This window comes from Spea bombifrons, chromosome 3 (assembly GCF_027358695.1).
Source record: "Spea bombifrons isolate aSpeBom1 chromosome 3, aSpeBom1.2.pri, whole genome shotgun sequence".
Classification (NCBI taxonomy): Eukaryota; Metazoa; Chordata; class Amphibia; order Anura; family Pelobatidae; genus Spea; species Spea bombifrons.
This window is the reverse complement of record NC_071089.1, coordinates 19369315-19512854: the sequence shown is the minus strand read 5'-3', so window position 1 is coordinate 19512854 and position 143540 is coordinate 19369315. Positions and strand designations below refer to the sequence as shown.

The window sequence follows — 143540 nt, the reverse complement described above, 5'->3', positions numbered from 1 at the left end:
AATGTACAAAATAACAAGAGACCGGTGATTTATCTAAACGCCATTGGAAAGGTGGCATTTTGGTTTCATGCTATTTGACAGCCGGGAGGGGCCCATCCTGCCAGGAGTGGGAGGGGCTTTGCTGCAATTTCGAAGAGGCTGCGGCATGGGGCTGTCGGGATTGTGTCGGTGGCCATACTTGAGCCATAATTGTCTCCGTTGTAAGGGAAGTCGTTGAAACAGCGAATGGCTGTACGGTTTAATACGCTTTTTATGGCGACCGTTATCTCGGGACTCCCGCCAAAATGTAGAGTCCATCGCTGATCCGTTACCGTGTTATAACTATAATAGGAGAGCACAGCCATTTCTCCGGGGGACATAACGTTTAGCACGTTGTTGATCAGCTCATGCGAAGTGCTGCCCTGCGGTGCGTGGAATGTATAAGTTCCTGGAATAGAGTTCCGCATACTGCAGGCCTGCGCTGTACATGTGCTGGTCAACAACATGTGAAGTGTACACTATATGTGCATACAATTACACACAGGCAGCCATCTCCATAGGCAAACATTGGCAGTAGAATGGGTCCTGCTGAAGAGCTCGGTGACTGTAAACATGGCAGTGTCATAGGATGCCACCTTTGTCACAAGTCAGTTCATGAAACATCTGCCCCGGTCACAAATATTGTGATGTTGATGTGACCGAAGCAACCGCCAAGAGAGAGTAGAGCGTGCGCACTTACAGAGCGGGCCGCTGAAGCCTGTAACCTGTCCTCTGTAGCATCTCTCACTACAGAGTTCCTAACTGCATCTGGCTGTAACATCAGCACAAGCGCTGTGTGTCAGGAGCTTCGTGAAATGGGTTTCCATGGCTGAGCAGCCGCACATAACCCAAAGCTCAATGCCAGGTGTCAGCTGGAGTGGCGTAAAGCACACGGCCACTGGATTCTGGAGCAGTGGTTCTATGGAGAGATGAATCTGGCTTTAGCTATGCATAGTGCCTACTGTAAAGTTTGGTGGTCCAGGGCTTTTCATATGGGTTTGGGCTCCTTAGTCCCAGTGAATGGTAGTTCCAGCATGACTATGCCCCTGTGCACAAAACAATGTCCTCAAAGTCATGGTTTGACGAGTTTGGAGTGGAGGAACACGAATGTCCTTAGCCCCATAGGCAGACATTTCATGGAGTGGCAAAGATTGCATCCTATGAGCTCTTCGGTATGACTCGCTGTACTGCCAATGTATGTGTTTGGCAATAGCTGCCTATGTGCTTGATTTTATATACCTGATACAGATGAATTCTGTGTATGTTAGCAACACAATATCATAATTCACGAACGTACTACTGCTAGTTACTGCACTGAGCAAAATAAGAGCTGTATGAAGGACTATGAGATACAACGTTACTTTAAAAGACTTCCATCATCTTTTTTGGATGTCGTGCAACTCAAATGAATCCAGAGTCATGTTTAGAAGCTAGCGAGGGTTGGCAAGCAGGTCATAAAAGCCTTCCTGGGCCACTCTGACCTGAAGAATTACCGTATTGGCTCGAATATAGGCCGCACTTTTTTCCCCCACTTTAAGTTTTTAAAGTGGGGGTGCGGCCTATATTCGGGCTCTAGCGGCCGACGCCCGGGACATGCAGTCCCGGGCGCCGGGCAGGCAGCGGGGTTAAGATACAGATCCCCCGCAGCGGTGCAGGGGACCTGCATCCTTCTCTGCTCAGACAGCCTCCCCTGCCAGCACTTCCCACGGGGGGGGGGTGCCGGCACGGGAGGTTATCTAAGCGTTTTACCTCTGCCCACCCCCGACTTACCGGAGCAGACTCCCGGGTGTCTTGCGGGGCCGGCGGGAGACATTTACGCAATACGCAAATGCAACTTCCGGTAACGGTACCGGAAGTTGCATACGCGTATTGCGTAGATGTCCCTCGCCGGCCCTGAAGACACCCGGGAGTCTGCTCCGGTAAGTCGAGGAGGGGGGGCAGAGGAGGACAGCGGCAGCGTATCGCGGGGAGGGAGGACAGCGGCAGCGTATCGCGGGGAGGGAGGACAGCGGCAGCGGATCTCGGGGAGGGAGGACAGCGGCAGCGGATCTCGGGGAGGGAGGGAGGGCAGCGGATCTCGGGGAGGGAGGGCAGCGGATCTCGGGGAGGGAGCGCAGCGGATCGCGGGGAGGGAGGACAGCGGCAGCGTATCGCGGGGAGGGAGGACAGTGGCAGCGTATCGCGGGGAGGGAGGACAGTGGCAGTGTATCGCGGGGAGGGAGGACAGTGGCAGTATATCTCGGGGAGGGAGGACAGCGGCAGCGTATCTCGGGGAGGGAGGACAGTGGCAGCGTATCTCGGGGAGGGAGGACAGCGGCAGCGTATCTCGGGGAGGGAGGACAGCGGCAGCGTATCTCGGGGAGGGAGGACAGTGGCAGCATGTTTTTTTTGGTGCTTTTTTAAAGAAAAAAAACTTTTTCTTTAAAAAAGCACCAAACTTTTAGGGTGCGGCCTATATACGGGGGCGGCCTATATCCGAGCCAATACGGTAGTTCCACTACCAATGCAATTATTTGTATTTTATATGTAATTCTTCAAGAATGCCTTTTATGGGCTTTCTTTGGAGCGCCTTTTGTCTCCCAGACTGAACGTTGCCAGCCTTGCCCTGTTTAAAGACCCAGTCCCTGCTTTTTCCCTGTGCTTTCTTAAAGCACAGCATCCTTCAATGGTAGCGGCAGGTACCAAATAGACAGAATCATCACCTTTTGTTCTTTCATCATTCTGTGCACAAATTAAAGTGGACATGTTTGTTTTCTAATGCAAATTACAGTATTTATGGTGCAAAATAAGACATAAAAAATCTATTTTATTTCATTTTTTCACCTACCTGATGTTTGTTAGCGGAACTTAGTCCTGTCTTTAGCATCGTCTATTTGTACAGAAGCAGTAGAGGACCATGTACTGTGGTATAGAGACCACTTTGTCAGAAGGGCTCTCACACGGTATTTGGTGTAGATGCCTCCTGCTGGAAATAACATATATTTGAGGTAGACTTCATTATCAATAAAGCATACCTACCAAGTGTCCCATTTGAAGTGGGACAGATCCAATTGGAGTATTGTCACACCAAATTGTCTTCCTTTTTCTGCTTTTGCAGACAGTGGAGATCATCTTCGATGGGAAAGGCTACGGCACATGTGCAGGAAGCATACTTAAGTATGCTTCCTGATTTCAGTACAGGGAACCAGGGGGAGGAGGAAAATGGGACAATTCACTTTTCATGTTTAACTTAAGAATACTAATTGAGTTCCGTTACACCCTGGGTCCAAGCAAAATTGGCTTTAATATACACTAAAGTGTGCTTACGTTGATTTAGTTTGTTACATTCAGGCTTAGTCATCGTACAATGCTGTGAAATACGATGATACTTTATGACTCAATAAAAAATAAGAATTAGTGTTTGGTGGGGATATTTGTGTGATATCTTTGCTACCTATGATGGACTGTCAGGGATCCCTGTCATGTCTAACTAACCTAAGAACTTAAAGGTCTGATGATAACACATACAACTTGGCATTTTATCGGATACATTGTTGTGTTATAGTTGGTAATTGCCCCAAGAAGGTTTTTTTTTGCATTCTTTTGGATCAACTTTAGAACTAGGTATGTGTGAAAGGTTGAACTTTGATTTGCAAAGTGGTTTTTCACTGTCCCCGTACTCAGTCCAATTTGCTGACTTGCAGCTTGCTGTAATTACACACAGCATTATAACCAGCATTCTGAGTATTGATAAATGCCCAGACCATTCCCAGAAAAGGGTTTTTTAACATACATAATTTTGTCTCATTCCTGATTTTTGCTGGGAACTCTTAATTGTTATGAAACAAAAAAGCAGACACCATTAAATTCTTCACCATAGAAACTGAAAAAGGCTTCTTAAACGTGTCTATGTTGTTTTATGTGAGTAGACCTTCATGGGAATTAATACAATGACAGATCTGCTGACGTTGATATACTTAACATACTACTAATACAGTGTAATTCAAGTTCTGTTTAAGTGGAACAGCACCTTTAACTGCCAATGCAAATGTCAGCCACTAACACACCGAGATTTAACAAGGTACAAGACGGAAGTTTATTTCAATGGAGTAGAAATGTTAGAACAAAAATTCATGATCTAAAACTAGAAGGTTAGAGGCTTAGCTGTAAGGAAGTTTTACTTTGCATATAAAGTGGTAGGTTAATGGAACTGCCTCCCAGCAAAAGTGGTAGAGGCTAATAGAGTTTGGGAATTTGAACATGCAAGGGATCGGCGTATGGCTCCTGAATCTAAGACAAGAGTAAGGACTGATTAAGGTCTGTTTGCAAAGTGATGTTATCACCATAGCAACCAATGCAATGGAAGAGCATCTTCAATTAGCTTATATATATATATATATATATATATATATATATATATATATATATATATATATATATATATATATATACATATATATATATATATATACATAACCAGCATTGTGGTTTATTGTAATACAAGACCTAAGTGAAATATTTATGGAAAAGCATATAAAAAAATATATATGAAGTATAATTTCGCACTTACCAGTATGCACTATGATCGATTAGGCTTCTAACCTGTGTGGACAAAGAATGCAGTCTACCCACATAACCATTCACCCAGTGAGGTCTGAGCTTGTTTACTTCTCATTTATATCTTTCTTTGGATTTTTATGTGTAAACCCAACCCACCAAACTGGTAGCCAGCATGTTCCATTTGCCATAAACCAGCTCTTACCACACATGAGCAGTTTTGATTCAATCTTAATTCTACAACAGGAAGGGAACAGTGAACCATAACAATTAAAATGAAGGAATAAATAAATGGTGTGACTGCTGGACAAACAGCATTGAAAATATATGACGGTGTAATAAAAATAAAAAATAATATGGAAATACCGTTATTGCTAAGGTTCTAAATGCTTCTATAAGCTATAATTGACCCAGTAATTGAAATGGATCCACTGTTGAGTTTGATGGGCTCTGAAGCAATAGTACTTGCTAGAATATAAGGTGCTGTGAGAAAGTATTTGCCCCTTCCCATGTCCTATGTTTTTCTTTTTGGCACTCAACGGGAGTATCGGCAGCCAATCACAGTGTTCAGTTAGAATACATGCACTTGGCTGACGTTACTCCCTTTGATTTTAATGGGAGTGTTACAGTGTGTGTGAAGATGGTGTGCTTAAGTATGCTTTGTGCGTTCAGTAGAGACAATAAGGGGATGGAAGTAACAGAAGTCACATTTTTTCCAGTATGCATTTTACATTAGGGCTACTTCAAAACAGTTAAAATGTTTAGCACAATTTTAGATCAAAGTGTTTTTTTTCTTAACAAAATATATTTTCACTTATATTAAAAAAGCTTTGTTTTATAAAAATTGCTTTTTTTTTTAAAAGCCAGGAGATATGTCTTCATTTGACATATGTGGACAGTCAAGTAGACAACAGGAAAGGTTGCTGAGGAGTTGTGGTTTCAAGTCCACTTTATTAAGAATTATGAAAGAGCAACCCTGACAAGTTTCTCATGCAAGGAGGCAGTGAACTAGACCCGTATACATTAGTTTACTGATTTAACTATGCACTATATAGGGCAACGTAGGCTTCATGCACAAGGAATTAAATGGGGCTATCCCTTCATCATACATATTCAATATATAGAGCTAGAAGACTGGCCTTCACACTCCTGGTTTAGAGAATAAATTGTCTCTATAATGTATCATTCAACTAAACCTTAGACTATGAACATTTAATAAAATATATTTCTGGCAATATACTTACTGTATTATTATATACCGTACTCTTTCTTAGTATGTTCATATTGTTCCTTGTACCAAACTTCAAATAAAATATAATCTGGAGAGAAATGGTTCCGCTGATGAAAAATATATTTAAACTTAGGGTTAGTACTAAGGGAACATCAGATTTCTCAAATAAGAAAGGTTAGTTCCCATGGAAATAATTGAGATTACTGTGCCAACACAAGACGGACATCTAATTATACTGAACACAGTTTTACAGGAGGTTTTGGCAAATAAATCTGAATCAAATCCACACAAGCCCATATAAGTTAAATATTAACAGGACATTTACAAGGCAGCAAAAAGATTATTCCTTAGGGCAATGTCTTACAGAATTAATTTCATCTTTAGGTTCAGTCTGGGAACAATGCAATCACATAACTTTAGATAACCCTGAAGTAATAGCAGGAACGATCAGGAAATAACTGTAGGTAGAACAATTTGACACAGAAGGGCTGGAAGCAACAAGTAAAGGAGTGGCATTGAAGGCAGGTAAATGTGGACAGTTCCACAACATCTGGTAATACAGAATACATTATGAATCAATGAGATTCGGACTTGGCAATTAGAAACGTCAAAACTTAGGACCTGTCCCTGTACCTCTGCCAAACTACTTGCGCCTGATATTCTGCATGCTGTACAAGAAATGGTACATCAGTATATAAACACATGTACAGTTCTGAAGAACGTAACATTTTGTGTAGTATCCGCACAAGAACTGTGCCATGAGGACATTTGGAATTGTGATATTGCCTCTGGAGTTCTCAGAGGCATATTATGGCCAAAGCCAACTAGGCTTAGACCTAGGGTGCCAGATCCAGGGAGGGGAGCAGCCATTGTGCAATCAGGCTCCCTGATGTGCTGCTGCTCATTCAGATCTTCAAAACAGGCCCATTTACACCATGGATGACTGTACCTAACCAGTACAGCCTCCATAACATGCTGTACCCAGCACATCCTAAATAGGTGGAGATCTGGGACATAACATCATATCCAGGAGCTCAGCAGTTGGGATGGTGTCCACAGAGGGGGTGGTTGAGGGTGCTGCCCTGGGTCAAGATAAATACGATACTGAATGGAGTTACTGGAACATTCCTGGAGAGGTTTTACTGTATTTCATTTTGTTGTTCAGGAAATCTTCTTTTCCCCAGCTTCTCATACATATCTCTTTCACACAAGATGCTAGCATAATTTATGTACTTCCATCAAATCATTAAAGTTTAATATCTCCATTAGTCTATAAGCATAAGGTACTGATAAAAGCGTTTTCTTGGCACATACTTATTGTTTTAAGGCGTAAGGGTATCATTAGGTCACGTAAATTATGATAAATAATGTATACTTAGCAGTGTTTGTGGAAGTTCAACTGGAACACCTACCATCTCTCCTTATACTACATTTGCATAAAAAAGCTAGAACTATATTTCTGAGCCACAACAGAATAGAGTTAGTCTCCAGATATGTTGATTGTTTAATAGGGTGTAAGTGGACCTGATAATAAGCTGTCTCCTGTGTAACTTATAAATCACATACAGCACAAATAGTAAATGGAAGCAGGAGTGCATATCATGTAATTAGTTAACATCAATTATAATCAACTGATAGCTATGCATGCGGACTTGATAGTCTTTTGTTGGATAAGGAAAAACTATGCACATGTATATATTGTTCTCTTTAAAATCATTCATAAATATCTGATTGTTATCAGTAGCTGTGATTCCCGCTGAAGATATATCATACACACAAGCAATCATGTTTGAAGTACAGCAGATTCAGCTACATACTGGAATGGATAAGATCCGGGGTTAGGCACCAAAACTGCTCATGGAGGACATCAACTGGGGTCTGTGGTGGACAATTAAATGATGTTCTATGGACCATCACAAATCTTGTCACGGCCACTGGTGTCCTTGTATGGACACTTCACCTATCCCTAGTGAGATCTCTCCATTTATATAACCTTCTATGTGTTTTGAATACCTGATGGCTGGAGATTATGTATACAATGGATGGACCCTTTCCACCGGCTTTTTTCATAACTACTTAAGCAGGAGGCATTACACACTATTTATCTTTGCAACTTAGTGATTTTCTGAACTACAGAAATACTTTTGATTATGGATTATTTTGACTCACTGGACTATTACAACTAATGAATTTATATTATTACAAAGAAATTATTACTCTGGACTATTATCAATAAATTGGGTTGCTGAATGACTTAATTATTTCAGTGGATACATAATTGCTATTTGTTAAAGGAGTGGATTCAATTCCACTTTCTTAAAAGAGAAATTATATTTAAACTCTGATATCATTATCATCAGTAATACATTAGAATTAAGGAATAACTCAATATATATTTTTTATAATTTTTATTTTGCATTTTTGGGGGGGTCCCACTTGTTTACATTTTTTTATATAGCTATAGATATCCCAATTAATTATTATTTGTTGATTTATATACAGTATAATATGAATTAATTTGTGATGTTTCTGACTTATTTATTAAAATAATATTTTATTACTTATCTGAATATATTAAAATGAATTATATGAAGTGGGAGTTCATGGGTCTTCCTCATCGATCCAAAATACAGCGTGTGTTTTCACCGCTCCCTCGCGATGTTTCTGTCAATTGGTGCTGGGTCCCAGGAGTAGAGATGAGTAGAAGAGTAGAGATGAGTAGACGAGGTAGAAAGAGAACAAAGATTGGGAAATGGGGAGAAATAAGGAATAAGGGGAGAGATAATGAATTAGAGGAATGATCGGGACAAAGTGAGGAGAGATAATGCAAAATAAGAGAGGTAGAGATAAAGAGGAGAAGAGGCAAAGAAAAAAAAGATAAAGGGAAAAGGTAGATATGAGATAAGGAGAAAGGAGTGACATAATGAGAGATAAGAGGAATGAGATAATGAGAAATGGAGGAGAAAAGGGAGAGATGTGATAAAGAAAATGACAGAGATAATGAGAAAGGGTAGAGATAATAGGGGGTAATGAGAGATGGCCAGAAACGAGAGATTATGAGAAAGGAGAGAGAGTGTGTTTGTGTTTAAAAGTGTTTGTATGTTAGGCCAAGTATGTCTAAGGGCAAGCAAGTGTGTAGATGCAAGGGCAAGTGTAAGCCAGGTTGTTTATGTATAAGGGCAAGTGTGAATGTGCATGTATGGGCAGGCTTGTGTACCGGCATTTGTAAGGGTAGAGTATATGTGTGTATTTTGACAATTACTATCAATTACTATTTTGGGCCTGAAGGGTATATAATGAATAATGGGTGCACCTGAGCCAGACTGAGAGGGGTCCTGTGAATGCAATCTGGGCATATCCTATGTGTGCAATATGAGTGCTGGGCAGGTCCTCTGGATGCAATCTAAAAATCGTTACATGAGAAAATATTTTTCCTTTTTATCCTTCACCTTTGGGCCCCAAAAGCCTGTATCTGCCTATGCACACATCCCTCATATCCCTAGACTTTGGTTGCCATGCTTAGCTCCTCAACAGCAGTTTATCAGCTATAAAATACAATGTGTTGAAAATCCTGCCAGAGGTATTGGATAAAGTAGATGACAGATGCATGAACAAGTATGAGATGTGATATATAATGTTATTTAATAAATACAGATTCATATGTACACACAGGTTACTTAGATCATTACAGATATAGAAATAAATGCAGCATTAACGAGGTGCATCAAACGCGCTGGCGTGTTTTTTTCAAATGTGTTGCTAATGTAATGAATTGCCTGAAAATCTTTGGCATCTCTCCAGGATGCCTCTTGCTGTCCTCTCCAGGTTGCCAACTAGTCCTAGCAATTTTATCTGCTTTGGCACTGAGAAAATCCAGCTGCACATTAAATTATATAATTAATTATAAATGAAGCCAGCCTTCCTAATTTTTTTTTATTATTTTTGAAGCTGTTTACGGTAAAAACCAAACATGTACAAGTGAGTCCGACATTCAAAGTTTGTCTTCAACCAACTTCTAAGGTTCTACCTCTTACTGCCAAAAAAACTGACTCACAGTTTCCATTCAAGCTCTTATCAAAACTATAAACAATTGAAAGAGCGGTAAAAAAAAAATCAGACTATGTAAAGGAGGAAGGTGTGTATGCTGTGAGATATTCATAATGTTAGTGACAGGTGGTACAGTTTTTGGAAGCCATAGAGAATGTTGCTTGCCATGCTGAAGATTTTTGATGTTTTGATCACTTAGAACAACTGAAACCAGAACCAGAGCCATAACAATAAGTGGATGAGAAGGACAGATGACCGTTGTGTAGCAGAAAGCCTGGTGTGAAACAGGAATGAGCATATCTGGGATCTCTCCAGGTTTGACCTGGAGGCTTCTGGGTGAAGCAATTCTTCCTTGTGTCTCTGGGGTACTACTTTCTTTCTTTGGGCACGAGGAAGAGACAATTGCCCCCTCTTCCACCACCTCTTGAGCTGTGGGGTAGTTGGGTAATGACATAAACCTGGAGGATACCTATATTCTGGGAAACGCTATACAGTTGACAATAAAGGCACACGGGAGGTGCCATCTGGCCAGTTGCCCAATGGCCAGTATGGGGCTGGTTTTATACATTGTTACCTAACAATAACTATTAATGTCAGCAAAATTTCTGTACATTGTGAAACAATAATTAAGTTAGGGGTAAAGTATATTGCCTATTTCAAACAGATATTCGCTGGTGATTCAAGAGAAAGTATAACATATTATAATAATATTATTATAACATATTATAATATCACTTTGTGAAATGCTGCATATGTAATTTTTTTAATCAAATGATTATTATAAGAAGGTAGGATGAGCGTTCACTAGAATTGACAGTGAATAAGTGAAGTAACTTTTCTACATGTTACTTAATCTCTCAACATGAAACAAAATTACGTGCATCTGCAGCCATCAAAAATCAGCATTAAAAAAGAAGCACACGCTATATGGCTGCTCCTTAAAATATTCTTCCCAGGAACCTTTGCACGCAGAGCAAGTCAACATGAGATAACATGAGTTCTATGATTTCTGTGATAGATTTGCTGCAGGGCATACAAAAGGGCCCTGAGAATTTGAAATATGCCCCAAAATACCCTAAGGTGGGCCCTGTCCTCGGTATATATTCACGAAAGCTACAGTGTACCCTTTAAATCTCTTTAGCATCGAATGCAATTTACGACCTGAGTTAGAAAACTCTTGCTCTACTGCACCTTCCAGACCTCACGTTCCCCTGTGCATCCCGTTAGATATGAGACAAACAATGCAGTCTCTTGTGTCTTATCTATGGCTATAGTTTGTGTGCTCTCGGGTGCACAGGGAATGCCTTTAAGTTTGATTATCTGGCATAGAATCTGAAAAACAACCAGTTCAAGTGATATTAATTGTCTCTATACAATATTAATATGCATTGTAATTATTCAGCCCTATTCAATTTGTTCAGTGGGAATGCTACGTAACATAGGTACTATAGTATTAACTATATGTCACATAGATAAGAAAAAAAAATACTAGTGGAGCATACTATGAACTTTTCTAACACACCCAGGATGTAACACATGGAGCTTCTCAGCTCGCACACGCTACCAAGCAGAAATATCTGTAATTCAGGAGCTAATTCAAGCAGTAAGGAGTGTGAAAACATTCTTTCGAGTACTCAGCTGTCAGGTGACACCTAGGGTCAGACATATACCTTGATTCATACAATGCTTTCCTACAATACAATAAAGAGCCATATGGAAGTCAAAAAGAGACACCCACTAAACAAATAACCTGTCCATATTCATTTACATGGAGAAACGTGATACAAATTCTGATCCAGCGAGATTTCATAATGCCGAGTCCCACTTACTATCAATAAGGACTCAAACTGGGGTATTTAGAATTCTTGGTGAGTAATCTTCCCTAACACTCTAGAACTTAATTAAGTTTGGTGGAAATACATTACCACTCCTGACACCAGTTTTATTCACATTGTCTAACAAAGATTAACACTATTTGAGTTAAGGGCTTAATTCTCATTTAAAGTAAGCTATACACATTATGTTGTGTATGACGTAGGTCCATTAGACGTATTTAATATCTGAAATTACATTTACATGATAAACATACTAGCAGTCTCTAACTTTTGGTTGCATGCTCCAAATGCTGGGCTGGATTGCTCCAGGGCCCTGGCGTTCTGAGGGCCCTGGCCCATACTGACAATCATCCCATGAAGCGGTGATCTGATCAGGCCCCTTATTGAGAAGAAATAACAGTGATGCTCCCTCACTGACACTGTGTTCCAGAAACTGATGTTGAATATATCTGTTCTATAAAGGGCCAAGAAAGTTGTACTTGCACTGATTACTGAAGGGAACAATAAGGGTGTTTTGAAACTGCATGTCATACAGAACTGCTGGTAGTCATACACAAGCCAAGCTCAAGGGAGCTCTGGAACATTATAATTTTTGAAGCAATTACATGAAGCAACTTTGTTTATTGCGCTGCTGCCCAGGCTGTTTTTCTTCTCTAGACGGGGCAAGCTGCCACCACCTGGATATGAAACACAGAGGTTGTAATGCTGACATGTAGACCTCGTTGTTCTTAAGACACCTAAGGGTCTCACAGTCTACAGCATTATACATAGTCCTTTACCAATTTACCAATGTGAGCATCCCAGATGTTTTTCTCACTTGTATATCACAACTGAAAACCCATCTTGAATACAGATGGACCATTTTTAGAACCATGTGGTTGCCTGCATTAGTGAGTAATTTGTCATTATATAGGCGATTCGATCTTGTGCTATGAAAAAAAAAGTCTTCCTGTAATGTAAGGATTTGACCTATACATTCAATACGCACATTTCTCTTTTTGGACATCTAGATAATAACACTCTGGACTAACAATGTTCTTACTACGGAATTTGTATGCCTCTTGCATACAAGAAAATCTGGAAATATACAGGTAATAGAATGGCTAGGACATATTCTATATCTATAAATGATCCATAAATTGTATGTAGTGTTTTAACAGATATTTTGGGAATGGCCAATTTACATGATTATTTCTAGATCTGTTCCGTAGATGGAAATACATATTGTACACATAAGATCAGGGAATGGCACTGGTGTTCACGCTCTAACAGACAAACCTATCTCCCTTGCCAGATACTATAACAGCAGCCAAGAAAGATGAGGCCCGGTGAGAGAAGGAGGCAAGTAACTCTATTCTCAATGCCAGCCTAGAAAACATGTCTGTACCTGAGGGATGCTTTGTTTTGTTTCTTACTACAGAAGAAGCACATAACGGGCCAACTCATATCTTTCTATTACCAGATATGAGCTAAACTCATGATACATCACATATAACTTCAGATTTTGTGGATTGGTGAGTAATATATAATATATTTGACACTTTATATAAAACAAACTGTAATAAGAAATCATCAACAGGCAATAGGAAACCATGGCTGGACGTTGGAGCTTGTGATTTCGGCTCTTCATAGATTTTATGATACACAAACATGTTATTCAGTGCAGTGAAAGAGTGACTTCCTCAGAGCAAAGAAAATGTTTGTCTTACATCCAATACAAATTTTTACAAAAATGCAAAACATATGAACATACCAATGTATATTGCCACTGTTTAATTTTAAGCAAGATAAAGTAAAACCTCACCTGCCCATACACACACATACATATACACTGCCCACACACACACACATATATACACTGCCCATACACATATCTATACTATATATATATATATACTGCCCATACAGACATATACTGTATACTCTGCCCCTACACACATACATATACACTGCCCACACACACATATACGCTGCCCATACATATATATATATATATATATATATATATATATATATATATATATATATATATATACTGCCCATACACACATATACAGTGGATATAAAACATTTACACACCCCTGTTAAAATGCCAGGTTCTTGTCCCTTAACGAAAAAATTACTGCAGTTTTTCTGAAGAAATACTGCAGTTTTTTGGACATGAAAAAACTGCAATACTGCACTTTTACTGCAGTATTACTGCACATTTACTGCAGTTTTACTGCATTTGTACTTCACTGTACTGCAGTTAGTTTTGTACGGAAGCACAAATGCAATAAAGCTGAAGTACATTGAAGAGCAACTGTAGGTTTGCAATATATATAAAAAAAAGTGCAGTAAATGTGCAGTAATACCGCAGTAAAAGTGCAGTATTACTTCAGAAAAACTGCAGTAATTTTTTGTAAGGGGTGATTTTAAAGAATGAGATGTAGGTGTGCACACCCTTAAACTAATACTTTGTTAAGCACCTTTTGATTTTATTACAGCAATCAGTCTTTTTGGGTAGGAGTCTATTAGCATGGCACATCTTGACACGGCAATATTTGCCCACTCTCCTTTGCAAAAGTGCTCCCAATCTGTCAGATTACGAGGACATCTCCTGTGCACAGCCCTCTTCAGATCACCTCACAGATGGGGTGGATGTGTGCTTTGGGTCGTAGTCATGCTGAAAGGTGAACTTTCTCTTCATCTTTTGCTTCCTAATGCGTGAAGGTTTTGCGCCAAAATTCCCTGGTATTTGGAACTGTTCATAATTCCCTCCACCCTGACTAAGGCCCCGGTTCCAGCTGAAGAAAAACAGCCCCAAAGCATGATGCTGCCACTGCCATGCTTCACTGTGGGTATGGTGTTCTTTGGGTGATGTGCAGTGTTGTGTTTTGCGCCAAACATACCTTTTGGAATTATGGCCAAAAAGTTCAACCTTGGTTTCATCAGACCATAACACATTTTCCCACGTGCTTTTTGGGGGACTTGATGTTTGTCAGCCGGGCTTGGATGTTTTTCTTTGTAAGAAAAGGCTTCCGTCTTTCCCCCTCAAAGATTTCAGTTTGTTTTGCAATTGAATTGTTAATGTTATCGGTCACATTAAAAGTGGACATGATTTATCTTTGTCTAACATCACAAGAACCTAGCATTTTAACAAGGGTGTGTAGACTTTTTATATCCACTGTATACTTTGTATACTTTGCTCATACACACACATATACACTACCCATATATATATATATATATATATATATATATATATATATATATATATATTGATAACCAGTAGGTGAAAAAAACTAGTCTTTAATAGCTGTGTATATGTATTTGGCTACCTGTCTGGAGGCTGGGTAAAGAAATAGTCAAAAAATGAAAAGGCTCTTGAGCAAATGACTGTAACTGTAATGTAAAGAGAACAGAATTTACACTTCCTGCTGGGAGAAAGAAAAAGAGATGTGATGTATTCTATTTACACACTAAATGGGTACTATATTTACTGGAGAGAAAGTCTATAGCTATCTTTTAGTGGTCAGTATATATATAGATACGGTATGAGTTGGAATCACATGAGTTCTTAAGACTGCAGTCTTTCATTACATCTGAACTGGGACATTTTCTATGTGTTGACCCACAAAAAAGTATCTGTATCTAGGGACTGGTATGTGTTCTGTTCGGCTTTAGTACCACCTTGTGGTTTTAGTTTATTAATGCAACTACATTATTGAGCTAAGGAGCAGACAAAACTTCAATAAGAAAGTGCACTCCTTCATTTGTGAGTTTCTGGCTGTGTGCCAGCAGTTATTGTCGGGGCGATACGAGCAGTGCTAGCGTAGTTCTGTTAGTTAGTTTGCCAGTAGAGCAATGTGTGCTTGGTAGGTAGTTAGTTGAAGCAAAGGAGTATAAAACCTTTCAACATTTTGCATGTTAGGACCAAATGGCATAAGAAAAATGTCCCTTGCACTACACGGCCAACAGCCACCAATTGACGTGTGACCACTGGCTGGATACTCTATGCTCGTACACTCTAGTAACATGTGGCCTCTGCCTGCACACTACAGCACCAAATCTGTCAACGGAGTGGCAACAGTGTTTAGTCATTGACCATTTGCATGGTTTGCCATATGGCCAGTCTGGGCCTGTTGTCCTTAGTTCAGACTTTTACCTGCATGAATAAGCTGCAGACGATCCAGTCTTTGCTCCACTTGTAAGCTACTTTTCTCACTCAAACATTGAGGGGCAGTAGAAGACAGCGGCGACGTCAGATGTCCCATACATGAGGTGTTGGGCACCATTTATCGAAAATGTTTACTTGATTACAACATACACAACTTTGTGTGATGAAATCAGTGCAGTGTTCCGATCTCTTGGTGGCTTCCAGGTTGTGAGGAGCAGCTTAATTAGTACCAGACCACGCATAGGTAAGTTCTTGTGTGACACATATAACAGATAATGTCTAGACTATGTTTTTGTCAAGGACATATATCTGTATATTTCAAATCTTTCTGTATGGCAAATATAATACAGACCTTTGCCTTACCTCCCGGGTCTGAGTGGTGATGACGAAGTGGTCCTGGCACTTTAAGGGCAACAGCCGTCTGAAGAAGTAAGTGTGGCCGATGGCTGGATATACCTGGAGCAGATCAGATGAGTGTGTGTGGTGCCTGCCACCCACTGGACATTTGCACGTTGTGCTAGATGGCTAGTCTAGGATTGCTTACCTCTGTTGTCTTGCCAACTTCGTACCTGTAATGCACTGCACCTTTGGCATTTATTTAAGGGAGGGTGAGAACAAATGGATAAATTTTCATGCTCTGACATATGTCGTGCAAGTCATACTTTTCAATAAAATAAAAATCATAAATGAAGACCGGAAATGTTTTGGTAACATGTTTTAAAATAGTGAATGTTTTCAATGGGTCAGAATTAGGTAACATAGTAACATAGTAACATAGTTCATAAGGTTGAAAAAAGACCATCAAGTTCAACCTATATACATATTGTGTCCCTACCGTGTTGATCCAGAGGAAGGCAAAAAACCCTTATGAAGCAGATGCCAATTGCCCCATACCAGGGGGAAAATTCCTTCCTCAATCCAACTCACAGACTTAACTATTCAATCATTCAACAGAATGACACCAGGTGGCGATGTTCTGAAAATATCCTGAAACTTAAAGAAAAAAAAGGCAATGCTGTCATGACGCATTTCATTAATGCTTTTCCTGTTCTCCTTTTTACATTACATTAGTAACTGAACTGTCAATACCACATAGGTATTTGTGGTTCTATAAAAAAGGAGGATTGGAACAATTCAATATTGGTACTTAAGTGAAAAGAATAAATACACATGTGTAAGATGTTGTGTATAAATAAATAAGTGTATGTTTCCCTTTAAATCTGGATTTTTTTTGCTGGATTCTATAAATGCTCTGGTTGGGATTGGGTACTATGAACAAAAAAAATCTTGGCCTTATACAATGGAAGTGGAAGTGGAAAACCCTATGCAGTGGTGCTGCCCTAGGCCTAACCTTTTTGTGTGATGGATCATATTATAAAATAGCAAGGGCAAATAATGAACCCAGTGGCCAAAAGGAAATCCTTAGTAAGATGACAACATTGAAATCATTGTTCAGACACAAATGGTTCCAATAGATTTTCTCCAGGTTGTACCTTGCAAAATCTGCCTTCTAGCTATCCACCTGAACACGGGGAAGAGCCTCTTTAATGAAAAATAAAATAATATTCATTATGTGGGAATGTTAGCGCCACCTATGGGTAAACACCAAAACTGAACACCAATCTCTCACATGTACTGCTTTCTTTCACTACAAATTGGAGAATGGAGATACTGACCAGCCATACAAAACCAGGAGCTTTCTATATTACTATACTTCTTCTTCCAGAAAAATTGGGAAACCGCTTTTCAGCCTATGATTAAGTGCCTGAGAGTGTGAAACATGTAAGGCACTGTTTTTGCCACCAAGATAAGGGCACCTGTAAGTGCCAAAAATAAATGCAATTTTTTTTGCATTGGCTTCTAGTTGCCCAGTGTTGCGTTTATTTTTGGCGTGGAGTCATATTTATCTGCTATTGGCTGGCGGAAGCACCATTGACTACAGCATGCAACCTAAAGTCCAAGAGGGGCTTTCATCTTGGAATCCAATGCAAAGTGGGAGCAGTTTTGTTTTTTAAACTGTTTTTTTAGAAAGCTGCATCAGTAATTAGATTTGAGTACTGGAACTTAGAGTTGATCTACACATCTTGCATAGGGTGACTGCTGACTGCCATTAGGGCTGGGAATGAAAAGCAGGCCAGGAATTAATTTCCAGGCACCAGCCTGGTATATTTTATGGTGTGGTCAAGCTCTTTTCCATGCTATTTGCCATCCTAATAGATAGAAATAATTATTTTTAAAATCATATTAAATTGTTCCTTACCAATAACTGCAACCATAAATGTTAAAAGGCCCAATAAAGTACCTGGGGAACAAACCGCCAGCCTCTGACTTCACAAGCAACATGTCCCTCAGTGCCATCTTTGCTCCCAGACAGCATGTCTGTGCCATCTGCCCCCAAGCAGCTTGTGCCATTTTTGCACAAACATCCTTTCAGTGCCCCCTGATTGTCTGTTCCATCTTTTTCCCAAGCAGCCTGCCTATGCCATTGTTGCCCTGTCGGGCTACAGCAGGATTGGTTGGATAGCGTAGAGCAGGGTGGCCCAGCAGAAGGGTAGGAACAAAAGACAAAGTCCAAGAGGCAAATCCAAATTAGGGCAGGCAGCGAATGTGCAACAACAGGAGACAAGCCGGGTTAAGACAGGAGAGAAACACGAAGTCCAGAAAACAAAGCTGAGGCCAGGTGTCAGGAGGTCAATCAAATAGCAAGGGCAGGATATGCAAAGGGACGGGGCAGGGCGGGGCAGGGCAGGGCGGGGCAGGGCAGGGCTAGGGAAACCAGAGAGCTCAATAACTAAGCACAGACTGGAGGGTGTGCAGGGTTTTTATAATCCACAGGTAAAGTCCCTCCCACTGACTCCCAGGTGCAATCCCCCTAAGGGATTACCAGCTTCTCTCTCCACTTCCCCCATCTCTACCAATGGGATGGGGTTCACGGAGGCCAGGGCACTCCCTCCTGCTATGCCCACAATGAGGGTGCTTGTGGACTGATGACGCAGCCTGTCCTGCACTGCAGATGCGGCAGACATCGCAGGTGGCAGCGACGGAGCAACGGCATGCTGTGCAGCGTTTGCGGCAGGCGACAGTGACATGCCCCAAACAGCCTACCTGTGCTCTTATACCCTCCTAACAGCCCACCTGTAACATTTTTGCCCCCAAACAGCCTGCATGTGCCATCTTTGCCTCTCCATACATCTATGCTAACACTTATACATCCACATTTATGCTAACAAACTTATACATTCATTAATTGAATTATATAGTCACTCATTTACTCACTCATTCCTACTCCCTCCCGCTCCCCCTAACTAACCTATGGCGTTCGCAACCTCTCTTTTACCGCCCAGTAGAAGCCGGAACGCAATGAGGCCATACAATGTAGCTTAATGTGACGGTGTTGTGTTGATACTTCCCCTGGTCGGTAAAAGAGAGGTTGCCCATATGGCCCTGTGACTGTTGTTGTTATGTTACTGGGGCCTGCATTAATAACATTAGGCAGCCTCCAGGCCACATAGACATCAGCGTGGCCCCAATGCTGGCAAGTCCAGCCCAGGCTGCCATACTTTGACCCTCTATCTCCATTATACACAAGCCATAGATTAAGAAAAAACTCTCTACCGTAGGAAGGATGCAGCCCTCTAGAACATAAAAACGTATGTATAAAGTGGGTTATTGTTCAGCAGTGGCAGCTACTGTGTGTTTTTTACACACTAGCACTCATAATTATTATGCTTTGTGCAGGGCTGGATTGCTGATGAGGGTGGCCCTGGTACCTTAAGGCCAGCAGCCACCTGATGATATAAGTGCGGATGACATCTGGATACGCTTGGCCGCACACTACCTTTTGCAGCTTACACAGTGTGTGACAGGGCATATCCAGCTGCTGGTTGTAAATTTGCGGTCCCCTCAAAATAACACATAGCCATTAATGTCTAAACCTTGGCAACAAAAATGAGTACACCTCTAAGTGGAAATGTCCAAATTGGGCCCAACGTGTCAAAATCTTGTGTGGCCACCATTATTATTTTCCAGCACTGCTTTAACCTTCTTGGGCATGGAGTTCACCAGAGCTTCACAGGTTGCCACTGGAGTCCTCTTCCACTCCTCCATGATGACATCGTGGAGCTGGTGGATGTTAGACCTTGCACTCCCCCTGTTACACAGTTACACAGACTGTACACTACTTTACATTGTAGCAGAGTGTCATTTCTTCAGTGTTGTCACATGAAAAGATATAATAAAATATTTACAAAAATGTGGGGGTGTACTCACTTTTGTGAGATACAGTATATAAACATTACTGTTTACAAAGCAACCAGACAGCTGGGAAAGAAAAAGAAATAGATGAATTAATGAACCTTAGCATTCATGATTATTTATAGTGGAGTGTAGGGATCACCCCAGCATTCCAGATCATTGTTCATGGGGTGCAGGTATCACCCCAGTATTTCATATTATTAATTGTGTGCAAATATCACCCCATTATTACAGATTATTCCTGAAGGGGTGCACGGATAACCCCAGTATTTAAGATTATTGCTGAAGGGGTGCAGGTATCACCCCAGTATTTCAAATTATTAATTGTGTGCAAATATCACCCCATTATTACAGATTATTCCTGAAGGGGTGCACGGATAACCCCAGTATTTAAGATTATTGCTGAAGGGGTGCAGGTATCACCCCAGTATTTCATATTAATTGTGTGCAAATATCACCCCATTATTACAGATTATTCCTGAAGGGGTGCAAGGATAACCCCAGTATTTAAGATAATTGCTGAAGGGGTGCAGGTATCACCCCAGTATTTAAGATAATTGCTGAAGGGGTGCAGGTATCACCCCAGTATTTCATATTATTGTGTGCAAATATCATCCCATAGATTCAGATCATTGCTCATGGGGTGCAGGGATCACCCCAGTATTCCAGATTAATGCTGATTGGGTGCAGGGATCACCCAATCAATTTAGATTATTGCTCATGGGGTTCAGGGATCACCCCTTTAATTAAGATCATTACTGATTGTGTGGACAGTTCACCCCATTATTCCATATTAATGCTGAAGGGGTGCTGGTGATCACTCACTTCAGATCATTGCTGATGGGGTCAGGTATCACCCAGTTGATTCAGATCACTGCTCACTGGGTATTCCAGATTATTGCTGAAGGGGCTCAGGGATCACCCCAGTATTTCAGATTATTGCTGGTAGGGTGCAGGGATCACCCCATTGATTAAGATCATTGCTGATGGAGTGCAGGGATCACCCCACTGATTTAGATCATTGCTGATGGAGTGCAGGGATCACCCCACTGATTTAGATCATTGCTGATGAAGTGCAGGGATCACCCCACTGATTTAGATCATTGCTGATGGAGTGCAGGGATCACCCCACTGATTTAGATCATTGCTGATGGAGTGCAGGGATCACCCCACTGATTTAGATCATTGCTGATGAAGTGCAGGGATTCCTTGGGATTGCTGAATCCTTCCTCCTCCTGTTGAAGGCAGCCGTCTTCCTCCTTATCTCTCCGTTGTGAGGCTGTGCATGCAGGGAGGAGACCCAGCCTCCCTCCCCCTTCCTGCAGATTGTGGAGTAATTCTGCAGTCGGTGGAGGATTAAAGTACACAGAGAGCCAGTGGATTGTGTCTGCCAATCTGGAACCGCATTGAATGGATCGCTCCTCCTGAGCCAGGCTCGCTGGTCCCATAGGGAAGCCTCTGATCCTCCCCAACCACCCAGCCCAGCTGTCACTGTCTTCTTCGGACTGCGAAACATGGGGGAGATCCCTAACCTGGTGAAGATCGCTGTCTCGCTTAAAATCCAGCCCAATGACGGTCCTGTGTATTTTAAGGTGGATGGGCAGAGGTTCGGCCAGAACCGAACAATCAAATTACTAACGGGAGCTAAATATAAAATCGAGGTCGTTCTCAAACCAGGAGCAATCAGGGCAAGGTAGGTCAAGCGAGGATACTATTAAAAACCCCATGTTTATTAAGGTGCAGGTTTATCTATCCTGGAGATTTCCTCCTATTGCTCCCTGATATTTAGCATTATTAGAGGATCTGCAGGAGCCATTAACCCTTTGTGCTGGATGAATGTTATAGAGGTTAACCTATTTCTCACACTGGAGATCTATAGAGAGAATAAATTAAGAAAAGTGGTTTATTATTATTGTTATTATTATTATTGTTATTTCAAAGCCCTCCTTTAAATGATTTGCTGGAGCCATTTGGCTTTCTTTTGGATTGTGCTGCCTTCTGCGTAATAACCAAAGATCAAAGACCTCTGGGCAAAGGCAGTAGGAATCTTACATGTTTTTAATGTATAGATGTCTATAACATACATTATGTTAGGGGTATATGCATAAAATACCTGTATAGATTACATTGGATTGGATACAAGGCCCATTGCAGAGGACAGCAGAAGTGATTTTTGGCTGACTGCATTAGACAGAAGGCACTGCAAGGATGATGAAACACTATAATCCAGGTTAAAGAATACAATCCAATGTCTAATGAAGGTTACGTAGTATCTGCCGGCACAATATACAGATACATTACTTTACAGTGATGCATTATTATGTATTCAGACAATAGAGAATTCATTTTGTATACTATAAATATGGTTTAAAGATGAATGTTAACTCAAGGGACCAGCAGCTATGGGTAGGGGCAGATCTTCATTCCCTAAGAGCTCAAATGATCTTGTATACTGAGTTAGATCCATTAAAATACAGGGACTGGGGTTATAGTACATACTAATGGACGCATGAGATGGAAATCCAGATTTCAGCAAAGGCAGGCACAGGGAAAGACACAAAGGGAAGGTACAGTATGTATGTATGTATGTATACTGTCAATATACCCCCCCCACACACACACACACTCTTATGTCTGAAACCATTCATGTTATATCAGGGATATGCTAAACTGAATCATTTTAAGGCAAATTTCCCTAGTGGTTATTTCAACTCTTCGATTACTTCTTTTTCAGGACATTGAATTTAGGTGGAGTGATTATACCATTGGAAGAAAAGTCCAGGGACCCCCAAGTAGCCTGCTACACAGCATTCTATGATACAGAGGGGGTGACCCACACAAAAAGTGGGGAGAGGCAACCTCTTCAAGTCATTATCCAGGTAATGAGCCATTGAGGCATATATATATATATAATGTTGTATTTATATAATGCCAAGGCAAATCTGCTGATGTTATAGTTTAATACATAAAAGAAATAGATGGTGAAAGATATTCTAGAGAATTACGATTATCAAATTGTACGTATGTAACAAAGCAGCAGAAAATACAAGAAGCGTAGTGGGTCATATAGCTAGAAGCATTCATAGCAGAAAAGAGAAAGGTGGCTATGCCACTGTACAGGTCTCTGGTCAGACCTCACCAAGGGTACCATGCACACTTCTCCAGGAGGGTACAGACAGTTTAGGGTAAGACTGTGTACAGTTCTGGAGACTCATCTCCAGAAGGATCTATACAGTCTAGAGTTTGACTGTACATTTAGGGAGACTCCATCTCCAGAAGGATCTAGACTGCCTAGAGTTTTACTGTATACATTTAGGGAGACTCCATCTCTCGAAGGATCTAGACAGCCTAGAGTTTTACTGTGTACATTTTTGGAGACCCCATCTCCAGAAGGACCTAGACAGTCTAGCGTTGTACTGGGCACATTTTTGGAGACACAGTGGTTTTAAGGTAATGAATTGAGATATAAAACCTACCCTCTTTCTTATCACAGATACTTTCATTTAATAACACTGTATTTCAGTTAGGACTCACCTCTCATGGGGTGTCTTGATGTGGCAGGTGAGCCTTATGTGTTTTGGTCAAAATATATCACCAAAGCTTCATATATACTTATTCTGTATACTTCCAGGTTTGGATTTGAATGCTGGTAATTCGTTTTTAAAATGTAATTACCGCTGTTTGATAGACACTTTAAACCCGGCCATCACATATTAATGTGATATGTGTAAGTGAAAGGTGTAGAGTGTTCAGCACCTGCCTATTCCTGCAACGTATTTAGTTTGTTTGGCCAGCAAAACAAAAAGGCACCTGGATATTATATTGTAATCAATCAATTAGGTTCTATTCATTCTTAAGGAGCAAATGACACTCAAAATAAAGCAAAAAATAAATAAAAGCATAGAAACCACACGTGTGTTTATTTAAATGACAGGCCATAAAATACAGTCTGTAGCTAAGCTGGTTAGTGAGATTACTGACTGCTTATTATTTGCTATGAGGCTTTCTTTGAGATTTTTTAACTGGAATTTTTGGCATAAGTATGATTTACCCAGAATCCATTTCTCCTCCTTTCCTTCTTGTGTGTTTTCCTCTTCTTGTTCGTTTCCCCCCTCTTTAGAAAGAAATATATAAATCAGTTTGTTCACAACAAAGTTCACCAGAATCCAAAGTTCACCAGAATGCCATTGCTGGAAAAAAATGCTCACAGAAAGAAGCTGTATAAAGAACTTCCTTGCTATAAATGCATTTTCGCTCAAAAAATAAATCATACCTTGTTACCTCCAGGACTATATTCTTTTGGCACAGATCAAACTAAGCGAGGTATCTAACCAAGTTGTGTCTCTGCAGGACAGAGCGACAGCGGTGGCCGAGCTGCTTTTCCCGTAAGCTCACCAAGGGGTTGGGAGGGCAGTTGGGTCCCCTCCTCATTGAAGAAACAGTAACAAAAAAATCCTTACTCCCCAATTTTAGTAAGTGAAAGTTGAAAGCATGGTTTCTTTCCTTGCACATGTGCTGCCATTAAAGTGAATGGGAGTAATGGCAGCCATTAGTAGCATTCAGCTAGTATGTGTGACCTTGCTCACATTAATTTGCTACCATATCAACACTAATCAAGCATTTATATTTGACATGTAGAATGTATATGTGTGAGGTGCCTGTTCACGGCTATCATTTTGCCTTTGTGCCAACTGAAATATATTAGACAACTGGTCATGACACCCTTGGAGGGAGGTTGCCTAGCTGGAAACCAACCACCTTGCAGACTCACCACTGGAGTACTTTGGTTCATAGTTTGCTAGCAGCAGTTTTCTTATTCTTATCTGTTTGGTTTGCTGTACTGAAATTCCAGATTTCTCAAATCCTGATCTCGGCTCCTGTTTTTGCCCGATTGCTGTCTGCACCAACTTTTAGCCTGATACCTGACATTCTGTATCTCTCCGTTCTTGAACCTGACTTGTCTAACTGTGTTATCCTGTCTGGGCTGTAGTGTACCTGGAGGGCTCAGGTGGATCATCAGCAAGTCCCACAGCCATTCAAACCCAAGTGCTCAACCTTAGGCTGGAGGGTAAACACTGCATTTTGGTCTTAAAGGGTACATTCATTTGCCATCTCACTTCAAGGAGTCTGTCTCCCTGGAAAGCGTCACAATATATTACACATATTTCCAAGGTCCTTGTATTTAAACACTACATTGCAGTCATGAGTTGGGTGCACACATCACAGGTTGGCAATGCCTTGTATGGATGTTAGATCAGATTTCCTTGAAGTTCCCTAAATCCAAATAATTATTCTCGGGAATGAGCATTTTATGAAAATTCCAAACCTTTTACAAGCTAAATACTAAAATTGTATAGAGCTTCTGGCCAAGTGTCATCCAAATGCTTTTATTGCCAATATCCACTGGAACCCTGAGCAATTTAAGTTACTGAAATCAAACATTAAACAGCTTTTGGTACTTGTTAGGTGATCTATACAAAACCCAATGAGAATTTGTAAAATGAAAACTTAGTTCATAGTAAATCATCAACGTGCCACTAAACCTATGAGGACTGGCTAACTTGTTGAAGTATAACCAGATTTTGGTTGTACAGAAGTCATTGTATAATCATAATCACTTCTCCCATTTAACCTCTGACAAGTAGGGTAATACTTACGGTCACATAGGTGAGCTTAATAGGCCTCTTGTGCACTGTTTTTAAGACGGCCTTACACTTGAATTGGATCTCCATCCAACTAGCACATAGCGGCTTTGATATTTATTCATGGCTCATTTAATGCTTCTTTTTAGAGTATTTTATTTTTAAAGATTTAGAATTCCTGAAGAATCAGTGAGGTTTCCAGTAGTTTAGCACATCTTCCTCTTCATTATATATTATATTTATATTTTATGATAAATGCAGGTATGTAGGTCACATTCAGATAATTATAATTAATTGCAAGATTTTCAGCACCATGGTTGTTTCATGGCTGTGTCTTTTGCGGTAGAATTAGGTAAGATGGCTGTTGAGCGGCATGAGCTGAGCCAGACACGGTGCTTGGTATATTGAACCACGTGCAAACCAAGCCAGACTGGCCTCCAAGGTCCTTGCATGCTTCAACATAGACATCTATGAGGAACTATCGTAGCGCTGGCTTAACTCGCAACTGGCTCACCCAACTATATTCTATAGTAAAGTGAGATGATCCTAAATAATGATGCCACGATGACTTAATATGGAGAAAAATGGCATAACCAAATAGCAAATAATTTCATGTAAACTTGCACCTGATTGAGACATACTACTGTGCCTCACTATATTAAACAACGGTTTGAGGTCAACTCACCGAAGGTGGCAGCCACTTAATAACCTACAGTGAATCCCCACGTGGGATTATCGCTCATTTAACATATTTGTGCCATTACAAAGATCTATGAAATCTCTATGCAAAAACAGTGGAGATCGACTATTGAGGACAGGTTGACGCTTAATAGCCTGCCCTACGGTTCATCCCTACTCAGGAGCATCTTACGTTTTATCTCACTTTTGCCATTACAGAGAAAAAAAACACAAAGCACATATCGATCTGGGCAGTTCACAACCTATACTTAGTGAGATGATCTCAAACCTTTGTTTTGTAATGTTCAAACAATTAATAATTACTTTTTTGTTGTGATTTCCTTATGAAAGTCGGTTTCCGTTATCTTTGTCTAGCCTATTAACCAACAAAAAATATATAACATATCATATGTTTTCCTCATTTACCTGAAGCATATAAAAACAAGATTTTGTTGCCATGTCAACAAAACCTCTTAGCTTATCAGCATACCTGGGAACTTCTGGCCTCCGGCTACCCGGCGCCTTCCCTTGCGGGATGCGGTCTGGACTGCCCACTGACGTCAGTGGGCGGTCCCGCTGAGGTCGGTGGGTGGTCCCGCTGAGGTCAGTGGGTGTTCCCGCTGAGGTCTGCTGGAAACACCCCTATTTCAAGGGAAAATGGGCGGGGAGCAGGGCAGCGGTGCTTGATCCGGCAATCTCTGGGTCAAACCCGGAAAGTTCCCAGGTATGCTTATCAGTGTTCTCTCCTTTGTGTCATGCAAATGGATACAAATGTCTTGGGGGGAAAATTATTAGGGAAATTAAACATGTTTGGCTTTCAACCATAGTAGGAATGATGTACCTAATATTTCTTCTTATTATTGTGTTATATTTAGTAGATTTGGGGAAACCAGAAATTATTGAGGAGCTGAAATAACCAGAAGAAAAGATCACCATGAAATATTTTGTCTAGTAGCTGTCTGATTAAAATCAGTTTCCCTCGTGCACCATCCCTTTTCTAAAATGTTCATCTGTTGGAATCAAATATCTTGGCACACTCCCAAACAGATGACTATGGCATCATGCTATGTGATCAAATAATAATAATACTAATTAGACAATGTTCATCGAAAGATACTTAATTAAAATAATTTAAAACTTTTTAGAATTCATAAATGTCTGTAAAATCATAATAATAAAGGCACCTTTCATTTAGAATGAACAATAGATGTGATTGTACTATGCACGTTGTCAACACCTCCAAGTAAAAATGCTTCTGTTGTTTAATTTGTTTGCCAAACACAGCCTCTAAAGTGACTTCAAATTCCCTTTGCTCTAATTCCCAAATAATACATACATAAATACATTTCTTGCCAAGAGGAATAATAGTACCTGATATATATATATTCTTTACTAGTCTCAAACATTGTTTCCAGGGATCTATGTTTTTATTTATTTATTCATCCATATTTCTCTGCAAAACTCTGCAAAACCCAATATCTTAGTCTGTCAATTCTAGTTTTGTCATACCCTTTACTGTAAAAAGTACTGCTTAAATTGTTGGTGCTATAAAAATATTAAGTAATAATACCGTATTGGCCCGAATATAGGCCGCACTTTTTCCCCCCACTTTAAGACTTTAAAGTGGGGGTGCGGCCTATATTCGGGGTCTAGCGCCCGACGCCCGGGACATGCAGTCCCGGGCGCCGGGCAGGCAGCGGGGTTAGGATACAGATCCCCCGCAGCGGTGCAGGGGACCTGCATCCTACTGTCTGATACGCTCAGACAGCCTCCCCTGCCGGCACTTCCCACGGGGGGAGTACCGGCACGGGAGGTTGTCTAAGCGCATCGCACGGACGTTCACCGGCAGCGGCGATGCGCCGTTGCCGGTGAACGTCCACACGATGCATTTTAACCCCCCCGACTTACCAGGGCAGACTCCCGGGTGTCTTGCAGGGCCGGCGGAAGACACCTACGCAATACGCGTATACAACTTCCGGTGCCGGTGCTTCCGCTGAGTGCCGGCGCCGGGAGTTGTATACACGATGTGCATAGATGTCCCCCTCCGGCCCCGTAAGACACCCGGGAGTCTACTCTGGTAAGTTGGGGGGGGGACAGAGTGGCAGCATATCTCGGGGGGGGAGAGGACAGAGTGGCAGCGTATCTCGAGGGGGGGGGGACAGAGTGGCAGCATATCTCGAGGGGGGGGGACAAAGTGGCAGCGTATCTCGAGGGGGGGAGGACAGAGTGGCAGCATATCTCGAGGGGGGGGGACAAAGTGGCAGCGTATCTCGGGGGGGGGGGGACAGAGTGGCAGCATGTCTTTTGGTGCTTTTTTAAAGAAAAAAACTTTTTCTTTAAAAAAGCACCAAACTTTTAGGGTGCGGCCTATATACGGGGGCGGCCTATATCCGAGCCAATACGGTAATAATAATGCTAGATCAGACACGAGTCAAGGAATGTTTGTAATTTATTTTAATGGTATCTAGCTTTCATGAAATTGAAGTCTCTTCTTCAGGTATAGTTAAAGTGACAGTTTAATATCTCTGCCTCAGTTATACAATATGTATTTGTGTATATATATATATATATATATATATATATATATATATATATATATATATATATATATTACAGTACTTTATGAATATTTTATTAAGCATTCTTTAAAATGAAAGAAAAAAGTTCTTGCCACTAATTGGCTACTCTAAGCAACCAATCAGTGGCAGAAAGGGCTCCTATTAAAATCAATGAGAGAACTTTTCACAGATGCAGACTGGAGACTAAACAGAACCCTACGTGCAGTGTTGCCAGTGCTATTACTACAGGTGAGTATATCCCCCCATGCATTTGCAAAAGGGACCCCGTTTTTAAAGCAAAATAAATGAAGCTGTAACAACATGGTACATTAATAAACAGTATGAAGAAAAAAATATAAATACAGGATACTTTTAGTGATTGGGTCTGGGTACTTAAGTAGGATTTGTCTAAATGACTAAATAGTACCTTTTTTGGAACAATAGTAACTCTGTGTTAAAGTGGAATTATATACAAAAGTAAGTAAGGTATAACTAGATATATTAAAGAATGGGCTACTGGCTATAAATTATAAGAGGCAAATCCATTTTCTTAGGCTTCTACACAGATGCTGCTGAACTGAACAATAATAATGCCATAGAACGCCTATAATTAAAGGGGAAGACTCACGGAAAAATATTTTTTTTTCTTTGTGGCTTTAATATAGCACTGTATACAGTAATGTATAGTTTATTTCATTTTGTTCTAATAAACTTTATTTCTTTTTGTTTTTTTAGCTATAGAATTGCCTTTAGTATCAGTCATGTAATATTTTGGGTGGTTTTGTCTGCTTAAATCCCGGTACCATATAGATTCAGCATGGCAATGCTAATCAAACAACATAAACTTTAAAAATGAGTCTGTGTCCGACTGGGTAATTTAAAAAAAAATTAATTCAATGGGCAAGAGAGAACAGACTTTTTGAATGTGACCAAACCTCTTTGAGTTCTGCATAACTAATAAAATAAGTGGTACTATCCCTTTAATTAGAATTCCACAGATTATTCACAACATATTAGTACAAGGATGTATTTTAAGATCTATAATGTTAACACATTCGAAACACATTTTCACAACACAACACCTTCTCCATCTGTGCTGCTTCTTCCTTTACTAATGAACCATGTGTTATACTCTATTTGCAGCCTGTGAAACTGGAATAATTGCCATTTCATTTTCTTCTACCAAGAACACTTTTCATTTATTTCACATTTTGAATAATTTTGTTGTGCAGTGGGATGTGATGAAGACAACATACTTTTGGTTCAAATTTGTGTGTCAATGAACTAAATAGCCTTACCTTTGGTTATGTGATGGCTCATCTTATTGTACAGGCAAGCTCAGTGGTAGCAAAAACTTGTCCAAGTTTCATTCCAAGTACTTTATAGAAAATGTGTTCCCCGATATAGAAAACTAATATTGAATTACTTTTTATATAGCTCTTGTTGTGCAACTTGTATCTTGTATTAGGAGTGAGAATGTGCTTTCTGCAGGATAACAAGAACATAACATTTAGATGTGTACCATAAATGACCCCAACGTATTGCAACCCACATCAGAGAGCCAAAATAGAGGTGTTTTTTTGCTACAAAGTGTTTATATTGTTATTTTCCTAGTGTATATCACGTGCTTTCTTCTAGACCAGTGGTTCCCAACTAGACAAGTGGTCCCTTGTGTAAAGCATAGCTACACGTTCCCAGTAGAGATAGCAGCCGGGCATTAAGTGTCCTGCTAAAGTAATTATGGAATTATGCTGTAGAGACTTTCATTTACATTGCAGTGGAAATCACATGATATGTTTCCACAGCTCCCACACAATAAACAAAGAATCATCTCTTGTGATCTAATGCTTTAAAGTATCATGAGGTTTAGTCACTTTATAACGACGAGTCCTGGAAAACAACTAAACATATGTTTGGAAAACATAAGCTGAATGTTCGAGTTCTATTTGCAAATTTACCAAATCAAATTACTTACTGCTCTGGTACAAATGCTAGGTTTTTGTGGAAATTAAAATACCGTATATACCGGCGTATAAGACGACTTTTTAACCCCAGAAAATCTTCTTAAAAGTGGGGGGTCGTCTTATACACCGGGTACTAACTTAGAAACCCCTAAGAAATGCATCCACCGGTTACTTACCAAGCCCGAGGTTCCCACGAAGCCACCAATCTCTAGGGGAGGGGCGAGTGAAGAAGCCGCCTCCCCTGGGCCGGTCTTCAGGGCCGTGCCGAGGTAGGTGCAAGATCGTGATCTCCCCAACTAGCCCTGATCAGCAGGGCTGGTTGGGGAGATCACAACCTCCCTCTAACTAGCCCGACATTAGGGAACTCGAGGTCTGGCAGACCCCGGCTTCCCTGCTCTCTAATCACTACGCGCCGGCTATTGATGCCGAGCGCAGGGATGACGTCATGTCCCGGCGCTCGGCATCAATTGCCGGCACGTATTGATGAGGGAGCAGGGAAGCTGAGGTCTGAAGTGCCAGACCTCGCGCTCCCACAACTGGATGGAAGAAAGAAGACAGAAGATAAGGTAAGAGATGGGGAGAAAGGGGTGTGAGTGCAGTGTATGTATGTTGGTGTGATATGGTCAGTGTATTTGTAAGCTGGTGTGTGTATATATATATATATATATATATATATATATATACATACATACGTGTGTGTGTATATATATATATATATATATATATACCGTATTGGCTCGAACACTTTTTTCCCCCACTGTAAGTCTTTAAAGTGGGGGTGCGGCCTATATTCGGGGTCTAGCGCCCGACGCCCGGGACATGCAGTCCCGGGCGCCGGGCAGGCAGCGGGGTTAGGATACAGATCCCCCGCAGCGGTGCAGGGGACCTGCATCCTACTCCCCGATACGCTCAGACAGCCTCCCCTGCCAGCACTTCCCACGGGGGGGGGGGCGTGTGCCGGCACGGGAGGTTGTCTAAGTGGACAGTGGTAGCATATCTCGGGGAGGGAGGACAGTGGTAGCGTATCTCGGGGAGGGAGGACAGTGGTAGCGTATCTCGGGGAGGGAGGACAGTGGTAGCGTATCTCGGGGAGGGAGGACAGTGGTAGCATATCTCGGGGAGGGAGGACAGTGGCAGCATATCTCGGGGGGGGACAGAGTGGCAGCATGTTTTTTTGGTGCTTTTTTAAAGAAAAAAACTTTTTCTTTAAAAAAGCACCAAACTTTTAGGGTGCGGCCTATATACGGGGGCGGCCTATATCCGAGCCAATACGGTATATACATATACATGTGTGTGTAAAGGCAGGGGTGTGTGGTGAGGGCAGTGTATAAATGTGTATGTATGGACAGGCATGTGTGTATATATATATATATATATATATGTGTGTGTGTGTGTGTGTGTAAGGGCAGTGCATGTATGTATATGTCAGCAAATCAACCAGCAAATCACCGGTAAGGTACATTGCTTGCCGTGATTGGCTGGTTGTTGTAGACTGGGTAGAGGGGTAGTCTTATACGGCGAGTATAGTCCAAACTCTATATTTGAACTGTAAAAGTTGTGGGTCGTCTTATACGCCCAGTCGTCTTATACGCCGGAATATACGGTAATTTAACATTTCAACATCGACATACATTATAACAGTCCATTCTCATCGAAACCCATCACTAGAAGTGTTTGCAGAAAAATCACTATGACTGTGTATGGAGGTCCATAGTTTTATTACTATCAAAATTCTTTATGATAATATTTTCTGAAGAATATATAAAACAAACATACCGGAAAGGTTCCTTGGATCTGGTTTTACATCAATGGCCTGTTAAAAAAAAAAAAAAAGCCAGTAGTACAGTGGTATTATATAAAAAAAAAAAAAACACTTTTTAAATAGGTTAGAAGAGAATTTGTAGATAAAACAAGAGTGACAGTATAAAACTACACATTGTTTATATAATACTTCATATATATCTATGTTTCCCTTGCAAAGAGATCTAGAACTTAACTGTTATTTCTGTATATTAAAACATGAAATTCTAGTGACTCTTGTCAAAATAAAAAGGGTTAAATAAACTGTGAGTTGTATAACTGTGTTAAACGTACAATGTACTATCGATTTAGCCTGCAGGAATCTGAGATATCATGGAAGCCTAATAAGTTTTTCTTCTTGCAATTTCTTCACTGTGTTATTCATATGGATCAATTAAAACATCAGTTTTGAATTAATTAAAATATCAGATTTGCTGAATTAGGTAATATTTTGTCTAGATGGAGCTGTTCCTTTAAAAAAAAAAAACCTTGTAGTTGTTGCGTGCATTAATTATCACTCTCTTGTTCACACAGTTTGATGACATTGGGAACTTTGAGACCGTATGGCAAGTTAAGTTCTACAACTACCACAAAAGAGATCACTGTCAATGGGGCAACAGCTTCAGCAGCATTGAATATGAATGCAAACCAAATGAGACACGTAGTCTGATGTGGATCAACAAAGAGATGTTCCACTAATGGTCCACTGAATCACCAAAGCTGGACAATCTTGTGGGGATGCCACTTTAACCAGCATGAAAAAGCAGATGAAAAAAGTCAATCCAAACGGAATTAATGGAATATTATGAGCTAAAACAGCTTTTTTGACTTCAGTGCAGATACATGTTTATATTATGTATTTTCCATATGTGTTGCTAATTGTATTATTTTATAAATAATGTTGTTTAATTTATGTAATTGCTCCCTGGTTCTGTAAATCTATTTTGAAAAAAATTGTTCTTTCTCAAAAAAAAACTAGCAAGGTGTAAAAGTAGCAAATGTTTCCTAAATGGTTTATTCGGAAATTGGGGTCTATTCACTTCAACATTAAATGAGCTAAGATCATGTCAATAGTGAACGGCGTTGTAACAATTATCAACTTGCCATTTCAGTAAATTGAACTCTACTGTATATATACTGGACTATGTAACTAAATGTCAGAATTATTAGATCTAAAGTAGTGACCCTTCCAAGTTCAACATTTCTATGTACCGTATATTGGATCTGCAATAGATATTCAAGCCAAACTTACCTTATTTGTAATTTTGGTTTCCACCTGCAACCAACAGCGACATGTCCCATGGGTACTCCCAATGGATGGTGTATTATTTATTCTGTAATATATGCTTAGCTGTTATTTTCAATACTTGATTTTGCTTGTTTTTATTTATATTTTTACTTTTATTTGTCCCAAAATGTGAGCTTTACAAGGCCCTCCTTAAAGCTGGTCTGGTACTTAGATTGTTGGCCACCATGTTTACATGATAAGTAAGGTTTCCACAGCAGTCAGTTGAGAGTCAAGACCCACGGGAACTCTGTTTCTGAGTAGTTTAGTGAATAGTGAACCCCCTGAACTCGATTCTGTTGAGTTCTATCTACTGAGCTGAGCCTTGGCACTAACATTAATGGCTGAGTGAATAGAGCCCATTGTTTAAAGGGAAACTATATTGTTTTTGTGCCTTTGACCTTCTGTAGTGTACAGTACTAAAGTATCATGTAATGTTTTATTTTTTTTTATACTTTTTTGTACCATTTAATGTATTTATGTGGCTTGTGAGTGTCTGTAGTAGTGTTACCTTTCCTCCTCCTCCTCAGGTTTTGGTGCTGTCCCACTTGCTTATCTGGCTCTCTGTGTGCAATTCATAGAGTAACACGCTCAATACTTTAGGACTTTATTAACTAATTACATATACTTTAAGACCCAATCACTCAAGTTTCGTACAGTGTCCAGATGTGGGACATGCAAAATGTATTATCATTCATGGAGGAGGGACTGCTGGTGGCCATCTGTACCGTGGTCCCTTAAATTATCATCCTGCACCGAGCAGTCGGCTATCTGATGCACTAACATAATAAAACAAACTAGCTGCTAATTTAGGACGTATAATCTTCCTTGGTCATTATCAGCTGTCAGGCTCTGAAAAATTACATATCTAAATTAATTAGATTAAACTAATAAAATGGTTCCTGGAGCTGTTGTGCTTCCCATTCTACAAGAGACACAATCAGACCTCCTAGTCCCATGCAGCAAGAGCAGTATTAGGACTAATCTGTGATTTACTGCGGACACAACGTCCATTATTTTTATTCTAAGGATGCTGCGTTTGATGAGAAATATACAGACTCAAGTGCTTCAGGTTGTGTTTAAAGGTAAATAGGTTTGTTACAAATAATAAGCATAGTTTCCCTTTAAATATATCTTGTGGGTAGTGGTGTTTGTTTTGGTAAAATATAACATTGTTATCTTTTTACACCATGTGTGATGTGTATTTATTTATGAACATTTCAGAAGCATTAACAATACAGATGTATGAAGGATAAAGGGTGAATTTTATCTTGAGGATGTGTGTTAATTCATTTTTAGTGTATTAAGTACTGTTAGCCCGTAGCTGAACCTTAAAACCACTCTTTGGCTGCAGCTCCCCACCTCCTTAGTGGTCTTAATCAATTCTTGCCACTGATTGGGTGCTTGACCCAGCCAATCAGTAGCAGGAAAGCATTCACATTAAAATTAATGGGAGGGCTTCCTCAGATGCGGATGGGGTTCTGAAAAGCCCCCTGCAATGTTTGCTGAGCCATCGTTGAAGCTGACTAGCAGTAAGTAAAACCTGTGCAAGGACACGTGTTCAGCCAAACACGTCTCCTGCGTGTAAAATAGTTGGGGTGGGCAAAGGGGCGAGTGCAGGTGGGCGTGTTCTGTCCCTTTTATATTAAAAATACTGGTACTATTCATGTACATCTTGAATTAATTTCAACATTGTACCTTAAGACGACAGTATTTGGGCATTAAAGTGTTACCTGTGAAGTTCAGTTGTTTGCTGTGAAGCTGCATCAGCTGTTTTGATACCAAACAATACTCATATTTGGGCGATATGTCGAATTAGAAGCATGGTTTTCATTACACCCGTGTTTTAACTCTATTAATGTTTATTCTGTTTTCATGTCATAGCTGGGCATTTACATTACAAATGTGTCTCTTTGTGCTCCATTCCTTTACATTTCTTAAGTAGTAACTTTATTACTCATCCTAGGTTACCACCAGAGATATATTCACCTTTGGCCTAGCCCTCATCCGCCTCAGGGTAATGCCTTCTTCAAAGCTTCTAAGTACCAGGGTTTCATGTAATATTCAGGTGCACCATGTCTCACGAACCCCAAGGTACTGCATACTATGAATGCTGTGCTGACTTGGCCCATTGAGCATTGGCACACTTGGGGGCTTGATTGTCTAATAGGGGCCACCCCTTTGGACCTGTTTCCTTAGGCCTAGTCAGCCTAAACCTAAAATCAATTCTGCTTTCTCTTTCCTCTTCAAACATTACTCACTGTCTTATTTCTCTGACACCCTAATTCTCCCACATGCTCTAATTCACGTTTTTTTTGTGGTATTTTTTTTTTCAGTTAATATTGAGCTGGTCAACCACTGCAGGAAGGGTTGTGTTGACACTTCATAATAGGCAGTAAATGTGGGCAGATGAAATTATTGCTGTTTTGCATCGTTCTGCCTGTCTATGCAAAGTCCGTATTTTATCTGTTTCTAGAACCTGTCTACATGAAAGATGTCATGAGGCTTTGTGGAGATACTAATGAATTCTACAAGCCTTGTCATGGACACCGGTAGACCATCCCTGCCTCTCTGGATGTTATAGAGGCATTGATTACATTTATTTATATAGCACCAGCAGATTCCTTTTTGTATTACATACACCATCCGTTATTTCAGTATTCATGTTAAATGTTACATAGTGGGATGTGTGAATACAGTATGTATGTTTCAGTAAAAACAAGCAAGGCATCAAATACTGGTATCCAAAGTAAACAATATCCAGAAGATACACTTTAATTTGTGTGAGATGTTGTGACATGTTTTATGTATCACTGTAGTACGTCTAAGCATTCTGAAATTATATTATATATATTAAAGACATAAAAGGTTCTCACACAATAACACATGTCAGAAGCCTGTCTAAGGGTGTAGCGAATTTATACACATATGAATCTTTTTCTATGTACTAAAGCTCCATATTGTGAATGCCAGCTATGGATCTAAGCAATATAAGCATTAACAATATATTGACAGACCATCTGTTATATTGACAATGAGATCCAGCGGGAGGCTCACTGACAAATGAGGCCGGCAATGCCAGATGAGGCCCATAGTGCCAGACAAGGCATATAAGGGGAAACGCGGTCCACGAGGCAGTTATTGGTGTTAGTCCTGTTTAACAGAACCATAGACAATCTAAACTCTTGTGTTAATTAAATTACCCACTCTCCCATTGCACGTAGGGTGAGGAAAAGAGAAGGGGCGATTGTCACCCCACCTTGGTTAATAGTGTCCCCTGAGGATAACCCGGTCAAAGGCAGGCTGAGCAAGAGAATGGGCTAAAGCCAATGTGGGCTGGCAATGATAATAATATAATAAAGACATGATAACAAGCACAGAGGCCATGATGGATTAGTAAATACATTTAGACCTACAAACACACAGCATTATAATTTTCTTTTTTCATCTTGCTAATAAATATTGCCAATATATAACAGTTTTAAACAGTCCTGATGGTAACATACCAATGGAATGTAGCTTATTGAGAAAATATTATTTACCAACACATGCTTGAGCTCTTTTTCCTTTTTGCATGCTCATTTTTTGTTGGATAAATGGGTGAAACCCCCATATATACCTCAGATGGACATCAAAGGTCAGTGAATCTGTTGGAAGTCTGCTTTAAAAAATATTTAAGCTTATAGCAGGCAAAAAAAAGCAATGAAAGTCCTCTGTCATTCAAGGTTTATAGACCGTATCATAACAATAATAATATTTATGTGTTTGTGTACTATGTGTGTCGGATTCTAGCCATGCATAGTGGATGATATAACTTCCAGTACGTTAAGACATTGTCTTTTACAGAGAATGTGTTGAAATAGCATCCTCTAGTGGATAGAAAGTTGGCTGTTATAGTACAGATATGCCTCAAAATAAGAGATGTCTTACACTAGTAAGTCATACAGCACATACTGTACATAGCTCGACACTATGAGCCACCCACCAAACAGACTAACTGTAAAAATGAATGACCACTAAAACCATACTCACTAGCAAGTGATCACTAATTAAATAACTATGCATGTCATCTGTGTTAAAACCGATATATGGGTAATTGAATCAAGCACATTGTATGTATCAGTCTTAAATTCTCCCTTTAGAGACTTTGTCTTGTAAAATTCTCCGAGTTACACTAAACTATTATTCTTTGTCAAACTTTAATAGTTCTAGCCAAAACCATAGTGGCTGCACAACAGGTATTTGAATGGTCACAACATGGACAGGTCTATTCACTAAAACTGGGTGTGCTTGTGAGCCGACACAAAGATGCTGCAGCAAACTCACATGAGCTGGATAAAAGTCCAACTCACCTTTCACCTAAGCCAACTCGCATTAGCATTAGCACAAAGAACAAAGAAATCAAAACTCGCATACACTCATCTGCAAAAGAGCTCAGAAATTCATTAACCTACAAGTTGCTTGCAAATCCACCCCCCTCCGCTTTTACATTATTTCAAAACAATTAAATAAACAAAATGGAGGTCTCCAGGAACTCCTATTAACCAAAGGGGTTGAGGAGGCAAAAAGATCTGTAATGAATTTGGTATACAGTATATGTTTGAAGTCCTTTTGCAAGAAGTGCTTCAACTGTGAGATTAATTGACTAATGGGACACTTAGTAGGGCAGTTTCAACAACTTGACTACACTATGCATTATAAAGGCGCATTTCCAATAAGCTTCTCCTACAGGAGGAGAATTGCTGACCCCGAATAATGTATAGCTGAATCAGTTACATTTCCTCCAAAGTCTTCCCACCCATCAAATTAAGCAATATGTACGGCCAGCTCAGCCCTTTTTCCTGGAGTTCAAAACACGACTCTCCTGTAAACGCCATCTGCCCGCTCTACCTTTAGTGAATAGACCCATTAGTTGGAGAAATAAGGAGACTTTCAGATCACTTTAAGCTGAAAAATACACATTTTCTTTATTGTCCACATGTGTAGTATACAAATTAAAATCATAGATATAAATCATGAAACTTAAATAATTGCCAATAAATATAAAATATGAAAAAGAATATATATAAATACAGGGTATGCACAAAAAGTAATAAGTTACTTAAATAAATTCATGATTACAGTGAATATCACAATTATGCAAATTAATACTTGACATGAATATTATACAAAAGAGAGGAGACATGATTATACCACTCTTTAATGACCTTAATAATGGATATCTGCATTTGTAATGCAAATTATTTCAAATATTGCATAAAAATAAAATGTATTATAAATTGATAAATTATAATTCCCTAATAAATATTAAAGTGATTTCAATTAATGAATAAATAATCAATATATGAAAATCAATTAATTGTATATATTATAAATAAATCAATAACGTATATATATAAATCAATTATATATATTAGTAAACAAATTCCATAAAAAGGGTAATCTTAATTGAAATAAAAAAACAATCAATAAAGCAAATGATCTCTCCTTCTTGGTTTATGCTAAAGGGGGGCTTAAGTATTAGAAGGGCATCAATATTACCACTTCTAATTCCCAATTTACATTTCTCTATGCCTAAAAATGAGAAGTATTTCATGTCTCCACTATTGCATTTATTAAAATGTCTGACTGGAGAGCTGGAATCAATACGTCTAATTGCATAATTGTATAATAATATTTATGCCAAGCATTAATTTGTATAATTGTGATATTCACTGTAATCATGAATTCATTTAAGTAACTTTTTACTTTTTGCGCCTACCCTGTATTCATATATATATACTTTTTCATATTTTATATTTATTGTTGTTTATTTAAGTTTCATGTGAAGATTAATACGGTATTTTGGTTTTAATGGACATACTGCCGTTACTACATACTTTTTTAAAAAAAATTCTCATATTGGATTGCGCTGCATATTTACTCAAATGCGTGTTTTTTTTTAAAAATAATCATCCTCCTCTAGGCTGTCCATAAGATAATAGTGCGTCAGCAGGCTGTGTATGAGCCTACGGCAGTCATGGACAGTGACCGGCTTCGTCCTCAGCACCAAGTGATTCCTGGAAAACCATAAAGCTTTCTTTAAGCAGCACATTAGACTTCAATCATCGTCAATGGCACCATCCGTGTGTGTTCCTGGAAAATGTCTGCAAAGTATAGAGTGCTAGGACAGGTACTCTCTCAGTAGAGCCACTTTTCATAGAAAAAATATATAAAAGTCACATAAAGCTTTTATGACATCAGAGGTCCTGGCTTCAGATGGAATGGATTGTGTGGAAAGGTGATTCATGTACCTCTGTAGCCAATACAATATTACTGTTTACTGGATTACTTCCTTGGTTCCTATGATGATAAGTTCACATTTTTTACATTCCATCAGAATTCATCTTTTATACATAAAACCTAACTGCGGCACATTGATTATTAATCCCTACTGATTTCAGAGGTTGTAACATACAATATGTATACGTTTAGATTGTCAGCTCTTATTTAATAACTGTGCATTGTCTTTTTTCATTCCAAGTAATTTCCTTTCTGTAAACCAGCTGATGTTTCTATATACCGTATATATATATATTACAGCTTTCAGTACTGACACCCTGTGCTTCTGCTTGGGATTTCCTCAATGTCTAAAAAAGGAAAAACCTACATCTCATTTGATTGGTTGTTAGAGATCTTGCGAAAGCAGCTGTAACATTAAATGTCCAACATTTCATCTGTCTCAACACAACATTAACTGTCTTTCTAAAGGTTTCCCAAGAGGGTAATCAGCATGGAACGTGAGCCACAGAAAATCCGAGAAGGCTACTTGGTTAAGAAGGTAAGTAGGTGAAATGAATGGTTTGTGCACTGTGTATTTTAAAGTGGATTTAAATCCCAGTTAACCCTAGAAAGTTTACAACTGTAAGCAGGAGCTTATGCTTATTTAACCCCTTAATGACAAAGCACGTTCGTGTACGGGCTCAAAATGCATTGTTTTCAATGGGTTTAGGGACCGCCCATTGTCCTTAAGGGGTTAAAATCATAAACATACAATATATTTCTTAATATTTTTGATATAAATGATATATTAAATCAGTAGTCAATAAACAATTTCTTAATATGGAAATATAAGCATTTAAGCATGACAGGCACTGTTATTAATTCGTATTGTCCCTGGAATTTTCCTTTAGTAATTTTACAGTGTATTTTACCCATATATATTTTAAGGGGATCCTACTTAAACAGTAAACTATAAATAAGAATAATATACATTTTGTGATGACATTTTTAAAGAGACACTAAACACTGTAAAATAGCGCCGTATATTAATTTGAAGAATTTTGTTTTATTTAGTGTCTGAATTTTATGAAAAGTACTTACATTTTTTAGAGATGCATGGAATGAATAAAACATGACTTGTGATTTGGCATTTTGAATTATGCTGGACTTTGTTGTATCTTTCTGATTTTCCTGTGGAGTCTGGCGGTACTGGTCCATGCACCTCTTGCCTTTTTTTTTTGTCTTCAGTTATACAATATTTTCTGTTATTAGATTTTCTGTTATTTATATTCAGAGTCCATACCCTAGATCTACTCTGACAGCTTCAACCACCTGATTGATAGCTAGAAGGAGATGCAGCCTGTATTTATAGATATAAATACTGTATGATTCCTTGTAAGGAGTAAAAATATATTTAAATGTGCCTTTCACGCACAAGAGACTGATTGCGATTCGAACTGTTTAACTTAACTAAAAATTAAACCATTCATTTGTAAGCTCCCAGAAGCGGAAATAAGAAGGGTGGTTTACCAAGTTGGGTACGAGCTGCTCTAACGCAGCTCACAAAATAGCGAGTAGATAACAGAACTACAGGTGCCAAAATGGGAACTTAAAGATACGGTTTCTGAAGTCGGACCCAAACTCAGGTCTCACTTTAAGTGCCAAACATTCAATTCTAACCTAACCTAGATAATTTTGTAATTTCGTTTCCCTCTCTGTAAATCCTAGGGAGGCTTAGCTAGGCTCTATAAGTATCCTTTCAGCTACCTGCGATATAATATTATGCTATAGACTTTTTTCATCATAGTGTCCCTGCATCAGGTTTCCAGAAGGCTTTACATAGAAATGCTCGGAATAGAAGACATTGGGGGGGTGGGGGGCGACACAGGTTTCAGCAAGTGTAAAAATTTTCACTGCTGTTCCTTTCAATTGTGACTCAGTCTAAGAATTTATGTCGGGGGAAACCCCACCCTACAGAAATTGCTGTCAAAATTTCCCTGACGTGAAATTTTGGATGATTTTTCATCTTGAGCAATACTCATGGGCATTTCAGGACTATGAATGAACCCCATAAGCCGCATATGTATTTTTATGCAAACGCAATGCTATAACTACTGACAGATGTAGGAAAAAAGGCAAACATAAAAAATATAATGTTTATGATATTTGGACGAAGCGGAGTCCAGGGATTACCTAAACGAGTGTTAACATATAGGCCTAGTTTCGTGCGCTGCCGGCGCACTAAACCATTTTATGATTGCTTCTATACCAAACATCTAGGAATACAAGGGAAACATAAACCTCTAAATTACCTTTAGGAAGTAGAACTCTCTCACCTTGCATGATGTACATTAATACTTTCATTATTATTTATACTATAGATCTTTGCATTTTTTGTAAACATAGCCATACGTACTAAAAAGGTGGGAAAAGGGAAATCCAGTGAATGTTTACGTGTTGAGGTAAAACCTATCGATGTGGTGAAGAGTCAAAAACAGGACTTGAGAATGTCAAAGAAAACTGAAAATAAAAAGGAGGGAATTTCAGTCTTTTGTAAGTAGTCAGTAAATTTAATAAAATGGATTGAGCTAAAGTAGTTCCTCAGATTAGGACTAGTAAATTAACATTTTAAACAAATGACAAAAAGACAAACGAGACAAAGGAGTAATCTTTTTTGATAAAGTGCTAACATATGCCATTGCAATGCACAGCATAATAACGACTGTGTCACATTATGACACTATCCCTTTAATGGAAAAGTGACAAAACCATTCACTAATTATAGTCTCGGTGAATAAGGAGTAAAGGGAAGTGTGTGTGTGGTTAGTTTCCGCTTTCAGCTTCCTTTTCTGTGTTCTTGATTATTTTGAGAAATTATCATCTTACAACAAGACCCACATTCTCTCAGCTGTGCCTACCCTGATATACTAAAATATTGTTTGCCCTGACGAAGCCCTTGTATGGCCGAAACGTTGGCAGGTTCAATAAATATGATTATTTTACTTGGATTTGATTGTGAAGGCTATATCTTCCTTACCTTGTATACATGACCGATTGGGATTCTGGGTACGTCTCTTCATGCCATATGTACCTCAATATATTAAATTGTTTTTGTTCTGTTGGGGTGTACTCGCTGACGGCTATACTTGTATTACACTGATACAAAGTCTGGTTTTATTATCTTTAGTCTATCCTTTAGTAATAAATAACAATACATATACTAATTAAGCTGGTACTGAATGGAATCAGCCATTGTTTTTGAAGCTTTTGAGTTTTGAATAATACATTTCTATAATTACCATATTTGTTTCCAATATAAATTTGAAACAAAAGTTGAGTTAAAAACACTAACTTACCAGGTATTTATAGATGTCTAAAATAAAGAAAAAGCGTATTGCTTTATATTTAACAAGCTTGATGCCAAATGTTAGTTCACTATCTGCAACACTCAAACTGCGGGACTAACATGATCTTAATTAAATGAACAGCTATTCTAGATTTACTGGTAAAGATGTTATACTACTGTTGACCAAAAACCTCAACTAGGTAATTATAATAATAATCATCTCTCAATGATGATCCTTAAGTACCCCAGCAGGATTGGCTTAGATGAGCAGTAGAGGATCATTCAGTTGAAAAAGAACTTCATGTCATCATAATTCTATGTGGTTTTGTAATTAGGTACAAATCATTTCATCATAATTCTAGGCTTTTGCTTTGTGCAGTAGGAATTATAACATCTTTAATTCTTATTTTCTAAATAAAATGTTTGCTTTTTTGGGGGGGAGGGGGGATTTATGTGCCAATGTGTTTCTTTTGTAGATATAGCTTTTCTTTTAAATTTCATAAGTGGTGATATTAAAAAAGGTTACAAGGTGTGATCTACAAACATGCATATTTCGCACATAGGTTTAAGTGTGAAGACCTAAACGGTAATACATCAATAGGCTAGGCCATTGCCTAACAACTAATTGGGGAAACCATAGAAAAACATATTCAGTTTTAGTGCATCTTATATACTCACATATTGTCCGAGTATACATGCCATAAATGTATTTATTTAGTATTTAGTTTGAGGTAATAACTTTGAATTTTCATATCATGCTTTCAAGAGCATTAACCTCCCTTTATCAAGTCTGAAGAGCTATACTGAACATTTTCTAGTCACACGTTACCATTTGAAAAAAATCTGCATATATGCCACCTTGTTGAAACTCTAGTTCTCGACCTATCCCAAGAATATTTCTCTTTGGTTAAAATTTTTTGAACATGGATAGTGATGTGACTAAATGAAAAACATTGTAGGGAGTTGGTAATATATTTCCAACGCATAATCAGATTATGGTGAAAGTTCATCCTCATGCCAACGTCTGCAGGCAGGCATGCTAAGTGACAAGATACGTGTTAATTGCAAGATATGTAACCCCCCTCCAAAAAAGTCATTTGTACTCTTATTTTGATGCCAATATCATTGCTTAGCTGCTTTATTCTGCCTTCTAACATGTAGGCCCTGTTTAATAAATGGAAGCCAATGTGGGTTATATTACTGGAAGATGGCATAGAAGTCTACAAGAAGAAAACTGACAATAGCCCCAAAGGGATGATTCCACTAAAGGGGAGCATCATAACTAATCACTGTCAGGATTTTGGCAAAAGAATGGTAAGCATTTTAGTTTTTAATACATATATGCAAAATATGTAGTTATCCCAAATGTATAAAAGCCAAAATATCAGTTCTAACAAATAATTCTTGTGAGATTAAAAGTTTCGAAAAACTAGGTTATGTGCCCATCGCTAAAATGACATGCAACATATTCTTTTCTCTCCCTCTATCTTTTTATTCTTCTCATTTTCTTTCTATTCTCTCTCGACCTCTTCTACCTCCCTCTTTCTTTCTTCTTTCTCCCTCCCTCCTCCCTTCCTTTTCTCACTCCATCCTCTTTCTTTTCTTTATCTCTTTCTCAGTTCTTCACACCACCACACACAACAGTATCTGGCACCACCACAAGTGCAGCCCTTCACCCATAAACATTTCACACCTTGCACATCTTGAAATATCCAGTAGCCCTTTACCCCACAAATCGTTCTCCCATCCTCTTCCTCCTTGTTTCTGTCCTCTATCTTTCAACCTCTGTCCTTTTTTTGGATTTTTTCCTTTAACCACACAATAGTATCTGACAGCCGCTCCTCCAAAATGCCCTCACGCAGCAACAGTATTCGGCAGCCGCGCTCTCCCAAACTTGCATCCTCACATACACTCACTTTCCAAGTGAATTCCTCTGGGGTCGGCCTTCCAGTTACCACCACCAATCAGAGATGGCACTGGTTTCTTGCTGACAGTTTAATGCTTTCTCACAATATGGGTGGTGCTGAGGAGATAGCTGAAGCAGGGTTGGTCCAACAGACCTTTAGCAGGCTCCACCAATCTCCTCTAGATAAACTAAATAAACTGTAAACCTCACAAAAGGCAGTGTAGTGCAAAATGGAAAAATAAATTCAAGGAAAGGGATCACACGTATTAAGTGACGTTACAGTGATTTAATCTTTTGTGTTATATTTAGGTCAATATTCCGGGTACTATTATTTTTTCCCAGACTAGAGGATTTGTGGTAAAGCCAGTGGTTCTTAAAAAAAGAAGTATGATTTTTAGTTCCTGCAGTTTAGTTCTGTGTCATGAAGTGCATATTTCACATAATTGCGTAGTGGCTTTTTATTAGATATTGTGAAACCACCCAACCAATGGAAACCCACAAACTAATGAGGAAGGTCTTACGATACTACCATTGCTGCTCAGTGTATAAATGCCTTAACATCTTGGTTAGGTTGGTTACTTTGCATGTGCCTATGACACCATAATAATTATTTCCAATTTCGCTTGACTTAATTTATTCCATCTACATTAACAGAAATACTTCATGTTGTCAGTTCAAACAAATATAATTTGTCTTATCATGGCTATGGGCCATTCTATCAAAACTTCCTTCAAAAGACCCCCAGCCATGTGAGCTTACAATAAGTCACAAATCTTAATAATCTGGGATATAATGCAGTATTACAAATGCCTGCGTATAAATAAAAAAACTCTGTTAATACGCTTGTATATGTGATGGCCATTGCTCCAGTGCAGCTCAGAATTATTTACCTGTGTATTCCTTCATACAGATTTTTAAGAACTTCATTTTTGTATTTTTTCTCTGTCTAGTTTGTGTTTAAAATCACCACATCTAAGGAGCAGGATCATTATTTCCAAGCTTCTCACCAAGAAGAACGAGATGCATGGGTAAAAGATCTGAAAAAGGCAGCAAAATGTATTGAGGATGGTCAAAGGTTTGCCAGAAAATCCACCAGAAGATCAATCAGATTGCCTGACACAATTAACCTAAGGTTATCATTATTATGTTAACCATATTGCTCAATGCATTAACAACATTCTTCACCGGCTTTCTATGGGTCCTGCTCAATTCCACCCCAATGACCCTAATACAAAGAGACAGTTATATGTATTTAATATCAGTTCTTTCTTTCTCGAGACAGCGAGATTTAGATTTGCCCCTCTTTTGTTACACCTAATATTTCTAAAACATTATTTCATTTTCTAAATGATTTACTTGGATGTGAAACATTAGATTTGCATTAGAACGTCAATGGGATGATCAGACTGTTGGAAACAATATGGTGGGTAACCATGAAGTAATAGGAAAAGCATTGTGCTCCAATGCTCAGTGCTCCAGTAAGCAAGTGCTTTCCAGTGAGTGTCATGGTCTGCATAGTCGTCGTCTTGTCTCAGGTTTATAGAAGTTTTAACCCCTTAATGACAAAGCCTGTACATGTACGGGCTCAAAATGCATTGTTTTCAATGGGTTTAGGGGCCGCCCATTGTCCTTTAGGGGTTAAATGAGGAAAATGTGAGAAAAGACAGCAATAGTTATCACATCTGTGTGTATTATTTAACTAAGCTCCAGAGCGGACTGCCCTTTAATAGAGCATTTAGTGAGGGCTCTGATAGAATAGCTGATGGAGACAAACACAGGTCTCATTTTATATTTTCACGAAAAAGGAAAAGCAGAAAAATGCAATTAAGTGGAAATTTTAACTTTTTGTTTCTTTCCAGTGAGCTGTACACCTCTATGAAAGATCCAGACCGGGGAATTAAAGTGCTAAAATTAGAAAAGGACAAAAAAGTTTTCAACCATTGTTTTACAGGTAAACATTCTGGTTCTATTTTTTTTTTAAGACAGGACCCAAATATACGTAAGAGGGGATGCAGGGTTCAGTTAGTTATAAAAGTAAATAAATACACGTTTAACATTAATCTTCCTTATTCGTTTTAAAACATTTCTTTATTTTGTTTGTTTTTCTTGTTTTGATGGATATATTATATACCCCATGCTTTTATGGAGGAAATTCTTAGGTATTTGCAGAATGCAAGAGATCATTAAAATAGACATTGTAAGAATTCTGAGGCCTGGAATACATTCTAATGGTAAAAGAACCCTTTATTGTTTTACCAACAGAAAAGTATACTGTAGGTAGTAGGTAGTAAATATATGTTACAGGAGCTCTATTCTTCTAGTACGAACAGCCCAAAAATATAAAACCAATAGTGTTGTAGGGTGAAAATGGGTGAAGCAGGGGAAAGGTGTGGTACATCTTCAGAATAAGATGAACAGATATAATAAGTGGAACATATTAAGGAGTGTGTGTTATTTCTTAATCTTATCATATTTCTGTGACAGCCATCTTGGATTCTGAGTCTGATAACTTTCATGACCCAGAAAAATGACAAGCTGTAGCTGGATTAAATAAATACATTTCTTGATGCTGAAAATTGCGTAGGTGACTTTTTAATACCGTCTTGTTCCAGGTATCTGTGTGGTTGACTGGTTAATATCTAGCAAATCTGTCAGGAATCGCCAAGAGGCCCTTATGCTAGCCTCTGCTTTGCTGAATGAAGGTCACCTTCAACCTGCTAATGACATGTCCAAAAATGCCGCTCAAGGCTTGTCAGAAACGACTTTACTGGATGTTTCGGATGCATTGTATTACTTTGTAAGTGGCTCTAATCATTTTGTTTTCCTCTCAGTGGATAGAGGTGTTCACCACAAACACACACACGCATACATAAAGCCTATGAAGGGATAAGATAAACATGAGTGGAATGTTGTCACATTTGGAATTATCATTTTAACTCCCATTGTCAACCTAAGTTGACCTGCGTTATCACAATGAGTAACAAAATGGTTTAATGATTCTCATTCGTTCAGCCAATTTGGCCTTGTTATTCCTGCCTCTCTTGACTACCAAAAGCAGAGTACTTAGCAAGGGGTATTGGTTGTAAACTCGCAAGAGCAGGTGCCCTATTTCTATGCCTGTATGCCTTAACATGTGTTAATGTTATTGTCAGTTTTAATATAATTATTTATATATATCTTTAAGTTATTTAGACACAAAAAGAGTACAAATTTACATACATAGAATTTTAAAAATATATTTTTAATATAATTATTATCCAGAGAAACTCTGTGCTCTTTATATGTGGAGGTCCCATACTACCAGACAAAACGTATGCCTAGCAGCGTTGTGTTATGTCAGTTATGTTTTATGTTGGTCTTTTAATTACTCTGTATCTGTATTTACTGCAGCAAGATAGCGGATTCTTCTGTGAAGATAATTCTAGTGATGATGATGCAATCCCCAAAGAGGAATTCAGAGGCATTGTGGTTAAACAGGGATGTTTACTGAAACAGGTTGGTATCTATAGGAGCTGCTACATGAACAAAACATATATTTTAAATGTGTTGTCCGTCATTTAAACATATTGTAACGTAATAATATGGAAAACTGTTAAACTGAAATGATACATCTATATGTAACATATATACCGGTAAGTATAAAGTAAAACAGTTGCCATATTAAAAGACACAAAAAAGGCATCCATGTGCAAGGGCTCAGTAAGGGTGGTAAAGATTGCCCGGTGGGATGCTGGCTGTTTATCTGACTGCTAAAAAGGCTTGCAGAAATTGTTAACCCTTAATGTGCTATGAATGATCCACTGAAAGGGTCTTTTATTGGGCTTCAGAAATTCAAATTTAATTATTAATTATAATAATGCTTATACTTTTGCTGTTGTGTTTGAATAGCATTGACTTTATACCCATCCAGATTAGTTGTAGGAATATTAATGTTGTGACATATTATTTGATATTGTATGCTGTAGAAAATTCCTGCTTTGAGAACTCAGTGGAGTAATCTAACAAAACCCATGACTAATAGTTAATGGCACAGGTTGACAAGTTTAAATAATAGGTGGTATAAATTACACGGAACATTAGATGTTTTCATATAAACGCTACTTTTAGCTGACTTTTACATTTATTTTTAGCTTCCTGTAAAAATGGTCTAATTTATGCATACGCAGCCACCCTTCAATAGAATCAACAGGGGGTGTTTCACTGTCACAGGTGAAAATCCCATTGATTATATATATATATATATATATATATATAACATCCAAAAATAGTTACCGGCACTCCAGGGACTTCTTTAAATAATCACTCGAGAAACTCCAGTTTTCTAATCAACGTTTCAGTCTGTTTATTAGACTTTCATCAGGATATATATATATATATATATATATATATACCGTATTGGCTCGAATATAGGCCACACTTTTTTCCCCCACTTTAAGTCTTTAAAGTGGGGGTGCGGCCTATATTCGGGGTCTAGCGCCTGACGCCCGGGACTGCAGGCAGCGGGGTTAGGATACAGATCCCCCGCAGCGGTGCAGGAGACCTGCATCCTACTCGCCGATACACTCAGACAGCCTCCCCTGCCAGCACTTCCCACAGGGGGGGTGGCGGCACGGGAGGTTGTCTAAGGGCATCGTGCGGACCGTCCGCACGATGCGTTTTACCTCTGCCCACCCCCGACTTACCGGAGCAGACTCCCGGGTGTCTTGCGGGGCCGGCGGGGGACATCTACGCAATACGCGTATGCAACTTCCGGTACCGGCACCGGAAGTTGCATACGTGTATTGCGTAGATGTCCCCCGTCGGCCCCGCAAGACACCCGGGAGTCTGCTCCGGTAAGTTGAGGAGGGGGGGGCAGAGGAGGACAGTGGTAGCATATCGCGGGGGGGAGGAGGAGGAGGAGGACAGTGGTAGCATATCGAGGGGGGGGAGGACAGTGGTAGCATATCGGGGGGGGCTGGAGGACAGTGGTAGCATATCGGGGGGGGACAGTGGTAGCATATCTCGGGGAGGGAGGACAGAGTGGCAGCCTGTTTTTTTTTGGTGCTTTTTTAAAGAAAAAAACTTTTTCTTTAAAAAAGCACCAAACTTTTAGGGTGCGGCCTATATACGGGGGCGGCCTATATCCGAGCCAATACGGTATATCTTTTTTTCTGGCTGTGTGTCTCTTGTATTTATATAGGGCTGTGTCTATGCCTCTTTCAGACTTTAACATTTTCTGTAAAAAAACTTGCTAAATGGAAAACTACACACTTCTCTTAATAAGGATTTCCTTGATATTTTTTTTTTTTTTTTTTGAGAAAGAGGTTACTTCCCCTTTTCTTAGACCAGCAGCTCTCGGTTTGTTTCTGTTGTCCAAATTGTATGCAATGTTTCTTATGTAATGTTGTGCTTTTATATTTTATTATTATTTTATTCTAATTTATTTTGCTATCAGAGTTACAAGTCGAAACAAAGTTACATTCAATTCTTTCTTACAGGGTCACCGAAGGAAAAACTGGAAAGTAAGGAAGTTTGTTCTGAGAGAGGACCCTGCGTACCTGCACTACTATGACCCAGCTTCAGTAAGATGACCATGAAACTTATTTTTTAAGGCAGACATGCAATATAGCACCATTTACGTTCACCATTAAATCATAAACTACAGTCAATATGTTCAGCAGTCTAATATCCCTGACGATTCTTGTCATGAGCATTTCACTTTTTTGCATCAAAATCTTTAGAGATAACAATTACTGAGTACTTTATTGGGCAGTGTTCCAAATTTACATGACTTCTCATTAACAGGGGGATGAACCTTTGGGAGCTATCCACTTGCGAGGCTGTGTAGTGACTGCTGTAGAAGATACAATGGATGGTAAATATTTTTGTGGGGGTTTATCTTATCTCGGAGAGGCTGACACGTAGCATGTGAATTGTGGATACATGTATAGATCTTTCTTGTTAATTTTTATACATTTCATCTACGGCAAAGATATGACAATAGGGGAGAGTACAAAAAAATAGTTTTAAAACTGGCAATATTTGAAATTAACAATAACCATAAATTGATAATAGTTATATTAAATAATTGCAAAGCCTCCGATTGTGTGTTACCTTTGTGTCTTGTCAATATATAATTGGAAACCTGATAATTTAATAATCACTTTCTTGCCCGATTGGTTCATTCTCTCCGTTTCAGCAAAGAAGCAAGACGGGAATCTCTTTGAAATCATCACGGCAGCCGAAGTGCATTACTTTCTGCAGGCCGCGTCCTCTGAGGAACGCAAAGAATGGATTAAAGCTATCCAAACTGTGTCCAGAATTGGGAAATAGTTTTATTCTATTTTTATTTTGTAGTTGCAGAAAACCAGAAACACGCAATTCTACAGTGTTTATTTTTTTGTTTAATTATGCATTTATGTAAGTTTCTCTATATAATGACACCAAATAATTTATATATATGCAATCATATTCAGTTATTTTATTAAAGAAATTAAAAAAAACTGTTTTCCTTCAGAGGAGAAATCCAAGTGTTTTTCAAATACTACAGTTTAAAATATATAAGAACATTAGTACCCAAATGCCACACTAAGCATCTCCCTGGAGTTTACACTGTCACATATCCTCCCCACCAGCTCAGAACCATGAGGCTGAGCGACCATGGGACGAAGCAGCTCTGCTGATGACGTCCCTCTTAGGTGGGCATCAGGAGGCTTCCCTTTCCACACACCATAAACGTGTCCCGGTATTGGAGACTTTCTCCTTGTATCCGGCTGCCCTTCTGGGTTTCTGCAACCATCAGCGAATGGGAAACACACTGCACAGCCACATCTCTTTTCTGTACAAATGAACACCATTGTAGCTTGCTCATCCAAAAATTCTACCCTGCGTGGTCTACACGATACACCATCTTCCAGCTGTTTCCCTTTTAATACCAAGCCCATTTTTATGTTCTTTTACCCTAGATGCATGTAAAGGATGGCCCTTACTGTCACCTGTAGAAGGTTCCTCCTTTGAAGTAGGGCTTCTGCTGGACCTGGGACCACCTGCTCCCTGGAGTAGCTTACTGCCATGTTGATATTCTAGTTGGCCAGAACTCCGAGCACCATGCATGGTCCCTCCTTCACTTAGGCCATAAAGCATACAATTAATGGCATTCTTAATCACAGTCTTTTTCTCCAGACATCTTGTATTGTACTGTGGCTGCTCACTAGCTGCTTGTACAATATTTAACGTTTTATATACGGTGTCCTCTTCCTCCTGGACCTTAATCTGTTGCTGCAGAGGTAGCGTGGCCTCCCTCTCTTCAGCTAGCTGTATACCCAGTTCATCTAACTGGAGTTGTAGTAGTCTGTGTTTTCCTACTGCAGTAACCCTTTGTTCCTCAAGGGTTGCTTTCACCTCGCTCAGCTCTAAGGTTACTATTTCCAGTTGATGCCTGAGGGATTTATTGTCTTTATCCAGTTCAAGCCCACCTTGTTGAAGCTTTACATTCAAGACGCTTCTTTTTCTAATACTTTCAACTGCAAGTATTAAATTCACACTGTTATTCTCAGAAAGGAGCCCGAATACACGCTCTGCATCCTCTTTACCTTTCTGGGACACCTCCGCGAGACGTTTTTCAACCACCAGCTTTTGTTCCTGCAACTGTTTTATCTCGTAAGTTTTGCCGACATTTCAACATGTTTTTCTCTAGAAGCAGCCACTTCATTTTGCAAAGTGAGATTTTCCCCCTCAAGCTGGGTGCAATTCCTCCTGTAATTGTGCTGCTTGGTTTTTTTAGCATACACTCATCAGTCAGCTTTTGGTTCTTGCATATCTGTTTCCCAACATACTCTGACTGCTCAATCACATACTGATTCAGCTCATCTCTGGGCATAGCTTCCGCTTTCCTGAGCTTGGTAGTCCATGCCACATTGTTACATTCACCACGACTCAGTTTGTCATAGCAAACTTTTAACTCTGTCAGTCTCTTAAGTTCACAGTCCCTCTGTTTGATAGCATCATCATACTTTTGTTTGTTTTAGACAAGCTCTTTCTGTAATTTGTGTTTCTCCTCCTGAAGTTGAAGAACCACCGGTGAAAGACTTTCTCTAGCTATTTGTAAAGTCTCTTTTGTCCCCCTGTGCAGCACAATTGCAAGACATAGGTAGCATTCCCACTTTCGTTTCTGCAGCATTTAGTTTATGTGTAACTGCTTTCAGCTGCAAGTTCAAATCAGAGACTTCACCCTGGTGCAGCAACTTTAAGGATTCAATTTCTTGTGCCTCAATACAGGACTCTGCACACTTTGTATATGCCTCTTGTGCCAGTTTCAGTGGTTCCACATATCCACTGCAGGTTGGCTGGCGAGTGAAACATGGAAAGGACATTTGATTTCTGCTTTGCTGTCCTTTTCCCATCTTGCATTAGACTAGCAGTCACTGCAATACACAAATCCAAGAGATTGTACTCCAGGTCTTTAATCGCTCCCTCTGCAGTATGCAATCAAGTAACTACCAGCAGGCCATAGCGACAAAATGCTTTTCTTTTGCAGGTTTCACAGATATACTTTTATCCAGCAAAAAGAAAATTCACGTCCAGATCATCAATAAGTCGTCACAAACACATCAAGGCCATCCTCCATAAGCATATGTATTTCGGCCAGCAATACACAAGGGCACATACCATGCAAGAGTCTTTGCACAGTTTCCACTCAATCCTCCAGGTTAAGCTGTAATCACTTCTGGCACATCCACTGCAGCTTGGTAGCTTTAGGCCACACAACACTGTCTCACGTTTTGGGGTTCCAGGATCTGGTGTAGCACTCGTCACCAGCATCCACTCAGTTATTCACTTGGTTCCTGCCTTCTGCCCACAGACCATAGCAGTGCTTTAAACGCATTCTCCACCATATGTGACAAACCCTGTTGCATGCGGGCCATACATGTCACATTTAGGGACCCTAAGCACAGTCCTCTAGGGCAATCGGTCTTGGGAACACCAGCTTGTAACAAAACAGAGCTTTATTTTTAACTGCTGAAGCCCTAAAAACCAAATCATAAAAAGAAAACCTAGCTCCCAATTGGAGCCCTCTGGAACTGAACTATGCTGGCCCAGACTGACCAGCCTAATCACCCACTAACTCAACCTCCCAGCCAGACCCAGCTACGCCAGGCTCTGGAAAACTTCCCCCAGACAACACACAAAATGTCCAGGCAGGTATTGCCTCGCTTGGCTCAGGGATGGTCTTCTTCAGAGTCTCTCCTTGCCCTGGGAGCTCAGGGAACTTCCTCTTCCCCCAACAGTCTCCCTGAGTATCAGGCTCCAGGGGTTTTTAATGTCCAGCACCTGTGCCTGATGCCAGCCCCGTAGGAATCCCGGACCGGATCCTGCAGATTTCTTGCCTCCTGGAAAACCTGGCATGGAATTTCCACAGCATGGGGAAACTGAGCATTGGCCCACCCTGCTCTCCAATTGCTCCACCCCAGGGACCCATATTTATGATCTGGATAGCACCTGTACCCAAATGCCACACTAAGCATCTCCCTGGGGTTTACACTGTCACAATTGTTACAGAAATGTTTCAGTGAGAGATGACTTTTTGTGGATAAAACATAAGAAACAGAAACCTTAGTCTTAAATAGGATATAAAAATGTTGCTATAAAATTACCATGTAGCTTTTAAAGCAGACTACAGGTGAAATACCTGAGTGATTGTGTTACAAATAAAGCAAATATCCCTTTATGTGACAGCTTTTCTTTTAAGTCTAAAAAATCACCACCTTTCCTTTTCAGTGGTCTGTGAAGTTGGCTCTACTGTTCTTCCACCCTCTTACAAACTTTCTTAGATAGCAAATCTCTCTTTTAAATGACTTCATCCTAACATTTTTTCCCCACTTTTGAAACACACTTTAGTCTTGCAATTAGTTGAATTCCTTTATGTATTTAAAATATCAAAACCTCATGTGTCTCCTCTCTCATCCAAGCCTATACTTTTTGCACTAATCATTCCTGATAAATGTTAGCCATCAGACTATTAACCATATCAGTAGCCCTTCTCTGGACTATGTACATATCTTCTATATCCGTCTGGAGATGGCGTCTCCAGAACTTTACCCAATACTGTACGTGAGGCCTGACCAGAGACCTGTAAAGTGGAATAACCACCGCTTTCTGCTACTAATGCCTACTAATACACAAACCCAGCCAAAATATTATACGCATGGAGAGGGAGCCCTCAACACAAATTACAGGGACGACTAGCATTTTGGTTCACAGTGCGGTAGAATATTGGTTAAACATCATGTCCTAGCGAGTAGACAGTCGTCTGCTGCAATAGCGCGATACAAAAAGTAAAACAATATTGTTAGTGACTTTCAAAAAAGTTTTTTTTTAGAACTCACTATATTAGTTTATCTTTCCTTATTTTCAACCATAACAATGAAAAGCTTTCTTACTGAAAAAAAAATATTTTCTGGTTTCAGTGTGGGGAATCAGCTAAATGCAAATGTTTCCTGTTCCCTCATATCTCTTGACAAATTTAGCTATTCTCTACTGAAGCCAAAACCTTGCAAATTAAACGCTAATTTGGATGCCTGATGTATTATCCCTGAATCATTTCCGCTACTGTATATGTGTAAACAATGAAATTAACATATCTAAAGGAAAAACAATGTTACATCAAAACAGAAGATCAGGTAGATAAGTTCTAAAGTGTCTGGGTCGTTCTCCATTTAGTCTTCTGCTGCTGAGCTACTTCCACCTAAGCTCCCCAAACATGAAACATATTAACTATAGTCTAGAGATCAGTGCTGTCTAACTTAATTTGTGCAGAGGGATACATTTTGTCAGACCAATAAGCTATACTGTGTGTGTGTTTGAGCATGGATGTGCACTTCAGTATTTATGATCGTGGATGTGTACTTGTGTGTGTGTGTGAGCATGCATGTGTTTGTGTGTGTTTGAGCATGGATGTGTACTTGTGTGTGATCGTAAATGTGTACTTGTGTGTGTGTGTGTGTGTAAACATGGATGTGTACATGTGTGTGTGTGAGTGTGCAATCATGGATGTGTACACGTATGTGTGTCTGTGAGCATGAATCTGGACTTGTGTGTGTGTGTGTGAGCATGCATGTGGACCTGTGTGTGTGACCATGCATGTAGACTTGTGTATGTGAGTATGTAATTGTTTATGTGGGGTGAGATGGAGTGTGTTTTAGTGAGTATGAGTAAGTGTGAGTAATTTGTGTGTTTAAATATGTTGGATGTTGAAAGGGGCAAGGGGCAAAGAAGGCACAGACCAGTTGTGTGGGGGCAATTATGGCAGAGACCAGCTGTTGAGGTTGGTGGGCCCAGGGCAATTTTTCACACCAGGGCTGAGCTACTGGCTATAAGCTCAGACTAGCACCCAGCTTGCCAGAAGACAATGTCTCCTGTGTATCTGCGCTTGTTCTTTTTAGTTTTGCTGGCATCAAATGGCTTTACTATGCCACTTCCCATAACACACACTAAAGAGCATATGAACACCCCAGAAGAAGATGGCGCACAAGCTAAAGTGACTGAAACCCGCTCTATAAAGGACACCCCTAAAAACCTGGCAATATACTGTGCTATAGGTGCGGGACTGCTGCTTGTGCTCATATGCGGCTGCTTCTGCCTTCTGCGTCACTGTTTTTACAAACACAGAGACAAAATTCAACAGATCATGGAAGGCTATGGCCAACAGAAAGATGAGGATGATGATGACAGTGATGATGAAAATGATGATGATAAATAATAGCAACAATGTTGAGATCCCAGTCTTCAGTAATTCAAATTGCTACACTTCCACCAGAGAACTCCATTCCTCCTCAACTGCTCTTACCACAAGGAAAAACAAGGCGGCTGTACACCTTGGCTTGGAACACCTTCCTATCAACCCATCATCACAACAGAAGACTACCCCGCAGTCAACTAACATATTGCCTCTTCTACAAGGCATCCCCAAGTGCATAGAAGTGAAGATTACCCTGTTCATGCACTAACTGATGTTAGAATTAGGTGCAGAATATGCACATTTTAATTTATCTTGTTGCATAGAATACGTTGTTCAAAATACTTGAGAGTCAATGTTTCATTTTATTTACTGTTTGTGTGAATAACTATTATAAACGATGTATATTATGTTGAAGATTATTTTGAAAAGGAAAACCAATCTTTTGTATACACTAGCGTAACTACAGGGGTGCAACCCCTGCTTCCCTTCTCCTCGTAGCAGTATAAAATTGTTTAGAAAGGGCCCTTCTGACCTGGACCGCACCGATCCAGGTCGGAAGTGTCCTTTCTAAACTATTTTGAACCAGCACGGGAAAGACAGGGAAAGCAGCAGGAGCGGTGAGAGGTAAGCGAGGGCGGAATATATGTGTTTGCATATATATATATATATATATATATATATATATATAAAATAGATGTGTACTTGCGCGTGTGTGTGTGTGACCATGCATGTGTACTTGCGCGTTTGTGAGCACGCAAGTGTACTTGTGTGTGAGCATGGGTGTGTAATTTTGTAAGTGGAGTGAGATGGAGTGTGTGTAATTTGTGTAGGTGTGTTAAAATATGCTAGAAGGGGGAGGGGCAAATAAGCCACAGACCAGTTGTGTGGTGGCAATGATGGCACGACTGGCTGCTGAAGTTAGGGGGCCCAGAACAATTTTTCACACCTGGGCCCGGTAGTTTCTAGTTACACCCCTTTCCCCCTTACATTTTTTATATTTTTGTACTTTAGATTTTTTAGTGGCAAAACCTGCATTTTCTTTACTACTGTCTGGATATGCATTGATCATGCGTGTCTTCCTGCTGTTTACACATTATTTTACACACAATAACACACATGTCCTGTGATTCATTAAGCCTCGGCATGTGCTGTATCCAAATAAACACTTATCATCACTGTCATGGACGTTCCAAAAATAACATTAAGGGTCAATGAGGAAAAAACAGCCCACCGGTTCACTCGCTGCTCTCCCCGCAGAGCTCAGAGCAACCACACCTTCACTAAAGCAGAGGAAAGGGTTTTTTAAAGTAAGGACAATAAGGATGTGGAATTCTCTGCCTGCAGAGGTAGTTTTATCAGAGTCTGCACAGACGTTTAAACTGAAACTGGATGGATACCTGGAAAAACATAATATTCAGGGATATAATCTTTAATTATGGGGAAACAGCTTATTGATCCAAGGAGAAATCTGACTGCCATTTTGGGGTCAAGAAGGAATTTTTCCCCTGGTTAGTGCAAAATTGGAAAGAGCGAAACCGGGGTTTTTTGCCTTCTTTTGGATCAACAGCAACAAATTAACAGATATAGGAAAGGCTGAACTTGATGGACGCAAGTCTTTTTTCAGCCTATGTAACTATGTAACTATGTAACCCCAAATTTCTAGTTAAGTCTTAAAAAAGAGGCTTTGGTAACTCCCTGAACAACTCAAACTATAGAAAGCTTTAGTTCAAACTTAGAGCACAAAGCAGCTTCTAGTAGGCATGCACAGCCAACTTCTAAAAAAATTTTGTTTTTAATTGTTTAACACTAATAGCTCTGGATCTACAGCTCAGATTTACTACTTTAGCTATAAGAGTGCAATCTAGAACAAAGGTTTTCATAGCATTATATGGAAAATGTATTTTTTTTCTGTAGTTTGGTTGTCAGAAACTACCCACTGGATTTGAATAAAATTTACAGGGTTTGAAAAACTTGCCATTCCTGGAGAAGGGGTCGTCAGGGAAGGTGACTCGACGAAAGCTGAAGCAGAAGTGGTCGGCAGAGAAGGTAGGGAAACATTTAGAGAGCGTGAGAGAGAGAGTGAACGAGAATGAGTGTGAGATTGTGAGAAAAAGTGTTAGAGCCCCTGATTTTCCCGAATGGGCAGGGAACATATTTTGCTGCCCGAAAATGAATAGGACAAAAATGAAGTGAAAAATTTGTCCGACTCATTTGTGGGCCACTTACACATGTCTAGGATATTATATAGTTTAATATATATCTAAAGCTAAAAGGATGACTTGCACATGCTTGATTACAACCACAAGGTGGCAATGTTTGACAAAGATCTTTATTACACACACACACACACACACACACACACACACACACACACACACACACACACACACACACACACACACACACACACACACACACACACACACACACACACACACACACACACACACACACACACACACACTACTCTGGTGTACAATAAAATAAATTTACAACTGTTTTAAAAAATAGAATTACATTCTGGAGTTAGAGCTCTTCATTTATTGAAATATTTGCTTTGCTATGCATACACAGTACCTCCCATATCCTTTTTTCCCCTGACCTGGCAAAGTACAATCCGAGCACTACTTTGGAAACTGCTTCAAATGATAAATAATATGCATCCTGGGCTCCGGCTACCAGGGGAGGGCTGGGGAGTTGGGCTTGTCAGGACTCCGCAACACGGAGGATTCGAGTGTTGACCCAGAGAACCACTGCCTCTCCTGGAGTTCTCCGGGCCAAACCCAGAGAGTTCCCAGGTATGATTATATGGCACTGCCTTTGCTAACTTGAAAGCAAGGCTATAAAACTATAAATTGAGGCTTATAGTGGCCATCTTTTGCTTAGTAAAGGTGTGGGGGGATCATTTTCGACCAAGTGCATGCTGAATTTTCGGTTTTGGTCCAAAATTTAAATTTCGGTGCATCCCTGCTATATACTAAGCCAGGCATGTCCAAAGTCCAGCCCGTGGGCCAATTGCGGCCCGCGTTCCGGACTGATAAGGCCCCACAAATAAGTTGCCCAATTAAATTTCCATTTAATTTTAATGGTTCAAAGAATGTCGGGCAAAATGGTCGGCCCTCGCACACGTTCACTTAATCAAATCTGGCACTCTTCGAAAAAAGTTTGGACATGCCTGTACTAAGCCAAACACGGAAGTGGTGAGCCTACACCACATCAATGTTTGGCTTAGTATATAGTGATAGGGGTTATGCTGCATTATTGTCAATGTCAGGCTCAATGTATAGTGATAGGGTTTACGCTGTACCACCGTCAATGTGTGCCTCAGTATATAGTGATAGGTGTTATTCTGTACCCCCGTCAATGTTTGCCTCAGTATGTAGTGATAGGTGTTATGCTGTACCACCGTCAGTGCGTGCCTCAGTATATAGTGATAGGTGTTATGCTGTATCACTGTCAACGTCTGCCTCAGTATATAATGATAACAGTAATCCTATACCACCATCAATGTTTGCCTCAGTATATAATGATAGCAGTTATGCTGTACCATCGTCAACGTTTGCCTCAGTATATAATGATAGCAGTTATGCTGTACCATCGTCAATGTTTGCCTCAGTATATAATGATAGCAGTTATGCAGTACCACCATCAATGTTTGCCTCAGTATATAATGATAGCAGTTATGCTGTACCACCATCAATGCCTGCCTCAGTATATAGTGATAGGTGTTATGATGTACCCCTGTCAATGTCTGCTTCAGTATATAATGACAACAGTTATGTTGTAACCCCGTCAATGTTTGCCTTATGATAAAAGCTATGCAGTTTTAAAGTGTGTGTGTGTGAGGGGTTACACAGATGATCTGCCCCAGGTGCCAAATAACCTAGGTACGCCCTACCATATAGAATGCAGATGTTTCACACCTTGTTTTAACAATTGCAGTTAAACTAGACAAGAGGGCAGGCAGAATAGAGGCGTACCAGGTGAAAGACAAGGGGTTCTTAGGTGGATCAGTTTCAATGATAATTCCATACCTTCAGAGCATCCAGAATAATTTGTGTCTATGAGAGTATTGCAGTGTTTTAATGCATAAACGTGCGTAGCTGTGCTAATTGACATTAACAGAGTAGAATATCTCCGGGTTTGTTTTGTTTCTGTAGAAAATGTGGGATACACGAGGAAAACTGAAGTGTGTATGTTATAAGGCAGCGATTGGGTGCTAGATGTGGAGGGAGAGGTGGTGATCAGGATGTAGATGGTTGACAAGGAGGAACAAGCGGGATGATGGTTGGTGGACTTTAAAAGTGGGTAATTTAATTACTTTAAAATAAGATTTTCACAATTTATTGAATAAACAAATCTCTGCTCTAAGTGTTTTTAATTTTATCAGTGTAAATCAGTGTAACATGATCATATCTATCAGAAAGGAGGTCCATCAGGGGAGGAAAGAAGGACAGAGGGACTTAGATCTGAAGAGGGGAGATGTAGGATTTGTCTTAGAACGCCTGAGAAGCACGAAGGCAAATTCCACGTTTTCTGTTCTGTAACAATTTGTTTTTGTGTTACATAAAGCTTCCAACCAGCAACTTCCAGTCAAAGTAAAAATAAGCGCCTGCGGTACAGTCCCATCGCATCACTAGCGCATAACGCAGCTACTAGTTGATCATGTGACTTTATTTAGACTTTTCCTGGCGGCTAGTTGGTGGATTCTGCCCCACATGACCGACTCCCACTAGCTGACGCGGAAGTGGCTGCAGCGCCGTGTGGAGGCCTCTACTTACCCGCACGCGAAACCGTAGCCAGTGCGCGGGCTCTGCTTTCTGACGCATATTACCGAATTCTGCTTTATCACGTTTATTCGGGAGCCTGAGCTCCGTGACCTATAGTTTATATGTCGTGCGTTCACTTGGAGGCCACCGACGGGAGCGGGCGCTTCGCTCTGCCTAATGGGGAGACCATGATAGGAAGAGGACCCTTCTTGGGTGTAAGTAGCTGGGCCCCCTTCTGATAAAGGGAGACAAGTAGGAGTTCGTTATAGTATGCATAACAGGTGGAAGCATATCCTGAGGCAGGAGTGAGAACCGCCAAAAGGCATGTTGTGACATGACAAGACTCACCACCTTGGCGTTTAATCTGTCCAGCTCGCTATGTGAAGAGAGCTGAGGCAGGAACAAGAAGGGTTCCCTGGTGACCAGAAGCTGCTCCCTCCTTTGTTTCAGGGCTGTCCATAACAAGTAAATTAAAAGCAAAAGCACATACACTATTCATGTGTCAGGTGTGGACTAGGGGTGAACTAAACATTGCTTTTCCTAGTGACATATCCTCCCTGGCAACCCTTCTCCCACTTTCTTCTACTTCAATGGCAGGCGTTTGGTATCTAGACTGCCACTAAAAAGTTGGCAGGTAAAAGCGGTCTCTCTGGTGGTTTCATGTTTTACCCCAATTTATTGTATAAGAGTTATTTGTAGTCTGTAAGCTTGTTTGAGCAGGGCCCTCCTCACCTGTTGTCTCTCTTAGTCAATTTGTTATGTTACATACTACTTATGTCCTGTCTACCCATTGTACAACGCTATGGAATTTGATGGCGCTATATAAAACAATAAATAATAATACTTGTTCTTTGCCGGTTTAGTGATTTTTAGGTGTGGAGTATAAATTATTTTGAAATACTGAATCCCGAGGCGTGGCGTCTTTCAGCGGAGCACTAAATAGAGTTTCTAGCACCTGAGGCAGGGTTTGCGCTACATTGATAACCACTTCTGGAAGGGGGTACAGGGGCAATGCCACCCCATGATTCCAGCGCCCCTTACCTTGCAGTGCCTGCCTTACTTCTCCACTGAAGTTACTACCTTGTCTTTTAGCAGATGATTGTATTCATGGTTTTTTTTCCCCTTGAAATCTGTTTATTTCCTTAAGAAAGGGAAGTTCAAAAAATGCTTTGAGCATATTGTAAACTATTATCTGCATGCTAGCAATGTCTGTAACCTTATTCTCACTGTGGTTCTTAAGATGTTTATGTTATCTTACACAAGTGAAATGCTACATTATAGCAAAATATTTTCTTGTGTGGTTGAAAACCAATAAAAGACTCAAAAAACCCTGGCCAGTGCCCTTCGATAAGTGAAACAATACATATTCACCAGTAGTGAATTCTCAGATACTTGGTAGTTCCATCAGGGGTGGACCCCTTTTTCATAACCATGGGCACCAGTTGTAGATGAGAAAGTGGACAGATGGAGGCTCTTCAAAGGATACAATCACTTCTTATTAGCTATGGAGCAATATACAGAGGTGACAAGCAGGACACACGTAATGCATTTCTACTCTATAGTAAAAGAAAAATATTAGGTGTTTGGTGTTGATTTACTAAATAGTGAATTGTACGTTGATGTGAGGTAAGTCCTTGTTTTATCTCCCCTGGCTTCTGCAAGAGTCAGCCTTCCAAATGTATAGTTGCCTAATTTCTTTTCATTAGCAGTTGGGGATTTGGGATCATTGTTTGGAATTACCGGTATATAACTGCTATGATGTGGCTACACCCTAAGTCAAAGGTGAAATTGGGATATGCAGAAGAGAATATTTTTCTTGCCATTGCTTCATTGAAATGCTTACACGTTTCATTGTAAGATTTATTATTGACACAGCCTGAGTTACACTCTGCTGGGCAAGGTTATTATTGTTGGTGGTTTTTGTTCTGCTAATTCTATTAGACTCATTTTGTTGAATGCCAGACCTATATAGGTGAAGGATAATACAATTGCTGTGGCTAGCTAACTTAACGCAGCCTTTGCAGCCAGAGTTCATACGTGTCGGACATTGATGAATTGTGGACAAGAAACCTAATACGGGAATTTCAACACCCATAACCCCTGTAGACCATGTAAAATTAGGTTCTGTTGGCCAAAGAGGAATCAAAACACAGCAAACAAAATTGTATAATCGTTCATCTAGATGGATATTTTTACTGGAAGACTAAAGTCAGGAACAGATATAACGTATTATACTTTGTGAAGCAAGTCCAAACTAAACAATTCACCTTTTAGCATACTTAATCTCAAAGGCAACAATTGTATGTTATATAAAATTAACAGACATATTGCAAAAACCAAGATGGTCGGTTATTACTTTATTTTTTGCAAACATGAAGGGTTGTTGCCACAAGGATTTGTGGGTGCTTTGACTAAGGACGTGTGCCGTTACCATTATTATTGTGATGTGTGTATTAAGGCAAATTGGCCTACAGTAGATTGAGCTTTTATTAAAATATTTCTCTGGTGGCACTGAATCTTATATCCATTATCATTTTTTTCTTTGAGTATCATACATATATTCTAAACATCAAAAACATTTTTAGTGGCTAAAACAAAGCAGTTACAGTAATCAATTATTTGTAACAATTTCTTTGACTATTTGATCTTGACGCATTTCTCTTGAGTCACAGATGTGAAAGGACCCTAAGCCCACTTAATAATGAATTAAAAGACTAAACTTTTGATGTGATGCCTTTTGGTGAAAATAACATCAGTTATTCTGTTTAATTTTATGTAGTTGGTGTTCCAGTTACAATGCAAATATAAATCAAGGTACAAATCAATTGTATATGACATGAAATTTTAGTAGATCTAACGCAAATACCATGTACCAAATCAATCAAATACGATGCACTAATCCCAAGCACAATGCTCCTTGTCCTGCGCTCCCTGAAGATGACGTTACTAAGGGCCGTGTTGGCTTTGGTGAGCTTTCTCAGGGTAAAAACCACTAACGTGGTAGAACTTTTGTGAATTCTTTCTAAACCCACCCCCTTGTTTTGAGAATCTTCTCCAAGCTTAGCTGAATCGCCAGATTTAGTACGGACTTGGTGTTGAACAATAGCGAAACTGCAAAATACATGAGGCAGATTTGGCTTCTGTGTACTTGACCTTACTCAGTTTTTAATAATTACTTCGGGCATGAGGCACAGATCCCTCGTAACGGCATATTTCTTTCCATATAACGAAGGGACACATTAAGGAAATTCTTCCATACCCATGCTGATGGGTAAAGCCTGCGAAATATGTACTGTTCATATTAAAATATGTATGGCACCCTCATTTCATGGTTCCTGGTGCTATCTGTGTAGGTTGTTATTGAAATAGATGTGACGTATGATAGCTCATAGTACAATGAAAGGTTATTGAACAGCTGAAAGTGAAGTGTTAAGGATTCTGAAACCAAGGAAGTAAACTGACCTTTTAAAACGTATCACCATGTGCAGCAAACATAAGGTTATATGTCAGCGTGTAATTTTATTTTCTGCAGTGTAAACCTTTTCAAACTTTTGGGAATTTGATTGAAATTTGATTTATCTTATTTTGCCAGAAAAGAAATGTTCCTTGAATATTTTTTTTCAAACCCCTTGGAGTAGATTTGCCACTTAAAACAGCATCAGAAATGTTTTCATGTTTAACAGTCAAATGTTTCTAAATTGCATTTTTTAGCCCCTCTGGCTTAATCAGATAAGACGTCATTGAGCTAATTTTTGTTGTTTTTGGAAAGTCTAAACAGGGCTTAATTGTCTCTTGTCTATTGTCTCTAGGTTTCAGATAAAAGAGTATCCAGAAGCCATGCTGTACTTGAAGTGGTTGATAACAGGCTAAGAATTAAACCAGTAAGTACTAAGTTTAATCAAATTACTTGAGGCAAATTCTGAGCTACCGTTTTTTTTGTTTGTTTATACTTTAGCTATAAATAAAACATGCCGATACCACCACACAAGCGTTTCACATGATTCCTGTGCTTTTATATGGAATTTTCAGGGGTAGAGGTCCTAGGAGTTATTCGTAGTTGGGATCCTACTAATACAATTGCAAGTACTGCACCTCGGACGGTTTGTGTATTTTATAAAATGTTCACCAAGACTTATACAGCGCATTGTCGGTTACTTAGTAGAATAAGAGAATTGTCTGTCCCACCATGAGCATCATACTGTAGGTTTTTTATTTCCATCTGTGTACCATTAGTACCAAACTCTGTCAATGAATGATCCACATGACCAACTTGCCCCTATTGCAAGTGTTTTCTATTAAACACAGCTAATGTTTGAAGTGAATAAGATTATAAAGTACCCTTCAAGAATATACATTCCAGAGGTTAGGCTGGTTGAAAAACTATATCTCAGTGCAGCATCAGTCCAGGGCTTGACAAACATCAGGCGCCAGGTTGTCATGGCAACAAGAAATCACTTCCTTGCGCTACCTTAGTCCCAGCAGTGTGCTAGGGAGCAGAAGAGCCGCTGGACCTGCCCTCGGCAAACAAAGACAGAGGTACAAAAATATGTTACTATGTGTGTGTGGAAACCACCACAATGAGTGTAATGCGGGAAGGGGTTTTTATAGGCTATTGGCTAGACACCTGACTAGGCAATGATCAAGTCTTTGAGGTCACGTTGCATCTTTTTCTATATTGGTCCAATCTGTAAGCTCGTTTGAGCAGGGCCCTACTTACCTTTGGTTTCGATAAGTTATGCACTACTTGTTATGTTCTGTTTACCAATTTATAGCGCTACAGAATATGTTAGTGCTCTATAAATCAACAAATAATAAAAATAAAATGTATTAACTTTAACTCCAGGCTTCAGTAACAAATAGGAAAGCATGCAATTTATGATAATTCTATATTATATGCCTGGTGGTTGTAGCTTTGTCACTCATGTTTCTCATTACCGTATGCTCTTGTTTGTATTCCTTCATGTGGATTTTATTTTTAATTCTGATTTTCTTTTAAAATAGAGCACAGATGACCTCTGTAGTGGGGGGGATTATTTGAAGGTTTGCTAAAGGCATATATTGAAGAATACATCCTAAATCAGAATATAATTAGAAGAAATCAGGTTTTCTGAAAGACAGGTCTTGTTAAACAAACCTTATAGCATTTTATGAAGAAGTCAGTAAAAACATAGATTGTTTTTTAAATTGGACTTTGCTAAGGCATTTCATAGGACTCCACACACAAATTCACACACAAATTGTCAGCAATAGGCTTAAGGGCAAATGTATTTAACTGGATTGGAAATTGGTAAATTCTCAAACTGTCTGTCCTGGGTCCTCTTCTTTTTTTCTGTTTACTCTATTAACGATCTCCCATAATGCATTAAAAGCTATGTCTCAGCATTTGCCGATGACACAAAATTAGGTAGGGTCATTATGGCAAAAATAATAACAATGCAACATATACTTTAAATGGTATCTTCCTGGGAAAAACTATTAAAGAGAAATATTTAGGAATAATCGAGGACAAAGCACTAAGCAACAACATACAATGCCAGTAATAAGCGTCAAAGGTATTGGGCATGATATTGGCATGTATAAAACGGGGTATGGATTCATGGGTGAAATCATGTTGCCTATTTATAAGTCCATGGTAAGACCTTGCCTTAATTATGCAGTCCAATAACGGGCACCAGTCCTTAAAGGACATTATGGAACTTGAAAAGGTGCAAAGGAGGGCCACTAAATTAACAAATGGAGTGGAAGATCAAAACTATGAAGATAGACTGAAAATGTGGCATCTATACACTACACATCTTAGAGGGGATATTATACCATTGTATAAATGTGTGCAGGGCCAATAAAAAGCGCTCTTCAGTGACCTGTTCATTAACAGACATATACAAAGAACAAGAGGCTACCAAATACAATGGATATCTTGAAAAAGGCTCTGGATTTTTTTATTATCATTATAGAAAAACAAAACATAAAGGGCTATAAATTATTGAATAAACGTTGTTTTAGAGCTTCTTGATCCAAGGAGAAATCTGCAAAGTAGCCTAATTATTATTATTTTTTGTGTTCTTTTGGACAGCAGGAAGCAGGAAGGATAGGTAGAAGGGTTGAACTTGATGGACTTAGGTCCTTTTCCAACCTTATTTACTATGTTACTATGTAGATTTTTGTAGTTGTCTGTAAAACCGACGGTTGGGAACATTTTTGTTTAATACATGTTATGACATCATTTCTCCTATCGTGTTCATTTTTTTTTTTTTACTTCCCAGATCATTACTATTATGGCGAATCTGTTACATTTTCTAAACAAAACACTACAATTCCCTTTTCAGTAAACCAAATAAACATATTTAATGGTGCTTAATGATTTCAAATAAACAATAATGCATATTAGAAACCCACCTTATGTGCGGGAACATCTGCATGATATTTCCTCCATGTGACATTATTGCTGATTGGTTTCTGGAGCATTTATAAGAATCATGTGAAATGCATATTTAAGTATCTACAAAACTGTCTGAAAAACAAAACTGTACAAGGTAATTTGGATAAGTGAATTTTGTTGCGCTACATGATTTGGAAGTGACACTTCCCCTTTAAAGACTCCCAGGCCACAACATAAATATAAAACTCCTCAAGCATCATTATTTAAATCTGTATTGCATCTTTAGTGCAATAATGAACACTTCTTTGTAACCATGTACTCATACTGCAAATCTCATCTCACTTGTGGTTAGCCACTTGCTTTCAGTTAATTTATTTTGTTGTTACAGGAGCACAAAGAAAGCCACAAGTGCTAATGCCTTTCTGTAATACTGTGTCAGGAAATGATCAATACGTTTGAATGGTCAAAGCATGCCAAGCAGTTCTAAAGTGCGATGCATTCTTGGCTAATAGAGAATATCATTAGAGTCTTAAAGGAACACTCTTGTCAGTGTATTTTTTACATAACTGTTCCGTCACACTTAACTTCTCTTGCTTTTTAGAGTGTGACGCACTCTCGCTCTTCTTACCCTTCTGACTTGATGGCCTGTGAGACTGCCGGGTGCCTGTAGGGTTCAGCTTGGTCACTGCCATTAGGGAACAAATCACTTGAATGGGATCACTTGAATTAAAAGTGACACTCCATTTGTTCCGCTTAAACAAGGGCATTTGGAGGACAGTATAAATATGTGGATGTTTTTGCCCCTTTGAGATGGCCATATTGTACCTGTGATGTCTATGATGTGATTAGTTGGAAATAAAGTAAAAAATTAAGAAAGTTTGGGTGGTTTGTTCACTAAATCACTATACTTAAAGTCCATACTCAGTGAGCTTCATCTGCAAGAAGAACCTGATTAGCCAAGTATAATGTAGAGATAAATCAGTTTACTCATTGAAGTGTGTATTTTGCAGGGCCGTCTAAACCCTTCTTGTAGAGAAATTTGCTAGGGATGCGTAATGAGTTCAGAGAGCTCAGACCACAGCTCTTCTAAAAACTCTCCTGCCCAATCTCCTTTTAGCGATTGAACCCCTTTGAGTTGAAGTTTGAGGGAATAACACATTGAAATAAAGTGATCAGTATTGGTGCTTCTCTTTTCAATCTTTAACATAACAACATTAGTCTTGTTGGTAGGGCATAGATGGAAAATAGAGAGGCCATGAAAAAAGATGCTGCAGTTAAGTTGAAAATGAACATGATGTGGGGTGGTATAGGTTGTACATGGGCATCATTGGCTATAGACGCCCTTAATCCCCTCTCAATCTCCACCGAGAGCAACATTTGTATTGAGGTTATTTTAGGTTATCTCTTTGATAGGGTGTGTGTGGGGGGAGGGGGCACATACTGCTTACCATTCTCTAACATAATTCAGTCAGTCAGACAGCTGTTGCCGTAAACATATGACAGACAAGGTCACAAAGGTAGGTATATAATTTATATTTGCGGCCGAGCTCTAACAGGACAGTATTGTCATAATAAAGGAAGACCTGCTGGAGCACAACGAGAGATGATTGTTTCTGCTTGAAACAGTAAATGATAGAAAACTGATTCACTGCTTTGTTGAAAAGCCAATGAAGCGGTTTGTTTAATTAATCCACAGAATTTTGCTGTATTCCCATTTGATTTGTACTTTAGCCTCTTTGGTGTCGTTAATGTGGTGCTCCTCCAGTGACTCATTAATATAGCCCCAGATCTCTTACTTTTTGTTCTTTGACCTAAACTATGACAACCTTTCATCACAGCATAAAGAACAAACTGCTTACTTTACTGCATAATGCGCTATTTCTGTTATTTGTTTATTTTTTCCTTTTTTTTGTGTTATGTTAAGAGTTCTCACTGATGCAGACTGGAAAAAAAGTCTGAGTACATTATGAAGCAGATGAAATACAATATCTTAATCAATTTTGTTCGCATGAATCAGATCAGACTAGTAGTTATTAATATAGTCTGTCCCTTATAAGAGTCAAATTGCTTATATAGCATTTGTGTTTATGGCTGTTATTGAAATAAAGATATTCAGACGGCTGAGTTTACAGTTTATAATCTCCTTAATCGTGATCAATAAATAGTTATTGAAAGTGTCTTGCTGTGATACATTCTATTACTATGTAAGGAGTGCTGCTAAACGTAAAAACTGCAGTACAGGATTATGATATTCTACTGATGTTTTTATTCATGGTCGTATGTATTTTTTTTTTTTTGTTTGTTTTAAATTAAAAACAGAACATCATCCTGACTTAAGCCTTACCTTTATTTTATCCCCTTTTTGGTGGTATACTAATCCCACTTCAGTTCTCTTACGGCACATTTACAACAATATGCTAGTCTCAGTCCATGAAGTTTCCCATTCCTTCCACCTCAGCCACAGCACACCAAACAGACCTACCACATCCAAAGGTGTTCTCCTGCTGCCGAGCGTCTGTAGAGAAAAATGTTTACCTTGGTACTTCCTGCACCACAGACTGCGTGTCTATAGTTTTTGTGTCTATAATTTCTTCCTCCTGTTGCAATCCTAAATGTGTGTTACACCTTTTACGTACTCCTCTGCCTCCTGGCCCTGCCAACCATTTTAAAATTAAGAGTATTTGGCATAACATTCTCCTTCGTGATGCTATTTACGATCAACAATCACCTCCTAAACTTCAATGGTGTCGCTGAAATGCCTTTATAACACTCACCCCAGGACGCGCTGTGACGGCTCCGGGTGATTTTTGCCACTCGCAAGATGGCGGCGCGTAAAAACATTTCAAATACCCAAGGGGTGTCTAATTTTTTAAATTGATGGGGTAAATTGGAGTGGCCGGGTTCATAGATAGGGCATAGGCACAGACTGACCAAAATGGGGGGGTGGAGCGCAAACACCAGATAAACCCATGGGTGGTATCACTGTACTCGGGAGATGTTGCTGAACACCTATTAGGGTGTTGTTTGGTAGTGATGTATACCTGGAGCTGTAAATCCATACCCGAAGCACATTTTTTGTGATAAACCCCCCCCACAAAATAACTGCCACAAAGTTTGACAAAGGGTGGTAGTGGTATTAGTGCATGGAAAGGGTAAGAATACCAGCATTTGAAATACCTTGAGGTGTCTAGTTTTTAAAAATATATGGTTTGATGGGGTAAATTGCACTGGCCGGCTTTAAAGATATCCAGAATAGAACATGGGGCAGAATGACCAGATTTGGAAAAAAATTCGTTTTGAAATAGCATAATGCCCAATAATTTGCATAAAAAAGCAAAAAATATAAAACCATTGGCTATTTCTAAACTCACTACAAATAGTAGAATCTATTTAGCAGATTTTTTCATTAGCTTTTTTGGATGAGTAAATGATTTTCCAAATAAAATTGAGTGTTTTATTGAAAAAATTTTCATATTTTTTTATTATAGGAAATTAGATATGATCAGAAAAATGGTATCTGAAGAAAGCCCTTCTTGTCCTGAAAAAACAATATATAACTTGTGTGGGTTCACTAAATGGAGAAACTATCTAAACACGAGCACCGCAAAAGTGTTAAAACAGCCTCGGTCCCAAAGGGTACAAAAAGGGTAAAAAAAAAAAAAACAAAAAAAAAAAAAACAGCCTGGTCCTTAAGGGGTTAAATTTCACTATAATCCAAATTGTGATGGATAGACGATTGGGTCAGAGCATCTCCAAAACTGCCGTGTGTTCCCGGTCTGCAGGGGTCAGTACCTTTCAAAAGTGGGCCCAGGAAGGAAAGCAGTGAACCGGTGACAGGGTCATGGGCAGCCAAGCTACTGTAGCTCAAATTGCTGAAAAAGTTAATGCTGGTTCTGATAGAAAGGTAGCAGAACACACAGCGCATCGGGGGGGGCACCAGTCAGGGTGCCCATGCTAAATCCTGTGAGCATAAGAACTGGACCACTATGCAATGGAAGAAGGTTGCCTGGTCTGAGGAATCACATTTTCTTTTACATCATGTGGATGGCCGGGTGTGCGTGCGTCACTTACCTGGAGAACGCGTGGCACCAGGATGCATCCGTAGAGGCCCCACCTTGCAACTTATAGTACGTAGAGGATCTGCTGCTAACGCCACCACAGCACACCGCAGAGGTCTTGAGTCCATGCCTCAATGGGTCAGGGCTGTTTTGGTGGCAAAAGCGGGACCTACACAATATTAGGCAGGTGGTTTGAGGGGGTACTGAATACAAATAAGTTGTTTCGGTAATTTTGTGTGCGGAAACTGTACTGAAATACCGTGTTTGGTACAAAATGAACTCTTACTGCAATGTTTGGCGCAGATTAGCACCTAAATGGTTAAAGTGTTAAAATGTCCCTGGTAAAATACTTTGTGTTGTAGGCTTTCGTTTATCAGCTTTTCCTTTTCTAGCCCAACTCCCAGCATATCACATCAAAAAAAATCTAAATTTGAAACTGATGCGTGTCGTTTATATTTAACCCTGCAACCGCCAAAATAAATAAAAGCACCAGGAATATGAGATGTTTCCAAAAGTGGGTCAAATACCTACATTTTGTTTATTTTTTCATTTGCATTGGCTACATGTAGTTTTTTTTTTAATGCAAAATTGTGAAACGTTTGGCTCAATTTTTTTTGTATATAATTATTTCAAAAGAAAGCCCTACTTCTTCTGACACAATACATTATTTGTAGGGGTGCAATAAATGAGTTGGTGGGAAATCACAGTTGAATAGACATAGCAAACGCTTTTGGGAAAACGTAAAATAATGTTGAAGGAGTTAAGGTTTAAGTGTTTACGTAAGGAAAAGGCAGCAGACTATATTGACTGAATGATAATTAACTGCTGTCTTATTCTTTATCCCCCTTGGATTATTAGCACACTTTATGATCCAGTCTCCCAATTCCCTGCTTTTCATATCTTCAAGCCTTTCTGAACACCTCTGCTGGACTAATCTTTTTATCCCATTGCTGTTTATTTGCTACCTTATTGTGCCAATACCTCAATCGCCTGCCTATACGTACCAGGATAAACTCCTGACCCTTTCCTACAAAGCCTTTAACAATATTGCCCCTTTAATAGGTCCACTCTTGTCTTCAAATATCTCCTCACAGTTGAATCCATGACCTTTCTGCTCTGCTGCCCACAATTCTTTATTTCACAGATTAAAGGTGTAATCGAGTGTCCCATACAGTCCCACTAATGAAGAATGCAAATTAATGTAAGTACTTATTACATTGTCACATGACGTGGCCAGCAACATTTTACATGAAATCATTATTCAAGAGAAAAGGTTTGTATGTGAAACTGTTCCAGGAATGGTGTTTCTAATTAAGTGTTTAATCCAATATAATAGCGGCGCCTTTAGTCCAGTAGAGCAACGTAAAAAATATATTTGTAGCGTGGCTTTTTTGTAGTTATACTTTAAGGGTAAGGCGATTTTTGCTAATATCGAATACCAGTGTTTTTATATTTTACAAATCGTTTTGTATAACAGCAGGTGGCACTGGAGTACCGCTACAAATGAAGGCTGTTCCAATAACCCACTGATGCTGCAGTGCCCATTAATCAGATGCTAAAGGTGAACTATCAATAATTTTTGATACACCGTTTTGTTTGTTTCAGGCTGTCCTTTTCCAGTACTGGAATAAATGCCAAATTTGGATTTTTTTTTGTTTTATGACAGAATGCTGCTCAGCCATGAGCTTTTGCCAAATCTTACAAATAGAAGCTGCCCCTTTTCCAGTTCCCAAATAACAATCAGGTGTTTGCTTCAGATTCAGTGTAACAATAAGGGGCATGTGATTCTGTTACCCGTTCGTAAAGACTTTACTGTGGGAAAACCTGCAGTATGGAATACTTTAACCCACACACATCATTAATTCTGTTAGCGCTGTGTAGACTGCAGATAAGACTATTGCCGGAATCCACTTGCCTCCAACTCTATGGTAAAGTTAATAAAATGACATGTTTTAATGGATTCTTTCACTAAGATGTATAGCTAAGATTTTATTTCTTTGATTGATTTCCCTACTCTGTTTTATTAAAGTAGTTTTACATTGAGAGGGGTAAAAAAAGACCTCCTTATAAATAAATATGTACTCTGAGGGGTGAGTGTATCTGGTTAGTTTGCCTAAAACCTCTGTGTGTTGAGTATGCGTTTTTGTTCTCCCTAATGAGCCTTCTGCTCCTCTGGTCCATTTTGGGGTGAGGGCTATCTGTGACCATCATAATGCATGGCTTGCTGAATAGTTTGGTCAAAAACATTTTTATGTGCTACAATGTTTAGTTGTGTTGTTGGGCATGGGCTGGGAGAGAGAAAGGATGCAGTATTTGTTATTTTGACATCCAGATAACATATATAATATATCTGGAATACTTTAATAATACTTCACAAAATATTTATGAGAATGTATTTCTCTAACGTAGAAATTCATAGTGGTACTCTTTGAATCCATTATTGATTCCCGATGGCAGCCAGGTCTAAAACTTGCACTGTTGGATTTAAACAATGCATTTCGACAGAGCATCCCCTATATTTTGGCCTTTTTTCCTTGCCCCCTCACCCCATTCTCCTTGGTGTGTTCAGCCAAGCACATATTTTGCTTGCCACTGCATGTGCACGCTATACTTACAGCTAGTCCCAGTGTTGCCTCTTGTGAGGCTTTTTCTCATGTGAAATGAATCCTGCCTCATTTGTGGTCTAAAGTACTTAACTAAGTTATATACATTATTCTTTGCTGGGGCTGCATAAGGGCGCACTGGGATTGTTCCTTTAACCCCTTAATGACCGATGAAGTGCCTGGCACGTCATGACATTAACAAGCTGAGAAAGCAAGTACTGCAGCAGGGGCCCCATGTGGCCACTCTGTAAGGCATCAACGTCTGCCATATACTATATGGCGGCGGATGCCTGCTTTAAAAGCACTTAGGAGGTGATCAACGAAAAAGACAGTCCTTAAGGGTTTAAAAGAAAAACACACTTGGAGCTTATTGTGGTATGACATTTAGGTAACATACCTGATGCTTTGGTCTCCTGAACCTTCAAATACAAATGATGGAATTTAATTGACACACTTTTTTTCTCTCCCCAAAGAGAAAAAAAAAATGAAACACTAAATATTAATACTATATTAATAGTATAGTTTAATCTCCTCCAATACATATGAATTATTGCTGTAGTCGGGGGATGCTGTTGAATAAATGTTTTTTCCTTTCTTTAGCAGTCACCTATTCTTTTGTCAAAAGTGCAGCGTTTTATTTAAGGCCAATTGTTTTAGAAGAGGTTGGTGGAAAGGGTTGCATGAAAACATATACCCAAAGCTACCAGTCATCTCCTGATCTCTCTCCATCTCTCATGTCCCGTATTATCGATTGCTTGTCTGCTATTTCTTTATGGATGTCACAACGCTACCTGAAACGTAATCTTTCTAAAACTGGTTATCTTCTCTCCTTCCATCTCCACTACCTGAATTCTCTATCACCATTAACAACACGACTATCTTTCCTACTAACCAGGCCCGATGCCTTGGGGTCATCCTTGACTATAACCTTTCGTTCATCCCTCACATTCAGTCCCTCACCAGATCCTGTCACTTGCACCTAAAAAACATCTCTCGCATCTGCCCATTCCTTACCCAAGAATCCACAAAGACTCTGGTTCATTCACTTATCATTTCCCATCTTGACTACTGCAACGCTCTTCTGGTTGGCCTTCCATTCTTGACTCTCTCCTCTACAGTCTGCCCTAAATGTTGCTGCTAGGCTTATCTTCCTTGCACGCCGCTCCTCTTCTGCTTCCCCACTCTGTGAAACCCTCTGTCACACCCTCGGGTTCCGTTGCCTGCGGGCGGGGGTCCGTCCGCGGTACACGGAGACCCGATACGGTCACCCCGGGGTCCGGGGGCTGCGGACATTTCCCCGCTCGCCGGTACGGGAGAAGAAGTAGCACTTAAGGGAACTCCTCAACGAGCAATCTTATGATTGCTTGCCGGCAGAGGAGTTCCCAGAAGAAAGTACTTACCTCTCCTCCAGTCGTCCGTTGATCCTCTAGGGGCGCTGCTATGCAGAACCCGGGGAATTGATGGACGGCTGGAGGCGTGGTTATGACGTCTGTGGAGGTGGGGCCTGAGAGTGGCGCCAGATTTAAAAGTCAGTCTGTGCTACTCTCAGGCACCCTGTGTTTTGTCTGCGAATTGATCTGTGTTTTGACCCTTGCATTTCCTGACTACGTTTTGCCTTACGATTCTGTAACTCTGCCCGTGATTCCTGTGTACCGACCCGGCTTGGCTGGCTAACTCCTCATCTTTTGAACCTCGACTTGTCTGACTACCTTCTTCGTTACCGACCTGGCTACCCTGACCATTCTTCTGTGTTTACCCCTTCTGTTCTGATCTGCTGGTATTCTGCATATTGCTGTTCACCGTGCATAGAACTCAGTGCATACCTACATTCTGCCTACTCAGAGACCTCCTCACTGTTGGGATCATCTAAGTCCTGGATTATCGCTGTCGAGGGCCCCTCTCTCCTCAGCGGTTCTCTGGGCAGAATAACTTCTGCGGTGAGTGTCTCAGACGCGACACCCTCCACTGGCTCCCATTTACCTTTAGAATTAAATTTAAAATCCTGCTGCTAATATGTAAGGCCCTCCATAACACTGTTCCTCCATACATTTCTGCCCTCATAAGAAAACACTCTCCTACTCGATCCTTACATTCTTCCCATGGGCTACGGCTCTCCTCCTCACTTATCACCTCTTCCTTTTCCCGTCTACAAGATTTCACTCGGGCCGCCCCATATCTCTGGGATCTACTTCCACCGAACCTTCAGCATTCACCCTCCCTCCCAACATTCAAGAAACCGAGCCGAGCCTCTTCACCTAATGTATCGGTTTGTCTTAGTCTGTCAATTCTCATCTTGTCGTACCCCTTGAGTATATGTATTGTATTAAGCGCTGTGTAATCCGTTGGCGCTATATAAATAAAAGAATAATAATAATATGAATAGTTGGAGCAGATATAAACAAATCTTATATCCTGCTGCAAGTGTTAAATCTGCAACATATAAACATATTTTTCTGTTAAGAAATATTACGTTTTGTTCTAAATCTGTTGATATGGGTGAAAAAAATACCACATTAAGCTTTTAAGGATCTTTTCCAGCCAGAATCGCTTTTATTAAGTAATTGTATGTCTGTTGAGTTTGTTGCTGGAATCTATACTAAGAGCACCAATTAGTTGATGAAACCTGTTATATGCGGTCTTGGCTTTGGCAGACACTATTGTGCTAAATGCTTGTTGATTTACATACTGTTGAGCTCTTCGCTATGGCCTGTCCCATCGTATCTCACTTTGGTTTCATTTCTCCTTTGAATCTTTGAAGCAATCTTGCTGGACGCAGACTAAAATATTTTAAAGCAAAATATTAGGTGCGTGAAAGTTAATGACCATTTGTGGGTAATTTATGCCAGTGGCAGGAAATGTTTTTCTTTTTTATGTGCCTTGTATTTTTAGTAGTTGGATCCTATGAAAACCATTAATGGCCAATCAATCACACTAAATCATTGCAAAAAGGAAAAAAGTGTATCAACCTAAAACATCACATCATCTTAAAGCTCTTTGGAAATATTGGTGTTCTTAATGAAATGTACTGAAATATATAGACTTGTTATATACTTTTTTTTATCTGAAAACATAAAAAGGTGTAAGGATTTGACTGGTGGTAAAAAGCAAATGGAATGCAAAATTGCTTATTTTAACTGGAGGATCCTCTTTTTGACAAGAATTTGAGATCAAACTTAAGGTCATAGCAAATATCTTCTTGGTTCCTGGTTTGACGTAATTGAAGGTGGGAAGCAACAGGTTTCATGGTGGATGTTTCAGTAAAGTCCCACCGGCTTTAAGCCGTCATGTACTATGTTTGCATATAGTCTTACTGTAGAGCTAATGGGTGCCAGCCAACCTTTAGTAATTCTACTCGCTTAAACATCCAGCCAATAATTAGACAATTTAAATTCCTTTTGAAAAGACAATTTGTTTTTTAATTAATCATTTTATAATTAGCAATACAACTTGGGGTTTAACCTCTTAAGGACAGAGCTGTTCTTTATTTTTTGTTCCCTTCGTGACAGTGGCTGTTTTAACATTTCTGCAGTGCTCGTGTTAAGATGTAATTTTCTTCTTTCTCGTTTACTGAACCCGCAGAAATGATATATTGTTTTTTTCAGGACAGGAATGGCTTTCTTTACATGTAATTGCTATGATCATATCATAATTAACAATTCAAAATTTTTATATATGGTGAAAAAAAAATTGAGGACTTTCTGACTTTTATTTGAAAAATCTTTTATTTGGAAAAATCTACAAAAGCTAATGAAAAAACCTTCTAAATAGATTCCATTATTTGGCCAATGGGACGCGGCCAGGACTGCCCACTGATGTCCGTGGGAGGTCCCACCGACGGCAGCGGGAAACAACCCCATTTAAAGGGAAAATGGGCAGGGAGCGGGCCGTGTCAAGACCCCGGCCCATGGCAATAAGTACAAGTAGCATATTGCTATGTCAAAACCTTTTTTTTTCTTTCAAATCTGTTCAAACTGCCCTATTTCCTATTTTGGACATTTTTGAAGCTGGTCAGTTCAACTTGTTTGGGTGCTAAAAGGCCGCATTTGGGATGTGCAAAATAGGAATTTTTGACACATGGTCATGCTGCCCACGTGTTATTTGGGACATCTTTGAATCTGACCAATTTATCTCATCAAATCACCCAATGGGCATTTAAAATGCCAGTATTTTAACTCTTTCCATCCAAAGAGGTTTGTGACGATGTAGTGCTAGTTGTAAGGCTTAATAAACTTAAACTTTTATGGATTTTATTTTATTTTTCATTTTTTACATTTTGTTGGAACCGGATGGTTCTGATGGTGACATCAGTGGGGGATTATTTTAAAATGTTACCACATGTTTATCTTTTCTTTAAGGTGCTAAGGTTTTACAAATATATATGGCCAGTATAATAAGTATTTTCAGACATACTAAAATAACACCAACGTGATGCTATTAGTTCTCTTATGCCGATGTTTAAGGATGAATTATTGATAAACAAAATAGGAAATCCAATTAGATTCAGAACTAATACGCTCCTGGTCAGTTGAGGATTTGAGACATGGCGTGTTACAAAAGAATGTATTTGATTCAATATAGATTAGGATAATATTTTTAAACACAATCTCACTGAAGTTATTAGTTGTTCTATGAGAAAAGCAATGATTGACGTATTTACGTGAACTACTTTGCAGTAGTATCGCCTATGTTTTTGAAATATCTGCTTATATTTTTTGTGCCGTTCTGTAATTTAAAGTGAGGTGTGTGTATGTGTATATGTATATAAGCTCTGACCAGGCTTTTGGCTCAGCACCCCTCCCCACCACAGGTGCTCCATGGGTGAGGTCCTTGGAAACCTATAAATTGCAGGAGTGTCTGTATTTAGGAAGGCCTTTTTGTACTTGCAAAGATTTATATATACACACACACACACACACACACACACACACACACACACACACACACACATTACTGCAAGCTCTTTGGGTTTGACTCAGGGTCACTTTCCTCTTTCGTTAACAAGTGATGTATGACTATGCCCACTTCCCCTCTTACGTATGCCGTGCCCACTTAAGGCTGTCTAGGCCTAGCCCTGACTTGCGCATGCCTAGGCCTGTCTCTATTTATGGCTAGACCCAGCCCTCAAAATGCTACTCCCCAGAAAAGGGGGAGCTTTTGGTACACTTCCCATGGATGCTCCCTGATATGTGTTTATATAATTAGAATATATAAACAGTCAAGGTACATTTTTCCTGGTGTTTTCTTATAACAAGAGGCTTAGCGTGCACTTTCAAATTAATCATTTTTAAAAATAAATTTCTTTTGAAACGGCAATTCATGGGGATTAGATTGCAAAGCGATTTGTAGAAATAGAATGTGATATTGTAATTTATCCTAACCATATTTCTAGACACAGTTCATCATATACACGTGGCAGACGTAATAAATTACGAATATTTTTATGGTCAGTCTTTTTAATTACTTTATTTTTTTAACGTCTAAAGATTCCAGATGCACATGGTTTATAACTGGTGATATTTAGTAGGTGATTTTTATTAAAGACATACAGATAGATCAGGCCAAATTGATTTTTTTTTCTTGGCCATTATACATTTAGATTTCTGAAATGTGCATGGCTATCTCAAAGGCAGTTTTAATTATGAAAGATTTGGCAAACTGAGACACACTTTGATTGATCATGTGGCAATTTGTATCTTGTAACACTTGGTTCTGTGTGGAAAGAGTTTAAACAATGGTACTTGCTTCTGCCAATTTTTTTAAATTGGCAATTGTTGTAGGATTCCATCAAGATTATACGTACTGGCGAGAAAGTCGACAGTTAACATAATTTTTCTTGTTTTGGTTTCAGAGACTGAAGCAAAATAGCAATTATTTTCCCCACCAAGAGCTTGATGTAATTATTTTCATTTACAAAGATAACAAAAAAGTTATTGAATTTACTTTTTAGGTAGTCTTCAGGATTTTAGGAGCTCATATCAGTGCTTTGTCTCCAGTAACATTCATCACTAGCACTGTTCTTCATCAGTACACGTTTGATTTTTGATGGGAAGCCACACACAAAGCAAAGCGACTGACTTCCATTTAGAGTCATTTATGCCGAAAAACAGCCATGATGTAATGTTTTGGCTTTAGAATAAATTGCATGATTTTCTGCCTAATCAAAGTTACTTAATGGCTGCACATGCTTGGCGTAGGCGTTTAAACAATTATCCATATTAATTACTGATTCACATGCCACACTTTTTTTTGTGTGGCAAGTTTCAAGAGGAAACCGTCTATAAATGTACTCCAGTTATCCTTTCCTTAGTTTCCCACATTTGGTTCAAAACTCTTGATCCAAACACCCTTCTTACCATTTGTGGTTGAATCTGTAAAGTGGACCAGTCAGCTGGAAACATCTTGAAACAATAATTTCACGCGATGTGCCTTCCTGTCTGGGTTAGAGAAGACGCAATCTCTTTTTTTCTTAGCCTTCCTCGCCATTTTCTTTCAAGCATCTTCTCCCTTGACTCTTCCATTATAAGACAAGTTAGAAAACTGACTGGGGGCAGCAGTTTTGCGACCCATAATCCGTAATGAGTAGACAGGCTGTGGAAGAAGCCTTGGTCTGTGCGATGGAAAGCAAATATTTATTCAGTATAGATGCACGTATACGAGTAAAAAGCTCTGCAGTGACAAATTCTTGTGGAGCGTAATAACTTGACACGAACCCTGCCTGTTCTTATGTGCAAATCTCTTGACATTTTTGTATGTATAGTACACGTTTCCAATCTTTCTTTGTTTGCACATTTATTTATGGATTCCCTAATTAAAGTGTAAGCAAAACTATAAGAACTGTCCCAACCCTTGGCCCTCAAAAGGTTAGCCATGGTATAAGAAAATCTACTCCTTATTATATAGAAGAACTTTTACCCAAAATAAAAAAAAATATTAAAACCGATAACTGATTCTCATATTCTGTTGCAAGTCACTGTTTACCTATCACAAATGATGAACCAATTCTATTTTGTTCAGTTTTTTTAATTTCTATGCACCTATCTTATCTTCGATATTTGCAGTATTTTCTTTTAGCTGCTTCATAGCCACGGCATACTTAACCTATGAGATTTCATTTCTAGAATGATTCGTTTTATACAGCGTATGTTCCTGTTATACTCCAGACAAAAATATTAATCAATTTTTCTGTACTTCGGCTTCACTGAAATTATTGAAAAATTCTTGCTAAGGGGATTAGAGATATGTCAGTGCAAAGTAATAAAATCAGTGTGATGTAATTATTTTGTTCCTCTAAAATATTGTTTTAGTAAAAAATGGAATTCTAGAATGTATTATGGGTTTAAAAAAACAAACAAACAAAAAAAAACCTAAAGGCTTAATAAGCTGGGATTTTTGCATGTGAAAAGAGCATACATAGCATGGCTAGGTTATCACTTTGAGTTATTCACTAAGGGTCATGTTGGTTTAGGAATATTTGTAATGATGCCTTTCAGCTCAGACTATGAATGAATAATTTTGAAGTTCTATTTCAGTCTTAATTGCTATGTTAGTTTACTATGATTACTGACTATGTCAGATACATAAGAGAATCCCATGGCAAGGTGAGGGGACTCTCTGTGATCTCTCCTCCAGACTTTACGTGATGCCATAAAAAGTTGGAAACTTTCTGCTATCAATAACTGCCCCATACTTTAGACAGAGAAATACGATCAGCGGTTCCACATGTTCTTCAATCCCATGCGATTGACCTCAACTCCGGAGTTCAGGAAGTCTGATTTTAGCTGCTCATCCAAGTCTGGAGGTGCAAATGAAGAATTTTCTGAGCAGTCCATTCTCTGGACTTTCAGATTTCTGAACGTGCCACAGTTTAATCCTCCACGGCTATATGTAAATGCTACACAAACTTGCGTTTCACTAGTGTGATCTTTCATAATCCACCAAGGAAGACTTTTCGTATACCACCATAACTCCATGTGATGTGTTTCTCTTAATAGAAAAAATACTCAAGTCCACACATGAAAAACCAAAAACATATGGAAAAGGTTCATGATCTAATAATCTCAAAATTGTGACTCACCACCTGGAAGCGACAGACTATTACTTATACTTAAGCAATATCCTGTCTCATGGAGGTTGCCTATTCCAGACTCATCATAATTCTTCCATACACACTTCAATGGATATTGTAGTGTCCTTAGAAGTGGAAAATACATCATCATAATCAATTATTTTCTTTTTTTTTATCTTTTATTTATTTTGCTTCTGTATGTGGAACTCTGATTTTTGAACCATTGCTCCCTGGGCCATTCCCAATTTGGTTATTACAGTTTGAACTGTCCCGACTTTGTGTCCTAGACCATTATTTTAATTGATATTCAAAGGAGATTTTGGCACTTGTATTCCTTTGTATTTGTTGTACTTTTTTATTGCTGTTTTAATGTCTGGAGTGGCAAATGAAGAATTCTCCGAGCAGTCCACTCTTAGGACTTTCAGTTTTCTGCACGTGTACTACAGTTTAATCCTATTGTGAGCTTTCAAAATCCCACCAAGGAAGATGTTTCATATACCACCATAATTCCATGTGCCTGTTTCTTTAAAAAAAAAAAAAAAAAAAAAAAAAGGTCCACTCACAAAAAACCAAAAACACATCGAAAAGGTTCATGGTCTAATCTCAAAATTGTGACTCACCACCTGGACACGACAGACTATTACTTATACTTAAGCAATGTCCTGCCTCATGGAAAAGTTGCCTATTCCAGACTTGTAATTCTATCACATACTCTACATTGGATATCCTACTGTCGTTAGAAGTGGAAATTTTTTTTTTTTTTTGCTGAACTTTGATTTTTGGGGACCTTCCCCTTTGAGTTGATGAGTTATGAACTGTATCGACTTTGTGTCATAGACCAATGTTTTAATTGAAATACAGTGAGGATTTTGGCACTTGCACTTAATTGCATAGGGTTGTTGCAATTAGGGCTGCAACTAACGATTATTTTAATAATCGATTAGTTGGCCGATTATTTTTTCGATTAATCGATTAATCGGATAAAAAAATACATTATTTTAAATTGAAGAAAAATTGCAATAAAAAACGTACAATTTACACTTTCATCTCTTTATTGCAATGGCCTCTCTCTATTCACCTTCTTATTTTACTGACATAATAATAAAAGCTACAAGAACCCAAACACGGTGCTTCTCAAACTAGGTTTTAATACAAAGTTATTAGTAAATATTAATTCATATGTTAACTATTTTTCATATTTAATAAAAACTGAGAAAAAAGCCTTGTTTAAATTTTTTTATTTACCAAACTGCCCCCAGTTATGCACATCTGACCCCCAGCTTGCCACTCTGCCCCCATATATGCCTTATACCTCTTATATGCCAGATTCCACTGTGCCCCCTGATATGCCACTGTGCCCCTGATATGCCTTATACTCCTTATATGCCAGTGATATGCAACTGAGCCCCCTGATATGTTTATGCCCCCTGATATGCCTAATATCCATATGCCTTATACCCCCTATATGCCCTAAAAATTCATAATACCCCCCATACACCACTATAACTCACCCATACACCACTCTGGCTCCTCCCCCTCCCATACACCACTCTGGCTCCTCCCCTCCCATACACCACTCTGGCTCCTCCCCCGCCCATACATCACTTTGGCTCCTCCCCTCCCATACATCACTTTGCCTCCTCCCCCTCCCATATACCACTCTGCCTCCTCCCCCCATACATCACTCTGGCTCCTCCCATACTCCACTCTGCCTCCTCCCATACATCACGTTGGCTCCTCCCCCTCCCATACATCACTTTGCCTCCTCCCATACATCACTTTGCCTCCTCCCCCCTCCCATACTCCACTCTGCCTCCTGTGAACCTCCGTTTCTGACAAGACACCAGGGAGCCGGGTAGAGAGGCAGAGTGGCGTATGAGAGGGGGAGGAGCCAGAGTGGTGTATTGGAGGGTGGCTCCCATACACCCCTCTGACTCCTCCCCCCTCCTATACACCGCTCTGCCTCTCTACCCGGCTCCGTTACTGAAGGCACTTTCATTGCAGCTTCATAGAAGCCACAGTGTAAGTGAAGGGCAGTAACGGAGTCTGTCTGTGCGATGCTGACCCTCACCGGCTATCAGAGAGGATGATTCTCTGTCAGCCGGTGGGGGTCTGCATCGCACAGACAGACTCCGTTACTCACCTTCACTTACACTGAGGCTTCTATGAAGCTGCAGGGAAAGTGCCTTCAGTAACGGTGCCGGGTAGAGAGGCAGAGTGACGTATGGGAGGGGGGAGGAGTCAGAGGGGTCTATGGGAGGGGGGAGAGAGACGGAAGTGAGAGACCGGCCGACAGTGAGAGAAATCCAGGTCTCCTGCAGCGTTGCGGGGGATCTGGATTCCGGTGTTATAATCCGATCTCTGTTTGAGGTCGGATTATATAAAGAGAGGAGTTTTTCAGAGCATTTGCTCTGAAAAAAACCTCTTTTTATAATCGATAAAAATCGATCCGATTAATCGATGATGAAATTCGTTGACAACGATTTTCATAATCGATTATTATCGATTTTATCGATTAGTTGTTTCAGCCCTAGTTGCAATTATGTTGTCCACAACTACAGATTTTGTAAAAGAGATGGAATAAAATTTATATTTTCCTAAATATTATTTGTTATAAAATATTGGCAGGACTCCATCATTAAGGCCGCCTGTCTAATTATACTCACCTTTGCATATGAGTGCATTTTTGCTCAATATACTTTGTAATTTTCTATAAAGGGGATGGTGACCGTTCGAATTGAGAGATAAGATACACACTAAAGATTTTTATGAAAAAAAAGAAATCGGCTTTTTTTTTTTTTTTTTTTTTTTAAGTTTTTACACTTTGCTTGTGTCAAGGATATTACAGAACGTGAAAAGATGTTCCAGACACCTTTTTGCAGCATTGGGATCATAGTGTACTGTACTTCATTATCATTCTGTCACCTCATAGAATGTCCTCGCTTTCTTGCAGGTACATGTGAATCCGTGTTTCTATCAAGTCAAAGGGGAAAGGACATTTGTACCCCTGGAAAAAGATGAGTGGTGCTGGCTGCGCCCAGGCGACTGCTTTTCACTCTTGCCCGATAAATATACCTTCAGGGTAATTGCAGAAGAGAAAGAAACATTAAGGTAAAAAATAGTATCGCATGTTTTCTAATGTATACATATGTAATGATGTATATAGTTTAAAGTCTGAAGTCTGTTCTGTTTAAAAGTGATTTAACAAATAAATCTGATCATAAGAGATCCTGCTCTCACCTTTTTTAAGTGTATTGTATGATTGTGTTCTTTAGGTGAAACAGATCTATCAAGGGGTAACAAAATGATGGTTTTTATGTGAATGCGCTTTAGGACTGCCAGGTCATATTACTATAAGAATGACACCTTTTAAAAAAACAATATGGGATTATCGATAAAACGTCTCTGGTTCAAAACTGGAGTCTTATCACCAAAGCAACTAAATAATGCAGGCAACGGGACCCTTCCAATGGTTGCTATGAAATATCACTAGGATCGTTTTTTTTTTTTTTAATATTGCCGTTAGTATGTTTCAAGACTGAGATCTGTATGCCAAGTTTTCCTTGAAGCTCATTTCAGTTAATTCACTAAAGTGAGTGTTGACAGGAGAGTTTGCAGGTTTCAGTTCCTTGAATTCACAATGTATGAAGAGCCAACCCTGGTAAGCTTCTGCTGCAGGAAAAGCTTGGCTGGTCCTGTATGATATGTAGTTAACTTAGTTATAGTTTTTCTAAGTCTTCTCACCCATTGATGTATACAGCTCTCATTGTGCAGAAGAAACATGTTTGTGTTGGTCTTTCATAATGAATAGTGAAATAAGAGAGTTGAAATCACATCTGAAGACTCTCCTACCAGCTCTCCCTTTAGTGAATATACCACATTGATTTCCTCTCTTAACTTTTGGCCTTTTTTCTAAGATCTCATGATCATTCACCCTGCAGGACACAATGGTATCAGTCACCCCAGACCCTCTCCTACAAGTGTAATTTCCGATTCCATTTGTCCTACTTCTGATACAGCTGATCTTGACTTTCAGATACTTTTTCCTATTAACTTTTCAGTAAAACTATTTTTTGAAGAAGTCCGCAATGAGGCCTTAAAATCTTCTGGCCTGCTTTTAACAACCTAAGACTCGACAAAGGTCTATTGTCAGCACTGCTTTAAAGACCAATTTGGTTCTACTACTCTATGTAAAAAGTTTCAAACAATGACTTGGCACAAAGTTTTTGTTACCTGAAACTCAAGAAATAGTAAATAGTTAAGGGATTTATCCCAGACAGTTTCCAGCATTGTATTGAGTAGAACTGATTCCAGAGTTTTTAGAAAAGAAAAAAAAAATCTTTCTTCTGAGCTCCTTTTTTGGTCATTATACGATGCTAAACGATGAATGTCTTGACAGCTAGTTTGAGTAAAATAATCACTTAATGGTTTTTCACATGACAGCTGCATTATGTACTCTTCTTACATGGAAAATGTTAAGCTTAATCATATAAACATTTTTGAATTAAGATACACAAGTACTTGTGGCACATCTTTTTGGCGTAGTTTATTTTGCTGTTTTATTATTTTGCTGGGTCTTGTAGCGCACTACAGCCTTGTGTAGGTCTTCAATCTTTTCCCTGACATCCTTGGACAGCTTTTTGGTCGTGGCCATGGTGGTGAGTTTGGAATCTGATTGATTGGTTGCTTCTGTGGACAGGTGTCTTTTATACAGGTAACAAGCTTTAAGAGAGCGCTCCTAATCTCAGCTTGTTACCTGTATAAAAGACACCTGGGAACCAGACATCTTCCTGATTGATGGGGGATCAAATACTTATTTTACTGAGTAAAATGCAAATCAATTTATAATTTATTTGAAATGCATTATTCTGAATGTAGTAAGTGTCGTTGAAGAAGTGGGTCTTGAGGGATTTTTTGAAGGACCGAAGGCAGGGGGGAGAGGCTGATAGGCCGGGGGAAAGCATTCCAGAGGATAGGGGCAGCCCTTGAGAGATCTTGTAAGTGCACATGAGAGCTAAAAATCAGGCGAGGATAGAAGGATATAAAACCAGTTTTATGCGGTTCTATTTATGTTGGGCTAATGATTTTGGATATATATAATATATGTATATGTATATATATATATATATATATATATATATATATATATATATATATATATATATATATATATATATATATATATATATATATATATATATATATATATGTGTGTGTGTGTGACAGACTCACAGACATAAAGCATTGATAAGTGCAGCAATGGATTGCAGAACTGGATCTCGCTGTTTGCTTCCTCTTCTCCATTTTGTCCATGTGCTCTGTGCAGCTCTTTCCTTTAGCTACACATGTATAGCAACCCGAGGCTCCGCAGCCATCCCTGCGTATGATGCCTTATCCCACTTGTCCTGCAATCACGGCCGCTCATACGCAGTGAGAGAAGGCGCTTCTACCGCTGAGAAAAGCAGCAGAAAGGAAGAAACGACATGGATCGACAAATTTGATTTGAACATCTTACTATCATTTTAATGATGGGCGCATCAGCTAGTTATTTAAATATTTATCACCTTAACTACCGTACTTGCTCGATTATAAGGCGAGGTTTTTTCCAGAGGTCTTATAATCAGACCTCAAATAGGTCTGACTATGAGACTAGGATTCAGATCCCCTGCAGTGCTTCTGATTCCCCGGTGTGTTGTCCGGGCAGTGTGTAGACGTCCACGCGATTTGCGTAGACAACTTCCGCTGCAGCCGGAAGGAGGTGTGGCTAGCAGCGGGGGTTGTCTGCGTCCATAGACGTCTACCCGCTGCCCGGACAACACATCTTCTGATCTGCTGCTTCAAGACAATTGGCTAGCACAGTGTATGGGTGGAAGGTTACTTCCTAGAAATAGACCAAAGTATTAGTATTGTAGCTGAGCTAATCTTCTTTTCCTCTGTAGATATAGGTATAAAGCTGCTTAATGAAAGAATGAATGAAAGATTTTTTTCTTTGAGACCTCAGCATAACACAAAAACTGTAACAGGTGGATTCTGTGTTTTTGTTATTTTGCGGGAGTCTTGAAATACTTTCAAGCATAGTTTATAATATCATGACAGTTCTCGGCATTATAGTAAAGCATTGTGTTTAGCCTTTCACAGCAAATATGCTACAAAGGAGACTTGTAAGTGACTGATTAGTGCTGCATGATCACATGAAATTATAGGGAGAAAATGTATTCTACACTAAATTAACTGGTTCTAGAATGTGAATTTAAATTGTGTATTACTACAACTAATTACAATGTAATTGTTCTCTCCTGATCAGAAAAAATGCTACTAAATGCAGCATATTTAAACAGAAAGCCTTCTGAGAAATGGTATGAATTAGATCTACACATCCAGGACCCACTGAACCATAACTCATAAGATTATTACTGCTAGAGCCTACATTTTTTTAAAATATTTTAACTTATTTTTGTAGTTTGTGTATAATATAATAAACGCGTCTACTTCCTGCGTAGAAAAGTTGATTGTGTTGCGGTACTACGCATATCAGAAGGAGCACTCTCCGTATAGCAAAAATAGTATGGATTTTACAGCTTTGATTAGAATGCTAATAAAGCATTTTTATTTTTGCTACAAAGTAATGTTACGCAGCTCATTACAAAATGTTCAAGAGATCCTTATAGTAAAAAAATTGATTCTGTGAGTGGTAAACGGCCGTTAATGTTGTATTTTTTTTTGACACACAAAACCCCAGCAAATCTTGAATGCATTCATTTTGCACATACATACATTTTACGTTTTTTTTTCCTTCTTAATAGAAATGAAGCACTTCACCAGGACACTGGTTTAAGTGATAGTCCTCCCTGCTCTTCAAGTGCATCTGAAATAAAGGAGAAGCCTATCTCAGTGGGAGATACATCAAAGCAATCCATATTGTGTACGGTTCATGAATCTCAAGAAGAGGCTGCGGTAAAGACTTTTTAGTTTATAATTTGATGCACACACCGGCAGTTTTTAACGTGTTTAAAACACAATACCAGTATATACATATACTGGAATTCAGAAATCAACCATCGGATGCATTTAGATATAATGCATATTAACATTTCATTTGTTTGTACTTCCACAGAAATTTGCTGTTGAGTTCAATTTCCAGGGAAAAAAACAAAAAACTAATTCTCGTCAGTGCAGATTTTTATATCTATTCCTTTTCCCTAAAATATCATTGGCCGTGATTGTGTTTGACTTATAGTGTATAATTTGTAATGGTTCCAACAGAGTCTAGAAAAATGCCAGGATCTTTAACCCATGCCAATCTAATACAGGCGTTTAATACAGAAATGAATTTCCAATGTAGTGATACAGTGGGTTAAGGCACATTACAGTAAAACAAATCACATTCCCTATCCATGGATCCTGCTTGTACTATATATCCCACTTATAAATGAAATTGCTGATACTGATCCATTCATCACGGGCTGTTAGTACTTTGGCTTCTCTATACCATACAATACTGTCTTTCACATACACTTTGTGTGATTCAATCACAACGTAATTGTGATTGTGTCTCAATGTTTGCTTCGTCTTTACCAACCAATCCATGTCTCTTTTCCCTTGGTCCTAGTTTCTCTATCCTTTTTCTTTTAATACCTTATCGTGTTATCGGTCAGTCCTCTGGAGGTAAATCCAGCAATAACGGTTTCTGGTTTGCAAATTTGTTCCTGCTAACATCAGATGAAATGAGTGTCAAGACTGTAAAATCTTACAAATGAAAATTTCACCCTACTCTTAATGCTAATTTCCTTTCATATTTGTCAGAGCTGTAGGGGAGCCTTTATCAACCATAAAATAAGAAATCCCTCACAAAGTCATAATGAATATTTTGTCTGAGCTAGAAAATCTTACATTTTCTTTATCAGGCTGCATGTGGCTTTTACTTTTGATCTATGGATCTTTTTTTTTTCCAGCCAGCTGTTTTAATGAGTGAAAAATAATCGCCCCATATTGCCACAGAGTGTATACTAATGTAACAAAATGTACTGTAACATATGAAATTGGTGCAGGACAAAAATAAAAAATATTAAATGATTTTATATAACTATTAAATTCACTTTTTTTTAATAGTTTTTTATAGTGTAGGTCACATTAGTATTCAACATTGGGTTTAGTGTAATTTATAAATGCTTTGGAACATCAGCCTTCCCTTTTAATATTTGGTGAATGGGTCTATTTGTTACATCATTATTTAAAGTGTTCAGGGTTTACGCTTTATGTTAAATTATTTCCAGTGGTCCAATACGGTTGAATGTGTGAATATCTGCATGAGAATCCTCAGTTCAAGATTATCACATATATTGCACATTCACTTAACGTTCATTTCTGTTTTTTTTTCTTCATTCAGTCTACTTCAGCAGTATATATAGAAGTTAATGAAAAGGCAGGATCTACTCAGAGGAAACGTGTTCTGCCAGACTGGATGTTAAAGGGAGATCTTAAAATTAAAAGCCTACTGGTGCCTCTTAGTAAACCAGGTAGGTCTGATGTATTTTTAATAAGTACTTCAACCAGATATTTGCGTTGTCTATTGGGGTACATGTTTTTGCAGTCATCCAATGTTGTCTGGGGACTTCTTTCTGGTAAATGAGAGATTATTTTCTTGAAAAAATTGCTTCCTGTCCCTTGGTAGGCGGCAGCACCACCTTGTTTGTAGATTTATAACGCTTTCAATTATTTCTACTGTAAAAGCTAGCTTCTGGATGCAGTGTCTGCTTCTTGCCCTTGGTACCCTAGCTTGCGTGCTTAATCGCTGAAGCGCTTTATAAGGTTTGTGGACCTTGCAGGGATATGTTCTTAAATATGTTATAAAAAAATTAATAACTGCCTTTAAAAAAAATATATACACCAAAACTGCCCCAAAAATGTTTTTCTTAATAGTACTGAATGTTTATACATATGTCAAAATTTTCTGTTGAATATTGTTGTTGAAGAAGTTATGTCAACGATACCTTGAGATAAGTAGCTTTAGGGAGAGCATGATCGTGGCAGTCCTCCATAGTGTGACTGGCCCATTTTGCTACTGCCCCCCCCGACCTGCTGGCCTAGGCCAGAATATGCCACTAGCTTGATATGCCCCCTTATATGCCAGTCTGCCCCCCCGAATATGCCTTATACTCCCCTATATGCCACTCTACCCCCCAGATATGCATTATACCCCCCCATATGCCACTCTGCCCCAGATATGCCTTTTAATCACCTATTTGCCCCTCTGCCTCCCAGATATGCTTTATATACCCATATATGTCACTCTGCCTCCAGAAAACCATTGAACCCGGCCCCAATGCCACTCTTAACCCCCCCCCCCGACTTACCAGTGCATCCCTTTACTTGTGACCCGTGTTCAGAGTCCCTGGTGTCTAGTGGGGCAGCCGGTGGAGGTCTGTACGATGCAGGCCTCCGCTGCTGGTGGCCAGTACTTCCACTGGGGCTTCTATGACGGAGTGCCGGCATCACATGACCTTCTGGTGCTCCACCATAGAAGCCCTGGTGGAAGTGCCGGCAGCAGTGGAGGTTGTCTGTGCGCATCCTGCAAACGTTCACCGGCTGCGGTTATGTGCACAGACAACCTCCGCTGCTGCCGGCACTTCAGTCGGGGCTTCTATGGTGGAGCACCAGAAGATCATGTGATGCCGGTGCCACAGAGGAAGTGCCGGTAGCAACAGAGGCTGCCGGAGAGGAGGATCCGGGTCCCCTGCAGCGCTGCGGGGGATCTGGCTATTAGTTTTGTAATCAGACCTCTATTTGAGATCTGATTAGAAGACGACCCCGAATATAAGAGGAGGGATATTTTTCAGAGCATTTGCTCCGAATAAAACCTTGTCTTATAATCGAGCAAATACGGTATTTAGAATGCAATGTCATAAAATTCCCTGTTGGTGTAATAGTCAGATGTCCCAACACTTTTAGTGTGTGTGTGTGTGTGTGAATGTATGTATGTATGTGTATATATATGTGTGTATATGTAGATATATTAATATAATATGTGTGTGTGCTGTATTGCTAAACCCTGTGTAGTATAGGATATCTTGCCTGGATATATCCTGCAGAATGAAGCCCCAACCACAGCCTGATCACTGGCCACCTTCTGGAACCTGTTTGTGACAGGGTCAGTAATAGAAATGGAAGTTTAAACCGCACACTAGGGAGCATACGTGCTTGCTTCCTTATAATAAGAAGAAACTTGAATGGAAAAGAATCATTCAAGAAACCTTTTGAAAGTCTAAATGATAGTAATGATTTCTGCTGTGATGAGAATTACTATGATTATTTGCATGATATTTTTGATTAACTGTGGAGGTGGCTTTCTATAATCACCTGCTGACTTCAACCAGAAATTGACGTATGCAATAACACCAAGCATCTCTAAGACTATAGAAAGATTTTTCTGTCAGATTTGTTCTCTATGTAGCTAGTCAAAGGAAACCTTCTGGGGTCTTATCTTAGTGGGGGCATCCCATGCCTTTACATTTTAACATCAAATAGCAACAAAATACAGAAATGCTGATTCTGACCGTACCTTGCAGGTGAAAAGCCCTACCCACCACACAGGTGCCTCAGAGGGCTTAAAATAGCATGAGATTAATTGGGTTAAAATCCATGGGTTGCACTGATTCAGCTTCTTTGTAACGAAAAATTAAATACAACTCTTCAAATTTGGAGTATTTTGATTAAGTGGCTTGCTAAGTAATACCGTATTGGCTCGAATATAGGCCGCACTTTTTTCCCCCACTTTAAGTTTTTAAAGTGGGGGTGCGGCCTATATTCGGGGTCTAGCGCCCGACGCCCGGGACATGCAGTCCCGGGCGCCAGGCAGGCAGCGGGGTTAGGATACAGATCCCCCGCAACGGTGCAGGGGACCTGCATCCTACTCCCCGATACGCTCAGACAGCCTCCCCTGCCAGCACTTCCCACGGGGGGGGTGCCGGCACGGGAGGTTATCTAAGCGTTTTACCTCTGCCCACCCCCGACTTACCGGAGCAGACTCCCGGGTGTCTTGCGGGGCCGGCGGGAGACATTTACGCAATACGCAAATGCAACTTCCGGTAACGGTACCGGAAGTTGCATACGCGTATTGCGTAGATGTCCCTCGCCGGCCCTGAAGACACCCGGGAGTCTGCTCCGGTAAGTCGAGGAGGGGGGGCAGAGGAGGACAGCGGCAGCGTATCGTGGGGAGGGAGGGCAGCGTATCGCGGGGAGGGAGGGCAGCGTATCGCGGGGAGGGAGGGCAGCGGATCGCGGGGAGGGAGGGCAGCGGATCGCGGGGAGGGAGGGCAGCGGATCGCGGGGAGGGAGGGCAGCGGATCGCGGGGAGGGAGGACAGCGGCAGCGTATCGCGGGGAGGGAGGACAGCGGCAGCGTATCGCGGGGAGGGAGGACAGTGGTAGCATATCTCGGGGAGGGAGGACAGTGGCAGCATATCTCGGGGGGGAGGACAGTGGCAGCATGTTTTTTTTGGTGCTTTTTTAAAGAAAAAAAACTTTTTCTTTAAAAAAGCACCAAACTTTTAGGGTGCGGCCTATATACGGGGGCGGCCTATATCCGAGCCAATACGGTATATGTAAATATTGTGTGACAAAATCCCTAATATTTATGTTGATTTGACTCTGTAGCTCAACTCAATTTGCATTAAGCTTGACAGGGTCTTCCATCTCCAGTTGGGCAAGAATTATGTGCGCTACATCTTTGAATATGGCCTCATACCCCATTGTGATCTTTTGAAGGGTAATTGGATAAGAGACCTTAGTGCAGTTGCAATAATGAATTCTGGGGTTAGGCATTGTTAGCTTTATGGTGAATGTGGCTCCTGATATATTTGCCTGGCACAATAGCATTTTTTTTCATATCTAAGAAGCCCGAGTTGATCAGTTACCCCTATTATTAAAGGGTTAGTGTGGACAGGGGTATTGTTTTCAAAGTACACTATTTTTCAGTTTCTGTTATCTCGGTTAATTTTGGGTACCTTACTTATAAAACTAGGACTGATTCTTTTGACAGTTTTGTAAGTCATGTTACAATTATCCCCTGCAGGAAAAGACGCTCTTCATTTGTAGATTCAGTGTGATGGATATTCATGCTTTGGGACATTTGTAGAAGCTCTAATTTTTTTTTAAAGGTAGTCCCATATGTAACAAAATGGTTGAATAATTAAAATTAGAAAAAAATAAAACGTAAATGGGAACATTTCTCTTATTCTTAAAGTTTCACTTCCAGATGTCTTTCACTACATAGAATTTTGTTGCCTCCTCATGGACGGAGGAATTTGAATAATCTTTCAAGAAGGCAGTAAGGAATCGTTCAGCCATTGAGATATTACATTTAGAAAATCATTTACCCTTAACGGCTTGTGGCTCATTCTCAAGGGTATTAGATTGCTGTTGCACATGAATAATTTTTCAGTTTAGATAACTTTACAATATTTGCTATGGTATGAGTTCATTATGGCCTCAGTTCATGTAGAAAACCAGTGCATACATAACCAGTATGAATATATGATATAATATCCTTTAATTTGAAATACATTGCCAGGGTAATAGATACACATAGCAACCAATTTGTTCTAAATAGGACATTATAGGTTTTTACTCTTTTGTTCCATGATTTATGTGCCTTTGGTACTACAGACACTATTATCTCACTTCATGTCAGAAATCTTTAAACAAATACAGTTCTAAGAGGGGCATCAGCTGTACCCCACTGACGAGAGCCATGAAGGCAAAAACGTGGAGTTGGTTCCCTTGTGCAAAGGAAATTTACTACACCTTTTGGTTCTGGGCAGCCCTTGTGTGCAGGATCAGACTGATATGTTGGAGAGTTTTCCTCTGTATTGGCGCATGCAAATTAAAACCTAAGACTCTCCTGAGCGGGCATGCACGTTAGGGCAGACGATTAGGCATCTCTACGTTCTCTGTTGAGCTGTTCTCAAATCTATTGTGTATGTTATTTCACCCTTTAGGGCTTTCTTGGGGTGCACCCCAAATGTCAAGGTGAATACAGATGTGGACCTCCTTGGTGACTTGTGCCTAGGTCCAAGACCACCGAAACTTATGTCTAGGTTCATTGGTTGCCTTGTGCAAAGGAGATTTGCCTCACTATTCTGTTGTAGACTACCCTTTTGGACACCATTAGACTGGTATGCTGATGGAGATTTCCCCCTCTGTAGTGGCACAAATGAACTAACCGCTCTCTATTCTTGGTCGCAAGAACTCTCCTGGCAGCTCTTGCTGTGAATAAACACCAGTGATTTGTATTTACCTATATGGTGCTAGGGTGATACATCATGCCCAGACTCTTTTGCAAATGTACTGTATGTTTTGGTGGATCAACTGTGTCCCATGTAAAACTGCAGTTTGTCTCAACACAGGCTTGGCTATAACAAACCAAAAATACTTGTGGGTAACATTATTTTCATTTTTCTTGCATTTTTATGATTATACTGTTTATATCCACCAATCAAACCGGAAACCTCTATAGCTCTAGTGGTTAATCCCTTGACACAGTTCAACATACACTGGCGCAATGTAATAAAATATTTTTATGTGTAAACTGCAGCGCAGACTGAAATGTAACCTGCCCTAAAATCATGCCATCACATCCAGATTACCATTACTGTGAAGACGGAGAGTCTAGGAGTAACGACAGCTCAGCCACAAAGCGCTAGACCACCTAACCTCGCAGAGCAGGGCTGCTGAGTGCTGAAGTACTAAAGTAGTGTCTACACTACCTAAAGAGTTCAGAACTGCCTCTGGAAGCAACATCAGCACAAGCACTGTGTTCATGAAATGGGTTTCCATGGCCGAGCAGCTGTGCACAGGGTGAAGCTCACTGTGTGCAATGCCAGGCGTCTGCTGGAGTGATGTAAAGCACACCGCCGCTGGACTCAGTAGCAATAGAAACGTGTTCTATGCACGCTAAACTGTCTGATGGGTGAATCTGAGTTTGGCAGCTGCAGTAGTGCCTATTGTAAAATTGTATTGGGTGTGGTTTTCTAAGTTGGGGATAGGCCCTTTCGTTGCAGTGAAGGATAATGGTAACCTCTTCGTGACACAGGGTTAAAACATGCTACTGTTTATTAGCTGCATCTTATCATAAAAAGAATCAAGGTATTTCCTAACCATTCTAACCTCACCTGTTATTGAATTATTTAAGGATAGCTCTTACCTTGGACACTGGAATTAAAAATAGTTGGTCTACCCATGGTCCATTCCTATTTATTCGGTGAGGGCATTTCTGAACTGCTGTATGTTAGCATTATTGCATGATATAGTCTCGGGTAATATATAATATATACAATTTGGGGGTTACACAAGTACATATGATTCTTCCACTAACTCTAGCAATCATCTGTCTATCAATATAATGTGTAGCTATCGCCAGATGCAGGTATTGTAGCCCCAGGGCAATTGCCTGCAGCTGAAAAAATAAATAGGTAATCAAAAAAAGCAATATTCATGCAATTTGTCTTACATGACATCCAGGTCAAGAAGCCTTATCTAAAACATCATGTTTTCCAACAGAAATGTAATTTTACTGCAGATTTCTCACTTTCAGATCCCACAATACATACCTTTAGATAACTCAACATAGCACACATCTCTTATCTAGTTTTACTTATTGTATTATTTTATAACCTCCACAGATGCAACACTATTCCTATATATTTAAAATGTGATCTTACAGTTATTACATGAAATACAATTCTAATTTAGATTGCTGTTTGGACGGCGTGAGTATTCCGCTTAATGGAAGAGGAAGAAAAAAAGATGCTAAAACATTTTACCTTAAAGTATAACAATTATACACAAAAAAGATCAATAATCAACAGTAGCTAAGGTAGATTTTACTACATTTTACAGTTAAACATACAAAATAAACTTGTATAAATGGTTTTACTGGTTAAATTACTGTATATGTGTATTGCTAGCTTTCCTTTTGTGTATATTATTGGAGTGAGCGCATTATTGCCTTGCCCTTAAGATCTACGTTAAGCTTTCCCTCCACTGTTAAGTTGCGTGTTGTTGATTGGTTCCAGCAGCCTGAATAAGGCAGGGGTTTGAGGAGAAAGCAGGTAATTTTAGGACAGGACATAAAGTCAATATTGTTATTCGTGTCAAAGGGTTCTTGCGGTAAAATAGTTACTGGTATTGTGTACTAAACAAAATAGAACACACCACGTTTGCATGTTTTTGTTCTCAATTATAAAAGCAATTCAGATTTTATACATAATTTACAAATAAGAAGGATTTAGAAATAGGGCACACTTTTCACATGTAACCCCAGTGTCTTTCATCTCCTCTTCTCCATTCTTATTCCATTCCTTTTGCTCATTACATTTTCACTCCAGCAGCTCATTGACTCACTTCTCCATAGCACGTTTTCCATCCCATTGATCAGTTTTGGCATTGTATTCCTCTTATTCCCGCTCTAGTCCCAACATCTCACCTTATCTTCCTGTACGCAAAGGACATATGGAATGATGTGCCTGTAGCTAGAGGGATAGAAAAAGATGGGGCTATCAATTTGCAGCCGATAAAGTGCATAATTTTCTTTAACTTCATGGGAAATGCACAATAGAGATGAGACGCTTTCTTTGCTGTGCATAAGGGACATGGCCTTGAGTAAAGCTTATCAAAAGCTCGATATACGGTATATCTCCATGTCATGGCAGGCAGATAAGATTTCTGTACAATGTTTCTCCCTCCTCCCTTTGAATTGGAACATTGTTTAACACGTTGCTTTGTTACAGCAACCAAACATTTCTAGGTTGTTCTGTGTATAGACCAGAGTTTGGTACTCTGTAACGGACCAGCATAGGGTAAGGTGTAGAGTCACACACAGGCTTTCAAGAGATTCCTTGGTTGTGTGATTATTTTTATGCAGTGGGTTGCTGACCTCATGGCAGTTACTTGGTTAATGAGATGTATATCATATGCCTGATGCAATTCGGTTATTCTTGATATAATGACTTGATTTGAACAAATCCAGACCCTCAAAACCTCTTCTTGCTCCTCACCCACCTTTTAAAGAAGGATAGCTTAAATGAAAGTACGGGGAGGAATAATTATGCAAATCCTGAAAGTTAACATCCTGGTTCTCCCGGTATGCACATAAGCCTGGTGTCTTATTCATATATTATTATTTTTTTTACGTTTTGTTAAACCTCTTTTCACAGATTTGTTAAGCATATTAATCCTTAAAACGCAGGATGGGAAAAATGAGATTCCATTTATCACATAGAGAAAACACAGACTTTGTTATTGATTTTTTGAGGTTAGAGCCCTGCACATGTATGTATACTTGTGCATACATCTCTATACGATATATATACTTTTTTTCATGCCACTTTTAGCACAACAACAAAAAGATGTCTGTATTTATAAAAATAAAGAAAACCAGTCGGCTAGAGGATGCAAGTGTTTCTTAATCCCTAGACACTTTTGGATCAACAGAAAAAATCCATTTGCAACAATACGATGCTATTCTTTATAGTTTTCTTACACCACATTAATTCACCATAAAAAATGATTTCAGCACCCTGAAGGAAGATAAGAATTGCAAATTGCGCCGCATGAATCACTTTATTCTAAGAAAAATAACTTCAGTAAATCTAGAATTTTATGAGCTGACTCGTGTGACATTACACTTCATAAGACTGGGTCTAATTTGGTAAAATCGATCGTATGAAATGTGGACGATTCATCCTCTTACTGCTCGAGAAGTCTTTTGTAACTTTCAGTTATAATATTCTGTTAACATTGCAAGTCGTACATAAAGTTAAGCAGGGACATTAACTTGGCAGCTGTACGTCTTGTAATTTCCACTTGCAATCACACTAGTTAACCCTCCTTAACAAACAAATCATGCACACCTCTCTGTTATAGAATGAATCTTCAGCGCACTAGTAATTTGGATTAGTCCTGCCACATTACTTCTTATTCCTAGAATCGGCTACCTGGAAATCCGCATCCTACGTAAGTGTTTACCGCGCTCTCTTGTCCGTCTGAGCTGCACCTTCTTTGATTTCTCTTGTCCTGCTGTGGTGGCGAGTTCAATGAACCTTAAGGAGAGCTGTCCCTTTTTATCTGTTCTTTACACTTAATCAGTAGTGCCACCGTTTTTGGACATCCCATCTTGAGCTCAGGCATCTCAATTTAGAAATTCCTATAGTTTGCAGACTTTGAGAATGAAATAAGTAAACCCATGTTTACATGTTTTTATTGGCAAAGTATACATATTTAATACACACCTCATGTGTATACCATGGGACTGACCATCTTAAGTTTGTTAGACGGAACAAAATATGCTTTGTCCTGCGAAGATGTCCTAATTAATTGTCTTTTAGCACTGTGATTTTGCCAGGAAACATTTTCTGAGTATTTGCATGTTTCCTTTCAAGAATCATTCTCTCTCCCCCTCATTCACCCCTCCCTTTCTTCCGCCCTAAAAATACAGTAGTTGGAGAAGAGACAAAAATACAAAAACTTGCGTTATTAAAATAGTAAATCCTTCTTTTAGATTAACACCCTAAACACACAAGGACCCCGAATCCACAAATAAGTTGTAAGCATCAGGTAACGAGTAAAATGGGTTGGCACAAGTTGCCAAAGTACAATGTATCAGATTTATCTGGGACGTTGTATCTCATAAGAAAGCTGATAAAAAGCCCATTTGCTAAAAAAGAACTGGAGGGGAATACGTTATGGGAGTAAAATACATTACCTATGCCTTGCATATTCACAAAAATCCATGATTTTGTATAAGGAATCTGATGACCAGGCAAATGTGACCAAAAACAAATGTATTTATTTTTTTAACATCCTTTATTTATCAGACAAGTCAGTAGTGATTAATTTATATGACTTATGCACTAGAAGAGAACAGCAGATGAACTGATAGTGGCATATGTGGGAACTCTAGTTACATATTAGAGAGAATGATGGTTAAATAGAATAACCTTTTAGCAGAAGTAAGATTTGGTGAAGATGATACCGTTATTGGCTAACTGAGGTAAATGGATTGCAAGCTTTCAAGGCTATCTAGGTCTTTTCTATATGCTATCAGGCATATTATACATGTTAAGCAGACATTGTTCAAAGATTTATACAGTAACATGCAGACAGCCACATCAAGATGCAATTTTGAATAGAGATTACATTTGTGTAGTGATGTTGAAAGAAAATACTGATATATTGTAGTGTGTAATGTTGCATTTGGCCCCAGCAGTCTCTTGGTGTTGTAGACTGCCATAGAGAAGATACCATTAATGGTGTAGACCTGTATGTGGTATTGGTACCGTGTCTGTGGTGTACATGTGTGCGCATGTTTCACAACTTTTTGGGATACTGGAGGAGGTGCCATTCGTAGTTGGTCTGTCTATGGCTCTCATTACTACTGTTTTGTGTTTGGATGTTGTTTGTGACTATTTTCCTAGTTTGTGTAGGAACTCAAGCTGTGGACTGTCTGACCACTAAGGGGACTCCTTTTTTTTTTTAAAATCTATAAATTTGGCTATCCAGATTATTAGAATGTCTGTAAAGCGAATGTCTATACAGCGAAGGGTTTGGAATCACAGGTAGCCAGAAATTGTTCCTCCCGTTTGGCAATGAATAGGTTGGCATGTTCTGGTGCCATCCATGTTCCTATAGCTGTGCCCATAATTTGTAAGTAAACATCCTGTCTGTATTTAAATTAATTGTGTGTGAATAGGAGGCGATGTTATCTGTGAGTGTACCAACTCCTCGTATTATAGACTTTCCAGGGATACAATCCTTGTGGAGCATAGAGTAGGAGCCTGTATTTGGTTTCTCTGGGATTAGTTGTTCTGGGTATGAAGTGTTACCAAGGCAATTTTTTTGTGTGGTTTTGGTCAGCTCCCTTTTGTAGGGTTTGGTGGGATGCTCATTCAGTTTGCTGTACTGTCTGTTGCCGCTCCTGCGCAGTTACTTGTGTTCAGAATGACTCCTGCTCCTGCTTCACTATTGAAATGTCGTGGTTAGTTTTCAGTGAAGCTACTCTTGTAGTTTTTTGTTTAATATTTCTGAAGTTCTCTATGTATCTGTCCAGAGTGGGATTGTGTCCTGCTTGTGGGGTCCAGGTGGATCTCTTTGTGGTTTTTTTGATGTTGTGCTTTTGTTTTATGGTTATACAATGATCATTATCATTTTTGTTAAAGTATTCTGAGGTTTCTGAAACATTCTCCCATGTCATTGCAGAGCTCTATTGTGTCTATTTTTTTGTGGGCAGAACAATAGTCCTAGGAGTTCTGCTTGCCTGTTCGTATCTTCACGGGAGCCCGGGAGGGTGTTTTCATACCTAATCCCAATTCTTCCACAAATATTCATCTATTGTCAGTAGAAAATGTCAATGCTTGCTTGGGTTAAATCCACTTGAATAAACTTTTTCTTCCATGGGTACAAATGCATCTACCACTACAAATACACTTTCTGAGTGATTCAAATAAATGTGAGTATTGTGTTACATGAGAAATGCCAAAAAGTCCATGCCAAGTTGCTAAATTTGGGGTAACTAGCAGTATTTGGGCTTCACCCCGGAATTTCTTTCTGTAATTACGCTTCTTGATGTCAGGTTCTATGGTTCATATAAGACAAACCATAATATATTTAACCTAAAAAAATATTTTTAATTGTACAAATAAATCTAAATACACATTGTCTATATACATCTGTTATTCATTGAAGCGCTTTTTTATTGTTAATTATCCCTACATTTACATGTACCAAAATGTTCCTGATATTTACAAGAATTCTAAAAATAACATTCTTTTGGTTTCAGTAGAGGCATCCGAATAAAAGATTTATTGTACAGAATAGTTTGTCTTCTAAAACTAATTAGGCTGAATTGTTTTATTTTAATTAGTGGTGAAGTCTGCCACAATGGGAGTTAAATATTTATTCTAGGGTAAGCTCAGCATTAAAAAAATATATATTGTAGCAAAAGCAAATAAAAGAAAACACTCACATCTGTGTATTCAAATCACATTCTCAGTTTCTCTTGTAATCTTGGACTAGTTGAAATGGATATTTTACGGTGCATCAAGACCTTGGCTGCTGCCAGTTCTTTCTGTGCATCTGTTTGTCTTTCAGCAATATTCCTGAAATTGCTCTTCAGTTTGTTCCATAAATAACGAACATAAGAATTTCTGAAACACCGCATACAAGAACACTTCTGATTTTAAAGCACCAACCTCAAATTAAATGAAAAAGACGTGCCCCAAATAACTTTAAAGCAGTGCTATTTAAGCACATGCCGCTTGCCAACCATTTTAACCATCAATATTATTTTTCATTATTATTTAGTTTTAAACAAATTCAAACCAAAAGATTTGACTGCTAACAGCAGTTATTAATCCCAATAAATGTTATGTATTTCGACTGCATTTTATATATATATATATATGTGTGTGTGTGTGTGTGTGTGTGTGTGTGTGTATATATATATATAATATATGGAAAATTAATTTTTAGGGAAGCATTTACTAGTCTAACTCATATTTCATTGTTTGGTTGATGTTTATCTTGTTGGATAATGATGCTGGAAAAACACAAAAAATCGATGTGGACACAGCTTCCCATGGTATTTATATTATACAAAACAAAATGTTTCTAAATAGAGCAATTCTGCTAAGGGATGGGATGTTTTCTGGAAAATCTCAGCAATCTGTTTGGGTTTAGTGCAAGCAAAACTGTTGTCCTTGTTAAATATTTTACATCTCTGCAAGCTCTCTGACTTTGTCATAGTACAAAGTATTTGAGACTTTACCGATGGTGTATCTGATTGTTGGTTACAATAATTGATTAGTTTGATGTAGCACTGTATAGTATATAGGTAAGTGTGGATGTATAGGTGTCTGAGAAAGGACACATATAATATATTATGTTAAGTATATACTCATCTCATTTTAGGATAGGTCAGCCATGTATGTTCCATGTACGCTTACAGTATGAAACTGTGCTACAATCCTATAGCATTCACATCCTAGCACTTATCTCTCTTTTGAATTAGACTTCCCTTATGTACCTCCTGCCTTTCTTCAAACCTATAGATGTTGAGACCCTAAAGACCTTTTGATCATCTTTACCCTCTAAATCATGCACCACTTTAGTGCTCTTTCTGTGCTCTCTCTCTTCAGGGATAAAAATAGTGTCTCTCTACTTTTAAAGCATCATTTTTAATTTATATAACGCAAAATAATACACCGTACTTAGCAGATTTATGAAATAATAGAACAACTATTGTTGTATTTATGGCAAATCTGCTTTTGTGGCATGAATGCTAAGTGTGATCTTGGATCTTGATTTATTAAAGCAGGTTTTCAATAACAGCTCTGGAATATATACATTAGTTAGAAAACCAGCATAAATTGTTTGTGAAAGGAAAAAGATGTCACCTCTTGATCCGTATGTGTTGGTTGTCTTTACATTGGGTGCCTCGCTCCCGTATGCAAGCTTGATTGTATGCAAATTTTTATTGCTGTGGTCATCAGGAAAAAGTTCTGCGCAAATGCACGGCATTGAATCTTAAGATGCATGTACCCAGGTTTCAATGTCCTATCAAGAAAGGTATCCTATCTCTCCACCTAATGTATCGGGTTGTCTTAGCCTGTCAATTTTAGTCTTGTCATATCCCTTGGATTTATGTGTTGTATTAAGTGCTGCGTAAATTGTTGGTGCTATATAAATAAAAGATAATAATAATATACGATCCTATGCTTTGTATGCTTCTTAAACAACTTAGACAAAACTTAATTTAAACTCTCCAGCATGGTAAGCAATGAAAGTCTAGTGGATATGTATTTATTTCTAAAGATTGAATCACTTAAGCTTTTATTTTTTTAAGAATTTTTAAGAATTCGTGATTCTGTACCAACATCCTATCAATGCTTGTTTTTTTTTATATTATATTATGGCCATAAAAAATACGATTGAGGCTAATTTTTACACGGTTAAATAATTGTCCGCGAACAGTTTTGCCATTCCATACTAGGAATCACTTTGCTAAAGCTGCATTTATTTATACAATTTGTTACATTTAGCAGAGTAGGTGAAAAACCTTAAAGCTGCCATATTTCCTGTTTAGCCAGACCTCCACCGCATCCTTAAGCCATCTTTTTGGAATATCTTTTGCCTTTTTAATGCCTGTAATAACCATTATTAGATTGCATGTTTTCCTGCAATTTACATCTTTCCTGAGCTGGGTTTTTTCCTTGCCAGTAAGGACAAAAATTCACTTATAACCTCAAAGCAGACATTTTATTTTTAGGTACACTTTTAAATGTTTAAAGGCACACAACCTTTTTATTTTGTAAGAGTAAATACTGATTTTCATGGTTTGGCTTTTCTCACAATTCTAAACCTCCCATTAAACACACGCATACAATCCTTTGTGACAGAAGGCTTTATTTGTTAGCATCAGTTACAGGGGGCTTATTAATGCTGGCATATACTAGTAATTGAAAGGCGCCTTCTAAGAAAAATGTTATGCTTTCCCTTTGTAGAAGAACTTTACAGATCTTAGTACTAAAACATTTTGTTCTGAATCCATGATATTGTATTAAAAAGACACCCAGTACATTCTAACATGTAATTTGTTTGATAGGAAAGCCTCTATAACACCAAGGGTAGACAACTGTTAAACGTATTAACTAGACGGACATGATGGAGCAGGTCTAATTGTTCTCTTTTTTGTTGTTACATAAGGAGAAACACATCCTTAGAGTGTTGTGAAGAGTCCTTAATTTACCTTTTATTATACAATCCATGGTTTACTTTCTTCCCTTGGTGCTGTGTTTCCCATAAGCCAGACAGGAGTATCTGTGCAGGGAGAGTTTCTCATTTAGAAACCAGCCTGGGGTTGGGGACATGGGACACTGATTGGAAGTGGCATATAAAAACAGGGTCAGGGAGGTTAAGCTTTCAAAAAGAATGTCCAACTTAATATTTGGATAGGCAATAATTATAAGGTACTGTAAGACTAATGAAGCTTCAATGGGTGATCTATCAGAAAAGCTTTATTACTTTTTGTAAAAATACTTGCCTGTCAATGCATGACATCACACACCGAACCAGCCCAGCTCTGTGGCCGAGTCAGACATTGTGCATGCGGAACAATCTGCAGAACGTAACCTTGGTTGGTCTGGACTAGAGCCCTGTGCGGGACTGTTTTCTTAATCCATCTCCTGCCGAATTTCTGACCATTACCGCCCGCTCCAGCTACATGTGTTCCGCTCCCGCAACATGTGTGTCCAATCCCGCCCGTTCCTACAACATGTGTCCAATCCCGCCTGCTCTTGCAAACATTCTGTCACAGCTTTTAGAGATAGTGAAGAATTTCATTCCCTCATTCATAGATACTCATTCATGCCCTCAATCACACATACTCGTTCATACACACTCCCCCACGCCCTTACATGAACCGCATGAACAGATTTCCCGCGCAAGGCTGCCTTCGCGTTGCTCGCACACAGCGTCTCTTCTCTTGTTTCGCCCAGGGGGAGCAGGCACGGAGCAGAGTCATATGATGTAAATTCACGTGACTCCGCTGGGTTCCTGGGCGGAACGAGAGAAGAGACGCTGTGTGTGAGCAACGCGAAGGCAGCTTTGCGGGAGTGCGCAGGTTTACTGGCACCCGCAGGTACATTATATGACCACCCGCTCCTGCCCGAAAAACCACCCGTACCCGCAAGTTTTTTGACGGCCCCGCGTCTCGATGCAGTTCTCTAGTCTGGACTGTCTTGGCAGCTATATATAAAGGAACAATAAATGTCATGAATACTGTTGACTATTTTGTTTTTGGTTTTCTTCACATTAATCCTGTAACCTACAAATAATATTTCATTGCAATATAATCATAAACACATTGAAAGTATTATGTATCAGCTGTCATGTTTCAGCTGGCAAAGTACTTAATTCTCTCAACTAATTATCAAAGCACTAGTGCAGCAGCATAAAACATTTAATTTGTACATAATTTGTCCTAATATAAGTGCTTTTAATACTAAGGGATTGCAATTCTAAGTATGTATTTGTTTGAGGTTTATATGTTTTTATGTAAAACTGACAGTTTTAGTAATGTGTTGAAAACCTTAGTACACATAGGCCAAAACAACTGGCAAATGCCTGCTTTAGAAATATTTAGATTTTTTTTTCCCAGGCTTGTTTTAGCTTTCACAGAAGCCAGACTTGATCATTTTATACTTATAAATAAGTATCATGGATAAGATTACAGATTCTAGAAGGCAATAGGGGGGGAAAAGACCTCTGTTTGGTCCTAATGCAGACAGAAAATTGATGCTGCCTAATATTTTATGGACCAGTGCCCAAAAAATAATAATGCTAGATTGAAATTGTTAGGAAATATTTTATTTGTGTATAATGTTGTCCATTGCAATGTTATTTAAGGAACAAAGAAAAGAATTGGAACAGAGCAAAACGTGGTTATGAGTTACAGTGGTGAAAATTCAAAGGGGAAGAAAGCTTTGTCCAAAAGGAATGTTCCGGAAGATGTGGAGGAAGAATGCCTTAAGAAAAAAAGGAACCAATTAGAGGTAAATTAATTCCAGAATTAAATTGTTCAGTGAGCACTTGATATGTTTGAAGCCCCCACGTGTCAATAAATTCATTAGTCATAATAATTTAATTGGGGACAAAAATTACATAGGAAGTAAGGTTGAAAAAACACATAAAGCCATCAAGTCTAGCTTTCTGAAGATGTACCTAATTGAATTGATTAAAACAAAGAATACTTTTAAGTGCATGGCAGTATAAGTCAGAATAAGCATTGGCCCGAAAGTCATCCTTTTATAAAAAAAAAAAAAAACCCATTGCCTCCCGTCACCACCTCCATTGGTAGTGTACTCAAGAGCTTTACAGACCTGAAAGGTGGAATCATGGGTGGGGCTTACTTAGAAGGTTGTTGGGTTTGAGGTTTATACTCAGTACTTTATGTTGTCGAAACAAAGTTCACCCCTGCGGGGACGTTCAGTTCTAAATATGACATGCATTGAGTTTGGGAGAATTTGCTGGACCTAGGAAAATCTTTTTACTTTTAAATCTGAAGATAACAGTGTGAATTACTTCCAATGAACAATGAGAAGATGGAAGTTGGAAGCAACAAGTGTTCTCTGTTACTTTCTTAAACACTCCTATTACAATGCAGGTGCACTTGTGTTCAAATAAAACAGATGCCAAGAGAATTATTAGTTTGTGAAAGAACATTTGTATCTTTTGGCAATTACAAGTCCCAAGTAAGGGGATGTTCTCAACTGTGAAAAACTCAAGCGCAACAGAGAGCATATGGGAATGGATTAATACAATCCTGCTGTGACATGGTACATACTTTTTAAAAAATTCATACCATTTTTAATGCTGATGTATATGATGTATTAATGGTGCTTTTTGACTTAGACCAAACATTAATTGAGCTCTCTAGTATAAGCAAAATACCTTAGTGGATCTACCATTTTAATAAAAACAATGCTGGAGATTTATCACTTTCTATGGCAACACTTAATAATTTGTACCTGGCAAAAATTATGAATGTGGAACCTTTTTACTTGATTAAGTAATTATTACTCAAGAGGGTCTGGGCATCTAACATAGTAGGAAAGATGTCGCTTTTGCTGCACAGAGTAGCCCACTTGCTCAGATTTTATAATTTAGGGGTCAGTTAAGTTGAGGCTGTTGGTTCACTATTCCACTGCCAAGTTACCTGGACAAAAAATATACTCTGCAACATCTCCTGAAGACTACTCCTCCGCTCTCCACAATTTGCACCGGTTTTGGCTGAGAGAAGCACTCACAGATGGGGCAGCCAACATCCAGAATCTAAGTGTCAGCTGTTGGGACTGTACTTGCAAATTTAGTACAGATAAAAGCTCCACACCGATGATAATTTCAGGAACAGTAATCTGCTAATAAATGACTTTCAGAGCCCTGCTATCCTTCAGTTTAGCCCAAACTTCAGGTTCCCTGGGTCTGTATCACTAAAAGAAAATAATCGTATTTCCCCAAGAGAATTTTTAGTGGTATTACTATTCTGTGTAAATATATTTTATCTATTAACGTGATTGTTATAGGACAGTTTCAGTTTGACTACTTGTGTAGTTTTTAGGATTTATGGAGGTCAGGTCCCGGCTTTTGAATTTTATATAGCACGGCCGGAAAGTGAGGAGTTTTCAGGGTTTAAGCAAGACATTATTTTTATCACAAAAAGAAAATGAGAACATTAAAGTTCCGCAAGCTGTCTGGATGTGGGAAGCAATTTCCTTTTGCACCCATGTCCTGTTGCGTCTTACCACTTATTCCTCAGGAAGAGACATGTCGGTATATAGTGGGCTATGAGAAGGTTTCAGTGACTACATCCTCCCAAACATATGAATTTAAAAGTGAACAAATATTAGATTCACGTAGGCTCTGGGGACCTTAGAGATGGAGATGGAAAGATTTGATTTTTTTTGGTAACAAACATTATACCCACAATAGCAAAATAGCTCACAGAACAAATTTTAAATTAAATGAACCTAAAGTTGAGTAAACAAGCTGTCCAAGTGTATTGATATAAATGGCTATTGATCTCATGACATTTCACAGAGAAAGAACACTGTAATAACTTTGTGACCCTGCTATCCAGATCATATCTACCTCAAATAGATTTTTTTGTCTTTAGTTTAAAACATATTCTTTCTAGGTTTCTCTTTTACCATTGGACTTCCGTGATGGTGATGGTTTCAACACCAGTAAAATTTAATTTCAGCTACAGCTCTTTTTCATTATATCTGTGTTTTCCAGGTATCTAATCAAACCTGAAGCCTACGGTGAAGTCTTATGCTGATCAGTGTCTTACCATCTCCCCTGTTACTGCTATACATTTTAAACAAAGGTCCAGAATCCTGTCTAATGGAACTTGATAAGACAGAAGTCCCTTGCTGACCGTCCTGACTCGATAAGCACTAGACAAAAATGGCACAGCTATAATATTTATTAAAACAGAAATTTGAGGATGTCTGTCATATGTATTGATTCTGGACATACCAACGCCCGCTATCATAAGCCCTGTGGATAAGAGGCAGGCCATAAGTCTCAATCCTCTCAGTGATGCTTTGCCACCTAATAGTGTTTTATTCATTTTTTCTTTTCTTTCTCAAAAAATCTTTAATGTCCATTAAAAAATCCAAAATGACTAAAAGGAAAGAGAATCAATGATAACGAAGTTAATACTATATAATGGAATTCTTTTTAAGAAATAAGTATATAATGAGACAAGGTAACTAAAGGTCACAAGATGTCATTAACCTTGTGTACACCATTGAAGCTGGGACTGGATAGCTAGTAACAAGATCCTACAAGAATAAATATAATGGTTTATTCAAATATAAAAAAGAACTAGGTTTAGCGAGTCATGTCTCTTAAATTGTTCCCTCTCTGTGTAATTACTTGATTCAGTACATGGTGTACAACTGCGTGGTTATTTTTATCTGCGTAACTTGTTGAGCATAAGAACCTTTACCTCTGTTGTGTAAAGCTGTTTCAGCTAGATGTGCATTCCACTTAACATTAAATTACATATTCACATGTTCTACACATTCTCCTCTATTTCTGTATAAACACCCTTTTGCCCTACAGCTATTATTCACCCATTCACTCTCCCTTGTAGCAGTTTGAAATTTCTGTTTTTGTATACGCTGTGTTCATAAGATCACAAGGTTCTTGAAGGAAGCGTTTCACCTAAAACATAAAAAAACAAACAAACAAAAAAACTTCATTAGGTGACTTAAAATGTATTTATTTTTACAGCAGTGCAGCTTGTATAACACTGATGCTTTGTAGATGGCAAGAGCACAATTTGTACTAAGACTGGCCATAGGCAGGTGCCTGCAGTGTATTAAACCTCACAAGCATGGAAGCAGAATTCCACATTGGATATTATTGGAAGTTATTTGACAGATGACGTGAATAACACTGATAATCCTATTATCATGGCACCTGTCGGGGGGTTGATATACTGTATACTTCCCTCTTGTAATTTGTTAAAACCCTTTGTGTGTTTAAATGCTTCTGTGATATCTGCCCCCACAACCCCTCTTGTTCTTCTTACTTCTCTTCTTCAACATATATTAAGATCTTGTAGTCTTTCTGGATATTTTTAATCCAGCAACTTTATCATTTTAGTATCACTTCTTGGATCTCTCCCCAGAATATTTATATATTTTGGTCTGCACAGCTTTTTGTAACACTCTATATGAGGTCTGACCAGAGATCTGTAAAGTAGTATAAAGACCTCACTCTTTTTGCCTCCTTACCACTTAGTTACATACAAACAAACCAAAATGAACTCATACAGCTCACTACTATTTCAATTACTGCACTACATCTGCTGGAGTCCCTCCTGAAAGGTCTCACAACAAGATTTTTTTGCTGGACAGAAACCAACATTTGTGAGTTCTGTGTTACCAGGCAAATGGAACTTGAATGTGAAGGTTTTCCAATTGATGGTCTATTGCTTTGGTCATGTCATCATATACCATATGGTCTCAACAAGGATGTTATTTGTCACCAAAGAATAAGTTGTTTATCCTACTTAAAAGCCAGAAGAATCTTAAGTGTCCAAAACGACCATCGTTTCCTGAATAGTCTCTACCATTTCTGGATTTTATGTCTTGCATTTTGTTAGGCTTTGTGATTTTCCTGAGGGGCAAGGGAAGGCTTGGTAGATGTAATCTGTTATTTCTGCCCTGCAAAGAAAGAGGAGGAACTATCTCCACTTATCTCCACCTTAATCAGGAGTTAAGCAAGGAAAATGAATTTCCTGATAAGGAATTCTCAATTTCATCAGTAAATTCATAGCCATCCTATTCCTAAAAACTTGGAACTATTCATAATTATCATTTTTATAAAGCATAATCAAATTCCCTGGTGTAATGCGGTGGGCAAATGAGTCAGGAGGGGTTAAAGGTTAGGAGATGCCCAGCGCAAACAAGCATTCAATCCAGAAATGGTGAACATAGCCTTCTACAAAATATCATACAAATATTTATGGATTCAATAACACGCTGTTCTCAAGCTCTGTCCTTAAGAACAACAATTCTGCCAGAATTTTAATATTCACCTTAATAACACATAATCACTTGATTACATTTATGAATCACTAAGCAGTGTTTCTCATATCACACTGAAATCTTAGGCACAAATCAAATTGCTGAATTAAATCAAACACAGTATAATGTAATGATGATTCCTACAATTTCCAATAATTATCATTACCTTGCAGTGGTGCTGAATCTATGCACAAAATGGACGTTTTAAATACAATTACATGCAATAATTATCGGGTTAGGACAGCAATTATGTTTTTTACTCAACAATTTTGTATGTTCTTAATAAAACTATACCTTTTCCTCCTTGGATAAAGTATTTTATTGAAAGTTTATTTAAAATTGCACGTTTCATTTTACTTTTGTGCATGGTTCACTGATGTTTATTGTTTCTTTTATGAAAGGTTTTGTCTACAACATCATCCAAGGGCAACATTCCAATGGAAGACTCAGATTGTCATCTCAAAAGACCAGTGTTGTCAGATGATGATGATGATGATGATGATGATGATGATGATGACATGGAGGTGCAGAACAATGATTTTTCACAAGTTACTAAAAAGGAACAGAAGAGAGGATGTGAAAATGACCACAACAATACTGGGGTTGGCAGTCAATCGTTTAAACCCTCTAAACCGTCAAACTTTAATAGAGCTGATGAAGAAATCCCAGATCAGAGCCTGGTAGAAGACGTTTCATACAGTGAAGCAGATTCACCCCAAGCAGCGTCTAATAAAAGGACCCTTTGCATGTATGGAGAACATTGCTACAGGTAATGTTTGGCTTGTTTAAACTGAATAACAGCCTCGGATTGACTAATTTCATTTATTTTCTTGGTTGGAATACAGAAATAAAATGTAGGTTTTTCTGTAATGCTTTCATGGCCACCAATCTGTGTAACTAATGCATATTAGTTAAAAATGTTTGCCGTGGCGACAAAGACAACAAGGACTGGATATTCCGTATGAGAATTGGAACATTTATACCCTAAAAGGGTGTACTGTGTGAGGGGTTAAAGGTGATCCAGTCCACTCCCCAAACTGCCTGCTCATCAAACCTAATCCCTTTCCAATCTTTTACGCCCCCCCCCCGTGCACTAACCTTTATCTATCTATCTATCTACCTGAACTTTTATTATTATTTCGGACCTGGGGCAGCACCCGGTATCTATACCATGTGCCTTCTAGAATGTAAACTAGTCCCAAAAGACAAAACCGTTTGTAATGTGCATCACGCAGGCTGTAAAATCCTCTATAAATTCTCTGCATATTGCTTTTGAACTTCCAACGTGATAGTGTGTTGATGTTGAACTTTCAGTTTGCTGCTCTAATGGGGGGGGGGATTACATTGATTTTGAAGCTTCAACACTTATTTGTGCTTAAAAATATTACATGGTTTTGTTAAGTATCAATATCAGGTGCTTCCGAGGCTGAAAAGGGTTGACTGAATATTTATAGCTTTGGTCAACTAAAAGGTATGAAAAAAAAACTTTGTGATTGTCTTCTTTGGGACCAAAAACATAATGACCATTTTTGTGTTAGAAATGTTAAACACTGCAACACACTCTTAATCTGTTTAGTAGTCTTATGAGGCACTAAGAACCCATATGTTCCCAATAGAGCAATATAATAATCGATACATTTATACTATTAAGATTAAATATCTAGGTTCTGAAGCTCCTCGTAAATGCATATGCCCTTGTTCCCATTCAATGCTTTGTAAAGCAGTTGTCGGCTTTTGCAGAATGCAATAGAGTATCTCTGGGGATTAGCACGTCTTCATTGGTCCATAAATCATCTCTCGGTTTTCTTTTTCCCCTTTAAGCCTGGCCACATTTATTGCTAAACCATTAAATTCTCCTTTTATGTGTTTTTATTTTACAGTGTTTATTTGGTATTATTTGATTTACGATCCATCTTGGGTTGTGTTGCTGCTCAAGGGTGCACATGTGTCCATAAACAAGCTGTATACTCCCCAAAACATTCTGCCTGGCCCATGGCTGCTTCACTGTCAGAGACTATGGAATGTATTATGAAAACTGGAAAACATACAAATTTGCCTTTATGGTTATTACAGGACCTTTGGGACAACTTTTTAAAATGTCACTCTTGCATCATGCATAGTTTTACCCAGTTTCCTTTCCGTCTTAATACTACTTCTATGTGGCTGCCATTTTGCCAGCAATATCACATCAACCGTGGAGAACTATTTCCTGTCTTATTTCTTCCTGGCTTCACTCCTTTCTTTGAGTCAAAAGTTTTGGACCAACATACCTCGTAACTTCTCAATTGTATGCTGCATTGGAACAATTGCAGGGCATGTGTGGCGAGTTGGAGGCTACATAGCTACATAAGAATACATAGTAAACACAAGTTATACATTGATTGACATTTAACTTGATGTCGCAACAGAACTGCTTTAATATAATGAATATTGTAACATTGTATCTAAGAATCTGTAAATATAAATTGGCTTATAAAAAATAATTTTTCACTGGCTCAAAGCATGAAATGTGCCCTGGGGACACGAGCCAGTGTCTTGTATTTATTAGACCCATCTAATCCGTATGACTCATTTCCTGGATTATTTAATTTACCTCCTGTAAACTTTATTGTTGGGATTCTAGGCCTGGTAACACATATGTCTGAGCTAGACAAACTAACCGTAAAATCATGGGCATAACATGGGATTTGATGGAATATTAGATCCAACCATCTCATCTAGTCCTAGAACTTTCTTTAACCACGTTAAAAGCTTTCAACCTTATTTGGACCTTGATTTTGTCTTATTTAGGACTGTCCCATAAATTTTTATTTTACATATTCTTACATGATATGCATGCATTATGGATAACTTTATATAAAAGTCGGTTTACTTTGTCCTGAAATATGGAAAACTGAGAGTATTATCCTTAAGGATCAGCCCAGTTTCCCCCCAGAAGCCATGGACTAGCTACATCAGAACAAATGTTGTGAGAAAAACTGTTTCTCCTTAAGTATAATACTCACATATATGTATATACACAAGTCAAGCAATTAAATGGTGCAACTAGTAATTTGCAACTTATATAGTCTGTTGATTACTTAATCAAGAAAGTATGCTCGAAATACATTAGCCTTTGGACGGAGGGCGATAGACTAGTTAAAGATGTAAACAATGATTTGTTCTTTTGTATATGATTTTATTGATTGATATCTGTACATGATAGACAATGTAGAAAATACATTTCCTTAATAAAATTAGTTTGACGCGCCTCGAACATTTGCAAACCATTGAGTAATTTTTTTTATTTTTTTTTTTATTAAAAAAAATTAAAAAATCAGCTTTTCCACATACTGATCTTCAGAACAAGGACACCCAATACTTTATTGAAATCATTTACCTGAAATCAACATGCATGTTAAAATACCACTGTTGTATTGCTGGTATAAAACATAAAACACACCAGACAATGAAAAAAAAATGTCAATTTAAAGATCACAGGTTTTTGCACTCATTTGAGTTTATTAAAGTTGCATATGGTAGGTTTGTTTTGAGATGAAACATTTTAACCATCCTATTCCGGTTGTGTTTTTGTGGGAAGATTATCAGAAATGTAGTCTCCACAAATGTGCTGAAAATATTGCGTTTATGAGCGATTAACACAAAAACAGTAGATTATATCTGATGCATGTAAACCTGTGTTAAATGGGATGATATGAGCCAAAAAACATTAATTGTACTCATCTACAGATGTATTGCCTATGATATTCCAGAGTGATGCTATTACTCACTTTACAATGTGTGACTTGATCCATTGCATGCTTCATTTTTTAATACATGATTACGATGATAATGGCTTGGAACAAACTATTATGCAAGTACATTTAACGCAAAATAATACAGGTTTAGTGGAAGAAAGAAAAGGATTTTCGCACCGTTTGTTCTTAATAAAGAAAAGTTGTGTTTCGTAAAATGTTATATAAAATATTTTCCTTGCCAAATGTCATCCTTGGAAGGTAGGAAAAAAAGTTTCAAAGAGGCTCCTCTGTGTTTTTCTGCCTTCCTAAGGTAGGAGGACTACTGTTTTTAGGTTTAGGGTACTTCTAGACCTTTTAGCCCCTGGTCAGACTGGTCGTTATTTCCTTAAATCACACTATTACATTACATTTATTTATAAAGCCCCAGCAGATTCCATGGCGCTGTCACAATCAGTGGGATAATTTAAAGTCACGTGCAATCAAAAAACTGGTACAAAATGAGAAGAGGAGTCTGCTCTTGCGTGCTTACAATCTAATCTGTGGTTGAGGGGGGATATGAAGTATGTGAGAGCAGGGTTGTTGAGGGCTCTATAGGTTAGGGTCCGAAGTTTAAATTTGATTCTGAAGGATATGAGGAGCCAATGAAGTAATTGGCATAGTGGAGCAGTGGATGAGGAGCGGTGACAGAGAAAGATTAATCTAGCTGCAGTATTTAGTATGGATTGAGTGGTGAAATGCATGAGAGGGCGAGACCAGTTAGTAGGGGGTTGTAATAATCCAGACGGGATATCACATTGAAGTGGATTAGTATTTTGTTTTTTGGTGGCTTTTAATCATTGGAGTTTATGTATATCACATGCATAATCACCTGTTACTATTAAGTATAAGTATATTTATCAAATTATTCAATTTATTTGCACTTGTTGCACATTAACTTTAGCTTATGAGTAAGCACAGTTTAAGGCAAGGAACGCTGTGTGCTCTTATCTTTATTATTATTATTTATATATTCTTGGAGTGTGAACCCTGAACATTTATTTGCTAGTGTTGAGGGCGCTTTGTGGAGGTGCTGTGAACCTTCGGCACCCGTTCCCTGAGGGGATCCGTGGATGTGCACTGGAGGAATGTTGTCGTGTGGCTCCATGATAGATTATTGCTTTTCATTATTGCCTTCAATCCTGCCTTCCTAGGTGGGTCCGTCTCTCTCTCACATTGTGCCCCCAAGGTAATAGCAGAGAGAAAAAAAAGAGAATTCTTAGTAAGTAGACTTTATTTATCAGACTGTTCGACAAGCCAAGTAACAAACAGAATGGTTTTTGAAAATCCAAAGGCAGGAAAGGCAAGGAGCTTGATGAAGGTACACCTTCATGTCTCTTTTCTGCCAAGACTTGTCCTTCCTATCTGTATGTTTTTTGCAATGTCCCAAAGGAACAACTCCCTATCCATCTTTGTTTCCTGATTGACATCTGTATTCCAGTCCTCATTTACAATTTCTAAATGAGTTTGGTGGAAAGGGGTTTGGTTAAATATGTTAAAGGATGCTTTAATTTTAGCAGAATTTATTTCCATACCAATTGCTGGCCTAGATGACTTTTTAAGAAATGGTTCTGCCAGTACAAAACATCTTGTACCAATAATTGTGTTTTTGTTTCTTCAGACAAAATAATTCATCTTTAAAGAGTATCAAACTAAACCGATGCAATGTGTTTTCTGTTGTAGAAAAAACCCAGCTCATTTCCAAGAGTTTTGTCACCCAGGAGACAGTGATTATTGTGATGCTGAGAATGGGAGTCAAGATGACAAGCCAGAGTGTCCATATGGAACTGATTGTTATAGGTAAGAATAAAGGACCAGCACATTTCCCAGTTCATTAAAGAAAGTTTGATGTTTTTGACAGTGTCCAGGATGCTTGGAACGGTATAATGCATTTTGTTTATTTCAGTTTTATGTATCATTCATAATTTGTGCAGATAATTTATTTAGTAAAAGTATATTTGCGCTCTACAAGCCACTTATCGATAGTGCCTAAAAACCAGTGTATGGTTCTTTGGACCTATGATAATATTGAGACTTGTGCATTCAGATTCATACGGATTTCAATGTTAACAAAATTTCCAATTTCGTCAGTTCTTACTAATTCTTACTCTCATTCACCCTTGCTCACTCTTTCAATGTCTTCCTACCTTGTCCACCAACAGCTTCCGTGTCACTGTCTCCTTTCCCATAGCTCCGCTTCTTCTCTTGACTCTTCTTGTTCTTCTGTCTTCTTTCTCTCTGAATCTATCTGCATTATTCTGGCCTCTCCGTGAACTTCTGCAAGAGGATGGGACCTCTGGACACAGCTTCTCCGCCCCTTTACTTCCACAAAAAAGGAAGAGTCATTTTGCTGCTTACCAGGCTTGGCAACCTCTACTTCAATTGTTTCAACTCACATAATATACTTGAAATCAGTCAGAATCACAATACTGTTCCTTTATTTTTGTCTTATTACTTAATGTAGCTTAAGTAGCCATTGTCACTAAGTGGATATCTACATGATCCTGGTGATGACGCCTTCTCATTAACTTTCCCTTGGAACTTCATGCATCCGGACACTTACAGAATAACTTGTCTTTTCTACTTTATTAGATATCTCCTGCTTCAGTAGGAAAGTCCCAAAAGATGTTTGTTAGGTGGTTTAATGGTAGTGTGTCTCCAACATAGTAGTATTCACATAGTACTAAATTAATGCTTGACATGATGAACATATTTATATAAATACAAATGAATAAAAGTACTGAAGACAAAGAGGGCTTTGTTCTTATGAGCTTACAATATATTAATTAGACTTGGGCACCGGTGGACAATTTGTGTTCGTTTTCGGGGGAGGGGGGTCGGTCTTCGTATTCTACAAAATTCATCAGTTTCGTTTCCATCCAGCATTTTCGTTTTTCAGAAATCTCATTTGTCCATGTTTGTCCATGGAAATAAGAAATAAATGCATAGCAGTTGGAACAGGTAATTTAAGACCAATGGATGGAAGGAAAAATGCCAAAATTAGCTTAGCGTTATAGGGTTAAGGTTAAGGATAGTAGTGGACTGGTTAATTTAAATTAATGACCTTAATTAAATCAAAACTTTAGCGAGTCTTTGAAACTGTGAAAAAAGGCAGGCTGAAGGTCACAAAGTCTCACACAGAAGAATCTCACTCTGTGAAATGCTCAGATGCAGCACGGCAGTGTCACATGAAGCAGTCACAGTAAAATGAATGGATCCCCTGGCTGCTCTGCTCTTATATAAGCTCCCTTCATTAGTCTGTTTTTTTTACACTGTGAAAGATGTAGCACAGCCATTGGACGAGCCCTCAGGATGATGTGACAGGAGTGAGCTACCTGGACAAACAAATCACCTCACTCAATGTCCCTCCTACTAGCACAGGTGAAATGGCGATAGTACAAATGAAAGAATGGTTCGATCCCAGGTTTCGGCACACCTGCCCGCTTGAGGTAGGGGGGAGGGGTAGCGTGATGACGAAACGCTGCCGGAAGAGGCAGGAAGTAGGCGCTGGCCGAGATGAAGCACCCGTTCCACCCGTGCTCTAGGGATAGCTGTTTAAGGGGGAGTCATAGTGCTACAGACCAAGAAGCTTAATACCTTTCACCTGGAGACTGATCAGCAGCAGTTCCGTCTCTGCAGTAATGAGTATACCAGCATGAAGGGAGCAGTGGAGAAGCAAAGTAGGCTGCACCCTCCCTGAACAGCCATAAATCAAAGATTGGACACGAGGAGACTGAGATAAATTGTTTCAGATTATTCCCGTGTATGGCTGACTGAATTGCCCTAATAAGTGTCCCTCAAACTACAAACCCCAGCTCTTTGTGCTTCCAAAAGATTGATGTACGTATTGACCTTGTATTAAGGACTGTAAAATTGGGCATTGAGCAGCTGTATATATGCATGATACTATAAAACACTGAGGTTTTGCAGGCCCTTAAAGGACCTTTAAAGAGACCATTTCAGGCTGAAACGTTCGTTGCTTTGTGTCTCTATTAGATTGCCACTATCACTGGCCTTGTATCAACGACTGTAAAAATTGGTTACTGACCAGCTGAATAATTACATGCCACTACTACTAAAGGACCATTAAAGAGATCATTTCGTGTTGAAACCTTCATTGCTTTATGTCTCCAATAGGTTGTCACTGGCCCTGTATCAAAGTCTGTAAAATTGGCTATTGACTAGCTGAATAAGTATACGCTATTACTCTTAAAGGACCTTTAAAGAGATCGTTTCAGGTCGAAACCTTCGTTGCTTTGTGTCTCCAACAGATTGCCACTGTCACCCTTGTATTAATGACTGTAAAATTGGTTTCTGACCAGATGAATAATCGTGTTATTAGGATTCACTGAGGATTTGATGGATTTAATCACAGAAATTCTTGGATCAAATATGCATCGTCTCCACTGGGGCTGCTGTGTTCATCAGCAGTTTTATCTCTGAGCTTCTTGTTTGGAATTGGTGACCCTGAGACCCTCTTAGATTGTTTTTCCTCATTTCTTTCCTCCCTCTTATCTCTCTTTAGCTCCCTTTTAGCTGGTATTTCTGTTGTTTAGTAGGCTAAGGATATGGGTAAGGAAAAAAAATTCCTTTTGCTTCCCTTCCTTCTCTTCTCAGACCCTTTCAGTCTTTCAACATGGAGGCATTACAGCAACGTTGTTTAAGCGAAGAAAGTGATCGTAAATCACTTTCTAAGCTTGTTTAATGAAATGACGTGTCAGGCACGTCATAGGTTGTTAAGTGACTGTTTTTCCGTGACATGTCTCACCCGTCAACGGACGTTAAGGGCTTAAATTGTGTAATTAAAATATAATCACTTTAAATGCATGAAACTAATTAGACTCAGTACAGCCTTGTCCTGTAGACATTGCTCTCAACTAAAACAAGCCTCCTTCCTTACCAAGAAATGTTGGGAGGTGCAAAACCATCCTTTGTGTTTAAAGAGTTAAATGCACTGTTTTTATAAGTCTATTTTGTTATAAATTGATTTATGTTTAACCCCTTAAGGACAAGGGGTTATTACTCGTAGTATATTTTGGGACAATGGCTCTTTTAACGTTTTTCAGTGTTGCTGTTTAGCTGTGATTTTCTTCTTTCTTATTTCATGTACCCCACACATATTATATATTGTTTTTTTCAGGACAAACAGGGCTTTCTTTAGATACCATTAATTTTATCATATCTAATTTACCATAAAAAAATGATAAAAATGTGGATTTTTTTGTTAAAAAATTACTTTTTCTCACTTTTTAAACAAAAAACTTTTACTCATCTGCAAAAACGAATGAAAAAAACCTGCTAGATAGATTCTACTATTTGTCCTGAGTTTAGACATACCCAATGTTTTTTTTTTTTTTTTTTTTTTTTGCTTTTTTCTGCACGTTATGGGGCAATTAGTACAGGTAGCGTTTTGCTATTTCAAAACCTTTTTCCAAATCTGGTAATTCTTCCCCCCATGTGCCATTTCGGGTATCTTTGATGCCGGCCAATGCACTTTACCCCATCAAATCATATATTTTTAAAAACTAGACACCCCAAGGTATTTGAAATGCTGGTATTTTAACCCTTTCCATGCCCTAATATTACCACCAGCCTTTGTGAAACTTTATGGTAGTACTTTTTTTTTTTCTTTTTTTCACACGTTGTACTTCAGGTATAAATTTATCGCTCCTGGTATATGTCCGTGTCAAACACCCCAATATGTGTTCAGTAACATCTCCTGAGTGCAGTGATACCCCCCATGCATGGGTTTGTTGGGTTATTTGAGAGGTAAAAGGCCGGCTTTGTGAGGTGTGTATTTTTATGCCATTTAGACATCTGGTCCTACTGCCCCCATGTCCAATATTTGGGACATCTTTGAACCTGGCCAATTCAATTTACCCCATCAACTCATGCATTTTTTAATACGAGACACCCTATGGGCATTTGTAATGCCAATATTTTAACTCTTTCCATACTGGATTTTTTGTAAAGATAAAGAATTTTAGGACTTGCTTATAATTTTTTTTTTTTTTGGTGACAGTGGGGCTTTTTACATGTTACCATATTTTTTTTTATTTTTTTTTTTAAACGTTTTTGAACAATATTTTTTCCAGAGTTCTCAAGACTAATTTTCTATTGTTAATGCCATCCTGTGAATGATGGCAACGTCATTTACAGGATGGCACTTGTGGTTGCTCTTCGGAGCGATCACAAGGCTATCGGGGTAGGGGGGGTAGTGTTACTGACATGCCTCGATATCAAGGCATGTCAGCAACACAGTTTATGCTTAGGAAGCGATTCCGATCGCTTCCTAAGCTGTTTTAGCCGGGCGCCGCCACGATCTTTGATGATCGGTGGGGCGGCGGCCATTTTTCTTCCAGAGAGGGCTTTCCTCCCCAGATCCACAGTCAACCTCACTTGTGAGGCTTCCGTGGATGCTGCAAAGCCGCGGATCTCGGCGATGCAGCTATTTAACGGCAGCCCGTACATGTACTGGCATGTACGTGGATTGTCGTTAAGGGGTTAAGTAGAACCCAAGGAACGAGATATTTGCTAATCATTTGACAAACAAAACAACATTCTATATACAGAGAATATCCCAAGATGATGGTCTTGGTTATTTTCAAACTTCAAATAGGCTTCATAAAATAGAGACTATGTTTGGGAAGCCTGAAGGTAGCCTGTGTTGTCATCACATAGAGAAGCTTCCTCAATGGGCTGAATTGTTGTATGGAAATTCATAATTGGGATATTTGTAATATTTTTATACGTGCGTGTCTTATGATGAGCCAAGACATAATTAGCCAAATTCTTTCATTTTTGTTATGTTTCACATTTCAGATAACATTGCCTTAGACTGTCTACATCTTATTATCAACAGGGCCTTTTGTGCCAATTCAATTTTGCTCTTCTTTCAGGAATTCATCTTGTCTTTAGCTATTGATATATTGTGTTGGCAGAAACGCATAGCCCCATTCACCACACACCATTAACTTTGCAAAAATGAGAGATGGCGCCTAAAAGAACGTGTGCCCTGTAATGTTTTTAATTTAATATTAACATTATATAAAAATAATGTTCTCTGCAGTTGCATGCAAGAAATTTAAGGATTTAATGGAAGGGACAAGCTGTACCCTTTCCCATAGCAAATCCATTAACAAAAACATTTTTGTTTATATTTTATACAGGTAATATTTTTTGTTACCGTTTTGCTTATTTCAGTTAGTCCCTTTTACTCTGCACCACTCCGTAATGGTGCTTTATAGGATGGACAACTCCGGTTCTGGATAGAATTAATGACTCAGTGGTTCAGTTTGATTCACGGTTTATGTAGCATTTTACAGAGAAAAGCTACAGGGATCAGGGAGACATTTGATATTTTAACAGTTGCAGTTGTCCATTTTAATAACTTTGTTGGAAATATTTTTATGACTTTCAAGTACACAACTGTGTGCGAGTAAATTGTATTAATCATGCCAAAAGCTTTCTGCTGTAAAAGAAAATAGTAACAAAATCCTTAAGAGAAGACCGTTTCGGGAGAGAATGTGCGAGTGGTTGTGCAGAGAGAAACAGTGTGAAAGTTAGAACGGAAAATTTGAAGGAGATTGATTCATTAAGTCTCAGAAGAGGTGGTAGAGGCTTATAGCACTGAAAGTGAAAAATTATGGAAAGGAATCAGGGCATTTAAAGTATACCCTAAGAAAATTGTTCATTGTGTGTTTCTGATAGCTGGGAGACACTTACTTGACCGAGAAATTAAATGTAAGATTTAATGTGTATAGTCTGAGTCTGTCTATTAAAAGCATATGTAGCAAGCGGTTTATTTCTGCGATCATATGGCTTCTCAGCCACATTTGATGCATGGGGACACAGCCAGGAATGAGAAACTAGACCTATACTCAAGCAACAGACGTCTCGGTTTGAATAATCAACAATACAAATTGTTGACGTGTAAGACTATTATTCATAATGTCACCCAAGTGTGTTGAGGGTAAATATATGAAGGGATGGTGTAGGCTGTGTTATTCACTTAGCATTTTAAAGCTCTAGGTAATGCCTTCTGTTCTGACTCTAGATTAAGTGACGTGACTTAGCTTTAGTGCTTTCGTTGACACTGTGCTTTCCGCTTCAGATGTTCTCCACATTGATTTTCCTTTCATACAGGGGCACAGTTTGTTTTATAACTATAGACCTGTGCAAACCTCCTCAGATAAATTGTCTCAATTTAAATGCGTTTTTCATCTTAAATGCCAGACTGATTATCTGCAGTTGTGCAGCCCTTTACCACAATACACTCAAGGTATCTGTTATCAGTACATATGAAAACCAGTCTTTTTAATATTCATATTACGTATGAATCTACTTATTCATAGAACAAACAAAAATGGCACAAGCAAATGCAAAACTTCCTTTATTCTCATAATTTCTAAAGGCTTTCTGTACGAGTGAATACACACAGCACCTATCACAAAAACAGAATTTAGTAAATCCATTTATATTTCTTTTACCAAAATAACTTCTTATATGATGCTGGTCTCTGATATGGATATATGAATGTGCCCTTAGCTTGTAATACCTTCTAAAACACACCATACAACAAAGGCATTCTGTAATCTGACATGCTACTCCTTTTTGTGGCTTGGGCCAGTCCTGGACCTAGCTGTTGGGTAACGATAGATTAGGTACACGAGAATGTACGTTCTTATTGTTCATACTGTATGGGTTCATGAGCATAACCCAGGCTCTGCCAACAGAGATTTCCGCAGGAAAGCGCTTGTAGGTGGATAGATCAGGTTTTCCCTAAATAGTGTTGATTGAAAAATATTGTTCATGATTGCCCATTTAACATGTTTTATATATATGAAAAAAAAAACATTAAAATGTTTTTCTGTAATTCCTACATTTTAGTGTCAGCAGGTTTTGTTCCAGAGATGTAGTGAACTTTTAATGAAAACTCCCAGTGCACTCCTGGATTTCAAATATTGATTACCTTCTGGCACAATATAGACGTATTAATGCAGGAATCAGTAAGAATTTATAAATAAGAAGGAAAATGAAAATAACAGGTGTTACGTGTTATATATTTGTATCAGTAAAGTCACCAAAAGTAGACTATTATTCCTAACCCAGCCCCACTAGAAATATCTTTGGAAACTCTCTGTAATATAGTTTCATAAAGAATCTTAATGATGTGGTCCAGTTCCTGGTCTCCGTAGATTTTTCCTCTTTATTGTTTTGCACTCACTATATTGAGCCCTGGAGAATTTGTTGGAGTTACATAAATGTTATAATGCTATAAAAATGTTCGTAATTTGTAAATAACTGGGATATGGCATTTGATACAGTGCCAGCCTGGTACTTTTATGACATTTACTGATTCAGGTAATGGGTTTCTGATCAGTCCATGCTTGTCTTTCTGCACATGCCTACGTTTACTTCTTAAACATATATAATGTCACATGGTATAATGAGTAGACTTGTGCATTTGGATTCATACAAATTTCAATTTAAAAAAGAATTTCCAATTTTGTCAATTCGTACGAATCTCTGGAAATGAGGAGGGACCCCCACACACACCGAAACACAGGAAAACATTATTCACACACATTTTTTTTCCTTTCAATTATGTTTGTCTCACTTCCATTCTCTTACACTCTCATTCATGTTCTCTCTAAATGTCTCCACTTCTTCTCTTGCATCTTCATATTTATGAAAAACATTGCACACCTTTACTAGATATATTAAGGAAGAGAAGTTCATAATAACATTATGGACTGTAATTGAACATCAAATCTAAACAAATACAGAAAAAAACCCTGCATGCAGTTTGAATAGTAAGCAGTTTTCCATCCTTATTCAGCCACCAGAGATGTCTGTTTGCATTGGTAAATATGTTCCGTTAACGAGCACACACTTAAATGAATGGTTCTATGGTATATTGCCGCATTTCTGGCACAGATATTTTATCCCCACACAAATGCATAATCTGTGCAGTAGTGTATATGTGCAGAAACTACCGGCCAGCTCCAATGTTGCCATGCTTGAGATTGCGAGAGGTCTAATGAGACCCAGTGCACATTTGTTCCCATTGATTTCAATTGGAGCGCTATCCTGTCAGTGGTGGCCTGCTTTAAACCATGGAAATTGCCACAAAGAGTTTAATAAAAAAAAAAATAAAGGTTAAATGATGTGAAAGGGAGGTGACTCTAAAAGATGATAGAAGGTAAGGTCCAAGAGTATGCTGGAACCCCAAACCAAATATTAACGTTAGTATTGGTAACTGTGATGGTCTTTCAGTCCATTCCATACCATCCAAAACCCTGAGTGATATTATGATTAACTGTTGTTGTTTTTTAGTTAAATGAAAGACCTTAGCAGTACAGTATATACCATGTAGGTCTTAGATTAAAAGTTTTCTATTCTGAGCAGGATGATCCATCATCTTTTTCTGGAATTTGTGTTTTAGAACCACATTCTTCATCTTAAGTGTATAATATCTAAAAATCTCAGGATACACAGCAACTTATTCCATATGTGATGAATGTGCCAAACACAGTTTGATAAAATTCAAATAAATGCAAAAATAAAATCCTTGGGAAAGTATTTCCCATAAAGCAACAATAATAGCTCATTCAGGACAGAATGATTAAATTATGATTTCAGTAACGTGACATTGTGTGTGTACAGCATGTTTTGACTACACTAAGGAACATTCCCATTCCATTAAAGTTTTGGAACAGCAGCAACTCACGAAGCGGAAGACTACGTAAAGTCACAGAGCGGGGTCACCGAGTGCTGAGGCGCATGGTATGTAAAAGTCACCAACACTCTGCTGATTCCATAACGGAAGAGTTCCAAACTTCCACTGGCATTAATGCTAGCACAAAAACTGTGGGACAGGAGCTTCATGGAATGGGTTTATATGGCATGCAAGCCTCACATCACCAATTAGAATGCCAAGTGTTGGATCGAGTAGTTTAAAGCATGCCGCCACTGGACCATGGAGCAGTGGAACAATGTTCTATGGGGTGACAAATCATGCTTCTCTGGAAGTCTGATGGGCAGGTCTGGGTTTGGCAGATGCCAGGAGAATGTTAATTGCCTGACTGCAATGTGCCAACTGTAAAGTTTGGTGGAGGAGTGATATTGGTATGGGGCTGTTTTTCAGGGGTTGGGCCCTTACTTCCAGTGAAAACAAATCATAATGCTTCAGCATTCCAAGACATTTTGGACACTGTTATGCTCCAAACTTTGTGGGAACAGTTTGGGGAAGGCCCTTTTCTATTCATGCATGACTGTGCCCCAGTGCACAAAGCAAGATCCATAAATACATGGTTGGGTGAGTTTGCTGTGGAATAACTTGACTGGCCCACACAGAGCCCTGACCTCAACCCCATCGAACACCTTTGGGAGGAACTGGAACAGAGATTGCAAGCTGGACCTTCTTGTCCAACATCAGTGCCTGATGCTCTACCACAGTAACACTCCCAAAAGAGTGGAAACTGTTATAGCTGCAAATAGGGGAACCAACTACACATTAATGTATATATATTTAGAGTTCAATGTCATAAAGGTCCCTGTTGGTGTAATGGTTTAGGTGTCCCAATACTTTTGTCCATATAGTGTAAGTCCAGACAGCAAGAATCTGTAATACAGCGCCACTTATACAGGCACTTAAAATGCCAAAAAATCCATCTCAGCAGTAATGAGCAGAAAACTTTATCACGTTGCACTCAGGCAGACTCATCATGGGACTACCGCAACAGTCCACAGAAACACTGTAAGCGGATAGTGATATATATATATATGTATATGTGTGTACAAACTAAACAAATTAGCACAGCAGCATCAGCAGAATACATACTGAATCTGCTGTTAAACAGCAAGAACAAACAATGTCAGGCTTTCAGTTTCCGTCTACGGTGCTGTGTTTGTATAAAACATTCCATTTTAGATGAGGATCAGAAGCAGTTGAGGGACCTGGAAGTAGATCCTGTTGAGATGAGGAGACATTCTGCTGGAATCCCTTTTTTTAATGCTATCTCCAGTGTCATCTGCCTCATTAACAATGTTTTTGTCTCAAAATTCTCTTTGATTTCAATGTGGACATTATTTCTTGTTCTATTATGAATGCACACTGCTGTAGACCTTCAATAAGCCCGTCACACATTTTTCACCATGCCGTCTATAGGCACTTTTTCTGCAGTGTTAACAGCATCATCTTCGTTGTCGCTACAGGTACGGGTATCATAATCAATTCGATTCAGAACTTCGGCTTTTTTACCATCAGTCAATTAATGAACTGAAGGCTTGTTTCACTCTCCATATGAAAATCCTTCAAAATCACCACTTTATTCATCGTGATCATTAATGAACATGGTTGCAGGCCATAGGTTGTGCCAGACATGGCAACTATTGGCAACAGCATATACGGCATCACTCATGCTTAAACTCCTTTTGAAAGCCTTCCACACCCACACCTCTCTTTACTGCTGCAAGCATGCTGTTTAAGAAAGTGTTTTTATATTTACTCTTCATTGATCTAAGGATCACATGGCTGAATTAATGAAGTCACATTTGGGGGGGAAAGTACATAGCATAAACATTATTTTTTGTTAGAATTTCAGGGTGAGCAGAACAGTTGTCCACGAATAACAAAATTTTGTAGTCATCATCCAGTCCAGCTTCCCAGCAATGAGCACACACTGATGGTACAAAATGTTTGTCCCTGGTGACTCATGCCTTTTTGTTAGCATAAAAATGGGCTGGCAAGAAATTCACTCCTTTAAAGCAACAAGGTCGTAAGCTTTAGACCTATCGCAGTTTAGACCTATCTGTACCTGTTGCATTAACCCATGCCAGCACAGTCACTCTGTCCTTGGCATCCTTAATTCCTATAGGGGCTGTCTCATCAGCTGTTGTCAGTGTCTTTCTGGGGCAAAACAGTGATGTTTCATCAGCATTATAGACTTGTTCTGGCATCCGATTTTCATCAGCGATGACCTTGGTGAGCTCATCAATAAATGTATTTGCTGCTTCGTGCTCAGCAGATGCTTTATCACCACGAACCTTTAAAAATGTTATGCCCTGTCTTAGCGTAAATGTCTGTAACCAGCCTGTTAAATATTCAGTTTCCTTCAGTTTTCAGTTTATCGTGATAGGTCTTTGCTTGTTTCATGACCAGCATACCATTAAGTGGTATGTGTTCACTGCGACGCTGACAGACCCGTTATATCATTACTTGATTAAGGTCTTCATTTTAAGCTATGCGGTGTTTATTCTTTTTTTCTGTTAACTTCTGTTCATCACGGGATAAGACCTCAACAGTTTATGCTTCTTCCGGTCGTATACAGTGGTCATACCAACACCATACTCCTCTGTAAGACAAATAACACACTGCTGTGCAGTTTCTGCAATAGCGTGACTTTCTCTGCTATAGACAAACATAACCACTTCTTTTTTTATTCATCACCGTTATCCTTGTTCGTAGGGGTATCTGCAAGCATTGATTATAATTTAGATAAAATTTTAACAAAATACATGTAGGTTTTAGTCTTGGTCCAATGTGACATCAGGCATGCACACGTGCTATTACCTGTATAAAAAAACTTGACGTATGTATAATTGGTTCTTCCACTATTAAATCTTGTCAGATCAACATCTTCCACAAACGGTCAGTCTGGTCCACAAAAGATTCTGGGCAACAAAGTTCCTCCTTCAGCCATATAAGTGTATATATACAAAATATTGCAGGGTAGATACACGTGCTATAGAACTTAAATACCCAAATTGTATCAAAGAAACACATACCTAGGTTAAAGATCCAGTAACCCTTATAAACGCTCTGGCTGAGGAAGCATCTGCTGTTTCTTACTAAAAAAATAAATTAATCTAGTTGATTAAATGATTGCAGGGATCAAGCAAGTGTTCCTGCATGCTGGCAAGCTTTTAGCAGTTGGTAGAAGGGCCATGGTTGTGTGGCTAGCTTCATAAGAATTAAAGTTTGAAAATTGAGCCACCCAAGTAGAAGTGTATTTTAGTCTAAAATATAGGTTTATACAATGCTGTACAGTTTTGTGCCACATAATCCCTTCTCTCTAGGAAAGGGTTATGATCACATCTTAAAAACAGAAGGACTATAAATACTTTTTCATGATGTACAATTATTTTCAGTAGCTTTAAAATATTTGAAAAAGTAACTTACATCAGATGTCTAAATTTAATACCAGTTGTCTCCCAAATATACAGAACCTTGCTTGTGGAGACTGTAGAATGCGTTCGTTATACAATGCATGTAACAATAGTGCTGCAGGAGTGTGGATCTTTGAAGTTTGTCATTGTTACATACCGTATATTCCGGCGTATAAGACGACTGGGCGTATAAGACGACCCCCAACTTTTACAGTCCAAATATAGAGTTTGGACTATACTCGCCGTATAAGACTACCCCTCTACCCAGCGTACAACAACCAGCCAATCACGGCAATCGATGTACCTTACCGGTGATTTGCTGGTTGATTTGCTGACATATACATACATGCACTGCCCTTACACACACACACACACACACACACACAATATATATATATCTATATATATATCTACACATATGCCTGTCCATACATACACATTTATACACTGCCCTCACCACACACCCCTGCCTTTACACACACATGTATATGTATATGTGTATATGTATATGTGTATATATATATATATATATATATATATACACACACACACACACACACACACACACGTATGTATATATATATATATATATATATACACACACCAGTGTGTATATATATGTATACACACACACACACACCAGTATATATATATATACACACCAGTGTGTGTGTGTGTGTGTGTGTGTGTGTGTGTATATATATATATATATATATATATATATATATATATATATATATATTTCTCCCCCCTTTCTCCCTATCTCTTACCTTATCTTCTGTCTTCTTTCTTCCATCCAGTTGTGGGAGCCCGAGGTCTGGCACTTCAGACCTCGGCTTCCCTGCTCTCTAATCACTAGGCGCCAGGACATGACATCATCCCTGCGCTCGGCATCAATAGCCGGCGCCTAGTGATTAGAGAGCAGGGAAGCCGAGGTCTGAAGTGCCAGACCTCGGGCTTCCCTGCTCCCTCATCACTACGCGCCGGCAATTGATGCCGGGCGCCGGGACATGACGGCATCCCTGCGCTCGGCATCAATAGCCGGCGCCTAGTGATTAGAGAGCAGGGAAGCCGAGGTCTGAAGTGCCAGACCTCGGGAAGCCCGAGGTCTGGCACTTCAGACCTCGGCTTCCCTGCTCCCTCATCACTACGCGCCGGCAATTAAAGCCGGGCGCCGGGACATGACGGCATCCCTGCGCTCGGCCTCAATAGCCGGCGCGTAGTGATTAGAGAGATTGGTGGCTTCGTGGGAACCTCCGGCTTGGTAAGTACCCGGCGTATAAGACGACCCCCCACTTTTAAGAAGATTTTGTGGGGTTAAAAAGTCGTCTTATACGCCGGAATATACGGTACTTTCAGTTCTCTCTCACTCTCTGCCTTCTGCTGTTAGCTTTAGACAATTTCTTCCCACTCTTGGGAAAATTAACTTTACAGAGGAAAGCAGAACAATTCAACAATTCAGCAGTTTTTCTTCAGTAGAAAATCCGTTTGAAATGAAATCCTGTTTACTTAAATTTCATGTAAGTTAAAGAAACCTTATTCTGATACATTTCCATATGTGTAGTTTTCCTCATGTGTAATAAAAACACTCACTTTAATTAGCTGCATTTGAAGATACAGAAACAGCTGTGTAGAAGGCAGACAGGTTTCCTGATGTTATGTCCAAGAAGAACCACAAAGAAACGGGCAATGTTGTGGACCATAGACATAGTTGGTTGACCAAGGAAACATAAGCAAGATACATCATACTTCATTTCCTTCGCATTTGGAAGATGCCCAGCAGTGCCATGAACACAGCATTGGTAGAAAACTGTGGGACCCTGGTAGACCCATCTACTGTCTGGAAAAGTCTGGTCAGAAGTGGTCTTCATGGAAAACTTCTGGCCAAAAAGCCATACCTCTGTTTTTGGAAACAAGGTCAAGTGACTCAACTATACAGGGAAACACCTGAACTGGGGTGAAGATGATAGCAGGGTGGCTCTGGACTGATGAAATATTTCACTGTAGCAGAAAGCAGTTTGTTTGATAAGGGTCTGGAGAGCAGTACAAGAATGAGTCTTTACAGGCAACAGTAAAGTATGGTGGAGGTTCCTTTCAAGTTTTGGGCTGCATTGCTGTAAATTGAGTTGGACATTTGGGCAGAATTAGTAGTCTCTTCAATGCCCCAGGCAGATACTTATACACCATGCAATAACATCAGGGCATCTGATTGTCCCCAAATATATTCTGCAGCATGATCAAGACCTGAAGCAAACAGCCAAAGTCATTGCGATCTATCTTCAACATAAAGGAGGAGTCCCGGATTCAGATTTATCCCCTGTTAACACACTTGGAATTTTGTTAAAAGATAAAAAAAACTGTTAACCTGTCTATTTTTAAAAGCATTATTACTTTACATCATTCTGTCAGACTGGCACAATGGCAGCTGGCAAGATCCATAAACAAGCAATATTTTTAAGTAAAACATTGCCTCAACAATGCCTTCAAAAATATTTAGGCCTTGCTGCCCCTTTAACTAAAGAAATGTACCCACGCTCATAAAGAAATGCCTTTCCACAGTTTTCAGTCAGTAGAAAGCCATCCAATGCAAAAAAATACAGGGTAAAAGCACATTATGGCATGTATATGGTTTACCAATGCATTACTATACATATTTTTTATAATAAAATAGTCCATCAAGAGGTCTAATGGTGAGTGCCCAATTGCTCAAAATTTATAGTCTAGTACTTTGTGATCCATTTGACAGGGAATAACATCAGGCAAGCCAAGTAAACGGTTACAGGGTTCTTGTTTTGCAGAGGTTTTCTTCATCATTTGACATCTGGTATGGGAGCTTCTGTTGACTTGAAGGGTTGGTGCACAAGGTGTCTTGCTTTATAACCTTTAAGACATGTTGATCTCTGAGACCAACAGAACTGTAAACTACTTTTGTGGGCTTTTCTATACATTAACCCCTTAATGACAAAGCCTGTACATGTACGGGCTTAAATTGCATTGTTTTCAATGGGTTTAGGAACTGCCCATTGTCCTTAAGGGGTTAAGGTTATACAATATATACACTGTGTATGTAATATATAATTACACTTAATAATATATATCCCTTTAAATTCAATTATGCAGAATACCCTCATATGCATTTGCACACTTTCCTCACCACTAGCTATTTTCCATACAGAAGATATGTTTGACCCTTGCGTCGCAAACACTCTAGTGACCATGAAATCGGAGTGTTTTTCTGCCACTGACTGGCTCTGTCATGCAATTTAGGATAGCCAAATGCCTATTCCAGCAAGTTGAAAAGGCTTAATAGTTTTTTTGTGAGAATCTCTTTTATGCTTCCAACATTTTAGTTTCTAATTTGACTTTTAACATCTTGGCTGGGCTTTTACAGTTTTATGTCGTTAGTAGCTCTCTGTAACTTGACAAATTATATGTTTGTTGACATTTGCTTTAGCAACTGTTGTAAGAGAACTTTTTGCCCTACTATAAATGATAAATGCTGTGAATGGTATCTTTCATAGGAACATCATCTCATAAATGTCACAGTAAGTGTTTGGGGATTAGAGAAATCACATCCAGGATCATTAATATAGCACTTTACGTTACTATTGTTGGTTTTAACCACATTTGGCCTTACACAGTGGTGTCTGGTGCTTCTTTTGTCTTTTTTTCTGCATGTGTAGAAAAGTGTATGTGCTGTTTTTTCTAAGATGCTGGAGATGTATTGCCTTGTAATAGCTGCCTTATCATGAAAGCTGCTTATATATTGGACTCCGAAATATGACCAAGCTTTGCCATCCAGCAGAAAACATTAAAAGTCAAACAAAGCCATTAGAAATGAAACAATAAAATGAGGGTACAATAATAGCACTGTGTCTAGGCGCTATGAAATGTAAACACTTGTAAACAACGTCCTTCCTAATAAGTCAGAGGGAAACAGAAAATGATAATCTTACTAACAGTTGTGAATGTAACACTGAATATTTTTTTTTTGTAATTATAAATGAATGGTATTAATCATCCTACTCAGAATCTCTAATTATTTATTGAAGGGATTTACTGAAGAGTGTTCAATGTCTTAATCCTTATTTATTTTGCTGTAACAATATATTAAGTCAGAAGGATATTGTTATCTGCACTACGACTGAACACTTGTATACTAATTTCATGTATTAACATGTTTTGAACAGCTATATCATTTTTGAATTAATATATATATATATATATTACTACATTAGCTGCTGTATTCTTTGCTGAGGCCCAAAGATATTTAAAAAAAGAAATTCCAAGTTTCCAACCATCCAGTTTCTACAAAATGTAAATTATATATATATATATATATATATATATATATATATGTATATATATATATATATGTATATATATATATATATATATGTATATATATATATATATATATGTATATATATATATATATATGTATATATATATATATATATATATAATATACAAAAATACTAGCTTTTAAAATACCTATAGAGTCTCTAGTTTAAAAAAAAATTGGCTGGGTTAAAAATGTCCCGAATGGGACATGGGCACAGGCTGATGAGATATCACAATAAAAAGAAAAAAAATGTGCACCTCCTTTTACTCCCAAACAACCCGAAAAACCCATGCATGGGTGGTATCGCTGTATTCAGGAGATGTTGTTAAACAAATATTTGGGTGTTTGTCAGTGATATATACCAAGGGCTGTAAATTCATATCTGAAGCACAGTTTGTGTGGGAAAGAAACCACAAAATAAATCACTAACATAATGTTTGACAAAGGCCTTGTGTTTCTAGTTTTCAAAAATGGATGTTTTGATGGAGGTAAATTGAATTGCCCAACTTCAAAGATGTCCCAATGAGGACATGGGGACACGATTAATAAAAATGATTCTGAAATAGTTAAACCCTACTTGTACTTTTTGCCCTATAACTTGCAAAAAAAAAACATATTGGGTATTTCTGAACTGGACAAATAGTAGAATCTATTAAGCAGGGTTTTTTTCATTAGCTTTTCTAGATGAGAAAGTTAAAAATAAATAAAACATTCAATATTCCATATTTTATTTTTTTCTTTTATGGCAAATTAAATATCAACAGTTTTATCTAAAGAAAGCCCTTCTTGTTCTGAAAAAAAACAGAACTTGTGTGGGTACACTAAATGATAGAAAAGAAAATTTACAGCTAAACAGGAGCAAAGCAAAAATGTTACAACAGTCTCGGGCACAAAGGGTACAAAAAGAAAAAAACAGCCCGGATCTTAAGGTGTTAATTACTTGATTTTTTTTTCTTTTTATTAAACAATTTGTAAATGTGTTTTAAGATTTAATACATAACTACATTGGAGGTTCTCAGTAATGTACTGTACTGACTCTATTTACTTGAGACCATGCAAGATTTTTGTGGCATGTGAGATGTTATTTGTGAAATGTTTGAAAAATATCTGAAAAAAATGTTCATTACAGCCGTTTGAAAAGAAAATATAAATACATTAGATTCATGTGATTTTTGGGCAATGTATTTCTACAATGTCTGCAAATCAGGAATCTATATGAAGAACATATTGTGTTTAAAACTGTTCTAAATAATTAACCATTACCTAATTTATCTATTATTGTGTTTCTTTTTACAGGAAGAACCCACAGCATAAATTAGAATATAAACACACAAAGCCACCAGGTACCATGTTTAATACAAGTCTAAAATCCAGAGTTTTACTCATACTTTTGAATGTAGGAATTAGAATGTAGATGTGTCTGTTTCCCTTAAGAGAAGCAATACCCTTCTTATTCTAAGACTTTCTGTTTAATCTTGCATCAACATTTACTTTTTCCATGCATTTATCAATGCAAACATACCTGCACTTATGGACGTTTCTCTGTTAATGATAAGGTCACTTACTAAAAAGTAATCCTGATATCTAAAAAGGTCTATTATCTAAAGTAAAATTAGATATCTATAGGCAGTCCTCCAGTCAGTCCAATATTACAAAATGACATAAGCCTTGTGTATGCTTTTCTCAAAATATGTTAGAAAGCACTGGTACGTAGCGTTAGTTGCTGTAGTCAATATATCACGTTTTTTGTAGCTTGAATTATGGTTTTCATAGTATATGTTTATGTTTATGAACTTGTACGGACCAGTAATACAGAGATCACACATGGTTGCATATTTGGTTGACTAATAATTTTTATTCTGGGGTACAGAACACCCAACTAAGAACGTAAAGCTATTTAAAGCTTCAGATATTCTAACAGTCTATGTGCCAAAAACTCAGAAATGAGTCTCCACTGTCCCTGGTGGGAATGGTTTAAGGAACTAAACGCTGCAGAAATTCAGCATACCCGAATTAATGGGAAATCCCCCTCAAGCCTAACAACTCTGTGAAATAATTTTACATTTTCCTTGGCATGGCCTACAGAGTCTTTCAAGCGTTAACACTGAGTCCTTTTAGTTGATGCAGAGGGTTTCTTGGATACTTGCAGTTCAAGAATGATTACACGTCATGGCTTTTTGGAGCTTACTTGATATTTAATATTAAATGGCTTGGTTTTGTTTAAAATATATATATATTTTTTTCCCCCACAGAAGGAGGAGGCAGGCGTCTGCGAAGAAGGCCTGCAAAGAAAGGTAGCTCATTCCTAATTATATGTCCAAGATTATTAAAATGTAAAAATGTGTTGGATGTCTATCAGATTGACTTATATACCTGTCAGTATTAATACCTATGCATGTATATTGTGCTTCTTGTTATACATTGTTCCAATCTAATATGCCTAGCTCACTTATATATCAATTATTTGTGACTCAGAATACTTTTAGAGGGTTGAAACCAGGTTGGATTTACATCCCTGTAGCATGAATTAGTCACTCTCAGCTTCTAATTTAAGAAGGGCTGGGTTGACCCCGAAAATGTAAAACTGATTTAGCTATGCATAATTCAGTCCCAGCTTTGCCCTTCCTGCAGGAAAATCCAACATGGAGTTCGCCCTTGTAGTTATGTTGGTGAGTTGAACTTTGAACTCCTCTGCAAACTCCCTCCTCAGTGAATAGAGACCTCCTTAACTGAAAAAAGGGTAAATAATAATGGCAACAAAGCAGATTTCCTTTGTCTGAATAATAGAAGTAAAAAAGAAAAACACACGAACAGAGGGGCTACTTTTCCTAATAGAGGTTGTTGGAAGTAGCACTATGAGCACCCAGAGTTGATCTATAGAAGTCCTCCTTGCTTGTGGTATGGATTGAGGGAAGTCTTGCATTAATATCATGACCTTGGAAGGAGAGACCAGACTCTGTTCAGACTCTGCTAGAATCTGATTGCTCCCCCTGCTGGTTGATTACACACTGCGATCAGCAGTGCATGGCTATGTGGATCCCTATCTATCCATATTGCACTAAGAACAGTGCAAAACATGTTTATGTCCCAACATCCTAGCACCCTACCAGCACAAGTAAGAAATTAGCAATAAAGCAAAACAGATCACTACCCCCCAAACGCCTTAATCCAGTAGTATAAAAAATACAATGTAAGGAATGCATGTGACTGTGTAGAACATGAAAAATAAATATATATATATATATAGTGTTTTTTACAGAACATAAACTGGGTCATTGTTCAGCAGTGGCACCTAGTGTGTAGAAGAAATCCTAAGTGAAATTAAAGAAAAAAATATGTATTTAATTATAGATTTTTTACATGCCAACACATTTATAATGCGTGTTTTTATATGATTTCAAAAGAAAGGTCTCATTTGTGTGATAAATCAAACACAGAAAAGTGGAATCATGGTTGAACCAACATATGGTAAAACTGTTTAGTGTAGAATAAACCTTTGTTAAAGAAGCTGAGAGCGAGAGACTCCCACTATGGATGTGGCGTAGAGGACATTTAAGTATATGGCAGGATAACACTAATAACAGAAGTTGGTCACAAACAAGGTAGCACAAAGACATTTAAGATACTATTACAACTTGTGTGGGATCGGCGCAAAGAGTATTTTTCTATGTTTTTGTCTGGAAGTGTTAATAGTAGTAACCAATTTGTGAATTTTCTGAAATGAATTTTCCATTTTGTGTGAAAAAAGTGGTTCAAGATTTCTGGAAGTCATATAATAAGGTGTGCAGTACACATGATTATAAAGCATTATCGTTGCCTTACAATACTAGAATAGCTTAGCCTCTCTAGAGCCAATATTTGCCTCTAATCTTGGTTATTAAAGCAGAAATCCTCATTCATGTATTTAAATAAAACGGTAATTTAAGTCATGCAGAGCTGCATATTGACTCATCTCAGGTTCTCAAAACACTACCGCTTGATTTTAGTTAACCTTTTCCAAGCCATGACATTTTTTATAGTGTTATGGGAATGTTTACTACAGCTTATATTGCATTGTTAAACCCGCATTTTGTACTTGTAGAGTGATATAAAATGGACTCACAAAGGAGAAACGATAGCTTAAATGATAACTTAAGTTCTAACCGTGAGCTGCTTTTCCCTGTAGATCCTTGGTGGCACACAACTCAGAGACTCCTTTCCTATAGTAGGGTAGATATAGAAGAAAACTCTTCCCTGTTAGCACTCCATGTTATTCTAAAGACAACAGGAGACCTGAGGATGTAATGCAAAAATATTGATTTAATTGAATGGGAGGGCTTTGGTATGTGCCGCCAAGGACCTACAAGGAAAAAGGAGCTTGCAGTAAGAACTCAAGCTTTCCCTGTCATCCCTGGTGGCACTCAAGCAAAATATACCAAAGAAAAAGATGGGAGGGGAAAAAAGTCAGGCACAGGCTGCCATCAGAACCTTCCTTCCAAAGGCTGTATCTTCAGCTGCCATGTCATGGGTATGGTAATTTCTAGTGAGTGTGTGCATGCTTCCCCAAATGGTCACTTTACAGATCTGGTGAGGAGTTGCTAAAGACCATTCGGCATAAGACATAGAGCCGGCTGTACTAGGAGTGACTGAGACCCAAGGGGGTTCTGACTTAGCTTCCATACAGGTGGACTTAATATGTGGCAAGAGCCATCAAGAAATGGAGCGCTTGGTAGTCGCTTGGCCTATTAAGTAGTAGAAGTGGCTTTTACGAGCCGGTCTTCCAGGAAAGGAATAACACAGATACCTCGTTTTCTGAAGTGGGCTGCAACTACCGCATGAAGTTTTGTGAAAACACAAGGAGCTGAGGATATCCCAGAGTTGAGAGCCTGAAATTGGAGACGGATGACACCTGAGGAGTGAGGGATAGCAGTTCTTGGTGGCAAGGCTGCGTATGGATGTGCAGATTGTTGAGCTAGTTGCCATATAATCTGCTGGATTCAGAACACCTTAGGTTGACTGGATGGATTCCATGTTGAATTGAATTTTCCAAAGGAACTTGTTGAGGAAGCGTAGATCCACAATCAGACGAACGCTACATGTATTTTTTGTTACCAGGAAAACTGGGACTAAACCCCAGAACCTTGATATGCCTCAGGTACCGGGACAAGGGCCTTTTTGGCTTGTAAATCTGCTATGGTGTTTAAAAGAACTTTCATGTCAAGGTCTGGTTGAATGTAACTCTAGAAAATATCCCTTTGAAATAATTCTTTGTACACAGAGGTCCTCTGGTGGTTTCAAACAGCTTTGAAAAAATTCACCAAGTCTCACAGACACACACTGATTTGGCATCAGACTGGCCTGGCTTTGGGGAAAAAAATGGTGGCTTCTTCACCAGTCTCTTTAAGGTCTGCCCCGAACGGCTTTTTACTGGTGTTCTTAACAACTTGACCTCTATAGTGACTTATGAACTAAGAAAGTAGTTTTTCCTGGTGCCACCACATTTCTGCTGCAGCCAATGTTTGTCCCTAGTGGTAAGTTAGAAGCTTTTCTAGCTGTGTTATCAATACATCCAGATAGATTGTAGGGATGCGTTACATAAGTCTCCAACCAGTTTGATAGCATTTTTCTCTTTAGGGGACTAATCAACATACTCCTGATTAGCAATAATAAAAAAGGACTGCAATTAAGACTTTCTGCATTCTGGCAGGGATCCAGCAACCTACAAAATATATAGCATTTATGCCACAAGGGAATACTCACTTGCAGCCAGCAAGAAAAGCACATACGGCAACCTCAGGAATCATAAAGTGCAATTAAGAGCAAAAGGGGTCTACAGTTTTAAAAGATAGGAATGATGTGAGCATGCACAGTTGCGACTTATGGACACCATTACCGTCACATAGGGCGTAAGGCTTCAACAACAGGGAGTCTGCTGGCAAGCAGAAGAGGTCACACCAATATGGCTGCCGGAGGTCTCATAACAAGCTCTTGCAAGCTTGAGCAAATGATGCCTGAAGCGGTTCCTGAGTGAAATTGGGAGGTCAAGCACTTTCCAATGCAGCAACTAAAGGTGTAATGATGAGCAGAGGTACTCCATGCCGGTAAACAGGGAGGAGTTTTCTTCTATATCTCTTTAAGTTCTGCCCTGTTACAGGTAAGGAGGAGCAGACTCTCACTTGTGTGCCACCAAGGATGGCAGGGAAAACCCTTCTCTATCTATATGTCTTAGGCCAATGCAGTCAGTATATATAGTACGTCTCTCTAAATGTGGTTTTCAGCACCATGCTAGTTTGCATGCAGCAAATTACATTTAAGTACCTGCAAAATAAATTTTACTTAGGAACAGGTCTGCAATGTTACTTAAAAGTTGTGGTGTTGCTGTCTTACAAAAAAAAATAGAAACTCCATCTTAGCTGTCTTCTTTTTTTTTTTTTTAGGAAAGGGTGTTTTGGATGATGACAATGGAGAGCCCAATGAATATGATCTGGATGATAGCTTCATAGATGATGATGAGGAGGAGGATTTTGACAACACTGATGAAGATTCAGACTGGATGCCAGATACTGAGGATAGGGACAGTGAAGATGTGAAGACGCTGCTCAAAGAAGCTAACAAATTTGTTAAAGGAAACCATTAGTATGACTGATATGCATTGCTGTGCTTTAAATTTTAAAATTTAATATTGTTATGACTTCATCTATACAGCAACAGGATGTTGGTAATGTCAGGTAAATAGAATTTGGTCTCGGGTTTGACATATTTGTAACCACTGAAATGCATGTTTTTAAAATAAACTATAGTTTTATATAATATTTTAATAAAAATACTTATTTTATATGAGAATTTCATCCCTTAAAAATGTTTGATCATTTAAAATATATTGTTTAAAAACAGTTGGTCACATTTCAAGCTTTTGGATTTTTTTTTTAATTTGTTTTGAACAATGTCTAAATATTAACAGCAAAACAAGTACCGTATTTGCTCGATTATAAGACGAGGTTTTTTCCAGAGCAAATGCTCTGAAAAATACCCCTCGTCTTATAATCGGGGTCGTCTTCTAATCAGACCCCAAAAAAATGGCTGGGGCCATGCTGCTTACCGGTCGCGAGCAGCGTCTCTTCCGTTAGAAGCAGGAGGACAGGAAGCTTGTAGCTTCCTCACAGAACTCTATCTCCCCCTCCCTCCTCTGGGGGCGGGGCCAGAGAAGTTGCTGGTACAGCCGGTCCCCTGCAGAAGTCTTCGAGTGAGAGATCTGCAGTTCAGGTAAGGGGGTGGGGGAGGGTTTTTGGGTAAGTATGTGTGATTAATGTGTGAAGTATGTGTGATTAATGGAATGAATGAGTATTTAAATGTTTGTGAATGTGTGTTTGTGTGTGATAGCATGGATGTGTAAGGGGGGTGGGGGTTGTAGCATGGCATAGGGAGGCTGTAATCCCACTACTATCATCCCCAGGTTCCAGCATGTACTGGCTGCCTTGGCTTGATAGGAGTGTGATTGCTGTTAGCAGCAATCACACTCCTATCAAGCCAAGGCAGCCAGTACATGCTGGGTTAAAAGGCATATCATGGGGCTGAGTGGCATATAGGGGGTTAAAATGCATTTCTGGACCTCCAGAAATGCATTTTAACCCCCTATATGCCACTCAGCCCCATGATATGCATATATACCTCCAGAAATGCATTTTAACCCCCTATATGCCACTCAGCCCCATGATATGCCTTTTAACCCCCTATATGCCAGAGTGGCATATAGGGGTATAAGGCATATCATGGGGCAGAGTGGCAAATAGGGGGGGTATAAAGCATTTCTGGGGGCAGAGTGGCATAACTGGGGGGGGCAGGTTGGCAAATAAAAGGAAATTTAAAAAATATATTTACATGAATTAATATTTACTGGTAAAACTTTTTTTCCTATAGGATCGTCTTATATTCAGGCTTTTTGTTTTTTTCCTAAATTAATATTTTGATTTTGGGGGGTCGTCTTATAATCGGGGTCGTCTTATAATCGAGCAAATACGGTAAGTAGCCTACAAACCATATAGTTATGTAGTGTATATTTATACTGTCAACGTAGAGTCCAAATGTTTTTTTAGAGGTAAATTTATATATTAATACATAAAAAGCAAATGTTTTAGAATGTGTATGTTCTTACAAGGCTTTTCTGGCTAAAAGATCAGAGGAGTTACAAAAGCTATAAAGATACCAATCAAAGTCAAATGGGTAATGTGACGAGATAACAAAACATAATCTGGCCTATAGCAAAGACAGACTTTCAGTTATAACAGTTTACCTTAGTTAATTACCTTAGTTAATTTAGGAAATCCAGGAAAACATCTAATTCATTATGAGCCATAAAAAAAGTTTTACCTCTTCCTCTTTGGAACAATTTTGGATAAAAGTTTCATTTTTTTTTCTGTTTTCAAGATCAACAGATGTAGGTACTTGGAATGGTTGGACTTGGTTTCTTTTCAATCTGATGAACTATTTAACATAACTCATACTAAGTAACAGTTGCAAAAGGAAAACTGTAATGTAGTCTATACTTTCAACTTAACCCCAAATTTCTGTCACCTCCCGACCCACCTCACACTTTTCCATTACACTTTTCTCTTAGCCACAGACAGTGCCCATAGCAAGTAATAACATTATCTGAATATTGACATCACCAGGTTTTAAGGCAGTCAAACGTTTGTCAAAGTGTTATATAGATAGATAGATAGATAGATAGATAGATAGATAGATAGATATCGATATAGATATATGATACAGCTATGCGATACAGATATTCACAATGAGCCTTTGATTTATGTTGGCTAAATAGAAGACTGGCTTTCACCTGCCATTATCAGTGCCCACAGGGTTTTCAATGGTACTCACCCTATTTAGAATATGTTTAGTACTTCTTTTACATTACAATTATTTATAGAGTGCTGCACATCCCGTAGCATTATTAGAATAGGGGGGAAAGTGAAAATTATTGCATATTATGTGGAATTGATAACAATACATACT

The 143540-nt window shown here is 38.8% G+C and overlaps 3 protein-coding genes and 1 long non-coding RNA gene across 4 annotated transcripts; all 4 read left to right on the top strand.

Annotated features, from left to right (window-relative positions):
- The first annotated feature begins 21430 nt into the window (after nt 1-21430).
- CNRIP1 (cannabinoid receptor interacting protein 1) lies at nt 21431-33485 on the top strand. The gene is made up of 3 exons (XM_053461249.1): nt 21431-21773; nt 22815-22959; nt 33257-33485. The coding sequence occupies exons 1-3, from the start codon at nt 21595-21597 to the stop codon at nt 33419-33421; spliced, it is 489 nt and encodes a 162-aa protein (XP_053317224.1). The 5' UTR covers nt 21431-21594; the 3' UTR covers nt 33422-33485.
- A 7220-nt stretch (nt 33486-40705) lies between these two features.
- Nucleotides 40706-52066, top strand: PLEK (pleckstrin). Its single transcript, XM_053459864.1, has 9 exons — nt 40706-40827; nt 44776-44928; nt 46471-46652; nt 47380-47471; nt 48133-48317; nt 48911-49015; nt 50998-51081; nt 51305-51374; nt 51699-52066. Exons 1-9 carry the CDS (start codon nt 40780-40782, stop codon nt 51830-51832), a joined length of 1053 nt encoding a protein of 350 aa, XP_053315839.1. The 5' UTR covers nt 40706-40779; the 3' UTR covers nt 51833-52066.
- Nucleotides 52067-61971: 9905 nt separating this feature from the next.
- On the top strand, nt 61972-141338 carry APLF (aprataxin and PNKP like factor). Its single transcript, XM_053459340.1, has 11 exons — nt 61972-62220; nt 65815-65886; nt 86064-86221; nt 89914-90064; nt 91497-91626; nt 107566-107711; nt 112661-113028; nt 117716-117832; nt 135846-135892; nt 136805-136843; nt 140966-141338. The coding sequence occupies exons 1-11, from the start codon at nt 62128-62130 to the stop codon at nt 141163-141165; spliced, it is 1521 nt and encodes a 506-aa protein (XP_053315315.1). The 5' UTR covers nt 61972-62127; the 3' UTR covers nt 141166-141338.
- LOC128483227 (uncharacterized) lies at nt 140245-140634 on the top strand. The gene is made up of 2 exons (XR_008351050.1): nt 140245-140455; nt 140501-140634. It is a non-coding gene; the product is annotated as an uncharacterized LOC128483227 (long non-coding RNA).
- Nucleotides 141339-143540: the final 2202 nt, after the last annotated feature.

Excerpts from the sequence above, each read along its gene's own strand:
- CNRIP1 (XM_053461249.1), top strand. The coding sequence starts at position 21,595 with ATGGGGGAGATCCCTAACCTGGTGAAGATCGCTGTCTCGCTTAAAATC. Across the intron at positions 21,774-22,814 it reads CCAGGAGCAATCAGGGCAAG|GACATTGAATTTAGGTGGAG; the intron begins GTAGGTCAAGCG and ends CTTCTTTTTCAG. Across the intron at positions 22,960-33,256 it reads CTCTTCAAGTCATTATCCAG|TTTGATGACATTGGGAACTT; the intron begins GTAATGAGCCAT and ends TTGTTCACACAG.
- PLEK (XM_053459864.1), top strand. The coding sequence starts at position 40,780 with ATGGAACGTGAGCCACAGAAAATCCGAGAAGGCTACTTGGTTAAGAAG. Across the intron at positions 44,929-46,470 it reads AGGATTTTGGCAAAAGAATG|TTTGTGTTTAAAATCACCAC; the intron begins GTAAGCATTTTA and ends TTCTCTGTCTAG. Across the intron at positions 47,472-48,132 it reads TTTCAACCATTGTTTTACAG|GTATCTGTGTGGTTGACTGG; the intron begins GTAAACATTCTG and ends GTCTTGTTCCAG.
- APLF (XM_053459340.1), top strand. The coding sequence starts at position 62,128 with ATGTCGTGCGTTCACTTGGAGGCCACCGACGGGAGCGGGCGCTTCGCT. Across the intron at positions 86,222-89,913 it reads GAAGAGAAAGAAACATTAAG|AAATGAAGCACTTCACCAGG; the intron begins GTAAAAAATAGT and ends CCTTCTTAATAG. Across the intron at positions 113,029-117,715 it reads TATGGAGAACATTGCTACAG|AAAAAACCCAGCTCATTTCC; the intron begins GTAATGTTTGGC and ends TTTCTGTTGTAG.